This window comes from Ptychodera flava, chromosome 5 (assembly GCF_041260155.1).
Source record: "Ptychodera flava strain L36383 chromosome 5, AS_Pfla_20210202, whole genome shotgun sequence".
Classification (NCBI taxonomy): Eukaryota; Metazoa; Hemichordata; class Enteropneusta; family Ptychoderidae; genus Ptychodera; species Ptychodera flava.
This window is the reverse complement of record NC_091932.1, coordinates 1,831,376-1,937,324: the sequence shown is the minus strand read 5'-3', so window position 1 is coordinate 1,937,324 and position 105,949 is coordinate 1,831,376. Positions and strand designations below refer to the sequence as shown.

The window sequence follows — 105,949 nt, the reverse complement described above, 5'->3', positions numbered from 1 at the left end:
TCCCTAGTAATGGACTTGGAGTTTGGTGCTTCACTAATCCGTTCATACTTGATGAGAGTACAAAGTGTTGTATGTACACCAACGAACGTACATTTGGTGTACACTGCACGATGCTTTGTCATTTGTAGTCCTCTGAATTGAAGAACTTGACATACAAAACTGAACAGAAATTTCAAACGTTCACCAATACAATAAACACCCAAGTGTTTCTCCTTGGGTCACTAACATGATAAACCAACGGGGAACAAAACACTTCATCAATAGTCAAAGTTTTATGGTGTTGAAAGTTCAAATATATTTGATTATTCCTGTATACGAGAGAGAGAGAGAGAGAGAGAGAGAGAGAGAGAGAGAGAGAGAGAGTCGTGCAAATTCTCTATGTTCTGTGAACATTCACCGTTTCTATTGTAAAGAACAGACAGCTGAAAATCTGTTTTGTTCGAGTCAGGTTTTATTGACAGTACGATAGGTGTTTGCTTTTATCAAATGGAAAGTATTCTCTATCATATCTTACAAGCTTTATTTCTCACAAGATGGAAGAGAATCTTACAATGAGTATAAACACATCGATTAGGATGTGTATGTTGTTTGTTTCCTTTGCATTCGTGGCGAGTGAACATGACATGGCATTGGATTTATGGACCGATTAGCGTGTTTACCGTGTCTCCATAGACATAAATCATTTTTAAAATGTACATTCTTCTGACCGTTGTCGATTTTAACCACACACAGACTGTCCATTAGAATGAAACACAGGTGACAGAGCAGGGTTTAAATTAAGTTGTAATTACCAGAGTTCGGTTCTGATCTTATATTGAATGTACGTTCTGGTTAAACTTTAGCATTTAATGAGAGTGAAATTTGACAAGGCAAGGCGACGGATGCAATCGAAGAGTTGGTCAGCTGCCATCATTTAGGAGTTATTCATGGTGAGTCTGGACACACATACAACTACGACCGATTAATATCCAATAATACAACTTGAATAAGACAACTCATGTAGATCACGATACCCTGACGTCCAATTTAAGTAATTTTACCATAACATGTGTCTCGATTTAGCTGATTATATAGCGATATTAAAGACAAGCATTGATCCTTGGCATAGTTTTCCAATCTGATCAATGTCTGCTATTTCGTAGCTTAAACCGATTAGGAAATTGACCGGCTACGTACGTGACTGCCACAACTTATAAACGAAGTACACCCTTGATAAAGCCTATTTCTATTCGATAAATCTTGATTTATGTCATTTAATCACAACAATTTTAAACTATTTGATCGGAAACGGAGCAAGCTGGATTGTCAAGCAGCTGACCTTAACACAGTTAAGCAGCTGCTCACAATTTGATTTTGTTTTCGTGTGTGGTGCACAAATAATACATTATTGCACCACACAAAGGTCACACATCAATAAATATCCCGGTTAAAATCATCACTACGTGATCTGTGATCGCTGTTCAGAAAACAAAACCAGATACCTGAAACTAACAGACAGGAAAATAGTATAAAAAAATAAAAAAACAAAATGTGAATTTTCTTATCGTAAGCCGACTGGATAAAATAGAATAACACCTCATATCGTGCTTGCTGAAAATACCATCCGTGTCAAAAGATCCTTATCAGATTTACTCTAATTTTATGACTATACAAAATCCATGACACGATGGCGAGCCATCTAGCACAAGCCCGGCCCTTTATCAATGTGCGGAAGAACAGTGTGTAAGCCATTCAATTTTACAAAATGTAGCAAAAATGCAATGGATTGTGTTCACTGTCTTTATAATATGTACAACACTTACCGACAGAATATGTTTAAGCTGTATTGCAGATAATTTTGACTCGTTGAGAATCCAAAAGCTTTACTGTGCAGCTGCAGAAAGTCGAACGCTTAATGAGAGCTGTTGAGCGCCAGTACCATAACCAAGCAGGGAGCAAGGAGAAGTTGATAAAGAAAATCGATATACTAACCATCTTGTTTTCGTTTCATTTTACGCGAGCAAAGTCAACCTTGTATTTCACATTGAGCGGTTTAGAGTTTTTCATTATTACAATATTTAACATTTAAATAAAGACATGCCTAGAAGCATACTTATAAACAAAGCAGTGGATAGTTCAGGCAAATTTCTTCTCTCTAAAATCGATACACACAAATTTAATTTAAAATGCATTGTCACACCCGTGTATTTTTTCATTTCTCGGTAAGATCAGCCATTTATAAACGCCTCCTTAACCTTTACAAAGCACATTTATTCAATTTGAGAATGCTGTTAACTTATATTTAGGCTCTAAGCACTTGGCATTTTTGAACATTTTTGGCATCATATGAGACGAAGGTTATAATGAGAACTAATTCGTCAGACAAATTTAACTCAACATCGATTAATACATGCATCAGAATCGAGAATGTTATGCAAAAGTTGTTGAATTTTTGGACTACATTTGTACATAGCATGTCTACAGAGACAGTTCTACACAGCTTTAGCGCAGTCTATCGATATATGTCAGAGCGATGCAATTACTGGAAGTTGTAACCATAGCAACGATGAGGAAAGTTGCAAAATGGTCTTTCAGATATGGTTGCAATTTCCTTTTTTTTCTTTCAAACGTTTTGACAATTTCCGCCTTTCTTCGTAACAAAGATTTTCATGGGAACAGATTCATCGAATCAGTAATTACTGACTAATCGCAGCTTTTTGCGTTTTGTTACAGTGTTGATCACAATTACTTAGTTTTAGAAATAACAACAGCGTTACCAAGCAGCTAGTCGTTATCACACATACAATTTTCGATGTCTGTGTCAAAGTTTGACGATATACACCAAATAAGCCTGCTTTTCTGACATTGAAATTACTAGGAATTTACTTGTTCAGAAATTTGCCAGGTATCTCGTTGAGAGTTTGCTTTCCGTTGAAAAGCTGTGCAATTCTTATCATAAATGCGGGTATGCCACAGCAATGCTCTGTAAATTATACAAATTCAACTCTTCGGTTCGAATTCCGTTGCTTAGCTGAATTTTATGTTCATTTCAAAATTTATGTTTTCAAGCTCTATTTACGTGGAATATTAATGACCAGAGCATAGTAAAATATCTTAACAAAAGAAAAAGAATGTCCATAGATTTTGTACATCCTGTCTCTCCTCTAATAGCAATATAACATAGGAATAGAATATGGGGATGACTTTAAAGGGCTCGAATTGTATGTGACCAGACGATCAAGAAATGTTAATACAAAACCACTCAACCAGAGAAGTATATCGCATTGACATCCAATACAGATCCTCTACAGATTAGATTTCTGACGAACGAAGCCTAGAGATCTTGTCAAATCAAACAGTCATCGTTGACACATGATATAACAGATTGAAATTTTCCAATCTTGATTTCTGTGCATGACTCATGGCAAATAGTGCGCGGAAAATAACGTTATGAGAGATTCACAGGTTCCCACAGCGGCCGTTAAATCAATATTACAGGTACTTCAGTTTGAGTGTTGAAATGTTGGTGTTCTCTTGTTTTGCTCCGCATTACAGTACGAGTATTCAGATATCGTTAGAAATCAGTGATGTGTCAACAATAAGTGTAATAGTTTTTTGCTCAATAAAAAAATTCATATAGCCATTCTATAATTAGCAAATTTGTTTATAGGAAATTCATTTAAAATTCAGTCTTCATTATCGCTAGTCACACACTCTCAGTGGAATCTCTACTGTTCAAGATGAAAGTAAGACACTGGACGTTACTTCAGAGAAAGCCGACATAGCGATGGACCCTGTTGTAGAGTGATAACAGAATGTCACATGATTAGCAAGCATGTATCAGTGCATCAAAATATTGATACTTCGATCTGCAATTGTACAGTAGTACAGAAATCGATTTCAGGTTGCGAATGCTATAACATTAATATTGTAATCAATTTGAATCATGATGACAGAACGGGACGGAAACTGGGAACGCTACATTTGGAGTTATGAGAATTGAAGTCCGCTAAAAGACTTCTGGGAAGCAGTTAACACATAGGTCAATCTGAGTATCGTCATCAGTTGTAATGGAACAGATGATGATAGTGAAATTGATATGCAACGTTGGAAAGAAAACAGCGAGTGGTTGGCTAATCGTAGAAAGGAATCTCGTCCTTACTTTACATGGTCATAAATTTAGATTTAATGTAGTAGACATTCTCTAGAGAGACACAAAGAGAGAGTTGAGATGACTTCTATGGAGAGTCGTGTCAGTCAGCTTGTCATGACGTGTTTGACTTAGTTGTATGTTATGGTGTATCATTGATCCGTAAGGAAACCTTCAATATATTTCATTTGATTGACTCCTTGTATGATCAAGGAAAATGTATATGATCAAGAATCTAGTGACAGAGGTAGTTATGATGTTTCGATTTGATGTAAGCCCTTGAAATGTTATCAAGAAAGGGCGATGTGTCCTCCTTTTACATCGATTATGCAGTTTGGTACCGACAAGAGAATGTAAAAATAATATTGGACAATGTCATTGCCGGATAATATGACATGTGTTTGTTTGTACTTCGACTGTTATGATGGTAGTAATTGTGTTTATATTCTACGTAAAATGGATATATGGTCTTTGAATTACGCTTTTATTTACTCGGACATGCTTTTGTTTGGTTTTTCAGATAGATCATTGAATGGCATTATTTGTGCGATTGCTGATAAATACTGACATGTCCTTCACGGCTTATTCTCTTAAAGTCAAATGAAATCTAATTACCGACGCATATTCCCTTAAGCATGCATGTGTCAGCGTTCTACGTTGATGCATAACGACAGTATACACACTTTATAGATATGTTTTCAATATAACGTTGTTAATTTTTCGAAGGCACGTAATTTGCAGCAAATGTGCTTGTCTATCATTAGATATGACACAGATTTAAACGCGTTTGTCTATCCGCTACATTCTGACGTCATCACTCTTACGTCATGATATTATCTGAAGACTGTAATCATGTGAACGCCGTCAATGTGAACGACATGAACTGTAATGAGTAGACAATTAAAGTATATGGATAAGAGTAGATGTTGTTATTGAGCAAGTGTCCTCAGATCAAAGAGTGAAATACCTTGGTTCTTTTAGAGAGTGAACTCATCGGACTACTGAATTTCATCGTAATTTATTGATCTCATAGTAGCAATCGGAAAATGCTTTCACTATCAGAAAACACGGAAACAACTGAAACGCTCTACCAAACGTAGGAATTTCAAGTATCTGATTAACACTTATTGTTTGCCGCCACTCGCAATTAAAGTATGCTCATAACTTGTGTTACATTGATGACGTGGATTAACGTGGATTAGATTTCTGTCAACTACTGTTCCAAGGCAATAATCAGACTGTTCTAAGGCAATAATCAGACTGTTCCAAGGCAATAATCAAACTGCTCCAAGGCAATAATCAGACTGTTCCAAGGCAATAATCAAACTGTTCCAAGGCAATAGTCAGAGGCAAGGCAATAATCAGACTGTTCCAAGGCAATAATCAGACTGTTCCAAGGCAATAATCAGACTGTTCCAAGGCAATAATCAGAGGCAAGGCAATAATCAGACTGTTCCAAGGCAATAATCGTTCCAAGGCAATAATCAGACTGTTCCAAGGCAATAATCAGAGGCAAGGCAATAATCAGACTTTTCCAAGGCAACAATCAAACTGTTCTAAATCAATCATCAGATTGTTGTAGGGCAATAATCAAACTGTTCCAAGGCAATAATCAGACTGTTCAAAGGCAATAATCAAACTGTATATGTTCTACTATCTGTAAAACATTAACACCGCACTCCCGCGTTTGTTTTCAGTGTAAGGAGGGGATAAAGTGAACAATTTTGTTCACTGAACTTATATACAATCTGTAATAATTCTCCATGAGAAACACACTGATGCTTTCAACTGATCACAGGACCATAGGCTTGAAAACGAAATAAATAAAAACTAATAGTTTTCTAGGATTTACATGATGATGAGAAGACATTGTTAAGGATGGAGACAGACGCATTGATAAAGTAAAGCTAGAACACATACTTTTATTAGTTCACATATTTATGGGAAATCAACACATCGATATCACTGGAAGTAAACTTAAGCGGACGTACGTGCAACGCATTTTATGAACAACTACTCCTACGGTAAATCGTTCTATGATGGCTACTGTTCCTTTTGACTGAGAATAAAGGTACACCTTAGTTGTATCAGTTCTATTCACGTTTAGAAAAATTGGTTTGCATTCATTGATCACAATAATAGTATTCTTGTATAAACATCAAACAATGACATTGTTTTTATGTATGCCTAACATCGGCAATTATATTTTCAATTGACATGTATGCTCTGTGCTGTAGCATGCTACTTGTATTCAACTTTGTGCGAACATCTATGGTATCAATACCATTGTATGTAATCTTACAGAAACCCTATCACGAAACTTTCATAGTGCTTAATATAAAAGTAAACTGCATAAATTTCAGCAAATTCTACTCATTGAAGTCGACAAAAGTTTCTGTCAAACATTCACCAGGTCCGATTTGCACATGCAATGCAATGCAATGCATTGCAAGGCAATGCAAGACAATATCATACAAGACAAGATAAGACAATAAAATATAAATCAAGACAAGACAATACAGTACAATGCATGTTGATATGAAATAATTACTTTTTTATCATGTTGAAGTTGCATATTAGACACGGACAAATATTGGGTTACAACTGACATTAGGCTAGAATTAGAACATTACAAGGGAATATTAATTAACGAAAACTTATTATCAGTTAAGATAATCCGCTGTCATTTCCAAGAAATTATTTCTATGAAGTTCAACAGTTTCTCGTGTAATTGCAATGTTAGAAATCACTTTTACACACTGTCCCATATTTTAAAAGAAATATTCAAAAGAGATTTTGGTAACCAGTTCAAGCATGTGACCCGACTATATTTAATGACACTGGCATCATATTATCGCAGTAATAAAGCGTTGTGTCAACTGTTCCTCCAAACGATTAATTACTATCGTACGACTCCCCTTAACTGTGCACATATCTAAATTTGTAGAGACTGTGAAGCAATGTGTATTAACTTTCATCATTGCAAATAGAGGAGTTTAAGTTGTTTTACGCACTCTATAGTCTGACGAGTCTTTTATAAAGTGCAGAGCAATAGATTGATAAAGTGGAGTGTACCAACAAAATACCACACACGCCTATTGCTTTTACGATGGACAAGGGACTTGGTCTCCTGACACTAACATTAAGTTACTCCAACGTTCATGTCAGCACACATTCCTTTATTTTATGAGGCACGGTTTTTGTAGACCTTTAACTCTAATTTAATCTATTCGTGTCCATCAGTGTTACCTATGTTACATATATGCAAACAGTTTCATGCGAAATTCTTTTCCTCGGCTTGGGTATCTTGTGGACGTGTTGTCATTCTTGATGGCATTCTTTGGATAAGTTATGCTATCAAGGGACCAGCAGAGATAAAATGACGACACTCCGCTATGTCTTCTTAAAATGTAGGAAAGCGATATGAAATGTTATGTAATCGCTAATTTAATAAAAACATATTTTTAACACCCTTGCATGGAAAAAAAGTAATCAGATATTTACAACCCAGGGATACGAATAGCAGAAGTGCCCGTATCTTTTGTGGTATTGAAATTGGCCGAGTTACGAAAGCTGTAATATCGAAAGTCTTTGCCGGCAAAGACAGAATTGCTTCGTCAATATTGCAATATCAATGGTGCATGATTTTGTAAATCAACTTAAGATTGCTACTAATGATATTAACAACGACGACGACAACTATTACAACAATAAAAATTATTATTATTATTATTATTATTATTATTATTATTATTATTATCATTATTATTTTAAGATGATTGCTTTATAAAATGTCAAGTCGAGTAATCGATATCTGACATATCGTTGCGACTTGTGGATCACTAATCAGTTATGTCATCAATATCTATAAATTCATCATCATTAAGTTCACCAATATCACCTGCTTTAATTCCAGCAGAAAGTAAAATTTCAGCGGCAACGTCTACATTATCTGTTTTTTCACTCTTTTTTGTAGATTCTGGTTCAATCATAGCGTCTTGCAATTTGTGAAACATTTCACTCCCTGTCTGCCCGCCGTCTTCAGTGTCAGCTTCCCCTGTTTCGACTCGACACCGCAATTGGTTTATTTTTCCATCCATTTCTCCGATAGCTTCAAACATTTCGTACTTAAAACCTGCAATGTCTTCTTTTAGAGTGATCATCCAAGGATCTGGTCCGGCTTTAGTAGGACTTTCTGAGTCACCATCACCTCTTTGTTTGCGAAAGTGATATCGTTGAACCATACGCTTCACTATTTCCTACAAACAAATGGATTATAAAATACAGTAACCAAACAGGTTTTTTTTCTTCAATACTCTACAGAAAATTGGAGAGAAATTTAAGTTTATAAAAGGCAAAACACCAAACTGTAGTAATATTTATAGTGTGACCCTTAACGTTTTCAAAATCAAGCTGGATGGCAAAACGTTTGCTTACTGTGATTTGTTCATTCAATTATAGACTAGAACAGAATGTTTTGGTACGATAGGGAAAATACAATGTGTGTCGTGTAATTTTCTGACTACATCGTAAATCCTAGACTGACAAAAAGTAGGTAAAATTGTTCTTATTCCTGACTCAACAGCAATTTATTACTTTACGAAACAATTCTTGACTCAACAGCGATGAATGATCGATTTTTAATATCGTAGTATACCGCAAACAGTGGCTGAAAACATGCGAAATACACAGGCAGGTCAGAGGTCATACCTGATATGCGGAATTTTCCACTTCTTTGCCAGATAGCACCATCTTAATTCAAGTGAATGAAAGCGGGTTCAGTCAAAGCATTCAAAAGTTTCACACTGACTAGGAGGGAGGCTATTTATTAAATTCGAGTAGGAAATATTAAGGGAAATAGTTGTCTCGTATAGCAGAGACACGATTCTCGGTGCCAAGACACATATCAATTTTCAATACATTTCTGACGCGACATACGGTGAACAGACTGGCGTTAGCCAAGACAAGTACAGCACTAATTTAAACATTCCATGAAACTTTGACGTCAAAATTATGCCAGACTGAGATAAAAAGTGTAATGGTTTTAACAGGGGACCATTTGTGTCACACAGCTCTTGGTAAAAGCGAATAATAATTGACTGAGCACGTAACCCTTGCCTGTATCATTGTCAGTCAGTAGCAACTGTATATTTTAGTTAGCAACTATAGCAGACATCATTAGTACAATGCACTATTTCCAATGAAATGATATCGATCGACTGATGGAGGTGCAATTACCAGCAGCGGCCAAATACAACAATTCTGTCGGAGCTGTCGATCCGATATTGAAATATCTGCTCTGACAATCTGTGCTATGTTGTGCTAAAATCAACGAAAATGTGCTACACCTTGATGATAGAAATTGCACCTCTAGACATGGCAATTATTTGTTGCCTAAAGTAAAACGGAAATTGGAGTCTTAAGAAAAAATAATTACTCTATATAGTGGTCGGACTTTTTGCCTCAGTTTATTCACTGTCGAACTATTTTGCAAAACTGTTAGTATTGAAACTCACCGCTTTGTTTTCGTATTTGGTACGAAACTTGTGACTAAGACGTGTACACCAAGTGACCAATGACTTTGTCGTTGGAAATAAGTTAAATGGTGGAGGTATAGTGTTCTCGTCTCCAAAGTAAGTTATCCAAAGACGAGATCTAGAATATTTCCATTGCATATCGGCATCTTGCTACAAATGAGAAGAAATGTATTTAACTTCCCGGTTTATTGTGCTGTAAATAATTAGTGCACAATTCGACTGAAAACACTGAAACCTTTATGCAGGGGAAAGTAAAATCCGATTTGTTGAGGTTATTCAAATTGACTGTCACATGATGCTCATGTAGACAATGATTACAAAATAAACATCACAGCTTTCAGAAGCTTCTCGCAGATGCTAAGCGAGAAAACACAGTTCTCGCCAGCTGATGGCGAGAATATTAAATTCTCGCTAATTTATTGCGAGAAAGTGTCCATTTCTCGCAAATGTTTTGCAAATTTCTGTACTAGTAGTCTACAGAGATAAATTCTTCACGACGGCGTTTGGTCCGATACTTTGCAAATATTTAACCTATTTCTTCACAGGAGAGTCGATATTTCCTATCCTGTTCATTATCAAATGTTTTATACTTTCTGTAAAAATGCAAGAACGTTTGTGAATTTCTTGCATGTGTTTGTCAAATGATGCAACGAAAATAAATGTATGAGTACAATTATAAGAAATTAACCAACAGGGGTGGATCTGAATTGTCCACCGAGACTGAACGGCCTGAAAGACCAGTTTGTCTGTGGTATCTTGTGTGAGTCTAAACCACCTGTAAGACTGGTTTGTCTACTCTAGTGTCGCTGTAAAATGCTGCAAAATTGTCCGACATGATTACATAACTGACATTTTGATATAATTAATGAGAGTGTAAAAGCACCTAGTATGAGACATTTGGCATTAATACATGGACAATTTTTGGTGATGTATAGTTACTTTGAATGGTAGCGTGTACATCTATTACCAACATATGTATGACACAATCTAACATTGGAAGATGAAGTATTATTTTTGTTAATGGGGGGAACAAAAAAGCGTCAAATATAAATATGTGAAAATGGCTTCGATTTTGGTCGAATCTAAAGAAGGTGCCAAGTATGGCTTCGCCTTGCCTAACCTGATACATGTTAGATAAATACCATCCATGCATGCATGCATGGTCCCGGTAACTGATCGTTACTGAAAAATTGCATAATGGTGTGTTTTAGGATCAGTAGGATTATAAGTTGAAAAGAACACAAATATGAAAGATGATCTAAAAGTACTGGACGTATGGCAAATCTGCCACAAACCTTTGTCTATTATTGTTATTGTGGCTACGGAAAGAATGAGTTCACAGATTTTATATGATGTAGATTTTTTAAGGGTAGACTATTTGGGGTGATTTAACCCTTTGAGCGCTAAAGTCTATTTTTGTCCCCTTTATAAAATAAAGCCCAGTTAATTTTTTCTCAGACATTTTCCAAAAGTTTGAGAAAAAACTGTAGCTAATGGAATGTGATGTCCATTTGATCCAAAATTATCAAAAAGTTACAGAAAAATTCATCAAAATTGTTAAAATTTTGCACTAAAATTTTGGCGGGAGAAAATTACAGCGCTCAAAGGGTTAACCTAAGAATAGCATACTGCACTCAAGATCGTATAGCTTGACAATATAGCCATTCAGCGTTACTTACATCTATCCTTGTGTAGGTATTACTCATCATGGCAATCAAGATATTTAAAAGCACCACTATAGCTATGAGATGGTAGATACCATAAAGGATGTAACCAACGAGCTGTATCACCCAGACCGTGTCACCTTCATCTCCAATAATCAGACCGTCAAGCTGAGTCACGCCAAACAACGCCCAGAACAACGTATTTAATGCCGCTGAAATCCTGCAACAAAGATAAATTCATTGATTGAAGAACGTCGATGGAGAGGAGGAATACTTGGAAAATATGTACATAAAAATTAACGACGCTATTAAAAGACCTTGAAATACGTCTGTTGTAGTTTAAATGCGAAATGCCACATCCTCAATTTGTAATACTGGTTATGTTTCAACTAGCGTGGAATACTGATCATGTTACCGTGAGAGTTCAAGTAAGGTCACGTCAGATTCACCAGCATAGTAGAGTGTATATTTCTACGTAAACACTAGATGCGAGACCTGGAGCATTTTAAATGTTCAGCAAGTCTTAAGAATGACAGAAAAAGAACTTACGTTGCAAATGGCTGTTTGCATTCCTCACCATCTAGGAGGCAGGTTAACTCGGCTGTATTAGCATAGTACCAATAGAGTTGATTTAGCCCAACAGAGAATGCAAACCACACCAAACAAAATATCATCATGAATTTCGCTATGTCCATTAACATTCTGCCGAGGGAAATCTGCATAGGTCCAACTTGAAGACTTACAACTGTGATTCTTATTAGCTGTAAAAAGCTGAGCGCTTTAGCTATGGCAAATATGCCCTGAGCAATAACCGCTGCGTATGGTAATTCATCTCCCGTCGACGAAGGTCGTGTTGATATCGAGATGGTAGATGTATAGGTGAGTTGAGTTGAATTCAGAAATTGGTCTGGAGTTGTGGACGCCAGTACTGTATTCAATGAGTTAGTCATCATTGAATTCTGCTCAAGGGTGACCTAAAATATAAGAAAGGATAGCTAGAAAAGCCAATCTGAAATTGTCTTTAAAGAAACAACATGGATGATATAAGGTGGGCGCTTTGATCAATAGATATGTTTTCATAGATTAAATAATAATTTCTGATGATCTGATTTCCTGATCAGCAACTTTCGAAAGAGGAGAGAAATCGTAACCACAGACAAACAGACAGACATACATGCAGACAGACATGCAAACAGACTTACAGCCATGCATACAGACAAATTGACAGACAGAAAGTCATGCAGACATACAGGCAAACGAACATATACCTTGACAGAAGCATGTCTCGTGTATATGAATATAGCATTTAAAAATGCACACGCACGGGAAATTGGTCGGCAAGGACAATTTCTTTTTCAAAAGCATGTCAAGGTCTGTTCGTGCTTGAGGAATTCATTCGAGGCTACTGTCACATTAAAGGTGATGTTTACAAGAGAATAGTTGAGCATATACACTTGATGTGTTCAGAATCCATACACTATGCCATTGACTAGATTGAGCATTAAGCTGTTACAATGTTTCTGGATATATTTGCCAAATAATATTTCTGGGGACGAGGACGACCCAAAGCGCACTTCAAGCATGCAATGTTATCGGCATAATCAAACCTGGAAATAACTCCACATATTTTACTGGCGATGATTTGTTTTCTAAGTCATGAAATGTTCGTGCTATACCGGTTCGTTGAAACGTACTCTGATTTGTATCTTCGGTGTTATTATCGACAACATTTCATCAGAGGTACAAAATGGGGCCAGTTTGAAGCAAACACTTGCTTTCTTTAATCGCTTTCTTTTTATCGCTTTTAGGTGCTATTTTGATTTGATTTTAAACTGGAAAACTTGAACACACGATTTTTGAATGAGAAATAGCCAACATATTGCTGTTGACATTCTGTGAACATTGTTATGCAAAGTAAAGCTACAATTTTAGACCATTTATACACGTAAGGTATTGTGACACGCAGCGTCATGTTGCATTTCTTGCAAGAACCGAGAAAATAAATTCCAGGGCATATAAACTCTGAATGAGGAATTAATTCAACTTAACGCTCTAACGTTCAGCTCTATTGACAACCTAAACTGAGAGTACAAGCCGTTAAGAAACATTCAGAATTATATACAAATGTACTGTGAAATGACAATATCACAGCTAAACGTTCTCTCTAGAAATTACTCTAAACTTGATAAAATCGACAATCGCTTACTTAAAAAGAGGCTGTCGTATGGTAAGATCCGTATTTTATATTGTAAAAGTGAGTCTTGACAAATACTCTACCTGAAAGAACACCGTAACACGCGCTACAACCCAAATCCAGTACAACATGATCGTCAAATAGTCAAACATTTTTGACTTAAAATCGTCTCTAAAAGCATTGAGTCCTTTTGTAAAGGCACATATCCACTCATCCCATGATGAGCCTGTGTGGGTATATGAGAACAGAATATACATTAGTAAGAAGATAAATCTGCATCGTAAACAAAATTTACTTACAAAATGATGACTCGACAAGTTTTATAACGTTGAATTTCATGAGGTTCGTACTTCAGAGGACACACAAGCTACATATTGAAAGAGACACAGCGTTATTCGCATTAAATCATCAAGATAGTGACAACTTGGAATTTGAAAATTGTATAATGCGCCCATTATGCCACACCATTTTATGTACTCCCAAAATTTGCAAAACTTTTGTGATAACCAACAAACAATATAAACCGATCCAAATGTTTGTTTTTCCATGTCTTAATACATGCCTGGAGAGAGATTTAAATTTCAACATCCATTTATCAATTTATTCAACATTTAAAAAGGTGAACGTGGATTTTTACTTGATGTTAGTGTTTAGAATACTGGGGATGTAAAAAGACAAAAACAAACAGAAACAAATACTATGGATTCTTTATTGATTTGTTTTACTAAAACCATAAATTTTAGGGCAACATGGAATTAGCAAACAAATGTCATATACACGTCTAAGCTACTTTTGGCTGATTGCACAGATAGGAAATGTATCCTTAATTGATTGATTGAGAGGTTACGTACCAATGTTCCAAAGAATTATCAGCCATTCAGTAACGGAAAAGGGTCCTTGGTTTCGTCCATAGTCTATCATTGAACTAAGTTCTTCAGCAGATCTTGATTTATCATTGATACTCAGTGTTTGTAAAATAAGCAGAGTTAGAAAGGCCAGAGAAGATGCAGTTTGCATTGTAAATTTCACATAGGGTGATTTGAGTAATCTGGTTGGTTTTGAGCCAGGTGCTACGATGTAACAGAGCGAATAGATTGGGTAACTTATGGCAAATACAAATGTCATCATCATTGCTTTGTAGAAACTTAGTTTCCTCCAATGTCCAAGACCATGGTACCAACGACGAATTAGAATCTGTTGACAGTGTGGATGTGCTATAAACTGTAAGAAAAAGGAAAAATAATATTCATTTAACGATTTAATCGTCAGAAAATGAAAAGAATCCATTTCATTGTTGAACATCCATCCGACGTACTCGCTAATTATGCGTTTTCTTGAGTGCTACAATTGATCTGATTTTTATGATGTTCCTCATCGCTATGTCAATATATATATTTCTCATCGCTATGACAATATATATATTTCTCATCGCTATGACAATATATTCCTCATCGCTATGACAATATATTCCTCATCGCTATGACAATATATTCCTCATCGCTATGACAATATATTTCTCATCGCTATGACAATATATTCCTCATCGCTATGACAATATATTCCTCATCGCTATGACAATATATATGATATTCCTCATCGCTATGACAATATATATGAATTCCTCATCGCTATGACAATATACTGTAGCATACAAACCATCTCAAAATATTTTAGCATATAGTTGTACGTTTCAAATACTCTATAATGTTTATAGAAGCCATGAGAGAGTGGAAAAGACTATTTAACCAACAAGCATTTAAATAAATTAAAGTCACGAGTTGGATTACATGAGAAATACTCGTTTGTAGTAGATGTCCTGCTAAATAACGTTAACCTTGGTATTGTGTAATCTATTCATGTGTTTAAGCCGACAAACAATGATAACTGTAAAAAAACGTATCTACCATTGGTGTGACGTTTAGACACGATAAGATTTCATTGCTTTAGTATTTTAACGGATGCAATAAAATGACACATGGTGATTCCAAAGGTTGACTAAATGATAACAGCAGTCATCGAACTTTGTCTTTAGGTAAACGATTACCTATGAGCAAATTGTCATTTTGTGGTCATTTTTTGGCAATTTGGTCCAGTGGAATTTCTCCGATATTTCACTCGTTCGTGGTATTATATCAAAGTTTCCTAAATTGTTGAGTTTTGGATAATATTCTTTAGCATTTTTCAATAACTTAAAGGCATGGGTCCGGCGTCAGATTGTCTTGCCAGGAAATTTACTTACTTGATTACAATTTCAATGGAAAACAAAAGGCTATGACACCTCCATAATCCTTTTACAGACTAGAACAAACTCGATCCCAGGGATGGAGTCATCTACCTTTAATATTTCCCTGGTATGGACATTTTGTGGTTCTAACATTTGACAGAATCAATAGACCAGGTGAAGAATTATCTGTTAAACGCATGCGTTATTTGATTGTCGAAAACTGAACAAAATACTTACTGATCGAGGCAAGTTTACTCTAATTGTGCACTAAGCGTCGTGACTTTTGATGAAATCAATCGATTTACAGTTCTCACGACGAACATATCACCACTGACTGGCAATCACAACCATCTCTAAAATTTGCGCTATGATAAAATTATACTGTTGTCACTGATAAAACAGTCTTTACTAACACTCTCTGCATTATTTTATTGATTACATAAATATGAGTTATTTCGATAACACGGGCTATTATCTTAGCAATATAAATGGGCCCTACCACTCATTCATCAGTACAAACGTCTAGATATCACGTGAAACCTACTGCCATACATAAATAAGAAACGCAAGAAAAACTAAAACACTTCGACGTTAGTGAAAGCGACGCTTAAATGTAGCAATTAGAAATTCATTTGTTATTGTATCAATATTTTGTCATGAACACTATAGTGATGGAAAAGTATGGCATCTTATGGCACCATTTCCAATTTTATTTTGATATTCGAAGTCTTAGGCCTAAAAAAAAAATTGTGTGTTTCCGGTAACCCGACCTACCCTAGTTCAAACCCCCCGACCCTAAACTTTTTTTTGGACCTTGAAAACAAATCCCGCGAGATTGGCTGGGAAAAGTTTTAAATCACGCGTGATTTCATGACGTCATTAAACAACAATAGCGACTGGTTGTGCAAGCGTGTTTTCCGTAACATGTGAGAAATGCGATCACGTTCAAGAAAAAGTGTAAAAAGTGTGAGAGGCTCCCCACCTAACTATCCAAAATGTTTTTGTGTCGAGTTTGTGTTTAATTCTTTTCAAAAATGTGTTCCTATATTCTTATCCGATTTTTTTGTGTTAATGAAAATGTTTGTTTCACCTCGGATATTTGTAGGGAAGTTTGGATTAGTGTGTACGGTAATGTTTTGTTTGTGTGGGGAAAGCTTATGGCGATTGTAAAAAGTGTGAAAGAGGCTCCCCACCTAACTATCCAAAATGTTTTTGTGTCGAGTTTGTGTTTGATTCGTTTCAAAAATGTGTTCCTACATTTTTATCCGATTTTTTGTGTTAATGAAAATGTTTGTTTCGCCTCGGATATTTGTAGGGAAGTTTGGATTAGTGTGTACGGTAATGTTTTGTTTGTATGGGGAAAGCTTATGGCGAGACGCAGCCAGACCTATGGTGTTACAAAGTTGATGAGTGGCCCTTTGACGCTTGCGTTTCGAAACCCAAGTGTGGTTTCTCATCAGTCGCAATGTAGATTCTTTCGTTAGTTTGTGTTTGTGAAAATTTATTTTAATGTATTTTAGTGGTCTTGCTCTTCGAATAGCGAGGCAAGAATATCAATGTTTGGGTCTCGTTGTGAGTCCGTTTGGTGGTCTGGTTTGTTTGGTTTTTGTTTCTTTACTTCTGTAAATTTTGTTATGACTAGTGTGTCTTTTAGGTTTTTGTTTCTCTTGTAAGCAATGATTGGTGATTCTGGGAATAGATTCCCTAGTGTTGAGTCCTTCTCCAGTTCAGCCAAATGTTTCAAAAGACTTCCCTTAAGATCTTTTGTTTTTATGTAAGGGCTGTATGTTGTACTGAAGATGAGTTTGTTTGTTGCTTCTTTACGTGTACTTGTACAGTTTGTTAGTGTATTACGAATACTGTGGTTTATTTTTTCTGTTATATTCGTGATTTCATTGTTTTTGTATTCTCTGTCGAGTAGTTTGTTTCTAAAGAAAGCGACTTTTTTAGTAAAGTCGTCATTGTTGTTTCAAGTGCGAGCGTATCTAAGGATTTCACCGTTGATAAAGCCATTAAATGTTGCTGTCGGGTGACAAGATTCTCTATGTAGAAATTGGAATGTGTCTGTTGGTTTAGTATGTGTTTTGATGTCGAGGATATTTTCTTTGTGGTATCTTGCACCTTTGAAAACTACTACATCTAGGAATGTAATTTCTTGTGTTGAGTTTTCGTATGAAAACTTAAACGTTGGGTGCATTGTGTTGATTTTTTGAATGAAGTTAGTGAGTTCGGTTTGTGTTCCCAGAAAGATTGCAAAGACATCATCTCTGAATCTTTTCCAGAAGTGAATGTTGTTGTGGTTGTTTACGATTATTTTCTTTTCAAGCTCATGAAAAGCAATGTCTGCTATCTCTGGCGAGGCATTCGATCCCATGCTGCAGCCGCGGGTTTGGCGGAAATATTGCTTGTTAAATTCAAAACTGTTGTGTTTTAGAATTAGTGAAATCATTTCTATTCAGTCTTCCGTGATGGTTTTGTGATGCCGTAATTTGTTTGAAGCGAGGTTTGTGAGTTTAATGTTTCACTGACTAGCCGAATAGCTTCGTCGTGAATTGTGTTTGTGTCCATCGACACCACGTCGAGTGTTACAAGAAATGCATGTTGAGGGAAATTTGTTTTTTCTATTTCTTGTATGAAGTTTGTTGTGTCTTTTATATTTGACGGTTGTTGCTGGACCAGTGGTTTTATGAAGTAATCCAGCAATTCTGAAATTCTGTTAGTGGGACTGGAGCAGCCACTAAATATTGGTCTCCCTGCAAACGTTGAGTTTTCAGGCGGCGGTTTGTGAATTTTAGGCAATAAGTACCACTGCGGGGTACGGATTTTTATGTTTTTTGGATCGAGATACTTATAAGTATCATGGTCGATGTGTTTGTTCTCGTACATTTTGTTTAATAGTTTGTGTACTTTGTTTACTGTTTGTTCTGAGTCGTCACTGTCTAGTTGTGTATAATACTGAGTGTTGCGTAATTGTCTTTTGCATTCGTGTATGTAATCTTTTGTGTTGACAATGACGATGCCTTGACCCTTGTCGAAAGGTATTAAAATTTTCACATTTTCTTTTTTGCAGAGAAAAAAAAAATTACCAAAAAAAAATTTTTTTCCTACCTACCTACCCTATTTCTGAAGAGCATGAGTAGTAAGTAAAAGTGGTCAACTGGGATAAAGTAAGAATTTTACACCCATTTTATTCATTTATCTACATGAAGCGAAGGAAAAATTAACCATCCATGTAACTAAAGTATAACCCTGACCTATATACGAACTCACGCATGCGCAACAGGGGTTTGGCGCAGCCTGAACTAAGCGGGGAAATTCCCTTCTGAGCATGTTTATACACGTTCCGAAGGTGTACGGGAAATTCCGTGTGAGTCAACCGGGTCATCAAACTAGCCTATATAAAGGAGCTTTTTTTTACCTGTGTTGTCAGTCCGGCCGGTCGCGGAGTCTAGCTGAAGTTCCTATCGGTACGAACTTGTTCACCCGATAGATAAATTTTAGTAATTTCCTCTGAACTTAAAATGTGACGGAAGACCATTACTTCAAATAATATGAGACGTTTCAGATGAATGGTACTGATATCTAAAGTGTTCACTCTTTTATCTCTACGTACAAATGTAGTTCCTAAGTCGTTCTCTATTCTATTCCCACCAACAAAACATTCAATACTCATTTCCCCTCCCCGATCTTTATCGATACTTATGATAATATCACAAGTTGTTCTGTTATCTGTTTTCATAGCATAATATCCAACCAAATCGTCAAATTCATCTCCAGTAGCTAACTTTACACATCTAATGAGAACTGTACCATGCTGAAGTATTTTCATATTATCAGTCAGTCATCTGTTGATTTGTTGTCTGTAAATTTAATTCAGCTACCCCCTCCCCATCACTTTTAAGACCCAGTTTCTTTAAAGTTGTGTCCCAAAATAATCTAACTGGAACTCCCGCTAGCTGTATACGAGCAATAATTCTCCCCCTCGTTTATCCACCTTCTTAGTGTATTATCTGCCTTCATTATTGTATTAAGAGGACTAATTTTAAGGTGAATCGGTATACCAAGAAGTGCAATGTATGGATTTGTAGGAGTAAGCCAACTACGAAAATCTAACAATTTATATTTGTTTACATTGCTATCAAATAAATCACATTCGGAGTTCCTGGTGGTTCAGCAACACCTCCTGCAATTTCACTATCCAATATATCTAAGATGTTACGCGGCACATTATAAGGCATGAATTTCTGACTAGCCGAATCCCATGTCAGAGCAAAAGGAGTAGAATCATTCGAAGCCTTTGTGGCGTCAATTACAGTTTCATCAATGTCTTTAAGTTCGGAAAATTCTACAGCATGCTCGTGGGGTGGCGCCGCGGCATTGGCTAAAACGAAATATTTTTCGCGGTCTTTATAACGAAGGACATAATCCTTATTATGATTAGCAGCCATCTTAGTATTATTGTTAACTTTAACATCACTCAGATCTTCAAGCTCAAGATTTTGCATACGAATTGTACCTAGACCGAAGCCACTTGGATCAGACATACTCCGTAGGGACCTATATACAGTGAAATTAAAATAATACCTTGTAATATACAATATACAGTCATGGCTTCAGCTATAGGAATGACAGTTCTCGGTGCTGTATTAAATGCAACGGCATTCACAGGAGGAAATATTATCGGACAAAAGCTTTCTGGGAATGGTGACGCTCTTATTGAAGAGAAGGTCCGACATGATAAAGCATTAGAAAAATTTGAACATGATCGCAACGTCTGGTCAGAAAAAAGATTACTCCAGGCTGACTGGGAAAGAGAAAATCAGGCAAAGGATGCACATGCTGCGGCAGAATTAAGAGATACAGATGCAGAAATACTGGAAGAAGCAGAAGCGGTGCAAAGCCGTTCCGAAGGGGCAGTTCAATTCTCAGATTATTATCAACCAGTCCTGAGCAAAAGAAATATGAGATGATCTATATTGCTGGAGGATTGGTCGTGGGATGGTTTATCTTCCGATAGGGTCCCGTATCGGGACCCCCGGCCCCGCTTCGGAACGACTACAATAATTCAATACAAAAGCTAATTGGCCAGTTATTGAAATCGATCATGTTTCCATCCTGATCGTTATCCAGATACGAATTGAATTCATGTAATCTCCCCCTTTTCTCAATGGCATAGAAATTGCTCCGTTTTTAAAATCGTAAGTAACCTTTTCACTTATTTCTCTCGTATCCCGGATGGGAAGTATTTGTAAACAGTTCGATACTTTCCCCTGTATGTATCCTCCGGAGCCAAATGAAACATAATTTCCAGTAACATCGACTACATCTGAATGAACTATATATTTAGTGACTGTTAAGAAATCCACTTTCTTCGGACTCATAGTACTTTTTATAACTGGGTTGTCCTCTGGCTTATCTGAAAAGCCAACGACGTTGGCGAAGCTACCTGTAGCATTGAAATAGACTTTAATATCTTTAGCCAAAGTTAGAAGAACGTGGTTTGTCGGCAGATGTTTTTCAAAATTATTTTTTTGCTTCAACCCGATTGCTTTGTTTAACGTATCGATATTGTAGTTACCTGGACGTATTGATTTAGTCTTCTTCGGTTGGTCACCTTCTTGATATTTTATTACATTATTCGTCGATGTTATGTTATGCCATGAATTATATAGTCCACACTCTAGCAGTCTTATCTTCGTAAACTGCGTCGTGTCAATGCAAGGGTAAAAATTAACAGTAACAGGTTCACCTGTTTTGCTTTCAATCCAAATGATCATCGTTGTACGTTGTATGTATATATTACTAAGTATAAATGTTCGATGAATATTATTATTACGAAGTATAAGGTTCTGCAGGAATATATTTTTCTGTTCAAGGAGATCTTTGGTCGCAACCGCAGCAGCAGTAGCACCACCTAATTTTGCCAAGCGAGTCAAATTTGGTCGACTTGGATCGCCAACCTCTATTTTCAGAAATTTGCTGGAGATCATTAGATATCCCATCGCAAGTCCTGCGATTACAATACCATCGTACATTGTGTTTACAACTGTTTTAATATCCATGATTGCTGACTAGTATATAAAATAAAAAATAAAAATAAAAAAATATGGGGAGTTAATCCATCTCATACAATGTAGAGGAGCTGGGTCCTCCCTCTCCCTCCCCCTCCCCCTCTCCCTCCCCTCCTCTCGGAACCCCTGTCGGAACTGTTCCGGATGGAGCTGCTACGTGCTCTGTTTTTTTCGCTTTCTGTGGAGGCCGAACGGACAGGGGTATGTCGAGCACGCCCCCAATATAGCCCTAATGCAGTCAATGAAACTCCCACAATTCCTAAAACAAGATAACATTTATTATACCAGCGTGAATTATTATCACACTGTTCTTTCATTGTAGGCGGTAGGCTTATACAGTTTGTCGCTACCACATCACTATCATTCCCCCCCTCCCCCCCTCCCTCCCCCTTCATTGCTTTTAGTTTCTTCTCCTTGTTTTGCCTGTTCCATTCCGCTAATTTCTTCCCTGCAGCAACTCTCCCTGGATGCTTCGGTGGCATTGTAACTTTCTCTATGTTGCGCTGTGACGGAGTCGGGAAGGTCGTCCCTGACGGAGTCGTTTGCGGTGTGGGCTCCGTCGGCGGGGCCGGAGCCGTTTGCTGAGTCGGTGAAGTTGAATCCATTTATTTCAGGTACTATATTAAACCCGATTTTTTTAAAATTTAAATGTTTACCCGTAATTAGTCCGGTGGAAATTAGAGCAATCAGGGGCCCCCACGTGTAAGCTATCCGTCCTGATAATCGTTTTATTTCACTGTTTAGTATAAAATCCTTTTTAAGATCAGTGGCATAGTTATCTCGATCATCGATTGGAACTACCTGACTGATTGCACGGGCTCCTAGATCTATGAAACTTTGAGTGATGGTATCACTTATAAGAGAACTGTATTTCGCTTCATAGACTTTAAGGCTCGTGTTATGAATTCATCTTTCCACGTTTCCACTTCTCTAACTGTAAACTCCTTACCAAAAAATAACTTACTTTGACCACTTGCGATGACACAGAGTATTTTTTCACGTTTTGTCTCTATTATGGATTGATTATTGTCCGAAGGCACCGAAGACCCTTCGGAACGCGTATTTGCCGCTGCCGATGACTTTATTAAATTCTCCATTGTTTGCAGTATGTTATCTATTCTTAGTAAAAAATAAAAAATTCGTTTAAACCTGAATCCGAAATATAATATTAACATGGTCTGGAATGTTAGTATGATTCCGACAGGGATTCTGAAGTATGGAAAATTCTCCTCCATTAAAATCTATCTGTATATAGAAACACGAATCATGAGTACAGACTTATTCCCAGTTGCTTTTCAATGAATAAGACGAGCGTACCGACAGTACAGCATGCTGATACCCCCCCTTCCAAACCGAATGGAGGAATAAAACCTATTCTCATGGACTTAGAAATATATGTAACACCGACAGAAAAATTTACTTTTCATCCACGGGATATATTTAAAGATAACGTAATCACTCATCGATCAGCGAAAGAAAGTAATGTCTGGCTGGGCGGTCCAAACATGAAATACTGGGACCAGCAACTGAATTTCGCTGTATGGTGCAGCACGACTGGTTGTGGTATATCATTCACCCATCTCTTCGGTTCCGAAGGGAAATTTCCACCCCAAATACGATCATTCTGCCGTTTCCATGTATATTTTACAATACGTCGTATCCTTCACGAAATGGGCGTTGCACTTCCAGACGATACCCCCACCTTCAAAGCGGGCGACAATCCGTACAATCTCGTCCAATATGAACTTCTATGTACTGAATTTGGAAATATAAGTCCAACGAAGTCCGACTTTCGTTATCGAAAAGGTCAAAATAAAGGTCTTGGTTATGGATATGAATATTACACTAATCGCGGGCCCGTTAGACAGCCAAAAGCGATATACAACGGTCGGGACTTTTTCCTCTCCGCCGACGGAGGCGTTTTCTATACACATACCATTTTTGGAAAGAAAAAACATGTACTGCCCGACAAAGACAGACCACACTATTATTTCTTCCGAATGATGGAACGGAGGGACAATACAATAGTTTCATTCCTCTGACAGGAGACACGGGACTAACAAAGGCCGGTCTCGCTCGCCTCAATGAAAGCCTTGAAGCCTACGTATATTGCATACTCGGCGCACAAGCAAATATTCGTAGTACCATAGTGGGTGATACTGGCAGTGCAGAGCAAGTCCGAAAAGAATTCGGCGTTCTCCTCGAAGATGAAATTCGCAATACCGACAAAGTAATCAGTTATAGGCGATATCAAGACACAATAATGAATACTGGTGTCAAACTTGATATGGCAGTCTCACCAAATTTACTTCTCTTACCGTCTGAGATGGTCATCCTTTCAGGCCCGGCGATCTCGGGTTATAATAATGAATTGCAATACGCAACAGAATCTATGTCCTTCGGGGTGAACGGTGATATAAACACGGAAGTTCGAGAAAGTGCTGTACACGAGATGGAGGGGGAAGAGGATCCCGTGAAGTGGCAGGACGAGCCCGGAGAGTCACCTCACAATGACACGACTCGGTCCCCGAAGGCCCTTCGGAACCGTTCCGACAGGGCTTCGGAACGGGCAGCAGCAGTGACCGGCGCAGACCCTATTCATGAATATGGTAAAATTGGTTTGTTATCTTTAGCAATATTCATTACATTTATGTACAGTATATAGATCCGATGTATGCAACTGTACCATTCAACATGATTGTAACTGGACCAACAAATTCTGGCAAAACGGAATATGTAATGGATCTCCTCACCGGTCCGTACCTAGGAAAATTCGAATATATAGTTTTCATTTGTCCGACATTCATGAACAATAAAACGTATAATAAAAGATTCATTTTCACTGATGACAATGTGTTTGTGTTTCCAGTCGGACTCGATGCTGTGGATGATACACTAGCCTTCGTACGTAACGAATGGGTCGGTACAAACACTTTAATAGTACTCGACGACTGCGCCGCGTCCAAAGATATGAAGAAGCGCAGTGACGTTTTAGTCAAACTTGGTTTCAGCGCAAGACACGACGGATTATCTGTCTGGGTTCTGACTCAACAATATACTAGTATTAGTAAACCATTTAGGGAAAACATACAGATGTTAGTACTTTTTTACACACCGAGCAAGACAGACAACAAACTATTATAAAAGAATATGGAATGGAGGTGTCAGAACGGGAGGCCACGGACCTGGTCAGACAATTGAAAAGTAGGCCATTCAGTAAACTAGTATTTCATTTACGGCATCCGTACGACATAAAATTTTTCGTATAATATAGCAATTATGGAAGACGACAACACCGATAGGAACAACCGAAGGTGACAACACCGAAGGCACTCTTAGAGAATTATATTACAACCCGAAAACTGGTTTTGGAGGTGTACAAAAATTATATGACGCAGCACGGCCAGCGGACTCCACGTTACCAAGAAAGAGGTGCAGGAGTGGTTAAAAACTCAGCTAACATATAATCTACATAAACCGGTACCTCGTACTCGTGGCGCGTTCCGAAGGGGCCGGCGCGTTTTCGTAACATCGATAGACGCCCAGTGGGAAGCGGATCTCGTGGAATTCCCTTCATCATTCGCAAAAGAGAATAAAAACATTCGATACATGCTAACAGTAATCGATGTGCTCAGCAAATACGCATGGGCCAGGCCGATACAGTCAAAAACGGCTGATGATACGTTACAGGCGCTACAAGACGTGATTAAGAAATCCGGAGAAGGCCCGACAAACTTCAGACAGATGAGGGGCGGGAATTTACTAATCGAAAAATGCAGGGGTGGTTGGAGGAGGTGGGAATTCACTGGTTTCACACCTACAGTGACAAAAAAGCTAGCGTTGTTGAACGTTTAATCGGACTCTTAAGACGATGATGTGGAAATACTTTACATATAACAGACACGTTCCTGGCTCCCCATTCTACCCCACCTTCTCGAGAATTACAATAACACCGTTCACGGAAGTATCAAAATGAAACCCAGGGACGTAACAGAGGAGAACGATTGGCAGGCATTTTATACACTATTCGGTCCTGAGTTGGCAGCCGGGGGAGTTGACCCTGAATTCAAGCCGGGAGAACGGGTCCGAATTACAAAATACAGACACTCACTTTCAAGAAAGGATATTTACCAAATTGGACAGAGGAGATTTTCGTGGTTTCAAAAGTTGTGTATGCGGCTGGACTGGGAACGCCGCCAGTTTACAAAATAAAAGATCTGAATGGAGAGGAAATACTCGGCACTTTCTATTCTGATGAACTTCAGAGCGCCCTTTCGGAACGCGACGAGCTGTACAGAGTAGAACGAATTTTGAAGACAAAAAAATTAGAGAAAGAAATATTATCTGATAAAATGGAAAGGTTATCCAGAAAGTTTCAATAGTTGGGAGCCGGAGGAAAATGTTATTAGTACTACGTAAGTACTTCGTAAGTTCCTGTCCTGGTACTTGTCAAGTACTACGTAAGTTCCTGTCCATGGTACTTGTCAAGTACTACGTAAGTACTAACGTAAGTATTTACGAAAGTTATTCAATAAGTACCATGGAAAAAGTCTTAATTTCTTGAAAGAAGAAAGTGTCAGTTTACCACCTCGCTTCCACCCCCCACCTGGCCAAGTATTTATCATGTACTGTCGTAAGTAATGTTCACTTATTGCATCTTTTTCGGCAGTATGTGGATGAGGTGGTACCCCCTCAGTTCCTGAACATATTAAGTTTGCAAGATCTTCAAAGCGACTGTGCATGTTACCACAGTCCGTTCTTTCGAGTCCCCCTTTTTCAGCTTTATCTATAAGTTCTGGTTGAAGTATAATGTACACAACTGACATGAGCCATAGACAAGTAACTTCAAAGTCCGGTGTTACAGAACCGTAGGGTTCCTTCGGCATCATATCAAGTGCTCGTAGGTCAAACGAAGCATTATAAGCACACACAGATTCACAAGCGTTAAGAAGTTTGTGTAGGTTCTTTAGTGAGACTCGAGGTTGTTCTAGTTGTTCTTGACCAGGTGGATAATAAGCTTTTTCAAGTTCCTCCTCCTCGAAACCGTCTATTAAAAATCCCTGGCTGCCGCTGCCCCATGCAATTCCAAAGTCAAAAGCTTGTGGAAAATCTACTGGTCCGACTGTCTCTGTATCAATCGTTGGTTAAGTATATTCTTGAGAACTTCAGGCGTAAGGGGCTGACTAATTACCAAACATGGAAGCCTGTAGTCGTGGCAAATTTCTAAGAAAGTCTGTTTGAACTTGTTGTGAATCTCTTCTAGTTCTTTTAAGGCGGTGATTTCGTACGACCTGGCTCGAGTCAACACATTCCGCCTGCAATAATCCCAAGGCATATCTTTGAATATGATAATGAAACTGGGTAAATGGTCAAATGCTCTAGAAACAATCTTTTTTTCTTCCGACTCCGTGGAAACGCCCCGGATTCTAGAAAAAGTTAGATGTTGAATTATGGAAGAGTCACAAATAATGTAGCGTTCCGAAGGAGTACCCTCCCTCCCAGCCCGACATTGTAAACTAAGAGTATGTTCTATAAACTGATTCTGAAAATCGGCAATTGAAACGGGGGTGACACGCCCATTATAAAAGTTGGCAATGTTGCTGGAAAAACTAGTGTCAAATTCTGGTACGTGATACACCTCCGGTCCCTCCGCCAAATTTATTGCATCGTAACTCTTACCACTTCCAGTTGGTCCATTTATGAATATGTATGACATTTTGGGGATACTATATCATAGAAATTTTTTTTAAAATTTTTTTATTAAGATATATACGATAAGACAATGACAATCCTTTCTATTTCAGATGCAATAAAAATACTTGAAACCGGAGAAAACATCAAAATTGATGATGGAGGCAAATTAGTATTTGGTGAATATGTAGATCCTATTATATATGTAGACAGTGAGCTAGAAGTAGTTTTCAACATCGGACCTAAGTACGGTTCTAGAGATCCTGCTACATGCGATGGGGTGTGTGTCAGTTGGCAACCGAGTCTTCAAAAGTTTACTGATTTAATAATATTCCGTACCCTAGGTGAAAGTTTCGATGCATCTACTGCTAAAAGTTATGCTGCAAGCCTGGCCGCTCACTCCAAGAATACTATCGGAACCGTCACCGAAGGGAATCCTATCGGAACGACCTGCAGATTTTACAATCCATCTAAAGTGTATCAGAAGCGAGGGAGCGAGGGGTCTCAGCCAGTGGCGTATTTTTTAAATTTCAGTTTAAAAGAGGAGGAAACACTTCCGATTTCGCTACATGTATTGATATGGTTCAAGAAATTGACTGCGGTTTTAAAACAGTGAGTCCGTTACTACCAGTCCGAGAAAATCCTGCTATTGTACCTCGTAATATCCGAAAAGGTAGTAAGATAGAATTCTTAGCATTTAAACCGCGCTTAAGTAAGCGTGCTCTTTCTTTCACTGTTGAGAGATTAATATTTTGTGCTGCGCCTAATAAACCAGAAATTCAAGATGCGGAAGAACTAGTCGACTTAGAAAGATTAGGTGAGATATATAAACAAATAAATGCTGACAAAAATATTATAGTGGATTTTGATGACCTATCATAGAATAATTATTTTTTCATTTTAAAAATTTTTAGGATAGTATATATCATAAAGATTATTATGGCCAGTCAATTACATACAGCATTCAAGGGAGCAGTTTTACGAAAAGAATTTCCTGAAGTCAAGCGAGTCGAGGATATCGGGGAGCTGGTGGATATTGAAGGTATGGCCAAAGGGGTGGGAAAGATGTACTCTGTTTATACCGAAATGGAAGTCAAATTATCGGATCCGAAAACTGGTAATACACAATCGCGTTCATTGTATGTTAAATTAAATGATACATACACAAAAGATGTAAGAGGATCGGGATCGGATGTGGGGCAACAATTAATAGATCGCTACGATCGTATGCTTGATACAATTGAAAATGTTGAGGGTTCTGGTCTCGTTCTCGAGGAGATACTTAATTTTGAAGTAATTCTAGTAGAAGTTTTACTCGGGGCTGGGGCTGGCGCAGTCCAACTTCCCGGATGGTTAAAAAATAAGCATTGTGTTAGCGATCTGGTGCTACCTTCGGGCAGCGAGAACTGTTTTCATACGCCATCGTAGCAAGTTTAAAGTTGGCCGACCCCGAGTTTCGTGAAAAGAAATGTGGTCAGGTAAGGAGAAAATGGAATACGTACGCTCCATTTATGGCTGACTACTGTTGGGAAGGTATTCCCTTTCCTACGCCCTCCGATCTGACTGTATTCAGGCGCTTCGAGCAGCAAATCCAGGCATCAAACTTCAAGTATTTCAGATCTACGAGTCCGATCCCGCTCCCCCGTCCAACATAACTCAGTTATATAGTGGCGGAGCCCGTTCCGAAGGTGATAGGAATCAAATAGCAAATATCTTACTGATAGTTGGCGAAGCCCGAAGGTGCCACTTCATACCATTACTGCGTTAAATCGCCTTCGTAATTCTCGTACTAATCGAAAGAATGAGCGCAGACGGAAGTGTATTTGCCCGGTTTGTAAAAGAGGTTTTAAGTCAACAGAAGAATTAGAAAAACATCAGGTATACTGTGGAACAGACGACGCCCAGCCAGTTTTTCCTAAGGAAGTGTGTCAATTCGAAGGACATCGGAAGAAGGTCCCCGCCCCCTACGTCGTCTATGCAGATACTGAGGCAATTATTGAGAAGGGGACCGGCCGACACATTCCAATTTGTCTTTCGTATGTTATGGTGGAACGGGGCCCGGGCCGACCCACTGTTTATGGTAAAAGAACATTCACAGGTCTCTCCTGTGTTACAGACTTTCTAAAGGATATGAAAGAACGGGCTGAGAATTATTCGAAATCGTATTATTTGAAAATAAAACCAATGAAAGATCCTTCTAATTACGGCAATCCAGTCTGTATTGCATGTGGAGAGCCGGCAGGATACCTAGACGGTGATGATACTTTTTATTGTGAAAAGTGCCGTCCGTTGAGAACCATTCCTATCTACTTTCACAACCTCAAGGGATACGATGGTTCTTTTATTTTGAAAAAGTTACATGAAATCGACGTCGGAGGGGGACCAGAGCCTAAAATCATAGCTAAGACGGCAATGGTGGAATTATGGGTCTCTCGAAAACATTTATTTTTCACGCCTCAATTGTTGTCGATGGGGAGATGGAGATAAAGAGACGCCACTTTTCTATAAAGTTTATGGATAGTGCTCAGTTGATGTCTGGGTCATTGGCGAAGTTGGCAAAAACTGTGCCGGACCACGGATGGACGGCGGTGCCACTTTCGTACCCGGACATTCAAAGAGCGAAAGGTTTCTTTCCGTATGAATATTTAGATTCTCCAGAGCGATTGGAAGAAGAGGAGCTACCACCGAGGGGCAAATTTTATAGCGAATTGACGGAAGAGGGGATTTCAGAATCTGATTATGAGCATGCATTGAAGGTGTGGGATGAAGTGGGATGTAAGACGATTAAAGATTATATGGAATTCTATTGTGAGACGGATGTTCTACTTCTTGCAAATATATTCGAAAATTTCCGTGACACATGTTTAGAAGCGTACAAGTTAGATCCAGCCCACTATATGTCAGCGCCTGGCTTGACATGGGATGCTATGTTACTTTACACGGGTAATAAATTTGGGCTCATTCAAGATGCTGAGCAGATGACTTTCGTACAGAGGGGGATTCGAGGCGGTATCAGCCAGTGTAATATTCATTATTTACAGACAAATCATCCGGCTTACACCACAGACGGAGCTGGCGGGAATACTTACGTTAGTTACGATCCAGAGAAACCGGTGACCGAAATAAAATATCTCGATGCAAACAATCTCTACGGCTGGGCAATGAGTCAGGCAATGCCTACGGGCGGACTTCATTGGATGAAGATAGAATGGAAAGAAGGGGGCGGAGCCGGAGGGGTGGAACCATGTCCCACCTTTCCACCAAGTTTTCTAGAAGTAGACTTAGAATATCCCCCCGAATTACATGAAGAACACAGCGATTTGCCATTAGCACCGCATCACTATGAATTTCCGAGGCAGGGCGGTCGACTGATTACAAGTGTGATGGATAGAAAGCGGTACGTCTTACACTACAAGTTGCTGGAATTCTATCTTCGGATGGGAATGAGATTGAAAGATATTCATCAGGTGCTTGCTTTCGATGAAGCTCCATGTCTCGCGAAATATATAGACTTTAACACTAAAATGAGGGCAAAGGGAGGACAGATTTTGAAAAGAATTTCTATAAGCTGATGAATAATGCAATGTTCGGTAAGACAATAGAAGATGTTCGAAAGTACAGAGACTTTAATTTGTTTCGGGCCACAGTAGTACGGATAGTGGCCGTAAAAAGATTCAGAAGTATAATCCAAAGATGAAACATATAACTTTCATAACTTCCGAAGAGGATGGTGATTCCTGCGACAGTGCCCTACTGGAACTGAAAACGGATGAGCATAGATATGTAAAACCAGTTTTCATCGGCGCCGCAGTACTGGAACTTTCTAAGCTGCTTATGTATGAGACGCATTACAATTACTTTCGGACCCAGTTCCCTGGAATACGATTAGCCTACATGGATACTGACAGTTTTGTTTACAGTGTGCCGATACCCTCCCCGGACGTAACTTTCAATGATATAGTCCGAGAAGATGTTGAAAAGAATGGTGAGAAGTCTATATATGATACTAGTGGGATGAGCTCCGCAATAGGCCCAACTTTCCGAAGATTAATAAAAAGTGATAGGTAAATTTAAAGATGAGTTGAATGGTGAACCTATTCTTGATTTTGTCGCATACGCTCGAAAGTGTATGCTTTTCGAACTCCCGTTTCCGAGACGAAAAAAAATAAAGGGTGAAAGATGTTTGTGTTAGAAAACATTTGAACTTTGAAGATTATAAAGATCTATTTGAAACTGGGAAGGAGCCCGAGCCGCACAATTTACACAGTTTGTACGGGAAAAGGCTGGAGAAATCCGTAGTGAAAAGCGTAGTAAAATCATGATGGCGCCAAATGATATAAAACGTGTGCAGTTATACAATCCAGACACGGGAGAATGGCTGGCAGAAACATGGCCGATAGGACGGACGGGTCATGGTTAAAATTGTAAAGACTTTAATCTACTATTTTCAATAGAGACCAGGGCATCACTGATAACATAAATGTGGGCAAATATATTATCATTGTGAGCGTCATCGCCACCCCACGCGGTATCTTTCTTCAGGATCTCAAGTTGAATTCCGTCCTTTGTGTTCATTACTTTTAAACCATTTCCATGAAACTCAATATCTTTAAAACTACGCAGATCGATAAACAGACAGAATTTATTCTTCAAATAATCGGCCTCATCTATATCAATTTCACACCAATCTTTATCTTCAGCAAAATACCGTCGTGTTTCTTTCCAAAATTGTCTTGGTATCATCTTCTGAGCGTACACTTTATTTGCAATGCCTTCAATCATTACAGACACAGATTCAATGGAGGGGTTAAAGAAAAGTTCACTGTTCAGTTCTTCCTGATTCTGATTTTTAGTGAAGAGTATAGCGATACCTCTAATGCTACGTCGTGGTACATTTATATTTTCATTGATAACCGTGTCCGATTCTTTGAATGGGATTGTTCTAAAATAATGTATATGCTCGTAGAGAAAACTTTTCCCATTGTTGTAATAACCAGCAGTTGACCTCGCGAGATCGAGGTCAGAAATTGTCTCGTATTCCATTTGAATGTTTTTTAATTTATAATTGGTTGTAATCAGTTTATTACTGACAATTAATTGGGGGGCGGGTGCCAACGTAATTTCCCATTCGATATGACTCCCTAACGCTTTTGGATATGCAACTCCATGACCTGTCACGAGGGGTGAGTGAGACGAATAGCATATTTTGTTTTATATGTGTCGAAAAGTAACTTATCGCCCACGACGTCGGCATCTGCATTGGCCGCGCCACTTCTCAATTTTCTTAGATTTTCGTTCTGAATTCCGTACAGTGTCATGTTCGATCTCTCCTTTTTATGTTTGAAGAGATCACGATAGCATTCAATGAGGTTATATTTACTCAAATCGGAAAGTGCCTGGCCCTCAAATGTGAGTTTCATACGCTCCACCAAATTTTTTGCAACATTTTGTACTACACGGGTAGTTCCACCTCCCGTTACTTCGAGATCAAAAACCAGGTCGAAAGTATCTGGAACTAAGAGTACTCCGCTTTCTAACTTCGGACATCGTATGATAAGTGTCTGGCCTGGATCTGCCTCACTTGGATTATGAGCAATCACATGATGAGTTCTTTCTGACTTCGTTCCATTCGGTATTCGGTTGGTGAAAGTCGGTGATAATGTTCTATCGTACCCCATTTTTCGTGTAATGTATATAGTAGAAGAAAAAAAGAAAATTAATCACATCTTAAGTTTCACTTCGTGTATATAATAACTTAGAAGAAAAATTCAAAAATCACATCTTTACGTAAATATTTCCGTCTGCCTGAAAGATAAATCGATTGCCTGTGTCGCGAATCAATCGAAGAACCCAATATTCTTGGAGATGATGAGCCTCTTGGTCATCCTCAGTATCCTGGAATACAGCTATGAATTCTAGTCGCTTAAAGAAGTTAGTCTTTTGACATTCCTTCACGAAAGCTAATATGTTATGATAAAGATTATCATCTTTGAGTCGGACACCTGGATTTGCTCGAAGTATATGTCGATTTACCCGCCGGAGTTTGCACCATTCCAATTCGACAGAGAAACCAAACAGGTCTTTATTTTTAGAAAGAAACTTTGCAATATTCTTTTCACCAAACATGTTGATGCTGTAGGGGTGTCATATATTAATACATAATTTTATTTATAATGACTAATGTTAACCAGTTAAAAATATCCATAGCTGTTCTCCGACAAATCCGACAACCGATCCTGCTGTTTTTAATAGAAAACTGACGAGGGAACCGATTAAACCTGGTATTGCAGCAGCACTTTTTGCGGCCAATGTTTTTAACCATTCACCAAATTGCTTTACAATTTCTTTCGCTTTTGTATATACTTTGGGCGGACCTGACCTCCTGCGTTTGCTCCTCCTCCCCCTGCTCCCGCTCCTCCTCCCCCTCCTTTAGTTACAGCCATGGCAATTGTTGATATTGCCATTCCAAGGGCAGTAAGTAATGCAGCGATTGTAATACCATTTCGTTTAAATAACTCTGTTAGCTTCAGCCTGAGTGACAATTCTGGATCGGAAATTACATCACGAAGAGACCTAGTCGACGCCAGTCTTTCACGTGCCCCACTGATCATATCAAGTTGTACTTCAATTCGATCATCATTTTAGCTAGTCTTGTTCTGAGTTCGGGTGTAAGTTCTGTCTGCTCTAACAGATTTTCTCTTTCACTGTAAAGCTCATCAAGACGCATATTTGCTATCTTTAATTCATCAACAAAAGCTCTATATTCTGGGTTTAGATTGTTCCTTGTTCGATTTTATTTTCAAAAGCTTGTATTTGTGTGCATTACCAGAAGCATCTTGCCGTAACTCTGTCAGTTTATCTTTGTATATACCCATGTCTTCTGGCGTCATCTTCTCAGCCGGTATTTTATCGTTTTCCACATCTACAGAATGCAATGCACGACTCACATTTTCGGGCTCTGCGCTGCTCCCCCTCAAACTGTATACTTTACTTACAAATTCATATCCTCCCGCTTCTCTTTTCACTGTCTCGAGTGATCTAAATCCACGTCCTATAGTTTTTGATAGCTTGAGGTTTTTATAATACAGATTTCCATCCCTAATCTTTGCATTCATAAATAATTCGTTTCGTGCTGCTTCATCAGTAATATTATTCTCGTTTAAGAATTTTTCAGCCATTTGTATTTCAATTGTTACTCTCTGTCTAGTCGTAGGATCTACCTGCGGGCTATCGCGTGAGCCAGCCTGGGAAGGACCGGCTTCTGCAAAAGTATCATCGGTAAAAGATGTTTCAGCAGTAACATCGTCATCATTCAAATTTGCATCATCGAAATCCTGGAGTTCTATATTCTCTCCTCCTTCTGCCATATTGTATTTCTATATTACTACAATTATTTTTTATCCCCCCTTACATATACAGTAAAATGCACATCTCAGTTGTTGAAAGCGTTGAACAATTGGCTGATTACATAGAAAGAACAAGTGCTGCATATCGACGAAGTTATAAATTAATGGGTCGAATTGATATGGCTCTTAATATTACTAAGGGAATTCTTGTAAGCTCTGCTGTAATAGCAGCAATTCCAACAGTTCCGGTACTGTTAGCCTTAACTCCTATACCAGGTGTTGTTATTGATGTGATACAAGGGAAAACTGGTGTAGCAAAGAGACGAGAGAAATATAAACATTATTATGTGCAATATAAACAGCTGCTTACACAAATACAAGAAAAAGGCGCAACCCTTCGGAACGAGGAGGCTCCGGGGTCAGAACTTATTCAGGACATATTTCATCAGGCGCTAGAAATTCAAAAACAAGAAGGATTTAGTCCGCCGCTGGAGCGATATCTACGATATTATGGATTGAATGGATATGAAAGTTAGTTCGTACCGATAGGAACTCTCGTGTTCAACATCAGCTAGACTCCGCGACCGGCCGGACTGACAACACAGGTAAAAAAAAGCTCCTTTATATAGGCTAGTTTGATGACCCGGTTGACTCACACGGAATTTCCCGTACACCTTCGGAACGTGTATAAACATGCTCAGAAGGGAATTTCCCCGCTTAGTTCAGGCTGCGCCAAACCCCTGTTGCGCATGCGTGAGTTCGTATATAGGTCAGGGTTATACTTTAGTTACATGGATGGTTAATTTTTCCTTCGCTTCATGTAGATAAATGAATAAATGGGTGTAAAATTCTTACTTTATCCCAGTTGACCACTTTTACTTTACTACTAGCATGTTACAGGAAACACACAATTTTTTTTTTTGGCCTTATGATGAACTTGTTTTCGAAAGTAACTTACACGAGCTGGATTGCTTTATCCCTACAGCCTAACTGTTTCATGAAAATTGTTTCAATTTAAGGTACAACGTTCTCGGAAACAGATATTCGGACTCTGAAACTTTAACACGACAGTTTTGGTCTCAAATATGTTAGGGACTCATTTAAAGCTCGTGAATTAAAGATCCATTAACTGTAACTTCGGTCATTTTTTAAATTTTGTTTGTTCAGTGTGTCATCTGCAGTTTCTGGTTTGTAGCCCTGAACCATGGAGAAATTCCATATTTAGCTCATAAATATACCCTATATGAGTATAATCTGCATTGTTATTATTTAAATTTTGTATTCAGGTCCGGACTAGAATACAATAACAATAACGATGGTCATTTTACATATACAGGCTGTGTTGGCAAGCAGGACACCGGGCATTGGTCATGATGATCGGATTGTAGTAAAATTCTGTAGTTGATACATTGAAACAGAGTAGTGAAAAATTAGTTAAACGTTACAGCTAATGTCACTTTAAGTAAAGTTTTCTTTGACTTGTTTTTTGTGAAAATCAAAAATTTCAGTATACAATAGGATGACAGTCATTTTGAATTTCAAATGTCGGTAAATATAGGGTAATGAGTTTCTCAACTACCAAATTATGCAGGATGACCCCTGATTTTTTAGTTTTGATTTCGAAAGGAAAATGTTTAAATTTCCTTGAGAAAAATTCGGACAAAGGTTTTAAGTCCATCTATTTCGAGGCGCCAACTCTTTCAAAACAAAACAAAAGAGAGCAACCAAGTTGCGGATGAAAAGTGAATTTAAATCATCCTGGCATTGCTCGCTTGTTTCAGAGTGTTACCGCGAACAAATCTGTTTCTGATTACACTGATATCTTGAACGACTTATTCCATTTCGTGCTTAACGAAGAAATTTGTAGAACCATTAGCGGCTACCGATGTACAGCACATGTGTTACTCGTCCTTTGAGAGAACGTTGACTTAAGTTTGCACTGATTTGACGTATGTAATGTCTATAGAGAACATGGCATAAATTGCATACATATGAGTGAACGTAATCGAGTCCAGCAAAGATACTGCGGAGTAATAAGGGAACATTGATATCATCGAACCCTATTGCATACCGATGATGTCATTTAACACGATTGTTTAGGTACGGAATGTTTGTTTGCCTTCATGCCGTATTGATAACACTGCTAGAAATAAACTACAACGTATTTTAAGCCAGTTGAATGTTAACTGTCAAAACTGACTTCATAGATCACTACAAAATGAACGCTATGTCTATTCAAGCCGCAGGACAAGTCAGAATGGAATTTGAAAAATGTGTTCATGTAAACCGTCGGTAAATTTGTAATTTCGGAATTATATTTTTGAGGTGAAATAGTTAGCGCAACGTCTAATTAGCTTTTATTTGTTCACACATTATAAGTTCATTTTTGTCAACATTAGATTATCAGATTAGAGCTCTAAAAAGAGCCTGAAGATGAAAAATACAAATGAGATCCAAAACATACGAACATATATTTAAAACAAAAACGGCAGACTTAAGCGTTTTCTTCTGAAACCTGCGCCGAGCCTCAATATGTCATTTCATTACAATGACACGATGAAACAATGGATATTTATTAAATGTTCTAAATGCATGGATCGTGTGAATAAGTAGTACTTCTAACTCCAGTTCTTAACCTGCCTTAATATTGAAATGGTGCAAAGTCAGTTTCAAGACCGCCAACTTTGACATTTACTGTTTCAAGACCACTCATTTACTTTGGCTTAATTCATTTAAAAATATAAATTCAAGGACATCGCTGATAGCATTAAGGCTGTATATGCACACAGACGTCATAGCTGCTATACGTACAATGATATAAAGCCGTCATTGCTGCCATTCACACATCGTGATTACACGCCCTAGCCGGGCTGCACGCACGTACCACAAGGACATCATCACTGTTATACATACAGAGACGTCATCGCTGCTGTACGAACAGAGACGTCATCGCTGCTTTCTGTTGCCCGTAACGGACTGCAAAATTGATAATAAGCTGCTTTTCAAAGTATTGTTGTAATTTAAGAAAACTGTGTCAGTTATCTAACAAGAAGAAAACAGTGGCACTTTAACATTTTGTCGTAAAACCTCTTGCAGAAATGCAACGTCTGGCAAGGGGTATTCGTGTTAAACGAAAACGACAATTTGAGATATCCTCGCTGCTATTCGCAATGAAACGTTATTGCTGATATACGCCCATGGCTGAAACACACATGACTGGTGTTGCACCCACGCCAACATCATGTCGCTGCTATACGCGCTGAGACACATTGCTATATTTGCACAGTACAGAGACATCATCGCTGCTATACTATACGCACATCGCCGCAACACGCAGAGAAACTACATGTATACAGACATTATCTTTGCCGTACGCACATCGCTGCTATGCGTACAACGCTGCCGTTCGCACATCGCTGCTATGCGTACAACGCTGCCGTACGCACATCGCTGCTATGCGTACAACGCTGCCGTTCGCACATCCCATGCTATACGCACATCGCCGCAATACGCAGAGAAATTACATGTATACAGACGTCATCGCTGCCGTACGCACATCGCTGCTACGCGTACATCCATGCTATACGCACATCGCTGCCATACGCACAGAGACATCACCACAGCTTTGCAGTGCACAGAGTATTTGCTTTCGTTCAGCGAGAGTTAACATTTCCCGAGAACAATACAGGCTCACCAGTTCGCGAAATGAAAGATTGCATTTAAGTACACTTTGTCTTTGGTTTTACCTTTTTTAAAACAAATCTTCAATGTTTCAGCCAAAGTGGTTACGTCTGAAACGATTTTTAAAGCTTTTATCCGGGCGATACACATGACCTATACCACCTAGACAGCGTGTACGATTTTCCTAAATCATAAATCTCTTTGAAAATTTTTCATGTATATTCACAGGGAAATTGCCATGGCGATTGTTGTATATTTTGCTGAACAGTTCAGAGAAAGAAATGGTCACACCTGGTGATCCAAAGTGCGATCATAGGACTGACTGTTCCCATTTATGTCACAAATGACCCATCCCTCATATGCTACCATTTATCGAATCCTGTGGATTACTCTCGCCGTTTGTGTCAGACTCGATTGGACTCTCTGGTTTACGTTTTGTTCATATAATGTAGAACTGATTTCTGTGGTGAATTTACATGTCAGTACTGATTTACTTTTACTGTTTTCTACTTTGCAAGTTGAAAGTAATTTTACTGTATAACTTTCTTTCATGCATATTATGATAGATTACAGAGCCCTGTTGTTCATTTCTTCATTCATCAGAACTAAGCTTTAGTTTGAAGTCCTTGTCAAACAGTCTTTATACTAGCACTAAGTGAACCCTATCGTTCCCCTCCTGCATGCTGAAATTGATTCAATTATGCCATTCACCGTTTTGATGTTACAATACACAGAACCCTAAGATTTACTAATCAGTACATGAGAAATAAGTGAACTCTAGGCTTGTCGGTTTCCTTTTTTATGTTTTGACAGCTTAATTATAACAGCCGTTAGTACAAGTTAAAAGTTATCGACCTTGTCTTTTACAAAGAACGATACTCCTACTTTTCAAATACTGATGATTGCATTAATGAAGATAAATGTATGACCCGCTAGAAAATGCTATACCTCATTTTATTTACAAAGTAAGTAAGTAGGTGCCACAAAAGTACGATTCTAGCTCAAGAACTCGTAATGTGATTACGTTTTCTATTACATATTGCGATGATTGAAACAAGTCGACTGGTTTACAAATTTGTGGGCGTCAGTTACCATGTCAAAGTGTTTCAGTGACCTTCAAAGTTTGATATGGAGATAATTTCAACTTACCCTTTTCTGTTTATGTTTCACGGCTTGTTCAATCACCGGTAGTTCCAGACTATTTCTTCTCTTGTAAGGAGTCTTTGAAGACTCGTTACTCAGCACGAGAACCTGCTCTTTGGTATCGCGTATACATCCGAGTAGATCGGCTGCATATTCCTCACACTGGGTGGCTAGCTCGATGTACTGATTACGAAACTCATAGTCCCTTTCACTCAGTTCCTTCAACTTAGAACTTAATTGGAATGCTTCGGTAATTGGGTCTTTGCATGTAAGAGACATATACGACTCACTTGCAAATGCCTTGTATATATTTATTGTGGCCATCGAATGTTGAAGTGTAAATTTCTTTGTTGTATAACTATAACTTTCGGGATCTTCGATTGTAGCACCGCAGTTTAATAAAATTTGGATTATATCATAGTTGTTATGATGCGCTGCTAATATCAGGGGTGTCAGATCGGGATGAAAATCGCCGCTCAAGGAATGACAATAAAGGTGATCCTGAAAGATTAAAGAAAGATTAACCGCTTTAATTCAAGTACAACATAGAGTAACAAAATATATCAAGTGTCTTACCGGTGTAAACATGGACACATTTTACTCTTTCCCTTACAATGAGCAGAAGAGATTAAGAAATTTGACAAAAAGATATCTCGTCTTATCCGTATTTTTTCACTTTTTGCTGACAGTCACGTTCGTAAACGTCTATCGGCAGAAACTCAGTCTTGACTGTAATGGGAATTGTCACATTTAAACAATTGCATTTTTTAAATTCCTGCAAATTCCTCCTTTATAACTGACAAATGATCATAGTATTGTGAAGAATACTAAAACATCACAACTTAGGTAAAGCTGAACAACGTCATACTCACCGATTTATTATTCTTCTTGATATGTTCACATATCAGTTGTACAGGCCCTATGATTTGTTTATCGACAGCACGAAGCAGTGCATCGCCTAAATCAACGTCATGATCGAGTAATATCTCGATGACATCTGCAAATGATTACATTACTATATTTTAATGGAAATTTGACTGTTTTACCCTGCTAGGGCTGATACACAATTTTACAGCTCACGTACTTAGCAGAAAGCTACGGCAAAAGAAGGACCATAAGCCACAGTCTGATAGTGATTTATGAATCTCATGAGGCAGTAAACACTGACGTAGTCTACTTGACAATAAATTATGACATGGATCCTGCCCTTTGTGACAGTAAATGTTAACATGAGTTCTCTACATGGAAAGTACATATATATATATATATATAATATATATATATATATATATATATATATATATATATATATATATATATATATATATATATTTGTGTGTGTGTGTGTGTGTGTATTATATAATTACACCATAATAATAACAATAATTTCCCATGAGGACATCTGTATACTTCGATATATATATATATATATATATATATATATATTATATATATATATATATATATTCTGTATACTTCGATATACAAATGTGTGAGGGTGTGTGTGGGGGGTGTGTGGGGTGTGGGTGTGTGTGTTTATATTGGATAGGTAGGAATCACAAAAACACCAATATAATCATTTGAATATGAGGTGATTTTCAAAAAGTACTGAAATATTACATTTTCCTAATTTAACATTCACTTAGTGTCCGGTTTCCCTTGCAGATCTTGACAAGTGTACATGTTACTTATCATGAGAAAAGTAACGTTTCCCATACACTGTCTAGTCTACAATTGCGACAGTCGCTTCAGCATGCCACTCACAACAAGCTTAACACTGCACTACATACACATCACTAAAGTTTTCATTTGGCCTTTATTTTAATTTGGGAACTTTATGAAGAAACAAGTATTCTTTTCAAAATAAACTCTTCTTCTTCTCTCGATGTCAGTAATCACGACAACATTCCCTTTAGCATACAGTCTGTAGCATCTCCAGTGCAGTCTACTCTATCAACAAGTATGACACAATACAACAAACTTTTTCTTTCTTGGGAACTTTATGAATATCATCAACCAGAAAATTCTGAACACTCCTGCATGAAACTTTTTCCTTTTGTCTCATATAAATGAAACTTTCTTCCTAGGCACTTATCAAATACATGACACATCTACAAAATAGACTAGAAGAAAAGCGTTGATTTTACACATGCAAGTGCAAATCTCAATCACCACAGTACATTTTGTGCCATTAAATAACACGACCGGTGTTTTTAAATAATTCACTGTATTTTGGCACGTAATTTCCCGACGGCATCATGCCACGGCAACGGGTAAGTTAGCGTGGAGGAGACAGCGATATCTCTCTGCCTTCAAAATGTTTACTTTTCTAATGATAAGCAACATGTAGACTTGTCGAAAGCTAAACCGGACACTCGGTCAAATTTCGCTGTACTATACACACACACAAAAACACATACACAGATATATATATATATATATATATATATATATATATATATATATATATATATATATATATATATATTAGCCAGTCTCTCGGCGAACCTCAAAAAAGAGTGTTCAATAACCGAGCTACCTTGACTGAATACCTCCAGTCATTGTAGAGTTCATTAAGTATTCGCACAATGGTTTCCGTGGAAGTTATTTAACATATTCAATATTTTAATATAGTTATACTCCTCATCTTTAAATCTTAGCCAATTTCATAAATGAAGTTAGCCTTAAACAGGGAGATCTATTTACTTTACACTGTCTAGGGTTTGTTTCAGGCCAAAACAGTATCGAAAACTTTTTAGGGGAATGGTACATCTAAACCATTGTCCATCAAAACTTGAAGTATTCCATACTGTATATGGTTTGGTCGAAGACAGAAATACACCATTGTGTTCGATGAGTGCGTCTTATGATTGTCGCCGTATTGGATAAGATGTTGCTTGAATCCTTTGAGCTTTACTGTACATGTAGCTGAGAGAACAACACGACTTTATCTTATTCAGCATACAGCGATCTCTGTTGAAGTATGTAAAGGATCATTTCCCTTGAACGATTTAACAGCTGCTTCAAGTTAATTTATCTTTGCCAACTAAATACTATTAACCTGCCACTGCACTCAATAAAACTGTTATTAAGTTAAGCATGACTGTAGAAATGCCATCATCTGTATCGTTATGAAGTTAGGACCGGTATTTGAAAGTCAGGATATATGATTGCATGGATTCAGGGTCAATCTCCATTTGTCCATGCAAGTCATCGGGGAAGTGATCAATTTACCAAGTATGTACCATGTCTAGATGTTCTTTCCTATCTAACTTCACAGCAACTGCCGTTTATCATAACACTGAATGGCAGCATAGAGCCGATGCCCTGTGTTCTCCTTAGGTCAATCTGTAGCCTTAACATGGATAACCGCCTTTCAATATCACGCCGATAAACGTCCATATCCCAAGGTTAAATTTACTAAATAGTGAGTTAGTGACCGTTTTAGTGCAGTGTCAACATTTTTTCTTCCGATTTATATAGTGCAAATGTAGAACGCTATCAGACTGCTTCTGCAAGCTCTGGAGTGTGTGTATTACACATGTACGCACAGAGCGCGCAAGGCTAAACAAACTGACCAGTCCCTAACATCGTCTCACATACTGGAAGACAAAAAAAACCTGTTCTTTGGTTGTTAGAGTGCGCGTGCACTTCAGGCAATGAATTTAAGTTGGCGTGTTCAGCCGTAAGAAATTTAAGAAATGGTTGATAAAGGAAGAACTCACCGCGAAATAGGTAGTTCATATCAAAAATGTTTTGCCCAGGGCAAATGGTATCTCTGAACGAAGTGTAAGACGATGCTGTCTCAAACATGATATCAAACGCCTTCAAGGTCAAGATTTGGATCAGGTTGTAACGGGTGCAATTCATGAAGTGAGCCGGCATATGATTTAAAAACTATGACGGGGTACTCATATCATTATGCGGAGAACATCATTGCGTGCAAAGATTGACAGCTGAATTAATTAATCAGATAAAATTAAATGTGGATACCGCACTCTGATTGGGCTGATGGCTGTCACAATTTTTCACGTTCAAGCTTGCAACATTAACGGGAAGCGCGCAAAACTTCAGCAGCTCAGGTCAAACTGATTATATCGGACTTTCCTTTCCGGCGGCCGCAACACTATTGTTCTTTGTATGTTCGTTACTCGATCCATTGAACGAGTTGCCCGCGCAAATAACTGTCACAGTTTGATGCATTCCTAGGCCAAAGATAGATACTATCAGCTGCCACGCCCAAAATAAAATAGGAGAATAAGATATTTGGTGAATTGAAAATTGGAAAAACGGAAGTATGCATTGTGGGGAATAGAGTTTGTTAGAGGAAAATTTGAATTGCCGCAAAGAGCCATCCTCGCGGCAGTATACACCAATTTCCTATATTTCAATCTCAGCCAAGAGATTTTGAATTTAAAAATTGGCCTATAAGTTAATAATCAAGATGATGAAACCATTTGCAAATTGAAAATTAGCTCCATTTCGATTTTCGGTTTTGAAGGTGAAAATTGGTTTATTAGCTGGCCGAAATGTGCCACGAATTTTTAATTTATACTACTATTTTTTTTTCAAAACGAGTGAAGGACTGGTATTGCTCTGTAAACTGCATATCTCATGGCAATGTTGATGTTCTTTAAAATTTTCATAGTATGATCTAAGTCAGCCTGTTTCTAAACCTGAAAGCTTTGTCTATGACATCTGCTGAGTTTTTAGGTGATTTGGTTTCCCATGAGGCTTTGAGAGCCACAATACAAATATGCCAACGATTCCATCATGGTGGTTAGCCCTAATAATTCCATCATGGTGGTTAGCCCTAATAATTCCATCATGGTGGTTAGCCCTAATAAATAATTCCATCATGGTGGTTAGCCCTAATAATTCCATCATGGTGGTTAGCCCTAATAATTCCAAGCTTTTTTAAGCCTCAACCCCTTCATGATTAATTATAAAATTGCTTATCATTGCAAGAATGTTGTACTCCACACTACCTAATAGTAATTGTGTTGGCTATTTTATGGCAGCGACTGATATTATAGAGTCTTTGAATAAAATAATGTGAGCCTCACAGAATTGCACAGTGTCTCACTGCACAGTTTCATGTCCCTTGATCTGTCACCAACATGTCAGCCATGTTGTATTCAAAGAAACACCTGTACGTCAAATTAACTTCACAAAGGAAGCTGTACAATTTAAGTTTAAATGTATCTATCGCTCTAAGTGGGAAATTGGTTTGCTGGTATGAACACCTGCCATAAAATTGTTTTAATCGAGCAGTTAATAAAGGCCATATCGGACGCCTCTAAATGACAAAGTCACAAAGTTAACGAAGGTGTATTACATTAAAGCCCCGCTAGCTGTATCTTTTAGAATTATATTTTTATGATTTTACTTTCAAGCTAAAATAAGTATGTGATAATATACTAAATGTGTGTATACACTTATTATTAACTACCCGCTGGGAACGTATATACAATTTTGAACAGGATAAAGATCACACTGCGATTAAATGTTTGCTTAAACATTAAATCGTAGTCCCATGCGGAAAAGCAAAAACCATGGATACTGTGCACATCTGTACTGAAATCTGTACTGGAATCTCCACATAAACTGCACAGAGTAGAGTAGTCCAATGTAATGGGGTGAATTTTTTCAACTGTGACATTGTATGTTCTGTTTCCTTTGTAATATTACCAATTTTTGATAATGGCGGGAAATCAAATGACTATTAAAATTTAAATTTACTTGTCAAATGTTTCACAAAGGAATGGTTTCCTGATGCAGTAAAAGCCCATATCGCTTCAGAGGGTAGAATTCAGAGAAAACCAGGAGAGAATAGGAAGATATTTAGAGGTCAATGGGGGCTTTAACTACTGGACATAGTGGCATTGCCCCTTACTTGATTCTCTGATGTCTAAGTCCAAGCTAGATGGAGATTCACAGTACACTTACAGTTACGCATTCTTGAGTCTATAAATACACGATCAATGTGTGTCGTCATCATGAATTTACTTGAGACCTTGTTTATTTTCAAGACCTGAAATTCATCAAAATTTGATGCAGGAAGCAAGGTGTTTAGCGAATCCTAGACCGAATCTTCATTTATTTATCTACAAGTAAACGATATGGCCTTGGTATTTACAAGTCGTACGAGAATATCGCTTTTGCGAGGAACAATTTGGATGAGAAATTAAAATAAATACATTACAATGTCAAGACCAAGAACGGGAATTCCATAGAGGTACCTTCTCTGTTTAAGGTCATGATTTTAATATTCGAAAGGTATGATAAATTTCATTCAAACTAGAAATTTCTCTGTGTATAGGACACACACATCGTGTTTTAATACAACCATAGACTTTGTTATTCCGACACACTGCGCAGTGGTAGACTCAGTAATCAACTGTAGTTGCCCAGCAGGGGATTGGCTCAGTCGATTGCACAGTGATTCCGGTTAAGATGTAAAAGAGAATATTTCACTTTAAGATTTGTAAATACAGTATATAAACTTGAGCAATTCTTTAAAAGTGATGATAGCCTTTTTTATCAATACTGTGTAAGTTGTGGTAACAAATTACATCGTTTCTGTTGCAAGTACTGACGTGAGAAACGTTCGAGTGAAATTATGAGCTTTCTTACAACGTACTGTATCTGTGAAAGTAGAGCTACTTTCGTCGATTTCTTTCGAATTTTACTGCTAACTGATGATTACAGAACTAAGGACATCTTATAGAGTCTACATATTCTATTCCATGTCTTGTAGTCAATCAAATGTTGCCTACTGTTTGTCCAAAGGGGGTAGTTACAACACTTTAACTACGCTATACAGCCATCTACGATAAAAACAGTGGTTTATATCAATGTTTAATCCGGACCGAATAATCTTCAACTGCGGGCAATTAGGTTTTAAGGATTTTCTCATAAATTTAATGAAGAGTCGCGTTCGGTTTAAATAATGTTGATCATTTTGCGATTAAAGCAGGAAGTGTTGATTGATTTCATAATGAACGAATGAATGAATAACAGCGATTTTTCTTCTCTAGGTGTTTTCAATTGTTGTTCCTTTGTATAGTTGAATGTTGTCATAATCACTGAACTAAGCACGAGAGAAAAATATTCGCCTTCGGGTTTTCATTTAAAATCCGCTGACCCCAGACGTTTGTCGGCAGTTCATGAAAGAGACCCGTCAACTTAGAAATTTATTTTGCATTAATTTGACCATTGTTAAGATCAGTTGCACGTATCATGTCCGTGGGTAGTATTCGCTTTCTTTCTTTATCAGAGCAGTCATTTGCTAATCGTGTCTTCGAAGTAACGATATAATTTAAGCTTATATAAATCACCAAATAGACTTATAGAGATTTCTGTTTGCATATTAGTAAAGTTGGTGAAAAAATAGCAATGCCTACAAATATTCACAAAATGTACGAAGAAAACAAAACTCTTGTTGACCCTTCTCAAAATGCTAACGTAATCAAATACATATAAATACAAATACCTTAGATGCATTGCTATTCGTGTTGCATACTTCCATTATTTTGGGACATGTAGTTAGTTTCTCAGTCTTATTTTCTCCTAATGATATTTACTTCTCCAAGTCTGGAATAATGACACTATCTTCACCGCAGGGAGACTAAAGTTCACTCTACTCTGACCTACCAAGTCATGAAAACATCCCGTCTGTAAATAGTTGACCTGTTTCTATAGTACTTCAAAATCAGTCAATATCCAAGTCACAGTTTGCTTCAGGACTTTTGTCAATTAATTTTAAGTTGTATGATCTTACAATGTCATAAAGCTGAATACAAACATAGACATTAATCAGAAATAGAAGGGACAGTCATTATCGTAATTTCCTCTTACCGGTATTGGCATTTTCAACAGCAATGATCAAAGCTGTTCGTCCATTAGGATCCACGCAGTTGAAATCCAAACCCGTGGCATTTTCCAGTGCATACTTAATGGCTTTCTTGTCGCCCTTTTCTGCTGCGGATAGGAATAACCGTTCGACCGATCTTTTTATCTCAGCTCGTTTATCGAAGACCTCCATCATTTTGAATTTGACAATTGCAAGCAAACAAGTTTTGCTTTACAGTATTACACTCACGGTAGCACCGCCAACCACGCTAATTAGTTTAATTCTAAGATTTTCGTGTCATTTACAGGACCCTCTAACTTGTTGTAAATTTTGTTTTGCTTCTGCCAATGACAGGCGATGCTTTTCGAAAGAGTGGCGTGAGACGTAAAACAGGGCATCAATGAGACTACTTAGCAATATGCCTGGCTTATTTATGGATATCTGTCACAATTGTCACTTATCGTCATGATTGATAACCGTTTTAACTCTTTATAATTCACCACCGTTTCAAAATATCTGAAATTCATAAATAAGCCCGATGGGGCATTTTAGACAGTTGTATTTTCGGGAACAAAACCCATTGTACTTCGAAGGTACCGTTTTTACGTCGTCTCGGAGGTTTTACGTAGATTTAATATTTGAAGACTAATATTTATTTGTTCGGTCAAATATTGACTTTTTCTTTATGTATTAATCTACAAAGTCAAAATTGACTAGAGATTTCCATACAGTGCGTAAGTACACCATCTTAATCGTTTGTGTACATCAGTGCATGGCAACACGCGTACGAAGCATGACATTGTTGTAGTATGCACGGTTCCATACATCCAAGAATTCTTGCTCATTTTGAAGTAAGCAAAGTCATGACAGACAACAAACAAAAATCAGCTGCTGTTCATGTTTACTATGTAACTCGATTGGTTATTCAGGCATAACGAAAGTCTAGAGTATTCTTCCTGAAAAGCTAAGGTACTGATAGGAGCACTGACGATCAGTGTATGTGACACGGGCAGGCATTTAGCACTGTCCACTCATTATTGTGCCATAACACAATCATGTTATCATACGATTCTTTCGATGTAGTCGTGAGATTTTAGTTTTAACTGAAAGTTTAGTCAAAACAACTTGATATTTAAACCATGGTGACATAATTATCATAAACACGGTCCCTAATTAGGACCATGCTATAAACTAGCAGAAGCTCTCTGAAGCATGTTCTTTCAGCATGAATCATGTTGTGCAGACTTTCACGGTGAAAGACAGATATTTTTTCTGTATTGTTAAGAATTCATTATCCTATTTTCACAACGGAATCGCAAAGTATACCTCTTTGACCTCATGCAGATTTTTCATTTTTTTTTCATTTCTTATCGTTTTGTCTCCGAGCTAAATCAAAGGCCAACACTATCTTTAAGATTTCATTGACAAGTACTACTATATCCGTGTTGAAATTCCACAGCTATTTCGCAGCATTCTAGGAAAGGATAACTATGAAATATGTCATCTTTTCACATATCAAGGGTTTTGTATAACTTATGAGACAACAACAACCCAAACCACCACCCCAACCATCACCACCACCACCACCACCACCACCACCACCACTACTACTACTACTACTACTACTACTACTACTACTACTACTACTACTACTACTACTACTACTACTACTACTGATTCAATGTTTGTCAATGTTTGAATACGAAAACGATCAACGCAAGCCATATTTCTCGTGAATGTCCCCAGACTTTCAGAAAAATGTATTTATCTACTGCAGGCACATTGTGATGTAACTCCATGACTAAGCGATTACGATGAACGCCTTTACAATCCTCTGATACTAATAAAACCAGTTAATTTTTAACGTCTTGATTGTGTAGAAAAATGTCTTGATAACAGTAGAGGTGGAACTTAGGAAGGCTTAACGAAAGAACTTCGCAACATCTTCCTAGGGGGCGAGGGCTTTTATGCAATGCACGCTGAGTAAAGAATGTGAAACGTCATAGCAGTCAACGAAAGAATCACTCATATTCAACAAACTCTTGTGTCCATGAAAATGTAACAAGTCACAGTGAAAATACGCAGGAATGGATGAACCACAATAATACAGTGGAATCCATCGCATAATGTATATAAGCTGGAAATTTAGCATGACTTGATCTTAGTCATAACGTTCTAGAAAACATTTATAGGAGCCTCATTGAACGTTTCCTTACTTTTACATTATAGAGTGGTTCGGTATTTCACACTGTTAGCAATATAATTAAACACACGAGTCATAGACACGGATGAAAAATAAAATAAACGGATTAAACTCTGTCATCTATATAAAATTTCCATTTACATAATTTCTTAGTACATTGTTAGTGACACTTCTCATTCTTTGTATCACCTGTCTGAAAATCTTCCTTAAAGGTGGCAAAACAGAACACCCCTACTAAGGGCGATAACTGTATTGAATTAAGACGTTAACATTTTAAGAAATTAGTATTTTTATGTGAGGTATTTGCAGCTAAGCTATCTGTCTGTATCCCAGTGTGTTTTCTCTCTTCTATTGGAGGAAGTATTTGACTAGAAGATATACTATTCTCAGATGCACCAAGACTACAAGCTAAACAAACAAATCGAAATCAAGATTTGATAAAAACAAAACAAGGATAACATTTTTTGTCATTACAAATATTTAAGCGACCATGCACTTCGTAGTTTCAAATCAAACCCATCTCTCTAGTCGCTGTCAAAATACGAGAAATGCGATATTGATTACAAAATTATAAGGCAAAACTTTTGATAATATTTTAATATTTTTTCCGTCAATAGGTACGTCTTCTTCTTCTCCCTAAAACATATTGAAATTCAATTTTTTGAACGTTGTTAAATTACAGTCCGAAGTGAAAGTCAGCTGTCAAAGATAACATGGACATTACACACATAAAGGCTGCATTTGACAATTATATTATATCATGATATTGATGGCGCTAATATTGTGATCTGACTGGTCGAGACCTAAAATTATCTTGTTGCATTCGCAATATAGCACGGTTGGAACAGGCTCAGCCAGGGAAGAATTCCCTGTTTGACGTTTCATGCCAGAATTTCACTTTAATATTATGGTATAATCACCTTGGCGACAGTTATACCTCTAGATTATGACAGTTATACCTCTAGATTATGACACTTATACTAGATTATGACCAGTTCAATTAACATATGCACTCGCTATTACTCGTGCACACATGTCGTGAACTGGTGCTTTATTGCTTTAGTCAAACAATACACATGAATATACATGTAGATTTTGGACAAGAAACTACATTTTACACAGAGGGACACTCTTAAGGAAAGTACGTAAAAAGTTACTGCTGATGGAGCTTTAACGCGTCCTTCATGAACACTCAACGTCATCATTAGCTTCCCGTAAAAGAATAGGCATTACTATATACTTCATACAAGTGACAGGCATTTCGAGCCAACATGAAAAGTTTCAAGTAAATTCAACTTCTTAATCAAACTGAATGATCAAAGTTATCCCCTTTATCGAGGGTAGGTTGCTCTTTACGAGACCCAATCAGGCAATTCTTCATCGATTTCCCCCCTTTCATTAACTTTTTCTGAGATAAATTGAAACAAACCGATAAAATGACCAGTCCAATCATTATATATGCCATAGTTATATAGCAATTTCCTTCTTCAGTGATGAAATCTTGGCTGGGTTCAATATCACCAAATCCTATGGTAGTCAGTGTTATTACACAAAAATACAGGGAATCCAAATACGGCCAGTCCTCATATTCTTGAAAGCCTTTAGCCCCGACGAATATGTACAAGAGGACGATTATTCCAACCACAGACAAAGGAACATCATTTTCCTTAGTATTATTGTGTTGGGTATTTGCAGCTAAGCTATCTGTCTGTATCCCAGTGTGTTTTCTCTCTTCTATGTACATTTCACAAGTCAATAATTCTGATGATGTATTTTTACAACTGTTTAAAGCGGAGAAACATGAACTGCTTTTTCTTTGTTGACATGTTTCACATATGGATGGCTTGACTTCAGTGTTAGAACAGCTGCTGTCCACAGATGGTGTGTATACCGACACTTCTGTGTTCATGCAATCCAATTCTATACTTCTGTGACGTACGTTGTTTTTATCAGATGCAATATCCCCGCGTAGGGAAATGTGTGCATGATTGTTAGTCGCTATTTTATACTGGTTTCCATTTTCTGACAATTCAGTCTCCCCATCCGGAATATCTCTTCCAGTTTTCTTAGATTCTTTGTCTTCTGAGATGTCATCTATTGCGTAGAACTTACTACACGTACATTTTACAACATGTGTCATGTTATAACTTTGAAAATTTTTCAGGTTGTCATCATCATTGTCACAACTTGGCACTTGAAGTTCCAGGACGACATTGGCAACGTTCTCGGACTCTAAATGTTTAGAAATCGACGAAACAGACGGCTCATCATCTGCTTTCTTGACAGCGAAAGCAGAAGTATCTTCAAGTGGTTGAGGTCGCCGTTCAACGCAACTTCGTAAAGTTGGATATTTCCTGTCGGGCCAGATATACTTTAAACGCACGACGGCATATCGAAATGGCATTGCAATGACGTCACCAGCGGAGGAAAGAAACAGCAAATTAAGTGGGATACCAATCATAGCGTAGAATATGCAGAACATTCTTCCAGCGACCGTTACTGGTGCCATGAAACCATATCCTATCAAAAAGAATGAAAACAGTGAAAGCGGGTCGACTAGTAACTGTAGCCCTGGCATTTTATTTATCAATTCAAACTAGTTTTGTACGGTTTAATGGATTCATAAATTGATAGATAACTGCATCTTCTTCGGATACGAGTCATCATAAGAAAATCAAAGTTTGTTTTGTTCTCTAGCAGCTAGTAACTTTTGAGACATTACAAACCTTCGCTCTGTGTCACACGTAACTTTTCCAAGTAACAAAAAATACATATCGAGTTCTGTTAAATAGCAAATATACCATCATGTTTATTGAATGACTTTTTTACAGTTGGGGCTACAAGAGGTCACGAACATCGTATGGTCATCTAAGGCACACATGTGTAACATTTATAGCACGGACAACACTATGAAAACACTAAAGTTTAAAGTTCACCATACTCTCCATTTACGGTTAAATGTCTGGTGTTTTACACATTTCATAGGTAATCGAAAGTTTAAAAAACCCCTTGTCTCCAATAACTGCGTACCTTGCGTCTGTGTGTCCCCTTTTTCTAATCAAAACTCGTAGCACTGGCAGTGTCCACATTGACAACGTTGCAACGGTACGAGTTGAATTACTTCTGCACCAAAACTACAATTTGGAGCATGTAGTGAAATGATACTATTGTCATAAGCTCACTTTAACATCTGACACACTACAAGCTTATCATTCAAATTTCATACCATATATCGTTACCGTTCAAAATAATTTCCATTACAAATGTTTTGGTCGGGAGGAGAAAACCAATGACTTCAACTGATGACCCAGTAATGCATGCATACTGTTTCATGGCCCTTCAAAGTATGCTTGTTTGCATACGTGGCAAATGATGATCCTTTCCAAAACACTTCTGTCAAGCATATGATAGAATATGACCAGCTACGCTAGGATTTGTCGGTTAAAATATTCGCGGAAACTTTACAATGTGCTGTGCACCATACAACGCATAGTTAAGCTTATACAATAACAATATTGAATTTCGCGTAGAGGTCAGTCAGTTCATGACGTATACGTTATGGATTACAATACTAAACGATGTTTGAATCGAGACAGCACTTCAAATGAGGTTGAATGGTAAATATCGTAAATAATATCCATATTACGCCTGTCTTTAACAAAGCGTAGGTACAAGTATACCGCTCGATTTTGACCAGTTTACCACCTATGTGCACAAGCGATAGCTTTTATTTATCGCATTTTATAGAATGTATTGTATTATTGTATTGCTATTATATCATTATTATTGAAATTCTGGTGCGAATTGTGAAACGGGTATTTTTTCTAACTTACAGCTCGTAAGCGGCGTTCTAGCTGTGCTATATGACGAATAAATGCACTGCTATTTTAACATCTCTACCATACTGTATTCATCGATATACTGGTATGATATAATTTCTGTTATCTTCGTTGCCCAGTGAGTGACATGTCATTTCTCAAGAAATGGCACCTGGGAGTGAAGGGATATTTTTGTACGACCAGGGACACAGGCCGTATAATTCTCTCTAGATGACGTCTGTCCTTCAAATCTCATATCTATTGTGACTCACTTCAACAAACAAACGTTTGCTGATTTTGCTGGGTATACCAGTTATTATGACAGGATTACAATGCTATATATGGCATCTGTCCACGAATAGCTTGTTCCAATTATTTCGCATTAACACGCCGTAAGGGCCGAGCTATATCCACGACAAAATGAACGTAACGAATATTGCGATTTGTTTGTCGTTCTTTGTAATTCTGTCGATGTATGTGTTTCCATGTTGTCGTTGGTGACGTAGTTGTTAAACAACTGTCCTAACCGTTAAGTTTTCGAAACAACTCTTTCTAATATTTCGAAAGTGAAATTGAAAATATAGATAGGTTGTGTAAGCTTTGAGCGTAAAATTTTATTTGTACAAGGATTATATAGCAATGAACTGAAACCGGTTTAAAGTTGATTTTGAAAAGGTCCACTGACAATCCCTATGTAAATATGTAGAACTAACGCTACTTTAATGTATCTGCAAAATTGTCTGCGATGTTTTGCTGAGGGGGGACTTACAACTGCTGGAAATTTGTTACCAAACATTTACTATTCTCTAGAAATTTCTTGCGTTTTAATTTTTGAAACCTAAAAAATACATCCTTATTTAATGGACAGGCTTTGAGCATTTCGCGATCAAATAAAATTATTTTAAAGACATTACCTAGATTTAACAAATGAGCACAAAATGTACGTAGATCCGTTTAAAATATGTATAAAATGCGCTATTAAGAAAAGAGATATCCGCCTCCCTCTGTCCCTGCATCTCTCTCTCTCTCTCTCTCTCTCTCTCTCTCTCTCTCTTCATAGCTATTGACCACACACACACACAATACTCTAGAACAATTCATGCATGATGCATGTTACCTACCAATGGTGGTAAGCACGGTCACACAAAACAGACTAGTAGCTGACCATGTCCACAAATCTGGTCCAGTCGGTCCTTGTTCAGCCTTATAAGCCATGTGTTGAAATTCCCCTAGAATATCTTTGGCAATTTTTGAAAAATTGTCCGATTTCAAATCACACAGTTGACGAATTTGCTGAGTAACATTCGCTAATATTGCGTCAAAGTTCCTTTGTGCTTCATTAGGTGTCCCAAGCGTACCTTCTAGTTCATGGAAAATGTAAGTTCCAAGTATGAGATAGCCGGTTACTATGACGGTCAGAATTAAACATCCCCACACCTTACTGGATACTCTATTTTGACATTCAAGAACAGTTTTCCTTCTGATCGTCATCCTCGAAAAGCTATTTCTTTCTGACAGGTGTACTGCTGTGTCACAAACTGGTAATTTCAAAAGACGGCATTACGATCCCTCAACATGCTACGATATACACTAATGCGGGTTAAAAATTAATGTATATGTGTAAGTGAGAAGCTAAAAGTGAAAATACTAAATATAATCACCATCAGGCGCATACGTACATGTATTAATAGAGAAACATAACATCTCAACCGATATGACTAAACTGTAGTCACATATTTGTTTTATGTTATTGTAACGACTCTTTTAGCTGCTTAACATTTAACTTGCGGTCCACTCGTTTTACGTTCACAATTTTTCCTAAAACTGGCCAAAGGAAGAAATATAAGCAGCTAAATTTTATTGAATTTTATGTAATAAAAGGGAAAGTGATAAAGGGATGTTAGGTTGTCAGGCATTACAAATTGACAGGACAATTTGAACAAACATGGTGTGTCTGGGATGTGGAAATTCCGATTAACATAGAGTACGAAATTACATTTATGTGAACACTGCAAAAAGTGATGATACGCTCTTTGCTAATATGTATGCAGTATTTATCAATCGAAGGGCATTTTCTTTAAAGACTAACAATTAATACGCTGGGCACTTAAACCAAAGTCATTCGATTCACTTTTTGCCCAGCCTCGGAGGATTAATTGAAGGATGTCCTGTTTGAATATTATAAACTTTTTGCTGGTTACCAAACAATGAATTGCTGCGCCCATTTAAGACTGTATACGCCAGGGGTCGCCAACCAAATTGCAATCACAGATGTTTTCACAGGTGAAATATGCTATCCTAAAGTTTTTTGAGCGAAATTCAAAAACAGGAGGAAATAAAATATAGTAGTAGAGGGAAATAATAGCTGTTTGTGAATATCATCCCGCTTTGCTTTGAAATTTTTCCCTCCCACCAATTGGCAACTGGGAATCCCCCACTTCCAAACTTCCGCAAAAACTACCGACTGCGGCCTTCTTCCTTCTACAAAAGTTCATGGCTGCAAATATATGGTCAGCTTTGTCCTAGTTAAGATTTGTTGTGGCTTGCATATCATCAATACGACCCCTTAGTTTTTGCGTTGATTACGTGCCATAATTAATGATTCAAAGACCAGACATATCAACGCCCATGCGGAAATGTTGCAATATAATTGTTTAAAGAATTTATTCTTTTTAATATTTTATTATCCATCAACAGCGCCGAACGACAGCAACTTACAGTTGAGATGAGAAAACAGTGTCAAAGTTTACAGATAGATAAACTCTACAAACAAAGATTGTAAACAAAGGACCAATAGAACCTAACTGTAATACAGAATGATACACACGAATACGTTTGCTTTTCAAGAGTCGAGAAAGGGCCATTAAAACACCTGAGTCCAAAACATTTATTTAAAAGAGAAGAGCGTCAATGAGACCATTTTGGTACAGTTGGGAATATGTAACCACAGCTTTTTTCTAGCAGAATAGCGAGGCACACTTTGACCATACAAAACCGGTACAGACGACATGCAAAACAATTCTAAAACTACTAGTATATTGTCTGACAAGACTCATCCACTGAATAGCAATTTCACTAAAATGAGGTCCGATACAAGATATAACTCAATAGCTGTCGCGCAAACAGGTGTAGAAATACTTCTGTGCCCTCAGCAGCGAGAATTATTAACCAATTTCAGGTTAATATCTTATCTCGGCAACGGCTACAATCATGATTTTAAATTATACTTTGTTGATCAAAAGTGCTGTGTTCGGACATAGACCCTGGAGCGAGACGCTCCAGGGTCTATGGTTTGCAACTGTGATTCTTAGCTCACGTGTTGACACACGTGACCTAATGTCGAAGCGATGTCTGTCTGTCAGTCTGTCTGTGTCTGTCTGTGTGTAGGCCCGATATCACAAAAACGGTTTATCAGATCAAAATCAAATTTGATACATAGATTTTGTTTGAGTATGGCAAGAAATGATTAGTTTTTGGTGGGTGTGGCTTGCATATTTCATGCTCATTTGCATAATTAATGATTCTAGAAAAAAACAGACATACAATGAGAACGGCTGCACAGAATTGGATGAGATTTGCTACGAAAATGGATCACAGAAGAATTTATCCGCCATGAAAGACATTAAGGTGTGTCTTGAAAGATAATTGCTAATTTGCATATTAGATGAACTTTCCTAATTAGGGATATATACCTGGATTGACTTGATCAAAATTGACGAAACTTAGTATGTACATGGAAGACAGTATGAAACAACATTATTGAAAATCATTAAGCGTTTTTACTTCAGCTGATCACTTTTTGCATATTGCACGAACTTTCCAAACTAAGGATATATCTGGATTGGCATGATCAAAGTTGACGAAACTCGCTATGCATATTTGAGATAAACTGAAATAACAATCATGAAAGTTGTTTAGCAGTTTTGGATAAACTTGTTACAAATTTGTATATTTAAAGAACTTTCGTAATTAGACATACATATCTGGATTGACATAGCCGAAGTTGATAAAACTTGCAACTTTTCAAATTTGAGATATAAGACTTGATGGACGTTAAAAAAGTTTATGAAACTTGCTATATATATTGATGGGATAATCATGTCGTATAGGTGAAAGATATTTTGCATTTCCATATCAGCTAATTTATAATTTGCAGAAGCAATAAGCTTTCACAGTTTGGCATATATAGCTTGAAGGACTTGACAAAAGGCAATTACACTTGCTATATAAAGTGGTGATACAATGACAGCAGTCAAAGAAAGTTAGCATTTTTATTACAGCTAATTACATATTTATATATATTTTTTGCATTTTTCAGTGCCCCGTGCTCTTTGCTGCTCCTATTGTTTTATTGACCCACTGCTTTAAAAGGGTTGATATATATATATATATATATATATATATATATATATATATATATATATATATATATATATATATATATATATATATATATATATACTCTCCTTTGTCTTTTATTTATGAAATTCCATATCAAGATAGAGATGAGTACAGTTTCATATATTACAGGAAAAGCAATATGTCAGAATTACATAAGTTTATCAACTTTTCCTAAAATTTCTAACATTTCATCTCTTCTGTAGATATCATTTTCAAAATTATATCTTAACACAAGCTCATTCTTAAGTATAATTTCAACAGGTGTATTCATTTTTGTAACCCAAAATTTGTGTATGCTCCATTTCCCTATAAGAATCAGAAGTTAACAACTATTTGGTATTTTTTTGAACCGTGCCATCAGAAAAACATGAAAAGATAATATGTGATGGAGTTATTGTGATCGTACGACCCATGAGGTTGGTTACAATATATCTAACCTTTCTCCAGCATTTCTCAGCAATTTGACAATATGAATATCTATGTTCAAGGGAATCAACTTGATGACAAACCTTACAATTCATTGGCTCTGTCTTTTTCCAAAAGAATAAATATTTAAACATATATTTCCTTGTAACAAATATTTATATATAAATACTTAATGACCTTGGAATTAGTCAGCGGTGAATATTTTTCACGATGTTTATCATAACGATTTCAATATGTTGCAAACATGTGTCAAACGTTTAAATTCACGGACAACTGCAATTTATCCTGAAACACGTGAGCATTTTCAGTTCATATCTGCTTAACCGTTGTAATCACCCTGTATTTCATCTGTAGTGGATATTTGTATTTAAAGCTTTGCACACTACTACGCATTAACATTTAATATTGCATAGGGCCTAAATAAAGGATAATAATAATAGAGAAAATAATAATTAATATAAGTATTATATAGAAATAATAACGCGAATAATAATAGGTTCAATTTCCGTGAAAATTTCACCATAAGGGTATTTTGGGTCGAAAAGACCAAATATGATATCGATTTCACTGCCCCATGTTTCCATGGTAACCATTTTAGGGGTTGAAAATTTCAGTTTTTCTAATATTCCATGAAAAGTTACTTTGATTGATATGAAAATTATCTAGTGGGGGAGTTCGGGTCAGAGAACACAAAACCAAGACTTATTTTAATGTTTCGAGTTGCCATGGTAACTATTTTGGGATTGAAAATGTTACTTTTTCCCTAATTCCTCTTAAAGAAGTAAGATTGATGTAAAAATTTGATCATAAGAGTTTGTCTGGTTAGCACACCAAAAAATATCACACTCATTGTAATGTGAAATGTTTCCATGGCAACCATGCAGGAGTAAAAATTACCATTTTTTTAAAGATTCCATCTAAAATCCAGGAATCAATAGAATGTGTAATATCAAAGGGATATTTTGGGTTAGAAAGACCAAATATCCAGTGTAAAAATCCAGTAATCAACAGAAATATTATACCAAAGGGTTATTTTGGGTTAGAAAGACAAAATATGATATCCATTTTTACTGCCCTGTTTCCATAGTAACCTATTTGCATTTTAAAATTTCAATTTTTTTCCAAATTCCATTAAAAGTAATCCAGTTACTATGCAAATGCTCTCCTAAGTGTATTTATCACAGCATGAACTCCATGTTAATTTTGTTTTATGTTGCCTTGGTAAAAAATTTTGGTAACCACAGTTTTTTTTTAATTTCAAACCATACACCCTCAAGAGGGTCTATGCTAAAACATAATTCACTGTTTTTTATTTATTTTATGGATGTCTAAGTAACAACTTAGAAATTTTTTCTATAATAAAAATAATTGTAATTTCTTTGCCTATCATTCTAGGATGAATAGTAAACATAATATATATTGGGGCCATTCTGGTCAAAATTATGTTTTCCGTTAATTTTAGTGTGTTAGAATTAATTTTATATAGACCAGAAATAATTTTTGAAGTATTTTTAATTTTTTTCATGCAGTCATCCCAAATAAGTGTTATATAGTACAGTACTAACTCATTATGCATCGAATTATGTTTATGCCTTCAAATTAATTTTATGTGCTAAAATTAATTCTACTAGTATCTCAAATTAATTAATTTTAATTTATAATATTAATAATTAATTAATAATTAATTTTTTTCGTTAACCAGAGAAGAAAAGGCTATTTTACAAGATTCTGCCTATGAAGTGAATTTTCTAGTCTTATGATGTGTATACTTGCACACCTTTAATACCCAAGGAAACAGGTAGAATGGACGACAGTGGGACTCAAAAGTTTTGTGACCTATTAACAACCTGTTTAACCCTCAGAGTTGTATGCAAATTTTAAAAGTCGCCATGACGACCTGACAACAACATGGCCTTTTCAGCACTAAGACATAGTGTAGCAGGGCTAAAAATAAACCATGGCCCTTCTGTCGGGAGGAGGCATAATTTATATTTCTGTGTCATTGTGATTGATACATTATTATCAAAATGCGACGAGAATGCGTTTTTATTGGCCATCGTTTCCTGTGTCTGTCATTCAAGTATGCCAGTTCAGATATTGAAACTTTGTTGCAAAGTTCCACCGCACGGCCGGTTGTCTTCGTAATTTCCAGAACAAAGTCATATTATGGCAAATTTCTGTGCCCAGCTGGGTTTGACTGCATGCATTTATCTAGCTCGTCCCAAAGTGACGGACGCATCTTTCAACCTTTCAGCTTGGTGAAAACGCATTTATTGATTCGCCAAAGGCCTGTGGATTCGCATATTTTTGCACAAGTGCTACATGGACATAGGAAAAAGTTCGACTCACCTAGCCCTCTCGATTGTTGAATACAACCACGGTCCATGATGAGAGTTCTCGAATCAAAAACTGCAGTGTAGCCGTGCTCGAATACAAATATCTTTGTTATACAGAGTTAGCATTCCAAAGTCTGTCACCCTGTTTAGGGCGGCATTTCCATCTGAATGATTGAACGACGTGAAACGCAAAATTCTATAGCATATGTTCCGGCAATATGTACAGTGTCAGTAGAAATACTGTATACGCTGCTGAGTTACGTAAGCTTATAAGCTTATACTCCACAAAATGGCCACAGGATTTCCTAAACGTCCTACTTGGTACCTTAGACACTCACATGTGATATCCTGAAAAGTATTCTCTGCAGTAATTCCAGTTTCTGTCAAATTCCATCATTTTTAAAGCTCACAACGACACGATAGCGCGAGATCGGAGACGTTCTACTGTCACGCCACGCACTCTCAATAGACGATTTTCCGCTGATTGCGAGATCTCGCGAGACTTTAATACATGCCCGCAGAAACAGGTTTCCAGCTTAGTAATACAAGTCAAACTTTGTATGGAACTAGAAAAAGTACAGAACTGAGCAAAGATTGCAACTTCATATATTTATGCAGTGTTTAACGTAATTAGCGACTTGTCCTGTTTTACGCAGTTTGTCCTGTGTTGCGAGAACATGTCCACTGTGAAACACATATTCTCGCGATATCTCGGAATGTATCGCGCGGTTCGGAACATGGTCTATTGCGCATGCTCTGGGATTCGCGTCGCGTCTCTGAAGGGCGCGCGCGTGTTCCGATAGAGAAGAACGCGAATCGCAGGGTTTCTGCCAGACTACACTGCCAGGGCGAAACATGCGAAATGCAGAAACAATGTTTATTCTGCAATGCCAATATGACGCTTACGAAGTAAGTCTGAATAAGTTTTAAATTAAACATCAGAATGAATCCATTGTACATTGGTACATTGGTACGTTTAAGTTAGATTTATAAAATAAACTTTAATATTACCCCTACTGTATGGAAAATATTCGTTCGGTGGTCGCAGCATAGCAATTTCACTGCAGAGAGAGAGAGAGAGAGAGAGAGAGAGAGAGAGAGATTTAATTTATATTGGAAATCTTTTCATAGTCGTGACTTTTGATGGAAGAAAACTAAAAACAAAATTAAATTGAACCGATTGAACGTGTATCCGTAAAGTTCGCACAAAAGTTAAAAGTCTAGGCCTGCTGGTATCGCGTAAACTGCTTGGTGTCACTTTTCCGACAAGCATTTAATTACCCCTTGGCTTAATGATATCCCCCTCTCTCCGTACAGTATGATGCACAATTCTGCGCTGCACGTAAAACAATTGGAAGTCACCCCTATTGACAAAATTAAAATATACAACACCTCTTTTTCAGAATTCCCACACAGCTTCAATGAACTGTTATTAGATTTCTATATAATACTTATAGCCCCTAAACTTGTAATAATAATAATAATAATAATAATAATAATAATAATAATAATAATAATAGGGATGGAGCTTTCATCGCATGGATAGGGAAGTGATAGGGATGGAGCTTTCATCCCATTGATGGGCAAGTGATAGGGGATTTATATCTTTTCTTGTTTTCCAAACAGTTCGATCAACCGAAGTTTCAACTTTTTCATTGACTGAATTATTTTATTTCTCAAAGGCACGACTAAATAACTATTATAATCACAGAGTTGATTTCGGTCTTAGCGAATATGCAATGTTATGTTCGTGAATCGTTTTTGTTTTTAAAATTTCCATTTCTAACCTAATTCTGACAATCTTGTTGAAAGTGTATCAGAGTCTCAGAATAGAGACTTCACAATGAACAAATTATCCAGTGAAGCGACAGGAACACAACTGTGTTTATGACGTCCTTAAATTTGAGAAACTCAATTAATGGCGACATTAGGTTAACTTTGATGTTATCCTTTACTGCGAATAAACTTCAATGGACATATTTAGTATTCATTCTCACTTGAAATCAATTCCAAAAAGAAACACATCCGACTCAAGTTGCCTTTAGGAGGAAGTATATTCAGTAGGCCTGAGTCATAAACGTGCCAGCTCTTTAATGAGGATTTTATGAGAAAAGGGTTGCCACAGGTGAACACGCTTGCTTTCCAATTTAACCAATTTATAATCACTGGTCAACCATGGTGTAAACGACTTGTGAAGGACAAACCATGTCAGGAATTCAGTATTATGTTTTTAAGTGAATCGGCTTATTCTTTCATGTTGAATTCAAGCTGAAATCTTATCAAGTTTAGTCTTGTACACCTAATTTTCAGAAGGAGATTAATTTCAAAATGGAAACAAAATGGGTAGATACTTCGTTGCGAAGAACAAGAATTATCGAACGCATTATGGCACAGACAGCAACAAGGGAACAATTAAACACTAGTGATTTGGCAAGCGTAACGAAATGCAAGGTTCATTTGTTAAGATTGCAAAGAGTTTAAAGGACAGGCACATGGCAGACAGAGGTTATAGTGAACTTTATAGGTTTTGAAATGTAAGATTGACGACAACTGAATTCAATGACACCAATCAACTACATTAAAAGCGACATCGTATTTCACAAACTGAACTCAACCATGGTCTAGTCTACATGAAAACATGGTGAGAAATTCGAAGAAGTTGCGGCTCGACTAATCATCTCTAACCTCACCAATATCACCATGAGATACTAGGCCGTAAAAAACCTGCTGTTGAAATATGTGTTCAAATTTGAAAGAAAATCGTAACAACCTCTATCACAAAATATACGAGAAATTAAACACAATACAAAGAGAAGAGATCAGTAGATAGCAATACCAAGTTAAGAAGAAAGTTTTTAACGTTTAGCTGATATTACCCCTTGTAACGTTCTATATTTTTGACCAGAAACATTTGTGGCGTGGCTTGGTCTGTCAGTAGGCCTATAGCGTCAAGTTGCATAATTTCTTTTTGTGTGTATCATGCTTTGTGCAATGTGTTGACACTAAATTTAGTCACGATATTGGCATAGAATGGAGTTGTGATATTGGCATAGAATGGAGTTGTGATATTGGCAAGGAATGGAGTTGTGATATTGGCACAGGGCGGACTGGTATATCGGCAGGGAATGGAGTTGTGATGTGGACACTGGCCGTGGCCGTGATTGACAAGCAGCTTTAACGAACTCCTCTATGGGTACTCCCCATTGTCAGTTGGTTAGCTAGCAATTGGCTTCTCTTTCCTTAGGTGATAGCATATGTAAAACAAAAATGGTATGTAAAAACCAACAAAAACTAAATACACATTAGCAACTAACTACACATCTTTTGTTTCATTTCTCTGCTGTAGAAAAGTGCAAATTTATTGTGTGTAGACTGTTCCCGATACATCCTGCGCCGGACTATAGGGTCATTGTGATGCAGGTCACTTTGTTTATACTGCTCTTCAACACTAGCAACGTTCTCGTGGCACAGAGTGACTGCAGGTACTACCATCATTGGCTTTGACAAAGTAACTTGACAGCGTCGGATACAATTGATGCATTTCGGTATTGGTGGTTCTTGGAAATTGCTAAATATTTTCATCGGATCTGAAGCAATGTCTGGTTTACTTTACGATTTGCGAACATTTCAATGATATGCCAGTCTTATTTATAGCGAAATTAAACAATACCAAGGTTGTTTGTTTATTCATTACAAGCTGACGATATTTTCTCCAAAAATATCTCGTTTAAGATTCATTTGAAAGTTATTAGCTCCGTGAGAATAACGGCAAAACCACAAAAATCTGAAAAAATTAATTCCGCAGCTATCAAATAGTAGCCTCCCTCATTAGAGCTCAAGCCTTTCATTTGTTTTAGAAATTGATCAGTGTGAGACCAGATACACCTAATATAATACCAGTACATGTCACACATGCGTAATAAATATGATCAAGGACAGTGACACGGTTGTTAGTTATTTCACTTTTTTTACTATGCAGGCGAGACACACGAAGACTGCCCTCACAGTTTTTACTAGTTCAACCATTAATGCGTTAACATGTTTCAAGACTTGACCAAATCACCGCTACTGACAAACAAGATCTCCAATAGCATACATGAACTGTTGAAGAGGAACGCTTAAAAAGGTGAATCGTTTAGTTTTTTCTTAAAACTTCGGTAGTTCAACTGAACAGACTAGAGCGTTAGGCCTGATCCTATTGTCCATCCGTTACTTTCATAGCTCTTTTGTTCGTCATGTCACATACGCTATGTTAAAGGAACTAATAGAAAGATGGATTGGGACAGGCAGGCAGGCAGGCAGGCAGGCAGGCAAACACTAATAGATGATGGGGAAGAGAGAGAAGGACAACAGGGAGCTCAAAATTCTCAGCGATAATACGAATAACTACTGAAAACAGCGGTTTTGATCGTGTATATTGAATTCTTTACTGTTTTGTAATGTTGATTCTTTACATTCAGTAATGCTTGTGTTAATCTAGACAATACTATTACAAAGTATCTGCTATGCTTGGCAAGGTAATTCTTTGTTAAATACACATACTCTCGGGCACGTCGCCTAAATCAAATCGTGCGTCACTACTTGCAACAATTTACACTGATCAACGGTTGCAATACTTGGAGGTATGCACATGTGGTTACCAAAGTGAAAACGCATAAAAAGTATTTAAATATTTGTATTTTTTTCATCTAATCGATATGTGTGGGAAAAATGAGTTTGAAGTCAACGGCAAGGTAAAATCTTTTTCATGGTCAGTGCACCGTCTACATCATTACTGCCCCTTCAAAAGAAAGCCTCACTATAGGAAGTGTTTAACAATCATTATTGAGTTTATTTCTTGCGTGGGATATATAAGGAAGACGTCCAAAACCATTAATTGCTTCTGATGTTGATAAATTTGCAAGTTGCATAATATTGAAAACAGAAACATTAATAAGAAGTGGGACTGTCGACGTTGTTCTCATCACAATTTGTTAAACATTAGATCAGTGTCAGAAATAAATTCTAAAAAATTAAATGATTTGTAAAAATTAGATAATGGTCATTTTTTATAAGTATTTGAAATGGATAAAGGAACAGAAACATTTCCATTTAATTACCATTTATAGCATCGGTTTACGTATAGAGTGCAAAGTCTATCAAGAATAACATTTCTTTTCATTTAATAATGCTTGACTGACAAATTTTACCGCATTGTACGAAATATTGAATTTTACTTTTCGTTCGTTTCTGTCTTTCGAGTAATGATAATTTAGTAATACCAGAATTCTCGGAAATGGTAGAAAAGACAGTTCCCAGACAAGCATCTGTCCGCGATCCAAAAAGATACAATAAGTTTCAATCTTGCAGATCTTGAATAAAATAATGATGATGAGAACAGAATTAACAAGACTTGATAAAAAGGGCAATCAAGCTGTATCATATAAATAACGGGATTTCGATTATGAAGTTTGACATCATAAATAAATCACAGTCTTCCCGTTGTGAATTTTGTCATTTTATTTTGCATGGTGAATATCATGAAAAAATTAATTATTCATATTTAAAGATTGAAAATGTAACATTTTGGCAGTGTAAAAGATCATGCCCTGGAGGATATTGTCATTTTATTGTAATAAGCATAACATCCCCATGATATATCGACGTAAGTAAAAACAACTTAATAAATGTATCGAAGAGGTAAAATAGAAATCCTTATTGCACCACGTATATTTTAGAGATACATCATCAATATCTCGCAATTACTGCCGCAATTACTCTGATATTTGATTTTTAATTTTTCTCCGGGCCTTATCCAGCAAATTGTTATTTTGTCATTTTACACAATCTGTGAGGATATCAAATTGGATTTTAAAGTGTTAACAGTTAGGATAAAGGTGACTTTTAGGAGTGGCATTTGTTGAAAATCGAATTGTAGCCTCTCGAAAAAGACGTTTCGCGTTTATGGAGCCTTCCAACCTGACGGACGATATTTTGTCATTTATGACAGATGTAGATTTCTCAATCACTATTTCATGGCAGATCAGATATTTGTCTAGCTAAGACTCTTCTGGTTTCAAAAATGTATAATTCAAAAGATTCGTTTAATTTAGTGTTCTTAGTCAATAACGTTTTCCATCGATTAACGTGTATCAGTGATAAGACAATGGAAGGTTTGAAGCAGTTAAAGTGAATGATATGAACACTTTTCAATCAAGCAATCTTTGAACTTTCATTGAGAAATACAAATGTTTTGATGATTTTACCATTTTAAGGTCAGTTAAATAATCACATGTGTTGTTTCAGATGATGATGCACGCAAATATGAACCCTCTCGTTTAATTAGTATTTTTCCTTCTATAAATACCATGACTACAGCAATATCAACCATACAATGCGCACTACGTACAATTAAAACGATTAGAACTAATTTGAGATGATTGGATAGTGTAGTAATGTTGGTTTAATCTGCAAATGTAATCTTATCTGCTTTTCTGTTTTCGCAATACACTTGTGATTATGGTTAATTTGTAATATTGTAACTTTCAGCTACAGGGCACCTAACACTTTTGATAAATTTGAACAATTAAAAGATCCAATTCCCCTAAATTAGTTCCAATCGGTTAATTGCAACTTTTAAAAACGTTAATTATTTCACCATCTGCTGAACTCGATTGGATCACAAACTTATCATGTTTTAGTTTAATGCTGAGATTAGCAGCGTTTCTCGATGTCGACAGTTTGTGACTACGGCGTGCTCGTACAGCTAAATATACTATTCTATAGAATTGCACTACAATTTGGAAAAATTACGCTGCCACCCAGGTTTCCCCTCTTCGTCCAGGACAACTCCAAATTAGTCCTCTCAATGGCTCCGTCGCCATGTGATTTTGCCCAACTCCCCTCAAAAAATATTCAGTGGAATCGAACAATATTCCAGCACGCTGCGTCTTCTCAAAGATACCTGCTGAGCGAAACGATTATATTTCTCCCTCGATAGTAAAAGAATTCCTGTCAGCCCTTTCCCCGTCAACTCAGGCGAGATGAAATTACTATCGGCGCGCCCTGGCTTAACTCTTTGGTAGACAATACATCGTTCAAACAGCCTGGTCTGAAACAAACTCACCGTGTTGAAAAATGACTTGTTCAAAAGACAGATGTCTTTATGAAATAAAAAATTTAAATGTAGCCACTTGGTTGCTTTCAGAGTAGAAATTGACCTGTACAAAGGAAGTTGTGTGATGGCAATTACTCAAAATGGAGTCAGACCCCGTGTTGTTCAATCAATCATTAAGGCTGTTTGCAGCAGTAATGCACACTTTGAACAGCTATCCGGAACTTCCCAGTAATGAACCTTTTGGTTATTTATTCCTCAACCAGACATTCTCAACTTACATAGTAATAGACGTGAAACCAATAGACTGAACTTTTTGATGCGTTTTGATACCACTTGCACAGACGTGATAATAAATGGTGTACGTTCAACATGAAACATCACAATAAAACCCGACAGAGAGCTGATTCAAAGTCAAAATTTGATGCCTATGTTACTACATCATGAAACAGGTATGACGTAAGCTAGATGGCTGGACAAGATTTTGTATCTATCTGTGCATCTAAGACAGCTGATAAAGTAGTTGTATTGGTACTAATGGTAGTTCGCTTTTTGAGTTGAAGAATGCAATTTTCCGTAAAGCGAAGTTTAGTTGATAGCAACATATCTCATCTCAGGAAGATCGGAAAGTAGCAATGCTGTTGTTGCTGACGAATAAATTCAACTTGAAGATGTTCGATGATTTTTTTACATTTGTCTTTCCATATTGAGAGTAATTACCATAATATTAGACATTAATTCATACATAATTTATCTTCCCCGACATCACACCCCTAACATATGGTGACGCACCATTACACTCATACTTCATATGAACACACACTCGATGGCATATATACTCACTCAACAGAATTTCCACTAGGCCTATTTGATGGCACAATTTTTCGTTTTCACATGGAATAATTGTTATGTAGAAAAGCTGCATTTTCAAATGCGTCAAACCACCAAACTGTAAAAATGCACTGTCATTTAGGAGTAACAAAAGTGACCAGTTACACAGGCCTCGATAAATCATCGCTTATGGGTGAGATGTAATTATAAATCCAATTGGAACTAATTTGGGATAATTGGATTTTCATATTTTGCAAATTTCTCAAAACTGTTAGGTGCCATATAGCTGAATGTTGCAATATCGCAAATTACTCAAAAATACAAATGTGTAACATAAAAAGAAAAGCAGATGAGATAACATTTGTAGATTAAATCCACAGTGCTTCACTATCCAATTATCCCAAATTAGTTCCAATCGTGTGTTAATCACATGGAGCTAATTAATTACTTTTTCTGGGCGAGGGAAAAAAGCATGGTGAGAACTGAATTGACGTGCTCAAACACACAATATTGTACTCTTGTCAAAGTTTCAAGATTCCTAATAGCGAGGGCGAACTCTTGCCATTGCACAGGTATGCCACTTGGCATATATTCTACAAACAATTGATGTTTTTAATATGTTTTTAAAGATAGTAAATAAACCCTATTTTGTATCGTGTGTTACTCATCTATTCAAATAATATTACTAACTGCCAATGAAAAACAAAAGCAAAGATACTTTTCTTTCATTCTCGAGTATATTTCCAAAAGTTTTATATATCTCTTCCCTAAATTACGATGATATATTTAGTGCTGCTGTGTTTAACAGTATACAATGAACTTCTAAAAACACCAAGAAAAGACAAGCCGTTAAAGACTTTCCAAGGTTAGACGTTAATATGACAGATAATACTTGTATTTAGACCAACAGTCAAATGAGCAACAGTCAAATGACCAACAGTCAAATGACCTGGGGAATATAACGTATATCCTGCATTTCCAAGAATAATTTTATTGAATGAATCAAGCCTTTTTAACGGGGAGGAGGTTATTGCAAGTTAAATGACCCCTCCTTCTGTAGTGTGTGGGGAAGTGTGATCCCCTTCACAGTTTTCACATGACCCCCGACCCTCTTAATTTTGCCAACACCATTAGTGAACGTTCCGTAATTAAAATCCGGGTTCAAAACTAAAACATTAACTTACTGTACTGATCCATACATACATTGCCGACAATCCTGAAATGAAATTCAACTTGACTTTCTACACTTATGAAAATGTTTGACACGGGCGTAGTCTATCAAGCCTCCCATGACAGGGGCCTTAAGGGGGTTTAAAATAGGGGATTTTCACTCAAAATTTTCTGACTTCCTGTAATTTGTGAACGAACCCGACAACATTTTGCTGTGTGAGTTGTCATCGGAAGAATGCGTACACTTCTCTCTTTTGTTCATCTCTGTACACTTTGGAAATAATGAACCAGACTCGCGATCAACACTTCATTTCAATCGCTAGTTTCTCTGTCACTTATACCTTTCTTAATTAAAATTCAAGTCATACGTTTCTTCATAAGAATCTGACATTGCAGGATCGTCGTTTTGTTTCGATTGTTTGGGTACTGAATAAATTCAATATTTTATCGGCAATATAGAATTAACCATTCTGGAAGATACAATGACTGTATCTCCAATACAGTAAAATGCCTGCAGCCATGTCACTGTAGCTCTGTCAAACGTTATTGTAGACATGTTGTCACATTTCATTTATTTCATCACGGCATATGTTGAAGAGCAGCTGCAGGATCGTCGTTTTGTTTCGGCTGTCGCTGATCGTTTGTTTCATTGGTATGTCATTAAATTGAAAAATCACATTAACTTCGTGTGAAAATGCTGTGACTAATTGGTGATTTGTTCTACCCTGCAGCAATATCCATCTAGACCATCGTAACAATCTGTGTACTCTACGCAGAACCCTAATTTGCCTAGCACGACAACTGATATGCTAATTTGCCGACTATAATGTCCGTTTTCAGACTTGATTCTATCGGTTTTTAATTGCTTCTAGTTCATACACTGTGATACTATTAACATGTTTGTTGGAACATAAAACCAAAGTAAATACCCAAAGTAAATGTAAAATTCACGCTCACACGTTGGAACACGTTGCACTGAGAAATTTCGTGATAATGTGTAAATTATGGCACTTTTGTAATTATTGTCAACGAAAGCACTACTCGATAAAATAACTTAAATCAGCAGTAAAGGTGAATAGGATATTTTTGTTCGTTATTTCTTTACGAGAAATAATCACACAATATCTGTACAAAGCTAATACTGATTAATGAAGCAATTTAATTGGCAGGCTACTATAATAACTAGTAATCCAGGCTGACAGTATGGATGTTTCGATTTTGGATCATATTATTACTACAGAAAATAATCCTGTACAACAAAGTGATCGATAAGAAAATGCCATTGGCGCATTCGCCCATTAACTGTTAATGCCATAGAGGTTTAGGGGCGAAGGTCAACTGTGAGTGTATATGTGTTGGTCTGGACCTTTATGACAATATTTTTAGTATCATGCAATCCTTAAACTTGCAAAAAAAATAATGCAAAGTTATCGTTATCATTGTCGAATACGAACAATACCCATACAATAAAAACAAAAACTACATCACTTTGGGCTCGTTGCTCCCTTTTCTAGTATGGTGTTATAGACTAATGATTCGATTGTAATTCTATAGTTTAATTAAAATTTTACTTTAAGCAGGCAATGTTAAAATGACCAAAAACCATTGAGAAATGTACGTACCTCTACAACTGAATTAACCTTACGTCCTAATTAATCTTACAAATGTTTGCAATCGACGATACATTGTTATTGTGAAAGCACTCGTTGAGCCCATAACTTGTGTATCTGTCACCTAATCTCCCGTCACATCCTGGAAACAATCCGTCAGCCCTTAGAGTGGTTGTAATGGTAAACAAATGGACGAGTTTTAAACAAAACAAAAGAAAACTGTACATATTTTGGGAAATGGTAGCGATATTTAAGCCTCGTTAACAAGACGTTCAGTAGTGCACTTAGTTGCCATGAATACATTTGACAGCGTAATGAATGTTTTTCTTAACAAGTGAATGATTCTCTTCTAGTACTGAAAACTTGGAGCTCAAGTTTTTACGTGTTTTTGTGAGGAGCTCACTACATGCAAACGCTTATTATATTACCATGCCCTGTCCATCGCGTTTTAATTGGTCGAGCTGAACCACGTGACTGCCCACAAATACACAGTAATGGTTTGTTTACATGACCGTGAATATGAATAATATCGTAAACACTGTAACTTTACAGGTAAAACGAAAATTGCGATTTGTACAAAATTCATAATTAACCACAAAATAAAATGGAGCATATCTCGGTCGAGTTAAGACGCTTTTTTACAAAAAATCTCTAAATTTGCAAAATTTTTGCAGCGCGCGCACCACTCACTGACAGGTTCTAGGGCCCCATTGTCGTTCGCACAGGATATTTTCGTAAATTTTGACAGTTTTTCGGGGTTCCAAATTAACGGGCTCGGCAAGCCTCGCCCATTAACTTTTGGCTTTCCTCTCGCCCTTGCCCATAAATAAACGTTAATGGTCTGCGCGTCGTCCGTTATTTCTATAGTATTATCCCATTTACCTTCTAAACCATCATCCAATCTGTCAATCAAACTGATCTGCATCCTACTGATGTCATGACAACGCCTGGGATAATTGAAAATTATTGACATATTCAAACTTTCCCGTAAAATTTCGAATTATCGATTATAATGTATCTAACCATAAATTTTATTAGGAACACTTTGGATATGATTTAAAGATGAACGGTTGAGTCTATTATTTTATACTTAATTTCCTATCGGGCGGTAGTGTTTCTTTGTCTAATCAAAATCAGATAAATAGTGTCACCAAAGCTGCTAGGAATATTCTACACGTACCATTGTCTAATTTTGACGAAGTTTACACGAAATCCGTGAAAACTCAACTACATTATCTGACAAGACTCATTCACTTAATAAATAATAATAATCTTTACGGCCCTGGTACGGCTTTTACGGACCGAGGTCGTGCGGCTGAAGGGCCCTAGCGTGCGAGGGCCCGTACACCGTACGACCAAGGATGTTGCTATTGACCGATACTTCAATATTGCAATTAGAATATCATTCGTAAAAGAGGAATTACTGTTGGCAGATATACAGAGTGGCAAAAATTGACATGAAGGTGGTCGATGGCATATGAAACAAAGTAGTTACTTGTATTTATCGTCGCTCAAATGTTGTCAGCTGACTCTTTGAGAAGTCTTTTAGCTATAATGGGTAGCTATAGTGGATCGAGCCAAAGTACTGAAATAAACATTAATAGGATTGCGTCAAACGCTTTGATTTGATATTTTAAAGATTGCGTATCAAATCAACTGATAATGTTTTGGATCAAGTGATTCATGGGTATAGATGCATAGGGATAGATTTATCCTCGATCGATCGATCAATCCATTGATCAATCGATAGATCGACCGATTGATCGATCGATGTACTGATCTATCAATCGATCGATATTTCTATCGATTGAGTGATTCAATGAATTGATCGATTGCTCGACTAATAGAACGATATATATATATATATATATATATATATATATATATATATATATATATATATATCGACGGATATATAAATAGAGAGATAGTGTATCAAATCAAGCAATAATGTAGCCAAGTGGACAATAACGTATCAAATCAACCGATGACGTTCAATCAACCAATTATGTACCAAATCAAACAATAACCTAGCCAAGTCAAAGAGTAAAGATTCCAATCAACTGATAATGCATCAAGTCAACAAATAAATAAATTATCAATCGACCGATAAAGTATTAACAAATGGAAACTAACTGAATATAAATGAGTGTTGTATATTTTTTTCTTTTTCAAAATTAATCAGTTGCACCTTCAGAGTTACATACACTTGGAGTAAACTGTTTTCGTGATATTACTCAGATATCACGAATCGAATTTTATCACTTTGGGAAATGCGAACAAATTGATAAGTATTCTTGCAGGATAAATAAAAGACACAAATGTGTCTTTATCGATACACTTGCTAAGTTGGGAGGACTTGGAAAAAAGGTTTCAACATGACCGATTACAAAATTTCGTTACTTACAACGTCAGTATATCAAAATGGCAATAAGCCTTTACAAAATAATCGCAATCATACCCATCCGTAATCCGATAACACTGGGTCAAAATTCGTAATACACTAATTACAAACATAGAGACAAAACAGTACAGAACAGACAGTAGAGCACCGGTACACACTCATGCAACTCTCATTCTGGGACTGAATTACAGGGAAGGACTCATTGCTCAGTTGAATTCCTTATAATCAAAATTCATTAATTTTGCAAGTTACTCCTGTAAGCAAGTCAAGTCAACAGATTTTGTAGACAAAATATTGCCATTTCTTTCCTTTTTATCCTTTCTGTCGTGATTCACGTCAAGTCACATCTTATTTGAAGTAGGATTACAAAAACAGCGCAAAATTATTGAGTAGTCGTACAACGTATAGTGCTGATAGAAAAAAACGCTCAGGCCAAGAAAAATAATGTTTGTTTCTCATCCTCAAGAACGTCAATTGAAACCCGCCGCGTCAACCTTTTTTCTGCTCTCGAGGCAATAAAATGAAAAAGAAAAAACAAAAATACGCGAGCGACGATAGTGCATAACACAGTGCTGTATAAAACAGAACCGTAAACAAAATAACTGACACTTACATTCCATTCAGAACTGTACACATATTTCACTGTTATATTAAGCTGAAAAAACTGAGCATTGCTGCACTAAAAGTCAACCCGCAGAACTGTTGCAATACAAAAATACTAAACCAACACTGCTGTGAATTTATCTCTGCATGCATTCCTATGTCGTTTTCATGTTTTTTGCGCATTCTTATTGGTTTAAGAGTAACAAAAAATTTGAGAAGAAAACGCGTCCCTGCATCATTTTTGCAATATGTCTAGGATGAGAAACAAACATATCTGTAACAATTTACACTAACGGAAAAAATAAATAGAAGAAGAGAAAATTGAGTACGAGAATGTAATAACAAATCGATCTATAGATCTATCTATCCATCTAACTATTGACCAATTTATCTAATCGATCGATCGATCTATCGATTAATTGATATATCTTTCTATCGAATTGATGGATCATTTGTTTTATCGATCGATCTGCCCATCAGTTTATCTATCGATCGATTGATCGATCGATCCACCAACCATTTATCAAACATCGATGGATAGATCGATCGATCTATCGATTGAGTGATCTATTATCTATCGATACATTGATTGACCTATCTATCTATCTATTTATCTACCTATCTATCTATCTATCTATCTATCTATCTACCTACCTATCTGTCTATCTAATATCTATCTATCTATCTACCTATCATCTATCTATCTTATATCTATCTATCTATAAATCGATCGATCTATCGCTCCCATTAATCACTTAATCAGATATCAGATATTATCAGTTAATTGATACCTGATTGGTTGTTTTGATGTGGTATTGGTTGACTTTTCTACGTTATCAGTTGATTTAATCCGTTATTGGTTCATTGATACGTTATCGTTACTACGTTATCGGTTGATTTACTACGTTATCGGTAAATTTTTATTACGTTATCGGGTTTGATACGTTATTGGTTAGTTACTACGTTATCGGTTGTAACAGGGGCGCTTGACGCATGAAATCTACTGAGCTGATTATCCAATCACAGTTAGGTTTTGTAGGCTATATCAAATACAAATATTCGCATTTAATTACGTAAGAGAGTCCTACACAGTCGTCGCAATATCCCGTTTCCCGCTTTCAGTTTTACATGGTCGACCATTGAAGTTAGCTACAAGGTATATCATCCACAGAGAGAAATCAACGTAACGATGCAGTTGCCATCAAGTACAGGCTTTGGTTTTTCACGCAAAGGCATAAAAATCACCGAGCAAAGACATTAGCCCAAAGGCCCGCCGAATTTAAGGCGACATTCTGACATGAGACCAGTCTTTGATGCTAAAACCCAAAATACTGAAAGTACATTATCATTTCAGTATAACAGTATTTCCGAAACAACCTATACCTGTATTTATCAAATCCAAAGGCAATGACTTCAACAGTCGAATGCCCGCATCAAGTATAGTAAATTTTGAATGAAATGTTCAAAGGGTACAAAAGCGTATCATTGTGACGCACTTGATAGAAAAGAGAAAAACATTATAGCAATAAACCTGTCAGTCGATACGTCTATTCGACTAGATATGTCTTTTGGCCCTGAAATGTCACGGATTAAAGAATGGCATGTTGCAAGTTGTAAAGACAATTGTTGTTTTGACGTACTTGATAGAAAGGAAACTGACGTTTTCGCAATAATACTATAAGTAGAGACGTCTATTCGAAATACATAAAATGTTTGGCCGCGAAATGTCACGGATTACGGAGGACTGTAACTTCATCTTATTTTATAAACACAGTCCTATTCCCTACTCTCCATTGGAGTGAGATCTTAAATTGATAAAAAAAACTTTCAAATTTAAAAACACGACAGTATTTGACCGATCAATGAAAATACAAGTGCCATTCTTATAAAGATTCTAACGCACCTAAAATTATTGATGTAATCGAATGGATGTATGAATAAACTCACTGTTAACAACAACAGTAACAGCGAATCTATCTATGCTATAATTTAGGGTTGCGATATGAAACTTCATCCTTTGATTCCAAACAGTAACTTGATAAGATTGAAAATATGTTCAAGAGGAAAACTGTATATCAACAACTGACGTTAACATGATAAAATATTTACTCACAAGTATATACCTTTTACTTTTTTTTACGAAAAGGACATCCCTTTACGTAAAAGGCAGTTAGGCATAAATCGTGTCAATCATGTTATTTCTGCAATAAACGTTAAAAAAATTATATCAAAGCTGCTTAACTGTCGTCTCCTTTGATTCGAAATTTCATAGTAAATTGAATGCATAAGTCTTCCGGCACTGGGAATCTATCTAAAGTCTATATACAGGCTATTGCTGTAACGACAGATAGTTTGTATCTGTAATTCCTTTAAGCTAGAAGCTTTTCAAAGATTACTTTATTAAATTCGAATATGTCCGTTAAATTTTCAAACGATATTAGCGATAAACGCCAAAGAAGATTGTGCAATTTAACAACATAAAAATCTGTGTTCAAGTGTCAGTCAGCTTTCTGGTATATAGCAGTTTCATCGTTTAATTTCTGCAAGAATTACAGCCATCTGTTACATAGAACCATGCAATGCTAATGATGATTCCAAGAGTACGGTCTTATCTCATATTTATTCGTGTACATATTTTGCCATAACGTAAGGCTTGAATTTGCCAGAAACTTCGAAATTCTTCGACTGTTTACTCAATTCCGGTTAAACGACATTAACATTGTCTGCAAAGAAAACTAATTTATTGTTGTTCCCTATACGCCACTAACACTGAAAAAATAAAACGACAGTTTTGTAAGGGTTGCGTCGGTAAATGTAATAAAATGTATTCTTAAATATCCTCATTAATAACAAATGAGAGACTACGATACATTTCACATCCACAATAATTTCTAACAACGCATATGATACAATGGAGAATAATTTTCAATGAAACAGGTCATTATTTTGAAAACGGATTGTCGACGGATGTGACTGTCTATCTCAAACTTCTTACGTAGGTCAAAGCGTCAATACCCGAAAGCAGTTTTCCACAATACTTCTTCTAGTTTTTAATTATTGTTTTAAAGTATCAATTCCTTTGGCTGCTGAGCAATCGAATCTTCAAATTGGGGTTACAAAAACTGAAAACTACAAATCCCTCGGGGTACAAAAATGTACTATTATGAAATGAAGGTCTTGATAGAGAGATCAACCAATAGTAAATCAAATATAATTTTGAAATTAATGTTGTCACTGTACGATGAGTGCGGTGACGAATTTAACATTAATCAATAGAGTACAAAAGTGTTCAATCCCGTATTTGGTAAAGAATATAAAGCGTCTAATATGTTCTACAGGATAAATTGGAGTTAAAATGTTTCTTCAAAGCGTCCACAGTGATTGATGCAGGCTATAAATTTTATACCAGATGCGATACAATCAGACAGTTGGACGGACACTTATTCACCTACAAACGATAATTGACAAATACATACATTGCTACAGATGTGGTTAAAAATGCAAATTTATTTAAGAAGTCGCGAAGCCCAGAAATCGCAGAAGAGGAAAAAATGTTTATATGTGAATTACAATGTTTGGTGATTGGGTACCGTACGTTGTGGGTTCGAGCACGATTGAAAACCATCGTATTGTCTTATCGGAATGTCACTTATTGCTCCTGACTTTGTTTTTGTCGTTCTCTTGGAGTTTTACTAAACTTCTATGGGTCAATATCAATATCATCTGTGAGAGCTCTTTCAGCAATCTTAATATATCCTATAACAATCTTAATATATCCTATAACAATCTTAATATAACCTATAACAATCTTAATATATCCAATAACAATCCTAATATATCCTATAACAATCTTAATATATCCTGTAACAATTTTGAGCTTAATATATCCTATAACAATATTGATATATCAATCACAGTTACATAAAATTATTGTCTCCTCCCCTGCACAGAAAGCCCATGCTCTATTTTTAGCCCTGCTGTGCTTAAAAGCTTATGTCTCATCGGCTGAGAAAGTTGTTGTCATGGCGACTATCAAAATTTGCATACAACTCTGAGTATGAAACAGGTGTCAATAGGTCATCAAACTTTTCAGTGTCACTGCTGTCCAATTCATACTGTATTACTGTTTCCTTCGGGTATTAAAGGTGTGCAAGTATTCACATCAGATGAATAGAAAATTCACCTTATGGGCTGAATCTTGACAAATAGGTATTTTCTTGTCTGGTTAAGGAAAAATATCCCTAAACTACAAAATGCATGGGCTACCAGCCATTGTCACTGGGCTACCAATTTCAGAAAATGGTAGCCCAAGTGGACTACCAGGGAAAATAATTAATTTCGAGCCCTGTATACCAACCTTAATATATCATATAACAATCTTCTTGTCTGTGTCTCCTAAGCAACATCAACTAAAGCAAGTCAATTTCAAAATGGTTTTTTGATTGCACGTTACATTTTATCTTTGATTGAAATTGCATTTCAGCGTCTACACTTTGGGTCTATTTTCACCGTTTAGCATTGACACTTCTTATCAATCTTGGCACTTAAGTATTGACACTTTGGGTCTATTTTTGGCCGTCTCTGCAACCACTGAACTGTGATAGTATCTGCACGTACCTTGTTTCAGGGTTGAATATATTTGCTGTGTGGTTATTTCTTGAAACCGCTGTCGGAGTTTGGTATTCCCAGACTTGTATCCTGTCTAGCTGGCACTGTTGTCATCCAAATGAGAAGCTGGTATTTATAGTGCACGGATGAAAACGCCAATTGAAGGAAAAGTAATCTTATTTTGCCATATTTGACGGTGAAAGAACAATGGACAAAAAGCCAGACTGCTGTAAACATCGATGTACATACACAGTGCTACCGGGTAGTGCGTATGTAGATCGACCCTTTTTCTTCTGTCCTTGGCTACAAATCTGCCAACTGAAGCGCACACACAGAATAAATTAAGCATATAACATTGCTTTCGGCCTTGACAGTTGCCATAACAATAAACGTATTACGTCATGTGAGGCTGCTCAAGGACTAGTGCGAATATAAAACTATCGTCACACAATTACCTCGCGTCTTTAACTTCATCGCCTTTTCTACCAAACAAAATACAAAGTGTCTAAATTGATGACTTTCAAACAAACCTCTTAAAATGATCGTCCGATAGCCTCGATTTTGCTGGTTATTTGGTTATCTGGGTCATAGCCGTCAAAGATTATGAACGATGACAAAATTGTCATTGTAAACTCTTGGGGCCACTTTTCTCGTTATGTTTGTTTGTTTTTTTTATTTTGTGTTTTGTTTGTTGTTTTGTCTTTTTTGTCAAAACGGCACCTTCCCTGAAACTGCTAGCCTGATTACTTTCAAAGTTGGTTCTTACAGTCCAAAAGACTACCACATTCAAAGTTGGTTCTTACAGTCCAAAAGACTACCACATTCAAAGTTGGTTCTTACAGTCCAAAAGACTACCACATTCAAAGTTGGTTCTTACAGTCCAAAAGACTACCACATTCAAAGTTGGTTCTTACAGTCCAAAAGACTACCACATTCAAAGTTGGTTCTTACAGTCCAAAAGACTACCATATTCAAAGGTGGTTGTTACAGTCCAAAAGACCACCACATTCAAAGATATTGAAATGTTGAAGAAATATGCATACCTATTTTTTTCGTGTTAATTTAAAATACCGTTTAAACTTGTTTTATATCAATTGGAAAAGTGTTGTTTCAATTGTCTTCATATTTGATTGTTTGATACTGCGCAACAATTTCAGTTTTTATACAATTCATAAAGTACATGTAATTTCAGATAGTCCACGTTCAGCATGCTGTGTAAATTTTGAAATAAGAGACAATTATTTGTGTGTGTGTGCTGATGTGTGTGGCGCGCGTGTGCGTGCGTTTTCCATGGAAAATCAGTATGGAGTCACTTCAGCTACCGAGTCACTTGTTTCAATCATTCAGTATCTGACAAAAGAGGCCTCGAAACTTCATGCAAATCATTGTTCAGACAATTTAAAGATGTCTTATTAATTTTTTTCTGAAGAAATTTTTTTCCCATGAAAATTGTTAATAAAGACCGACGTCCGTGTTATTTTAAAACAAGAGGGGGCATATTGTTCGCTTATAGACATATGGAATAGCGAAAAATTGCCATTTTAACGCAGGTACAAAATCGTCATTACCTAAGCAAATTGTTAATCAGTTGCGTTATGTACCAGACCTATAATGTAGACCGAATCTATATATAAGGGTGCGTCCACGAACTTTCAGCCGTTTCTATACGAAATTATTATCATAATGGTGGATTGCTTGAAAGCTGCCATAAGGCAGCAACCGCTTAGTACTTTATGTCCCTTCCGTAAAAGTGACATTGAAAAGCAAATGCGTGTTATCAGTCATTTTGCTGTACATAGATATGTTTTTCTTCACTTGCAGGTTTAGGTAGAGGTGAGGATAACTCTGACGTCATTTTACTAAAGCATGGTTTCCGATTTTACTGGTTCATACTTTTGTATCTGCAGGACTCGTTTTTCCATGTTTAGTTTGGATGCTTGAAATGCATCAGATACGGACGGCTTTCACTTAAAAGTCTTCCTTATCAGCAATATTAGTTCGTGTTACCGTAGACAGTTTCCATATCGCCTGGTTCAGCCATAATGATATGCTCAGAGCGTTCTGTAACTGTGTCCTACACGTCGCTGTGCCTACATCTGTCCCAATCCTTTCAACCAATATATTATGTTCCATGTAGATGGAAGTTGAAAAACATTTCAGATACATTAAGCTAGATCGCAACAGTTGCGAAGTCTTTGGATATAGACTGATGCTTATTGTTTTTGTAAGTTGAACAGATGACTTCATATTTTCTTAACGCTGAAACTATCAAAAATGTATATATTCTTCATCCATCTTAATATATTTTACCTCATTTACTATTAGTTGAGAACTGAACCTGAGTCCGGCGAGATAATTTATCATTCGAATTTCTAACCTTCACTGTCCGAACATGTCTTAAAATAACAATACAAGAAGCGATGAAAACTGCTTGACTTTATTTTACCCATAAAAGAACAACGAATTTGTAAGACGATGTCAGTTTTCTTGTGAATAGGCACAGTTTCCGTAAATCTTTAATTTTTAATACATGGTAGAACGTAATCCTTCCCTGGGAGCATCAATCGTAAATAGTATAAGACGTCTAACAAATAGCCTTATCAAAATCATCTCATTGTATTGTAAATTCATAAATTATTTACAACATCGCAAGTTGCCTGGAACGTTTCCATACAGACAATAAGAAATAATTGATAACGTAAAGCTAAATCATATGAAATTTAATCGCCAGAGAATATGAAGAGCTTGTTCTTCTTGTTAGATTAGCAAGTCATAACACATCCATTTTATTGAAACGCTGGATCTGACATCATTTTAACAAATAACGGCATTGAGATGGAAATGCTATCTCTATAACCTACTTTACCCAAAGGCAATCAAGGTATGATTAATTTAAAAACTGTCACGTTGACCAATAATGGTTTGTTAAAATCACTGCCACTAGCTTACTATCAATAAGAAGCTTTTCGTCTCTTCACATAAATATGATGGACAGTTTACATCGTAATGGGGACTACAATCTCTTAGAAATAGAATAGATCCAAATGACTGTGGAGTTACATCTGATCTTCCGGAAAGGGTTTACAGATATACTTGCTGGGTAAGTTACCAAAGCGTTTTCTAATGTAAAACTTCGAATTCATAGACAAGTCAAAAGAATTGATAGCGAAGGCAAGAATGTCTATGTACATTTATGTACATTGTAGATATTCAGGTTGTTTGCAACATTTGGTACATAAGTTGCTTTTGTTTGACTTAAGCTTCCTGGGAAAGCTATTCAAGTAAACTATGTGCAGCCATAGATTTCAGCCTTTCGGACAACACAATGTGAGTATAGCAATTGTCATAAACATGCAATCATATTGACTCAGAGAATAAACTATTTTACAGGTTTTAGAGGAGAAACAAATTATACTCAAGACAGCCGTATTAGATTAGTGAAGTTGTTAAGAAAACTAGCATAAAAATAATAGATAGGTTGACAAGAATAGATATCATTCTAGACGAAGAGGACAGAATTTTAAGAATTTTCGAATCACTTACAGTCTAACTCTTTTCAAAAAACTATGGTAACATAACCAATTATAAAGACCCTCGAGCAAAAAGAGAAATTATCATGACCTTGTGACTGCTCTAGCTATTTCTTCATTACATTTCTGTTGTTTTCATGGCACCTTGAAGAACACTCTGATTTTATGATTTACTTTCTTTCTTTTATTGTTTAAATTGACATACACTCGTATCTACCTACCAACCTACCTACGTAACTACCTACCTGTAAGTGAAGGATAGCAGAATAAAAGGGGTGGAGCCATTTCACAGCATCGTCACGTGACAAGTCTTGCTCAAATCAAACTTTACCATTAAAGGTGTCTTGATGGAGAGAAAGTTTTTGATCGGTCCAAATATTTATGAAAGTATGATTGAAAACATTGTATCTAGCCTGTGTTGATATCATGACTTGATTAGTTTAGATTTGAATGATGTAAATTGCTGTAACGTCTCTTCAGCGTTCAATAGTTTAAACCATAGGAACTCGAAACGTTGCCTTGATAAGCTACCCGCGCGGACGCTATGCGTAGAAAAAGTGCGATGTGTGCATTGAGTAAATTATTGCCAAATTTTGGTACTTGTAAAGTTTGCAGGCCAGTCATATTGGAGGAATAATCATTTGAAGGTATTTGAGATCATCTGAGGTAGATTATTTGACGCCCGATAGTTTATTTTGTTTGCTTCTGATATATCGTACGATGAGCGTGTTATTTAACTATCACTGAGCTAGCTAAATGCTATACGCACAGAAGACTATACGCATCGCGTCCGCGCAGATAGCTTACTAGGCAACGTTTCGAGCACTGTGGTTTAAATAAGTTCTGATATTAGAACGCTGATTGAAGGTTTTGGTTTCATGTCTGTAAACCCTCTAAGATACTGCAACAATCTACACAGGGGGAGTTTTTGGATCAATAACCTTGTATTCTGGACAAAGTCGTATGTGACGTGCCCGAAATTTGAAAATCATTTATCAATTTGAAGGGTAGAGGAATACAAATTTCGGTTAATGGTATTTACGATGAGCTTTAACCCATCCTAGCAGAGATTATGCCTGGTATTGTCAGATAATGATAAAATTTTACACGATTTCAACTTCCCTCGTTTTTTACTGATAAATTGTTATCTATAGAATCGGGTTAGGTTATCGTAAGTGGAGGAAGAGCAGTTTGCTGAGCATTATAGAAATAGAGGAAGTCTTCTCAGTGACGGCAGAAGCAGGCTGTCGGGGCAATATTGTGGTTAGTACAGTAAAAAGTATCTAAAAAAATCAAAACCAACACGTTCGGATACGCAGAAAGATATGATATTGCTACATGTATATCAAGACTGGCGATGTCCGAGTTACATAGACACGCAATAGTTCGTAATCTCTTTCCCATTATATGCGACATACAACTGTGAGTTAAGAAAAATCAGAAACAATGAACAAATTGTAAACATTTCAGGCATATAAAACCCATCTAAATTTATTTATCGCTATTATTACGGAGTAGAGCACGGCAAGTTGTGTTTTTCGAACAGTAACATTTACGTCTGGTCGTCCTGAGCTTGCCACTGTCCAAAACGCTTAAGTTTTGGATTCTGACCCGGTACTGCACTAGCATGTCTATAGTTGTCTGCAATTAATCCTATCCATTTAGATATCAGAACATGCCAGATAAATTCTTTGGTGAGTAGCCGATAAGATAAGTGTAGGGCTCAAGTTAAATTAGGTTCCTTGTAAGAATTATTTGGTTCATTATGTTATGACTATTGTAGTAGTGTCGGTAGGTTTCGGTAGCACATCCGTGTCATTTTTAACGTACAAATACGGGATAAAGAGTGTCAAGAACAGCCAGACAACTATAGGGGAACCGACGAGTATAGGTAATTATAATGGGTTTGACCTCTCTATTTATGCATTGTCTTAAATACACGATAAATACACGATTCCATGATTTGGAATAGAATTAACAAGATAATTTTCCAAGAATTAACAAGATAATTTTCCAAGAGTCTCTGACTCGCGTTGGCGCCAGTATTTAGCTAGTTAAACATTTTCCATTGATCGAATGATTTTTTGTTTTAATTATTGTTGACGTAATGGCACATTTTTTAAAATTTAATGTACTTATTTTTTTGTGGTTCATATCTTGTTGGTACCATTACTGAAGGGCAGTAACTTGTTAATAAGTGTCTGTTTTTTCCACAAGCTGCCACGGAGTGTATGGTGAAATAAATGCATTTTGTAAATTATGTTCCGTTTTTGTGCTGCAATTATAGTATCATTTATTGACTTGACATCAAACCAATTTATTTGGATTGAATCTAGTTTTTCTGATGTGATTATTCGCAAGAGCATTTACTCATAAAAATATCACTTTATGTCAGATTTGAATGCACCCTTATTGTGAGTTGCCTAATTATCGGTAAAATCCCACCGTATCTTTATCTGGCTGCCGATAGCGTCTTACGGAGATACGGAATTTATATCCAATCCTAAATGATAATATCTAGTCATTTATACACCACATTAACCTTTCATTATTTAATTTCATGTAACCATGTTTCGTATTGTTATTGATTCGGAACCGTGATTTTAGTATCACATACACTTCAAAAATTACTCTAGACTGCGTGAAATAAGAATTTAGGCCGGTTCTAACAAACGTCTGTCGAATACATCGCAACTAAGCCGCTTTCAGTGTCCGTCTCCAAAAGCATGCTCGAAATAAATGCATGCCGATCTAATATTTTCTTTTTTCAGTTTTCTTGTCGTTTTGAGACCTTTCACTAATTTTATCGTCTCGAACAGGTCGTGTCTCTGAGATGTATTCGTTTAAGACTTGAAACAATATTTTGTAAAATGATAAAAAGTATTCGTGCCTCGGCTCTACTTGCATATATTTGAAAGAAAAGAATCTAAAATTAACTTGCAACAACAACAACAACAACAACAACAATAGTAATAATAACTATAGTAATAATAATAATAATAATATTATAATAATGATAATAATAATAATAATAATATAATAATAATAATAATAATAATAATAATAATAATAATAATAATAATAATGGCGATGACGAAAATAATAACAATATTATTATTTATTTTATTATTGTTGTACTTATTGTACTTGTTATTATTACACTTATTATTATTATTGTTGTTATTGTTTATGTTGTTGTTGTTGTTGTTGTTGTTGTTGTTGTTGTTGTAGTTCATATTACATTCTTGAATCAATGGCAATGAATCATTGATTAGTTAAATATCAAATATTACTGAAATGGGTAACTAAATGACGAAGGAATCTATTGTTGAAATTTCAACAGAAATTCACCGATTGTCGATTTTTATTTCATTTTGCTGTGAATTCAAACCTTTAATAACCCATTTATGAAAACTTCATGAACCCGGTTTTTATTTACAAATTTCTAACGTGTCAATATTAGGCTTGTCATGTCAGGACAACAACAAATAAAACTGCGGAAATATAATCTGAACAGTTCTATAGTCGGAAAGGTAGCCTGGGATTGGTTTCAATAACGATAACTTTAACTTTTAAATTCTTCGTTCCTGCGTTTGCCGATTATTTACATATTTTTCAACATTGTTGTCGATGCAACGGTGTCCATCGAACGTTCAACTTGTCGTCTAACTGATGCTAAGATTTGACCCGCACAGTTCTGAACAAAATATTCTCATTATCTCATTGAATAACATCTTAAGTTCAGGTCATATATTTAACTAGAAAATTTTGCATGTTAATACTGGTTTTAATTATATTTGCTGCGTCCCTGCATTAATGCCGACAATATTATAATACACATGTTTCTATTTTCCTGAACAGTGCTTCGGTGTTTGCTTGCTTCTTGTCGTTTTCAGTTCAATCATATTTTGGACATTGACTGGCAGTGTTGTACATTAATGATGTAGATTCTTTGTAAGAGGGGAAAGTGCGTCTCTTTGAAAAGATTGATGAGATGATGGGGTATGATGTTTCAAGGAATTAATGGAATATCCATTGTATTTTGAAATGAACTATAAGGCAATCAGTAATTTGGCATGTGCTAGGTCAGACAACACGCAATGAGACGTTATAATTGTATCTCAAGGCAGACTGTGTAAATTTAATACGCATTACAGAAAATTGTGAACCTACAAATTGAAATAAAATGGTCATGACAACAGAGAGAGTTTTGTCGTCGGTTTGCAGCATCAGAATTTCAAAGGTAGTTAGATTAATTTTTTGTCATGCACTTAACGAAATAACATTTAGGGTATGCATTTTAATGTCTTTGTTTATATGTCTGAATGACTTGTGTCAATAGTTTAATGCAAATTAAAGCGATGTCGTTGTCGTGAGGTATGATGAAAAAATATTTACTCAAGGAAGAGCTGCGCCATATACAATATCCTGAACACAGGGTTTAGTACCCAAGACCACTTCACGAACACAGGGTTTAGTACCCAAGACCACTTCACGAACACAGGGTTTAGTACCCAAGACCAGTTCACGAACACAGAGTTTAGTACCCGAGACCAGTTCACGAACACAAGGTTTAGCAGGTCTCTAGTGAACCGAAGAATAAGTGTCAATGGCTTTTCTGCGGAGAGAGAATGTCCTTTCCGTTGTAGGACTATGATTATGGTATAAAAGCCTACAACGGGTCAAAAATGTATCGTGAGTTCGTTTTGTTTACTGTAAACTATGCTACATCACTTATTTTATTTTTTAATTTAAATTCTGTCATTTGACGGTTGAACAAGAAACCATGGTTCGAATTTTGTAGTCTGGCGTTTATGTTCAATTCACATGCGCGAGTTCTAGGAAATAGCAGAATCCTTTTTGACGCTCCACCTTGGCACGCCAGAATTTCAATAGTTCTAGACTGTTATAATATAATAGAAATAAACCTTAAATCACACCCAGCGATGGTATACCACTCGATTTAGACCAGTTCACTTCATTTATGCACTCACTATTGCTCTTGCACATATGTAGTGAACAGGTCAAAATCTCGTGGTATACCGTCGCGGGGTGTGCTATAAATCATGTGACGACAGATACTCGAAATTAAAATTAACAAAGGGAGACAGATATTAAGGAGGGTACACGATTTTATCCATCATTCGTAAAGTTTTGAAATTAAATTCTGATATGTTTGCAATCAAATTCTGATATGTTTGCAAAGATTAATATTTATATTCCCTAATAGAGCTCTACGTCGCACAATATTTTAAAGACATATTTTTCCACGATCCAGCATTTAAGATATTCAATTTTTATCGAAAAGTCAAACATTGCTTCAGCGAGCACAATTTAGGTATTTGTGACAATTTTTGTAATTTAATAAATAAATTACATCAGCAGTTGCTTGATTCATACGTCGTAATATGTGTGTGTTTGTTTTATATTTGCGTACAATTGTTTTTCTTGATTTTACTTTGTATTTCCAAAATGAACCTGTAATTGAGGTAAACTGCTGGTTCATGAATTAATATAAAATAAGATTGTCGAAAATGTTGTAAATGAACGTGTGCTTATCTTTACATCATGTGACTTGTTAATTTTATGTGAGTCCTTAAAATCATTTTACTGCAATGACTAAAAGAGTGAACTTCTTATCTTCGTGGTGTTATGCAACAACCGTTATTTTTCTTTGTTGTTTCACTCTATACAAACCCATTTTTTTGTATCACTCCACATTTATTACTGTATTTCTGTATTGGCTTCACTTCCTCACTCTACAATTGCTGGTGTCTTTCTGTGTTAATGTCACCCCATATTCGTCGTTGTTTTTTATGCCTGTGTCACTCCATTTTTTATGCCTGTGTCACTATTTTTATGCCTGTGTCACTCTATTTTTTCAGACGAGGACGATACCGATAGTTGTATTGGAATGAAATACAAACACAAATGTTCTTTGTTATATAAATGGATGACTTCAGACAGGTCGAACATTATCCAACCGACTCACGACATAAAACATTATAGCCCGTCACTTTCTATCAGAATCCAATTCACGTGGACCTTTAAACTATGGCATTGAGTCGGACAATATGCAACAACCTAAGCTATCTAGTTTTTCAGACATCAAAATTGGAAACAATTTGTTATACTAGCAGCCAGATTTACCGATATTTGACATTCAAAATGACCGCACCCCCCCCCTCCTGTGTGAGCTCTATGGAGAAGAATATATTTTTCGAATGTGGTGGCTAAGAAAAGAATTTTAAAAGTTGGAGAGTCAGAATATTTGTCCCAAGGGCACATTCTTTTTCAATGTGATACAGTACCTAAAGTACTACGTAGTTATGCAATGTAATTTCGATACCTTCCAGTAGTAATGGCGAGGAAATCTCTCTATGCTGACAGGGTACATAAATAGTTCAATAACAGTGGGATCTCATACTTTAGGAGCTCTGAATTAGCCGATGCACACAGCAGAATCTCTGAAGACACACTTGCCGTGTCTTTGTAAAGTAGATTCAGTATTAGTGGGCTGATTTGCCATCTACTAACCCATGACATTGGAATCTACTAACCCATGACATTGGAATCTACTAACCCATGACATTGGAATATACTAACCCATAACATCGGATTCATTAGAGGTGCATTGTGTATATATTGTGTTATATTGTGCATTTATCGCCTTTACGATAAATGCACAATATAACCGCAATTATCATAATTTACAAATATTGTTCACTCGCCCCACGCCGTGATATCTTCGCACCAGCAAATACGGTAACAATCATATATGCAGCAGTGCCGTTGTGACCGATGTTACTATGGAGCTATTTTTCCGAACAAAATTTGCATAGTGCGATACGCAAGTCCAGTCACGATTTATTTTATGTGCGCCTACAATGACGACAAGTGACGTGTTACTTCGCGTAGGTAAATAAATGTGTTCAATCATCCGTACGAGACATTCAGCAACACTCTGTCAATCGACAGAATTTGTATGACTTAAGAGGGTTGACTCTTGTGACATTACGCATGTAAATGATAATAAGGTCAAAATGAATTGTGTGTACAGATTTTGAGCGGCAAAGCGATCGAATACATGTAATAATAAATGTTACCTGACAGGCCTTGTGGCAAGTAAATTCAAAATAAGGGTTGTGTAAACAGTATCTTCTTTTTTTACTCTTGTTCTATAGAAAATAACGATGCAAGTGTCATTGATAAACGGCATTTACTCACAAAATCTGACTTCCCTCCTCAAAAACTGACTCCTGACATGCTATATTTGTAATACAGCTATATTATCGTAACGTTTTGGATGGCCAAGCTCCGAAGGCAAGGATATGATAACAATTGAGAAGCTAACAAAGTACAGCTTCTTTGACTTGCACCATGGCAACTGTCAATCGCAGAGGTAGCATCTCCAAGAGGACATTGTGTACACGATGGCTTTCTGTTTACACAGCAAAGGTTCCCTCGCGTTTTTAGATGAACGGAAGTGTTTATGCACCGTCCCTCCACCCACGGACGGTGGTTTATGGGACTCCACGATTCCGTCACTTAGCTGTGGACATAAACTTACGAAGAAAACAAGCGATAAAATAACTGCAGAGACATTTTATCACATTTCTATGAAAGGTATTTTGGCAAGTTAATAAGATGCAACACCCGTTTAGTTTCAACGCAGAATTCGAATAACATGATTGGAACTAATTTGGGATGATTGGATGGTGAACTAGTGTCTTTAAAATCTGCAAATGTAAGCGCATCTGCTTTTCTTTTTACTTTACACACTTGTTTTTATGAGTAATTTGTAATAGCGCAACATTCAGCTATAGGGCACCTACCATTTTAGAGAAATATGAAAAATATGAAGTTCCAATTATCCCAAATTAGTTCCAATCGTGTTGAATCTAGAATTCGAATTACAACAATTTTATATCGACAGTTATGTGGCATGTCTTTCAAATGTAATTATTTGCATATTGTCTTTTTATCAGACTTACTTTGATGATAATGACACTGAAAACAGCAACGACAACGTCAACATTCAATCTTTCGAATATTCTCAGAATTTAAGTTATATTGACTGGATAGCTTATAAGTTGAAAACTTATGACTACTTTCTGGTTAGATAATCTTGTGTCGGGGAAATTTACCCCTGGCATTGGAAGTAAGGAAAGAAGAAATCGTAAACTATGTGAAGAACTAATTCAGTTGACAAAACTATAAAATAACTGAGGTATGTTAATTTTATTCAAGTGCAAAGAAAACGTCACACTTTTTTCAATTACAATGTTATTAGAGGATGTGAGCAAGAGTCCCTTCACCAAACCGGTGTTGTGAAGGCACTGTGGCTGAGCCGAAAATTAATAGTCGCGCCAGCGGCTTACTGACTACGCATGCGCTTATTCATAATATACTATGCGAGTAACCGGAAGTGTACCCTTCTTTCATGGGCGCCGCCATGTTTTTTTTGAGTACTCGTAAATAAACAAATACGAAACAAATTATTATTATATAACATGCCATTTATAAATATACCTCTTTTATTAGCCAGTAAATGTTATTATGCACCTTGTCGCTGATACAAAATATCGTTAATATAGATAAAGGGAGAAAACTGTCTTGCATATGAACGGTGGCATACGCAAAGAATGCTGGGATTGAATTTTAGAAAAGCGCTTCCTGTGTCAATAATTAAATTCAAAAATTGCCAGTTTTTAGACGGAACGCTATGAGTTTTCAGCTTGCAAGTGGAAGTTGGGCAGTGCGGTTATCATTGCAATGATAATGATTGCATGATACGTCCCTTGTTTAATGCAATAGGCTGTTATCATTGTAAAAATTGCCAATTTTTGTCCAAAATTTTTACACGTTACAGAAAATCTATAGGCCTACCTGCACTGCTGCAGGGTTTGACGTCGTGTACGTACGTGAACTGCTTTCATCAGAGGGAAACTGGGCATAGTTAAGTTGTCATATAAACGTTTATGAAGTAACAATTAATTACATTTTATCATGAATCAATACAAATAACATTGCCAATCTTAACCCCTGGCGCGACACCAAGGGCTGAGCCTATAATATTTATAAAGACTACGAACTGAACATTTAGAATCAATGTGAAAGAGGATCGTTATGAGGAAAACTGAAATTTAGAAACAAGGTAGAAGAGGGCATACAGAGTTATAGCAGACAGGTTTTACATACGACTTGTGTGATTTTGGAAACGATAAATAAACTTGATACCCCAAGTATACTGTATCTCGTGAGTTTTACCACAGTCCAGTGATTATACTCTTGGTTCCAGTCTTTCTGTCATATTATTTATCACGCACATTTACAAACAGTTTTGGGATAACGTTTACCAATGGCTTCCTGAAGCGAAATTAAACCGTCGTGTGTTATTTCCATTTCTGTATGAAACAGTAACCCATCTGATACTTCCCAGTTTCTTCTCTTGTTATAGCCTGGACCCTATTTCTTCGCTTTGACCTCCACATGCCTCCGACCACACTCCGTCTAGCTTCGTGAGCTGTACAGTTGTACAAAACTGATCATTTGAATGTGAATGTTCTTCTCCAAGAGAGACAATGATGTCAGTGGCGTCCCTTTGAAGTCAATCACTCAAAATGATCCTCTCATGATTGGCCTATAATTAAATGGGATGTTGCTCATAAACTAGCCAGAGAACGTTTATGATCATTCAAATGATCAGTTTTTTACAACTGTGGCTTGAATACTGCTCACGAGACCAGACGGAGAGTGGTCAAGGGCCAAAGAGAAGAAATAAGGCCTAGGCTGCTTGTGTTGTGTTATGGAGCCTTCTGATCAAGTGTTTGTCGTTTGTCATGTATTTTTATCGCAAAGATTCGGTGGTTTAAAATTTTAAATTTTGGTACCATTTATTTTAACCGATGTGCTTTCAAAAGAATATCTGAATGCTCTCTTTGATGTAAAATCTTCGGCCATAGGCTTGGCTAGCCAGTAACCACTAGTGCGTGCAGTGTTGTATGGTATGCTTGGATAGTCCACGGTCCCTCCACGGACCGTGGATAGTCGATCGAATGCCCGGGATCGAAGCGTGAGTCAGAAGGCATAACCTAGGTACTTCTTTACACAAGTACCGAGGTTCAGCCTTCGGCCTCACCTGCTCACACTTCGATCCCAACGCTGCGTGCACCTGTGCCAATAACTGCCGCTGGGAAAAGCTAGTCTACTGGGAACCAGTCTAACTCTAACGATGACTGTGTTCGGTTAGCTCTAAAGACACGGTCCGTGTAAGTTTAGTTTTCCCCATTTGATGCTAAAACAAATATTTGTACCGGAATTCTCTGGATTTCCCAATGCTGTATCTCATTGACATACTCTCTTCAAGCATTCACTAATGTATTCACGAAGTGTATTTGAACATAACGTGTTCAGTGTTTCTGTCTGCATATTTATGAGCCCAAGCCAATCGGCTGGCCCCCTATTGGCTTCATTGGGGATTTTAGGGGCTCAAGCCTTGCGGCCCCTTAAATTGATTCATTTTAAATGCATGCCGACTTTTTGGATTTATCAGTCCAAGCCGACTTGAGTTTATCCAACTCTGGCCACGTCAATGGCACCAGCTGAAAAGCACACATAATGACAATCATGAGAGTATGCAAGTTGTGAATTCCTTGGTACATTTTGCGAAACTGTGAAAAACTGAGCACAGTGACCTACTGAGCAAATATTTTTTTCAAAAGTACAAGACATATACAACTTAGACGGTACTTTAATGTTTTACAAAATTGGCAATACTGGAAGGTTAAATATGCAAATAAATGTTCTAATCTCAGAAATTTTGGATGTGATAATGGCAAATTTGGTAAAAATTTGGTAAAAAACAAAATGATTTCATTTAGTCACACATCTTTTCATTTAAATTAGTGTTTCTACTGTTCAAAGGTTTGTATACTTTTGTGTTACTGTACGATGAGATGTTATCATTTCATCCGCTGCATCAAAGAGACTGCATGAACTTGAAATAAATGGTTTTATTTATTGATTTTAAGTGATTTGAGAAAAACTGTGACTATTCATCGTAGATTTGTATAAGATCAAGCAGGGTGACCCCACCCTTTTTCTCTAATATTTGACTATTCTCATATGCCAAAATTCAAAACTTAATGCTAATTGTAAAGTCTCCTAGTCTTCTATGTGTTGCTCTCTTGCCTAATCTTGTGTACATGTACGTTTCACTGTCAATTGAGTGTCCTATGACCCAAACCCTTCTTAAACTACAACAGATATTAGAGCTATCACTGTCACTGCCGGTATGCAGTGACAGTGACACTTCCAGTAGGCAGTAGCAGGGTGGTAGCTGTATTAACTTTGCATTTTGACAATATTTTTGTTCAGTTTATTCAGTTTCTTGTTCTTGTTCTACTCCCTACAGCATGTTGAGCTGTTCAGTATTCAGCCTACCAACACTGCCTACGTGTACCGTGCACTTGTATAATTGACAAATAACTTTCAGTCCGAACTCTAATTCAATTATCACCAATATTTAGACAAACGGGCTTTGTTGACAAACTGAATATTGTGTTTTTCAGCATGCTGCAAATAGACACCTAGAAACTGTAGTTGATACATTGCAACGAAATATTGAAAAATTATCAACAGTTGCAGCTCCTGCCCCTTTACAAGGCCAACTTGTTGTTTTTACAAACATTTAATGGCATTCATACATTTGAAAGTTTTTTCGAGATTAAAGTCATAAAATGCGACAAAAGGGTTGTAGATTTTGTTTAAGATTAAAAAACAAGAAATTGACATTTTTAATCTAACAATTCTCTAGTGGTTAATAAGCTTAGAACCCCCGTCATTTATACCTTTTCTGAACCCCTGGATATAGGGGAACATTTTGTTAACCACAGTGTCACCATTATTTACATAGCTATCACATGACAGGTAATTTGCATAACCTTTCAAAAATCGACTTTCCCTATGTTTTGTCTTAATACTTCAAAATAACTGACTAAAACTTTCTGGAGTGCAAGCTGTCACAACGCTCTTTCAAAGTTCGTCTAAGATTTTTCATTTCTTGCTTATTTTTAGCACAATTTTAAAGCAATCAACGAGAGTTAAATTCACCGCTCTGGAAGTTTTTCTGGCATAAAAATTGTTTTAGAAGATTAAAAAAATTTCTGAGACACGCTTTGGAAGATCCTTAGAACAGCTTGCAATCACACAAATTTCAGCCTTATATCTCAAAACATTGAAACAAAACATAGGGTATACTGATTTTTGAAAGGTTATGCAAATTACCTGTCATGTGATACTTATGTAACTAATGGTGACACTGTTGTAACCAAAATGTTCCCCAATATCTAGGCTTTCCGAAAATATATAATTTACGAGGGTTCTGAGCTTATTAATCACTAGATAATTGTTAGCTTGAAAAGGTCAATAACATTAGAACCATTGGACGACATCAAATGTTAGGAGCCAAAATATTTTCAGATCCCCCTACAGGCAGAGCAAAACTTTCAAGTCCCCCCTCGACTACCCCAGAATTTTCGAATCCCCCTGAATTCCTTCAGCACCCCCCCACCCCCCGACCGCTTTTGTCAACGCTATCTAATGGACACATTGGTTGACACATGGGTGTTTACTCAGTAGTTTCGAGTACGATATACACTGGACTTTTTAACAGTCGTGACCTGATGCGCATGCTCAATCCGGCAATTGTCAGGTTGTATCATTGGCTGTTCAATACTACAACTGGAAACGCGGTGACCAACTATGATCCTGTTTCTACTTAATATGCATGACCTGCTCTAAAAGTCGTTTTAGGTGCTGGTTACTACGTTATTCTGTTTTACCGGCATTTGATACGTTGTTCTATATGTAGACAGTGAATGATTCTGGGTAGGCCCTATACATGGTGTGAACTGAACGCTCTGTCGACTCAAAATATCAGTATTACTCTGGGTCAACCTGTATGCATGTGATAACACTTGTTCTCTGTTAATTCATCAGACCATCTTCAAACTTATCGACTTCAATATTGGAACGAGACTACCGAAGAGGAGTCAACATGAACAATAGCCTTGATATCGAAAACAACGAATGCTTCGCTGAGTTCTACGCTCGCAATATCACCAAGAAGATACCGTACACAGTAGGCTCCGAAGAACTAATCATCGACACAAACAAGGTTTTCCTGACTCGAATAATTCCTTCAACATTAACATGTCCTCTTGGAATCCTTTTGAACTGTCTATTCTTATTCGTCGTTTGCAGAGTGAGATCCATGCATACGCTAACCAATTTGTATTTATCGAACCAAGCAGTAGTAGACTGTGTTTTCCTGGTCACTTACTTTTTACAGGCCGTCGGTGAACCGCTCACGTCTGACATAATACATGATAAGACGTACTTAGGAGCAGTGGGGTGCTTTCTTGTCAATATTCTTCTTGACATTTGTTTTTCAGTTTCGGAGTTCAACATCACACTCGTCACGTTCGAACGTTACATGGCGATTTGCAAACCGTTCACGGCAGACAGGGTCAGTTCTAAATCTAGGACAATTAAGCTAATAGTCATGACTTGGGTTGTGGGGATCATATTTTCGTCCCCAAGAATTTATTTCTATATCAACTGGACCAAAGTCTGCGTATTTTGGCCGAAGACCGCTAACCAGACAGACAGCTTGCAGACTTCATACTCCACCTGTTGGAGAGATATAACAAATACTATGGAAGGCGCTTTGTACACGTTTTCAACGCTAATCGCTTTCGTCATAGCACTCACCGCCATCATTGTGTTGAACACACTAACAGTGAGAGAATTGCGCAGAGGAGCTAGAAGGTACACATCGAGTGCACATGATTTAAAACAGAGATTGCATCAACAACGACAAATAGTTATTATGTTGGCCGTCACTGCAGGTGTGTTTTTCATCTGTCTATTCCCCTATCATTTTGATCAGATCATCATTTTTCTAGAGTCAATGCCAAATCGGAAGGACATCGCCAAGCCGAGCAGTTTCACAGAGTTAGTACGCTGGTTACCATTGGTCAACTCGTCAGTGAATCCCTTAATTTATGGTATCTTGAACAAGCAGTATCGCCGGGCGTTTTTTAAGACTCTGTTCTGTTGGGAACGGCGGCATTCCAGAGCTGAATACAGCATGTCAAATCTGACGGTAACTTCAGCTACTACTCGAAAAGAATCCGACACTGTAGAAACAACCTATAATTTAAAGGTGCAGAACCATGATCTTGCTGAACCGTCATGATTATTGAGCTTTTCACTTGCTTGAGTTGAAGGACAAACACAGTTGATACCATTGTCACGTGTCACATTGACCAACCAATATAAATATTCCGCGTATGGTCAATAGTAAATAGTAATACACACTTTACCATGCGTGAATAATTGGGCTAACCTTAAAAGAAGTCTGATCATCACGTTGTTGAAACTGACCATTTTCTTATTTGACTTAAAAGCTTGTGTCAAATAGTATAATCATAAACAGTAGAGGGGGCTACTGTCAATGTTAAACGCAATCAGGATGACTTCTATCACTTTTGGTTTGTTTAATAACGTCAACTTTAACTGTACATGTAAATCAATGACGGCATTCATCAAAATGTCCGAATGCAGTTAAATTACATAAAAATAGTATTTGAAATGTAGTTTTTGCCAAAGTTTTTATTATAAAGCACGAAATGTCCCTGATGGAAAATAAAAAAATGATCAGATATGATAATGAAACCTAGCATTGCAAATGAAAATCTAAACATCAACACATGATTCGCAGAAATTATGTGACTTGAAATCGGGATTTCGTAAAATATATATTGAGGGGAATAAATGTATGTATGCATTTCTTCATAATATATATAAATGTCAGATAACTTTAGATAATCCTACAAGTGTTTGAGTATTCATTCTTCCTGCTTTGAACCAACATATACTTTGATCATATTTTGTCAGTCGGTTGCTCGTCCGTAGCCATATACGGGAGCCGCCTTTTTTGAGATGGAAGTTAGAGGAATTTCCATCGAAGTCTGGAAATTCGAGAATTTCCCGCATGACCTCACGATTTGAGTGCTCTCCCCACGCTCACTTTTGCTCAAGAATTGAATATGGGAATAATGTTGGGGTCAATATGAATCTTATGGCGTTAGTATTTTCTCTGCAATTGAAGATCCGAGGCTCACTGCGTATTTGAGGCTATGGGGAAACATAATTTTTGACAGATAGTTCAGAGCATTTAGACATGTTACAGACATGTACTATAATAAGCATCACGGGCCAGTGTCTAAAGCCTTGGAAGATCATAGGATGGTGAGTTCGAGCCCAGGCATTGCCACGGTGTTGTGTCCTTGAGCAAGACACTTTATTCCCTATTGCTTCTCCTCACCCAGGAGTGATGGGTACCTGGTAGGACAGTGGTTGTAATGTGTGCGTTTAGCTCTGCTGCGCTGATTGGCTGCACATGTGAGCTGTAGTTTGCTCCCCAGGGAGTTGAGTGGTATCATATTAGGTCCAGTGACCAGGAGTAATAATAGTAATTGTAAAGCGCCTTGATCACAAGTACTTGAGGATATGTGCGCTGTATAAGAACCCGTTATTATTATATATTTATTATTATTATTATCATATACATGAATGTATACCCTGTTTTTATTCAGAACAAGATAGAGTCAGTTTTCATGAATTTCTGTGAAAGATGGTGTCATCATTGGGTGGAATTCTTATTTTCATTGAAGTTACTATGGTACAAACTGAAGGAATTGATTTGACCTTTGTTGACCTTTGACCTTTGTTGTGTAATGAAATGAGATTTGACATGTTTAATACCTTGGGTCTCAATCTTGTAGGTGATGATTGGCTGTCTGATAATTAACTGAACAACAAGGTGAAATCAGCCACAACATGATAATTGATTGACAAAAGCACAATCTACTCAGCTCAACACTACCTAGGGTGATAATACAGCAGCCCAATTTCCGACTTGGGTATATTTTACATGAAATCACACAATATTTAATTGGTCTGCTTTGTTTCTGTATTTTGTTACATTTTGTGTTCATACATAATTAATACCCTTTTATCACATCCCATGCATTCATGTTACAGAACTTTTGATTATTTTGGCATAAAAATATTGGCGATTGAAAGGTTTTGCACACGATAGAGACCACACACTGAAACGACAAAACTGACGAAAACCGGAAAGAGTACCAAACCGTACATAATTATAATTTTTATTCGACGCAAGTGGTTTATCGTTATTTGCATATTTCATTTTGAAGAATCTATACTTTTAATTTAAGTTTATTGTTAAGGCATTTTGTTAGGACATGTAATGCACAGGATGTTCCTATGTTCGGCCTTGCAGACAGGTAGTCCATGTCAAGAAAGGTTTTTGAAGACAATGCAGTATTTTATATTGTTCAGATTTTATTTAGCGGAACTTGTAAACATTTTATTAGCACCCGAACTTTTTAGCTCTCCGAGTATTGTATATTATTGTGTATTGGTCAATGCATCTCTGTGCAGTGATGTATGCAGAAAGAAATTGTCACGTTGAAAAAGTACGTCTATTAGCTTCAATTTTCATAAAAAGGTTGTTTTTTACAAATCTTCCTAAATCACTTGTGAGTATCATTAATATCAGTGGATTATCAATGATTTTTATACATTTTTACTAAGTTTGGTCGCTCTTTAGCTCTTAAATCTGACGGAATAGACTGTCAGTGTTCGATCCGAAACAAATTATATTGGTGTGTCATACATTTAGAGTTATTATTATAAACACATTTTTGTATTCTTTTACACATTCTAGCCAAACTAGAGATGATGATCATGTTATAATGTAGGTATTTATTATTTTTCTTAACTCTCAATTAATGAGCAGAGTATCGTATATTATATAGGATACTTGTCTTTTTCTCCCAAAAACCGAGACACATTTCTTATAGGACCAATGTGTGTGTGATAAATAAACGATACAATTAAAGACAATGATATTACTGAGTTCCAAAGGCACATTTACGTAGTACAGAATTCTGAGTTCTGAATAGGATTCTTGGTTCTGAAGGTAGAAACAGAAGATAGAATTCTGAGTTCTGAATAGGATTCTGAATTCTGAAAGCTGACACGGAGTATATGATTCTGAGGTTTGAAGGCAGACAGGCCAGGGTGTTGATCAGAATAGCACACATGATGAAGAATATTGACTTCCCAAGGTGGACTGGGGCGCTGTTGTGTGCCCTCCATCTTACATGCTATCAACATAAATATCAACATAAACATATCAACATAAATACACAAGTGCACACAGTTGCCACTAAATCTTACTTTGATTAATCTTAAGAAGTATTCCATTGATTCTTCTGTCTTGGCTGTGGCTACTGTAACAACTCTTACAGTGACAAAAAAAGTTCCTTTTCATCACATCTTACCTACTCTGCAAAAACCAGAAAACACGAAAAAGTCTATCGCATATACAAATACGTGGCATTTTAGCTTTTCTAATTACTTTGTTTGGATGTATTTTGAAAAAATAAGGAGTCTGTTGTCTTTTCACGAGTTATATAAGTAACCCACCTTGTAGCTTTTTAGGTATTTGAGTTACAAACCAGGGCGTAAATAATGGTGGATTCCTAACATAACTAGATTTAACGCTATGATGAACTAAATTCTATTACCGTTACTGTCAAGTCATTTTGTTGGAGGACATTCACAGATACTTTCTATTTCTAGATGTTGGATTAACCCATAGACCCTCGAGGGTCTATGGATAATCATATATCTTTTCAATGATGACTCGTATATAATGAGTTAATCTTTTATATAAGTCATGACTGGTACTCTGAGATTGTGTCTGTGTTCTCATGATATACTCATTCACTGACGTCATAACCTTAGTTTAAATGTCCAGACAATGTTTTATTAAGATTGAGCTGTGTCCAACATTTCGTCGTTTATTCAATGTTTTCAAAAGCTCTCTTCAAAACTATAACCCTAAAGCCAAAACCTCGATTTACTTAAATTGGGCTATTTTTACACCCGTTACACTACGTTCTGAAAATATACACGATTTCAACGCAGCTGTTCTGCAAATTTACATTTATGGTACACGCTTCCCGCAAGACGAATTGGTAGTGAGATGCCACGCAACTCTTGATGAACGTCGTTACCTTCACAGCGGCATTTCCGTTCGATGTTACCATTTGAATATTGGTGTTTGTGTTTGTTTTTATTTAAGTGCGTTCGTCTTGGTACACGTGATGCGTTCATATTGGCACACGTGTTGCATAATTGCCTTTTGGTTTATACAAATTATAACACATAACAGGCGAAAATAGCCTAATAGGAGATAGCTATACTTAAATGCCATAACTGTATGTACACGTCAACAAAGATTTTTGGGGCTAATGTGCAGCATCTGGGAAGCTGTTATCCAGTTGGTTAGCTGAATCTTGCTGTTGTCTTTAAATTATACAAATAGACTCCTTAAGTTGCTGTGAACAGTGACAGTCGACCAATCAGATATAACCTTCCGAGCAAGCTGCACATCAGCAAAGTTTTTTTTTCTCTCGGCGCCAATTTGGTTTGTGTTATTTTAACTAAAGAAGCTGTTAAGCTTTTCTTGTAAGGAGTATACATTTTGTGACTCGGCATTAAGTGCAAAAGTTGTTTCCATTCTCAGACACCAAATTGTTGCCTATACCGTAACATGATAAATACGCCAGTGTTTTTTTTTTTTTAAATTGATTGGATGGCGCTAAAATTGTTGGGTTTTAAATCTATTATAATGATCATCAACCTCATTAGTCTTTCATTTAAACGTTGACAAGGCTTCACAATCACGGATAGTTGGGGGAATGGAATTCCAGATTTTAGTAGCTCGATATACAAATGATCTTTGACCCATGCCTGTCCTAAACATTTGTGGGTAAAGGTTACCATTACTAGAACTACGAGTATTTAAACGATCCATTTCTGAGAGAGGTTGGAATAAATCACTAATATAGCTTGGCGCGAGACCATTTAAAGCTTTGCAAGTCATAACAGCAGTTAAGTATTCAATACGTAAATCTATTGGCAACCAGTGAAAACTAACAAAAACTGTTCGAGAAGGAAAAGTCGTGTCAACTCCGAGAATATTACCAGCTCTTTTCTGGAGTTTGTACAATCTTTGGAGATTGGTCTTAGACGTACTAGTTCAAACAATACAACAGTAGTCAATTACAGACAAGAACAAAGCCTTATAAACTAGCAAAAGAACACTCCTTAAAAGGGGCGTAGTCGTCTTATAACACCAATTCTCGCAGACAAAGTCTTGAACAAATTATCTATGTGGTCATCCCAGCATAAAATGTTGTCTATTTGAACAAGAAGTCGTTTGTGAACAGCAAAATGAGAGTATCATTGATCTGAATGTGAAATGAAATATCAGATAGGTGATAAATTTTAGGGCGAGACGCAACAATCATATATTTTGTTTTAGTGGTTTAATTGCCATGCTATTGTTACGAACATTACGAAATCATGCTCTAGGTTATTCAATATGATTATAGGAAAACAGGCTAAACGTTCAAGTGAACATTTTTTCCCTTTACACGAGTTATTTGAAGTATACACAGAATATTATAAACCTCTATTTACGTCGCGGAGCAAATCATTATACCCATATGCTTTCAGACAACATCAATTTTGATCGACACGAAGCTCCTTCCGTTGCTCAATTTACTTGATCAGGCGAACGTTAATGCATGTATCATAGTGTGAATCATATAACACAGTTAAACTGGAATGTAATGACAGATGGAACAGTACGTTGACATTTCTGTATTTGCCCCTTCTTCGCCACAAGAGTTCTCCATAAAATCATGTAAATACTTGTCGTTGCATGCAATAATCCTATAATAGATCAAATTTTGTTTGCATAAAAGGACCATTAACTACTGCTCAAATTTACGAAATTTAAATGCCGTTTCGTAGTCATAATCAATGTTGTAATTGCGTACATTTCGTTCTTTTTGTCAAACGTACACTACAAGAAATAATTAACTTAATATCTCTATTATAACGTGTAAAATCATGATTTTGGTCTGAAGATCTTTAAACATACCTATAGTCATGCTGCAAGCTTGATGCGTGGATTTAATTATGGTGCATGAAATTAATCCTGATTAACATAATTCAGGGAAACACATTAGTGACGTAAGTAGTGTTCCGGCGATCGAAGTTCAGCAGAGATGGCCAATTGAGTTAGGACTTGTTTCAAATAATTAAAACTAAGTGTTAAAATTACAAGCTTGCTACTAACTATTAGATATTTTACTTCAACAAATTCTGTTTACTTTGTATTAAGCTGTAAATAGAACTTCAAAGTTTAGACTTTGTCGATGAATGTTACATTAAGATTGAAATATTTCCTATGGTTAGTAAAGAGTTATATTGTATTTTTCTTTAGGAAGCTGAATGTCATGTCTTACTCGTATGTAGTGTTAACGATTATGCAGATGAGAGAATCGTTAATATTAGGATCTATGAAGTAATGTAAATTTTATTACTTGTATTATTATTATTCTAGATAACTCAACATGTTTTGAAAATCTCTTTTCATGAATGTCGAAACACATTAAAATCCTCTAGATACAGTTGCATTCAGTACATTTCAATAAATACAAGACATAAAACTTCTTGAGGAAGTCAATGTTTGGTTCCTAAGAGTTGTGTAGCGTGGAAATTTTGGGGGTTTGGAAAAATGACCCATTCTTTCAAGCCCAAAAAATTTGCAATGGAGAGACAATTAGATGTACTTGTGTGATTTTTCTCATGTTTCTAATATATATATATATATATATATATATATATATATATATATATATATATATATATATATATATATATATATATATATATATATATATATCAGGGCTCGAAATTAGCGGTAGTCCCGCGTCCACAGACTACCAACTTTTTCCTGGGGCTAACAAAGTCCATGAAACGGTAGTCCACACAGACTACCAAAGCCTGAGACATGAAATTCAGTCAGTACTTGCGCTTGGCGTGCCATGTCCGGTCTTTCACTTTTGGAAGAGCTAAATGCAGTCGAACCCAGCTGGACACAGTAAGGCCAGACCGTGACTTTGTTTTACAAATTACAAAGACGACTTGCGATGGAACTTTGCAAGATACTTTCAATATCTCAACCGATGAACTTGGATGACAGGCACAGATAATGATAGCCAATGAAAATGATATTCTCATTGCATTTTGATCAAAAGGTATCAATCAGAAACTCGTCCCTACAATTATACCAGTTTCTTTTGGGTAACAAAGGTGTGCAAGTATTCACATCAAATGTCTAATAAATTCACTTCTTGGGCAGAATCTTGAAAAAATGCTTTTTCTTGTCTTGGTAACGAAAAACAATAACCCTAAATTAAAATATGCATGGGCTACCAGCCATTGTTACTGGGCTACCAATTTAAGAAAATGATAGCCCAAGTGGACTACCAGCAGGGAAAAAGTTAATTTCGAGCCATATATATATAATATATAATATATATATATATATATATATATATATATATATATATATATATATTATATATATATATATATATATATATATATATATATATATATATATATATATATATATATATATATATATATATATATATATATATATATATATATATATACTCGTTTATATATATACTTTTCGCATTGAGCACTGCAATTTCTCAAGATGACACCTATTCGATAATATATAAGCTTATATACTTACTGTACTTTGTTAGCGTTTTGATCCTGAAGGTAAAACTTTGTAACGCAGTCCACATAAGCAATTCGATGAGTGTAGATACATTAGGCGTGGAAATTTGTCAACGAGTATAGTCTGCCGCTAACGAACCTTTCTTCTTTCTAAATCCCTTTCATCACGTACATCGACAAATTTTGATACCTTCGTGTCATCCATCTTCCGATGAAATTCGTTGATGATTCGCAAGGGAAGGAAAAAAAAGACACAACAGTTGTACCTTTGGGGACTTGTCAACTATTTTCACAAACAATGGTTCTTTTCGTTGTAAAAATGTACAACTAGCTTTTTAGAAATATATATCTGTCTGCATGACAGGTTAACTAAATACTGCTCGTGACAATAAAGTAAATGTTATACAATAATTTTTACTTCATGTCTTTAGTATTGCTTGCTTTTGTTTCCTACTTATTACGTCTAATTTCGAAGAACTGTTAAAGCATTGTTCAAAATTTATCTTTATAGATTGTGATACATGATTTCGTCATGGTTTGTATTTGAATGGTGAATTTGAAAGTAGAATGCTCATCTGGGACAGATATTCGAACTCTCCAAGTTTTACAATATTCTATAAGCCTACCACTTGTGTGGGGCTCACGAATCTCTTTCAAATGGTAAAGTTTTCATCGTCTTATGTTTTGATAATCGAAAATTCAATTTTTCCCTTTTAGATAACATGGGGGTGGCGGCCATTTTGAATTTCAAATATCAGTAATTTTTAGGTAATTTGTTACTCTGGTACTAAATTTTGCACGGTGACCTCTGGTTTTATTCTTGATTTATAAAAGGCACGCTTTCACGTTTCCTTGAGGAAAGTTTGAGCAAAAGTTTAAGCAATGCAATTTCGAGTCTCTAACTATCTTAAATTATAGAGAGTAGCCTCTACTGTCTATACTTAAAGCCGCAATTTTCAATCCAAGGTTCTCGCATTAGTGGAGATCTCCCAGTCAAACATTTGGCCGGTACAATGTTGGATTTCTATAACATTAATTACACAAACTGATCTCAACCTTTTGTCATCTTTTGGTAATCCTGCAAACAGAGTTTATACAAGCGTTTGATTGACGGTCGGTTCAAATCGCCAACGGTCGTTGATTCCCCACCACAAACGCTCGAATTTCCTAAAAAACTGTCTTCCAGTTGCATTAGAATTTGAATATAACCACAGAGTTCGATCGACAGCAGCTTCGGGCTGACCGCTTGGCAGTCTGTCTGTGTTTTTGCGGCCGGAGAAAACTAAAAAGTGGCATTTTCTGGAGCGTGTGCCCGCGTGTTGCCTGTTTGGTGTCCAACCATACACAATGAACGCTGCCATAACTTCGCGTCCTTTTAAATAAGCTAAATATGATGCATCAATAAGGTCGAAACAGATACTACCTCATTAAAGTTGAATTTACAACCATACTCATAGTATTCACGATTTTGGTGAATGTCCGTAAGTCATCTAGGCCTACAAACAAACTTGAACAAAGAAGTATGTGTTGAAATCCATTAGTTGACCTACACCTGATCATACGTCGAAATCTGTAACTGGACCTCTGCCGTATACATCACAGTACAA

General features: G+C 36.7%; 3 protein-coding genes across 3 annotated transcripts; 1 reads left to right on the top strand and 2 right to left on the bottom strand.

Annotated features, from left to right (window-relative positions):
* Window positions 1-7,858: 7,858 nt before the first annotated feature.
* On the bottom strand, window positions 7,859-47,814 carry LOC139132751 (short transient receptor potential channel 4-like). The gene is made up of 10 exons (XM_070699017.1): window positions 47,541-47,814; window positions 40,553-40,677; window positions 39,687-40,181; window positions 14,376-14,745; window positions 13,608-13,750; window positions 11,880-12,304; window positions 11,346-11,550; window positions 9,646-9,816; window positions 8,840-8,881; window positions 7,859-8,388 (listed from the first exon to the last, which is right to left on the bottom strand). Exons 1-10 carry the CDS (start codon window positions 47,728-47,730, stop codon window positions 7,972-7,974), a joined length of 2,583 nt encoding a protein of 860 aa, XP_070555118.1. The 5' UTR covers window positions 47,731-47,814; the 3' UTR covers window positions 7,859-7,971.
* A 1,090-nt stretch (window positions 47,815-48,904) lies between these two features.
* On the bottom strand, window positions 48,905-55,151 carry LOC139132750 (potassium channel subfamily K member 18-like). Its single transcript, XM_070699016.1, has 2 exons — window positions 54,678-55,151; window positions 48,905-52,258 (listed from the first exon to the last, which is right to left on the bottom strand). Exons 1-2 carry the CDS (start codon window positions 55,045-55,047, stop codon window positions 51,042-51,044), a joined length of 1,587 nt encoding a protein of 528 aa, XP_070555117.1. The 5' UTR covers window positions 55,048-55,151; the 3' UTR covers window positions 48,905-51,041.
* Window positions 55,152-64,763: 9,612 nt separating this feature from the next.
* Window positions 64,764-97,223, top strand: LOC139132749 (growth hormone secretagogue receptor type 1-like). The gene is made up of 2 exons (XM_070699015.1): window positions 64,764-64,845; window positions 95,571-97,223. The coding sequence occupies exon 2, from the start codon at window positions 95,629-95,631 to the stop codon at window positions 96,829-96,831; it is 1,203 nt and encodes a 400-aa protein (XP_070555116.1). The 5' UTR covers window positions 64,764-64,845; window positions 95,571-95,628; the 3' UTR covers window positions 96,832-97,223.
* The last annotated feature ends 8,726 nt before the right edge of the window (window positions 97,224-105,949 follow it).

Bases quoted from the DNA above. Each gene is read 5' to 3' on its own strand.
- LOC139132750 (XM_070699016.1), bottom strand. From the start codon at position 55,047: ATGACGATCAGAAGGAAAACTGTTCTTGAATGTCAAAATAGAGTATCC. The intron at 52,259-54,677 runs GTAGGTAACATG...TCTTTTTGATAG, and splicing joins GACCGTGCTTACCACCATTG to GATATGGTTTCATGGCACCA.
- LOC139132749 (XM_070699015.1), top strand. From the start codon at position 95,629: ATGAACAATAGCCTTGATATCGAAAACAACGAATGCTTCGCTGAGTTC.
- LOC139132751 (XM_070699017.1), bottom strand. From the start codon at position 47,730: ATGATGGAGGTCTTCGATAAACGAGCTGAGATAAAAAGATCGGTCGAA. The intron at 13,751-14,375 runs GTACGTAACCTC...ATACCCACACAG, and splicing joins GATAATTCTTTGGAACATTG to GCTCATCATGGGATGAGTGG. The intron at 12,305-13,607 runs GTAGAGTATTTG...CTTATATTTTAG, and splicing joins GTGTTACGGTGTTCTTTCAG to GTCACCCTTGAGCAGAATTC.